This window comes from Scyliorhinus torazame, chromosome 6 (genome assembly GCF_047496885.1).
Source record: "Scyliorhinus torazame isolate Kashiwa2021f chromosome 6, sScyTor2.1, whole genome shotgun sequence".
Taxonomy (NCBI): domain Eukaryota; kingdom Metazoa; phylum Chordata; class Chondrichthyes; order Carcharhiniformes; family Scyliorhinidae; genus Scyliorhinus; species Scyliorhinus torazame.
In genome coordinates this window covers 195,385,473-195,507,368 of record NC_092712.1, presented here as the reverse complement: position 1 = coordinate 195,507,368, position 121,896 = coordinate 195,385,473, and the positions used below count along the sequence as shown (strand labels likewise).

Sequence of the window (121,896 nt, the reverse complement as noted above, 5' to 3'; positions counted from 1 at the left end):
AAAGGAAAGGGGATGTGATGATATGCATAAGCAACCTTGTATATATTAATGTGCACGACCTCCGAACAGCAGGTGGCAGTGTAAACCTGCCATGTGACTCTGCCTGGGGGAGTTGGGACTAAGTCGTGTTGGTGGATAGATGTATTTTGCAGTGGCTCAAGAATAATTAGTTCATTTTAGTAGTTTGTAATATACTTATTCCAGTTATCTTTACTACCCATTTGTTTTATAATTTATTTTAACTCTTCAAGAACTACAAGATATGCAGTGCATTATTCCTATTGGCCAATGCAAAAGAACATGACAAGCCCCACAATCCAAAAATGTGCAGGATAGGTGGATTGGCTATGCTAAATTGCTCCTTAATTGAGAAAAAAAGAATTTGGTACTCTAAATTTATTTTTAAAAACCAGTTGACCATTTTATTTTGGCCATTGTTAGTACTGTCACAGTTGACCATTTTGTTGTGGTCATTGTTAGTACTGTCACTGTTGACCATTTTGTTTTGATCATTGTTGTACAGTCACAGTTGGTCTTTTTTTGGTCATTGCTAATACTGTCACAGTTGTAATTATTCAGAGTCTCACTTCTTGTTTTATCTTTCAGGGTGACCGCATGTGGCATTTTGCCATATCTGTCTTTTTGATTGAACTGTGTGGCGATAACCTGTTTTTTACTGCTGTGGTTGGTTTGATAGTCGCAGGATCTGTGGTACTTTTTGGTGCAATTGTTGGAGATTGGATAGACAGGAATCCAAGAATTAAAGGTAATACAACTGTGTCTGTAGTTACACACACCTGCATGTTATCGAATCCAAAATTATACTGAAAATAACTTCTGTTATAGCTGCCAAATTCATGTATTGTTGCTACTATATTTATATTAAAAGTCTGTCTTTGAGTACAATATTAAAAGCTCTAACAAAATACATGTGACTGCCTCAGAGGGAGCGCTTGATATGACAAATGGACATATAGGCCCAGATCTTCCGTGGGGTGGCAAGCAGCATTGGTGTGCCGCTCCACACAAACCTTTGTGTGCTTTGCCAGTGCTCCACATTTCTTGCCAGGCCTCCTGAGCCTGACATCTCCAGAAATACGGAGCGCAGTGTACCTCTGAGAACTCCATTGCAGTGCTGTAGTATGGGGAAAAGGCAAGACCCATATTTTGGGGCACTAGCTGTCTTATGGTAGGTTTAAAGGTCCAGTGTGAATGTTATTGTATGGGTGAGTGGATGAATGGGTAGGGTGGGTGAGGGAAGTGAGTGAGGGGGCGGGGGGGTGGTAATTTGTATCGTTACCCAGGAGTCAGATTAGGATTTTTCTGTCTATAACATTTCCTGAGTAACTATTTGGGTAAATAAGTCAGAGTTGTCTGAAGTCTCTGACACTAACTTAGAGTTGGGGACATTCGCTGAGGGTCCCAGAGAGCAGTTGAATTGCCCATCAGAAGTTCAAATTTTCCAGTCAATTTCTGTGGAGGCCAACATTTGGGACTTATGTAGGGTCCTGTCATGAATCTTGGGTTGTATGTCCAGTCTCTAAATGTCTGGAGAGCTGAAGATCTGGGATCTATTGTTTGAACATAATACCCGCAGAGGAATTGCTAAGCGAAGTGTGCTTAAGATGTGTTATTTAATTGATAGAACCAACAAAGCTTTTGAAATGCCACCAGCTTACTGTCTATAAGGATTCAAGATCTTGAAGAAACCTTTCCATCTCCTTGGTCGAGTTTGCATTACTTGCTGCAGTTGGCAATATAAGTGTTCAATAAAGTGTGTTCATTCAGTATTACATCCTGTACACTTTTGCACCTCCTTCAATTTGGTCTACTGTATTCACTGCTCTCAATGTGATCTCCCCTACATTGGGGAGATTAAACACAGGCTGGGTGACCGCTTTGCAGAACTTATTAGCTCAGTCCGCAAGCATGATCTCAACCTTCATGTCACTTGCCATTTCAACTCATCATCTTACTCTCATACTCACATGTCCACCCTTGGCCTGCTGCAATGCTCCAGTGAAACCCAACGCACACTGAAGCAGCAGCGCCTCAACTTCCACTAGACACATTACAACCCTTGGGACATCCAAAAACGTTAGACTGTGACCTTTCTCCTCTACCTTCATCCTTTTTTATATCCCAAACACTTTTTTTTGTCCCTATGCAAAAACCTTCTGACCCCTTTCCCGCACCAGGCCACCTGTCACTTGTTCTCAAATTTTGCAACATCTTTGTGGCAACCGCTCCCCCTTATCCCTGTTCCAACTGTTCTACCCCGCTCTTCACATTTCTCTCTGTCTTTAATTCTGAAGAAGGATCAGAAAGACTCGAAACCAACTCTGTTTCTCCCGCTATGTATGCTGCCAGAACTGCTGAGTTTGTCCAGCTTTCTCTGTTTTGTTTCAGATTCCAGCGCCATAGTATTTTGTTATTTTTGCATTCCTGTATGCCAGGTTTCAGCGGAGTACACCGTCTTCAATTCTCCGTAAAATGTGAAGTCAGTAAGTCTATTAAATTACTGTGTCCCAAACATTATGCTGCACAATGTTTAAGATGTGATTTGGTTGTCAGGTCTGCACAAAGTACCGCGGTGACAGGGACAGGTTTAACCGAGTTCCTGGTGCTTACACCTGGGCATGTTCTCTTATCCAATTTTCTCTCCTGTTTTCCTGAAGGTGTTGATTCATGCATGGTACCATGCATAACAAAGCCCCTCCAGAAATTCAGGGCCACAATGTTTAGACTCGCTGAAACAAATGGTCAGTTGAATTAACAGCCAAAAGGTCTGTTTCTGCCCAGTGAACTGGGCTTGTAACTAAGTTGTTGCCATCTCGAAATGAATCTCTCTTGCAGAAAAGTTGACAACAATTTATTCCATTCTTGGTCTTACTGTAGTTTGCAAATGAACTCAACTTGGGAGGAATACTAGAGTTTCCAAATTGTTTTACATTGAGAGTGCCTAATTGTTGAACACTTATCTGAATGTTTTGATTTTTTGAAACTTCTATTTCTATCAGCAGAAATTAAATTGAAGTAGCAACTATGATCTCATGCTATTTTTGATGGGGTAAAGGTGAATGTAGTACAAGAAATCAGAAATGTGTGTTAATTTATTTCAGATAAAACTTTTTTTGCACATATAGTTTAATGTTAATCTATCTCTTCTGAATCATATTTTAGTTGCTCATGGATCCCTGTTTATTCAGAATGGTTCCATCATTCTCTGCAGTATCATCCTAATTTTAGTATTTTCACACAAGAAATGGATTGAACAAACTTGGGATGGATGGTTAACTGTGAGTATCTGCTGAGGGTTTTTTAAAGATTCCAATCTATGTAAAGCATATCAATAAACCAAGCGTGTATGTTGCCTGAACTTTTGCTCTTGCAAAATAGTGTCAAAAGAATAAAAAACAGAACAATATTTGGTTATTTTGTGAATGTGGACCTTGATCTACAATCCTTGCGCGAAATCATCAAGTTGAACAAAACAACGCAGAACCCACTCCATGCTTGGTCACACTGGTAAAGCAGTTTAATTTGAAATCTGCACCAATGTTAAAAACAGCAATAGATTGGCATGTCTCCAAACTCACTCCCTTCCGCACCCTTCACTCCAGGCAGAGGAAAACCTTTCTTATTGGCCGGTAATAGAAATTCTGGAAATTGTTGGAAGAAAAGGGGGCAAGTAGATAATGAAGCTGTACACCAGTTGTTTGCTTGTGCTGCAGCTATTCCATTTAAAGGCAGCTTCTAACAGGATTGCTTTTCAACAATGCACCTTAGAGTCTAAGAAAAAAAATCATATTGTTTCCAAAGATTTGGGCAGAATTTTAACATGTTCAGGGGCCAGGGATGGGTTAAAGCGCTAAAAGTTAACATTTAGGATCAGGAACCTGATATGATCCTGTCCACGTCCATGTTGAACCCGAGGCATGTGAGGAATCCCGTGGAAATGCCGGGAAACATAGAACATACAGTGCAGAAGGAGGCCATTCGGCTCATCGAGTCTGCATCAACCCACTTAAGCCTTCAATTCCACCCTATCCCCGTAACCCAATAACCCCGCCTAACCTTTTTGGACATGAAGGGCAATTTAGCATGGCCAATCCACCGAACCTGCGCGCCTTTGGACTGTGGGAGGAAACCGGAGCCCCCGGAGGAAACCCACGCAGACACGGGGAGAACGTGCAGACTCTGCACAGACAGTGACCCAATGGGGAATCGAACCTGGGACCCTGGTGCTGTGAAGCCACAGTGCTAGCCACTTGTGGTACCGTGCTGCCCCAAAGTAAATAAAGTAAATAAAATATTCAAAGCAACAATTAACTCAGAATTTAATTTGGCATTCTGGCTTCAACAGCCAGTGTACTGGGCCGAGATTCTCTGAGCCTCCGCGCCGAAATGGCGCTTGGCGCGGGGGGGGGGGCGGGGGGGGGGGGGGCGGAGAATGGCGCCTCAGACCTGCGATCGGGTCTGACGGCGGGATGCGATTCTCCGGTGACCGGAGAATCGGCGGCAGTCGCGCGAGCACTGTCGATGCAGCGCCGGTCGGTGACCATAGAAAGAGGCCCCCGCGGCGATTCTCTGTGGTCGACCGGCCGAGATCCCGCCGGCATGGTTCACGTATGGTTCCACCCGGCAGGAGCTCAGCGTCGCGGCTGCAGTGTCCGTCCTGGTGTAGGGATCAGTCTCCGGTGAGGGCCTGCACGACCGCGTGATCTGGGGGGGGCTACCTTCTTTTGCGCCGACACACTGTGTGGCTCCGCCATATTGCGCGCCGCTGAAACGGACGCGACTGGCCGACATGCGCACGTGCAGACCCGTGACGAGCAGTGCAGGGCCGCGTACGGCAGCTGGAGCAGCGCAGAGCACGCCGGCGCCGTGATGGCCGCATGTGGGCTACAGAATCACTGGGCCAAGAGGCCCGTTAACGCTGGCGCGAAACACTCCGGTGAGTGCCTCTACTTGATGCTTCAGGGTGTCAATTACCCTGGAATGCACCCACTTGCATCTCCATGTCAAAGATCACTGCAGAATGGGAACAACTTATGCATCTATAGCATGAGCTTCTGATCTGGAGCAGCCGGAAGAGCCAAATATACAGCATGAGTCCCAGGAACCTGCTGCTGGCCGCAGCAACACCAGGAGCCAAGCTGCCGGCTGCACCAGGAGCCATGCTGCCGGCTGCACCAGGAGCCATGCTGCCGGCTGCACCAGGAGCCATGCTGCCGGCTGCACCAGGAGCCAAGCTGCCGGCTGCAGCAAAACCAGGAGCCATGCTGCCGGCTGCACCAGGAGCCAAGCTGCCGGCTGCAGCAAAACCAGGAGCCATGCTGCCGGCTGCACCAGGAGCCAAGCTGCCGGCTGCAGCAAAACCAGGAGCCATGCTGCCGGCTGCACCAGGAGCCATGCTGCCGGCTGCACGAGGAGCCATGTTGCCGGTTGCATCACCAGGAGCCATGCTGCCGGCTGCACCAGGAGCCATGCTGCTGGCTGCACTAGGAGCCATGTTTCCGGTTGCATCACCAGGAGCCATGCTGCCGGCTGCACCAGGAGCCATGCTGCCGGCTGCACCAGGAGCCATGCTGCCGGCTGCACCAGGAGCCATGCTGCCGGCTGCACCAGGAGCCATGCTGCCGGCTGCACCAGGAGCCATGCTGCCGGCTGCACCAGGAGCCATGCTGCCGGTTGCACCAGGAGTCATGCTGCTGGCTGCAGCAGCAGGAGCCATGCTGCCGGCTGCACCAGGAGCCATGCTGCCGGCTGCACCAGGAGCCATGCTGCCGGCTGCACCAGGAGCCATGCTGCCGGCTGCACCAGGAGCCATGCTGCCGGCTGCACCAGGAGCCATGCTGCCGGCTGCACCAGGAGCCATGCTGCCGGCTGCACCAGGAGCCATGCTGCCGGCTGCACCAGGAGCCATGCTGCCGGCATGTATAAGAACCCGGGTTCTCCCAGCAGCTGCATTCTGTAACCGAGCTGCTGGGGAGCAAGTCTGCGTAATAAAGCCATCGATTGACTTTATCTCTTCTCGCCTCGTGAGTGATTGATTGTGCTACAATTTATTGCTCACACTTTAAAAGACTACGGAGCTCCGGATCGCCCCGGAGTGTCTGCGAATCAGCCCCCACGCAGCAAACTCAGCGGCCACTTTTAAACACTGGCTAGCGTATTTTTTAAAATATATATATTTATTAAAGTTTTTTAACAAAACAATTTTTTCCTCTTACAAACAATAACCCCCCCCCCCGTAACAAAATAACACAAAATCGCCCTGAGCAAAATATATACGTGGTAAGATGATATATTTACAGAGCTTTATACACTGGCTCTCGCCTGGCTAGCGTGTTTTGAGGGATACCTTCGAACGGCCCCCGGCAGACCTACAGAAGACCAGAAAATGCATGACTTTACTCCAGACAGGGAGATCCGCAACCTCAGTAATGGCACGCTCAGGGTGACAGCAGATGCCACAACGACAGGAGATGGATCACTTAACACCGGGTCAGTAATAACAAGCAGCAGCAACAGTCCAAGAGGAATACACCAATATTCACCACAGCTATATCCACACATTTTTTCCACACCAGCAGTGCAGCCAATGACAGCTCATCCTGGACAAACCCAGTATTCAGGCATGCAGCAGCCAACAGTCTATGCAGCATGTTCTCAAACAGGCCAGCACTACGGATTGCCCACTAATGGAATCAAGACCGGAGGAGGACTACCGCAAGTGCAATCTGCACTACAGACTGGATGCCTTAGTTACAGCCCAGGTTTTGCTGCACCCCAGCCTGGCCAGACGGCATATTCCCATCAGATGCAGGGTTCTAGTTTCACACCATCATCAGGTATTTATGCGAGCAGCAATTCTGTTTCCAATTAGACAAGCTTCAACGGTTCTCAGCAGGATCACCCTTCCTGCACAGCATGTGGCCAGAACCAGTATGTACAGTCTTATCCAACTTCAACATATGGCACATCCATGACCTCGAATGACACTGTTGATGGTACCTCTTCAACGTCAACACCTTATCAGCTACAAGATGCCATCCAACAGCACCATCACCAACATCGAAAAAAGAAAGGGACTCCAAATCAGACAGCAAAGTGATTTGACCACTTCTTGGTTCCTGTGGCACAGGGGCGTTGATGGCGTTCATAACCAAGAGACACATTTCACCATGATGATTGATGGTTTTTGGACTCGCACGAATGATTTGGACTTATTGTTTAATCACTTATCTACCTGTTCTTTGTTCAATTTTCTTACAGTGTGCAGAAAATATGTAACATATAAAAAAAGGGGGATGTGGTGATGTGCATCAATGTAAATGCATGTAGGCTAGCTAGACACTAGAGGGAGCACCAGAAACATCACACACACACACACACTCAACCAATAGATCAAGTAGATCGGACACGACCAATAGACATTCATGATACACAAGGAGGTGACACGACCACAGGGGGGCATTACACCAACCCATATATAAAGGACACCACACACATGATCTGCCTCTTTCCAGTGGAGACAGTCAGTGAGTACAGACACAGGGTTGATTCAATATTACACCCACCACATGGATTGCAGCAACTTGTTAGTCAGTCTGGGTAGTTATAGTAGGATTAGCAGTAGTGTCGAACCCGAGTAATAGAAGTGTAAATAGTTTAATAAACGTGTTGAAGTTATCTCCACGTCTGAACCTTCCTTTGTTAAGTGCACCACCAGGAAGCCGCTTATGTTACACCTACAACATAACAAATCAGGCAGCAGGGCAGTAAAATCAGGTTCTGTCAGGTCAGAATCAGGTTTGCAGTTAAGGTCGCAGACCTCATGCCGCATAACCACAGGCAATGAATGGGGAGGGATATGTAAACAAGCTCCTGTGGCTAGGGCAGCGTCTTTAAGTGAATTTCCACTCACTGCTTCTCTGACGATCCTATTGTTACCAATCTGTTCAGCATCATTGGCTCATCATGGTTAAATAAATCAAATCCATACACTCTTCAAGTAACAAGATGTCAAAGTGTTAAAGGGTTGAAGAATCACAGTGTAGCAGAATGACATCATTGGTTTTCTGTGCATGCGTGGACCAGTGTGCAGACGAGTATTGGCACTCATCTTGCGTTAGCAGGAGATACTTAATTTAGAGTGAAGACGGAGGTTATGTGACCTATTCAGAATGATGCTTCATAACCAGAAAGGTTTAGTTGCTATAGGAATAGGTGGCTCATGTCAAGGAGCTTGCTGAAAGGTGGGAGATTCTCACACCTCTGACAAAAGACCAGAACAGCTGGACTATTTCAAAAGCACCATCTCCAGAAATATCTACATTGATAGTGGACGGCACAGTGGTTAACACCGTTGTCTCACAGCGCCAGGGATCCAGGTCCAAACCTACCTTGGGTGACTGTATGGAGTTTGCACGTTCTTCCTATGTCTGCGTGGATTTCCTGTCATAGTCCAAAGCTGTGCAGGTTAGGTGGATTTGCCATCCTCAATTGCCCCCAAGTGTCCAAAGGTTAGGTAGGGTTATGGGGATAGGGTGGCGGATTGGGCCTAGTTAGGGTGCTCTTTTGGAGGGTCGATGCAGATTCAATGGACTAAATGGCCTCCTGCACTGTAGGGTTTCTATGACAGGTTGCAAATAGAATTTACCAATGCAAGCTCAACATTTGTCTGTTGACGTAAGAGAAAGCTATCAAACTTGCAACAAAATTTGCTATGTACCCTCCAAATGCCTGTGAGACATGCAACTATCTACTCCAGATATTCAGCAGTTGGACAGGTTTCACATGAGATGAATTCAGGAATATTGTGGGCATTAGACTGGAGGACAAAGTGCCCAACGTTTAAAGAGTGGACATGTCTGGAATTGAAGCACTCATCATCAGACTCCAGTTCGGATGGAGTGGATATATAGTATATATGACTGATGATAAAATCTCTAAGACAGTCGTGTGTTCATTCCTTAAACTTGAACACCACCTGTGAGTTAGGCCGAGACTAAGGTCCAAAGGCTCCTTGAAGGTGAATCTCAGAAAATGTGGCATATCCACCAGAGACTGGGGGAAACGTGCATTAAAAAAAAGCTAACAGAGCAATCTCGAGTAGTTTCCTTCGAACAGCACAGACTGGAGGCAGCTAATGACAAAAGACAAGCTAGAAAGACAGGGCAGTCCCAACAAAGTCAGAAAATTCATCTTTGTCCGCATTGTGGCAAGTCAAGCAGGTCCACGATCAGGCTCCGCAGCCACGTAAGAACGCACGACAGATGATTCCAAACAGACAAGAACCATCATCTTCAATAATGAAGGGAAAATGACGACAACTGCCATTTGCCTGAAGGCTGCTGTCCAGGGTGAATGGGGAATGCAATAAAATAGAGTCAAAGAGAATGGACACTTTGCTCCATTTCAGTGACATGCTGAATGACCAAGGCAAGGTTTTTCTCCTTCCTGTTTAAACAGGCAGACTGAGTGAGCTGGCCATTGGTCAGGGTCAGCATGCACTTGGTTGCCTTTGTCTGATTCTCCATGCAGGTGGCCACTCTTTCCATGGATGCGAAATGACTGAGACATCATGGCACTAATGCCAGAGGCAAACATCTCCAACCTCCCTTCAAGAATCTGCACCATCTCTTGAAATGAGGACAGAACCTCACACCTTTCCGGTTGCTGCCCCACAAGTTCCCTTTCTGTAGATGTCTCTCAGGTCTTAGCACCTACATTCAACTTAGCAGAGCTTAGAGTGTCCTGTGTCCTCTAATGGGGACTTTCCACTTCTGTACCTGCCTCCTGAATCTACTCCTGCTCATGTGATGGGCCATGTGACAATCTAGCTATCTTTACTCCAATACCCACAGAGTTGGTGGAGGTATTGCAAGAGCCATGTGATGGTGCCCCCTCTAGAGTGCTTGGCCTTCTCCCACAGCAGATCCTCCGTCATCCTTGGAGGTCCTTTTGGGAGATGAAAGACGTGAGCTAGTGCTGACATTGAGAATGGTACAAACACAACATAGTGCAGTACATGGCATTTCAGTTAGCGATGGCATCAATTCAACATGAATGACTGTTAAGTGCCAATTGGCAGTGCATGCTATAATGTTACCAGGTTTGTCTGACACCCTGATCTCTCCATCACTGACACTTAGTGTGTGTTTGCCAGTCTGCTGATCTCCAGGACTTCCCCACCATGTGGTCGGAGTGGCTAGAACTGCAGAGCCAGCCATGTTTTATCAGCGGGGGCGGGAATCGTGCCGCAGTTGGCAGTGGCCCCCCCCGGTGATTCTCCAGCCCACGATGGGCCGAGTGGCCGCCCGTTTACAGTGGGTTCCGCTGGCGTGAAATACACCAGGTCCTTACTGGCGGGACCTTGCTCTGCGGGCGGCGTGCAGAATCCTCGTGGGGGGGGGGGGGGGGGGGGGGAGGGGGGGTAGCCTGGCCTGGCCTGGCCTGGCCTGGCCTGGCTGGCGATTGGGGTCCATCGATCTGCGGGCTCGCCTGTGCCATGGGGGCACTATTTCCTTCCGTGCCGGCCGGTGTAACCGTCCGCCATGGCCGGCGCGGAGAAGAACCCCCCTGCGCATGCGCTGGGATGACGCCAGCACCCGCTGGCGCTCCCGCACATGTGCCAACTCGTGCCGGCGGCGTAGGCCCTTTGGCGCTGGTTGGTGCGGCTCCAAGCCCTTCGGTGTCGGCTGACGCGGCGCCAACCCGCTGGCGCCGGCCTAGTCCCTGAAGGTACGGTGGATTCCGCACCTTCTGGGGGGCCCGACGCCGGAGTGGTTCACGCCACTCCTCGGCGCCGGTATCGCCCGCCCCGCCGGTTAGGGGAGAATCCCGCCCTTCTGCTGCTCACAACTTCCAGCCGTACCACATTTCAATGGCTGGATTCTTCCTCTAATCCTGAAGACAGAATACTCATTTCTCACCATAATCTCCAGGAAAGAGTCGAGAACTGAGGACAACATTCCCACATCTTCCTTCAATCTCCATGCCTCCAATGGCCATTACTAGCAAGGGGCAGGATTCTCCAACCCTCCGCGCCGAAATCGCGCTTGGCGCAGGGGCGGAGAATTACCCAAAATAGGCCCCACGCCGGCATGCAATTCTCCGCCGACCGGAGAATCGCAGACACTCGTGTGCACGCGCGCGATCAACATGGCGGCGGTCGGGGGCCGTTGGAAAAGGCCCCCCTGCCGACTCTCCACACTCGACGTGGCCGAGTGCCCGCTGAGTCCCGTTGGTGTGGTTCTAATGTGGTTCTACCCGGCGGGAACTCTGAGTCGCGGCTGATGGGGGTGTTATGGTGGTGGGGCGTGGGGATTGGACGCTGGGGGGGGCCTCGACGACGGGCAGGCCCGCGATCAGGGGCCACCGATCGGCGGGCCATCGTTATCCGGGAGAGACCTATCTTCCTCCGCGCGGGCCTGCTGTGTTGGCGGCGCCAGCGCTGAGGTGGGCCGCCGCGTGCATGCGCGGACCCGCTTGCAGCCACCGTGCGCATGCGCGGCCGGGCAGTCTGTCCAGCAGGGCCCCGCCAGCAGCCAGAGCTGCGGGAAGCACGCCGGAAGCCTGCCAGCCCCCTGGAGAGCAGGGAATCACCCCGGATTTTGTGAGGGCCACGAAGAATCCAGCACGAGTTTTAAGGATACAAAGAAATAACATTTATTTACAATAACATGTATATACAACAGCAGCAGGAACTTCGCTGACTGCTCAATCCTTCCTGCTGGTTCCAAACTGGCCAGCTTTATTTATACAGGGAGTCTGTTAATGATTTCTCCGCCCCCCTCATTGGGGAAGCTCATACTCCCACAGGATTGTGGGATTGTCATTAGTCTCCAGCCAATGGTAAGCAGGCAGGTTGTAACATTCCCCCCCCCCCCGAAGTCCAAGGAATCCACCGAAGACCCTGGCGAAGGAGGGCGTCGGACTCGTTTTGCCGCAGGCCGGACACCATATGCACGAGGCGCTGGATGGGGCAGCGTGTAACGAGACGGAGACCGACGCTTCCGTGATGAACGGCGTAACGGTTGTACATCCACGGCCCGAGGATTCCCCTCTGATGCGTCCTGTGTCTCCATCTCGGAGTCAGAGACTGCTGCCTCTGTCATCTCGGCGTCTCTATCTCCATGCGGTTCTGTAACGACCTGCGCAGGCTTTGAGTGAGGCACCAGAGGAAGATTGTGAGGACTACTTTCCATTGTCTCTGGTCTTTGCAGCTGTAGAAATTAGCTCCGGGGGCGGGGAATTTTTGGAAGGGATAGTCTTCTGGACCGAACGTGGTCTACATGTTTGCGCTAGACACGACCCTGGGCTTGCACCTGGTAAGATATAGGGCCCGCTTGGCGAAAGATTACGCCAGGGACCCACTGGGCACCACCAGCAAAATTCCGAACGAACCCTGGGTCACCGGGTGCAAACTGCCGAATCGGCCGATGCCGAGAAAAACCATGCCCCTGCCGTTCTTGTGTGCGCCGTACTTTTGCGCCAATGTCCAGGAAAACCATGCCAAGATGGGTGCGAAGTCTCTGGCCCATTAGGAGTTCTGCGGGAGCTATCCCAGTCACCGCATGGGGGGTGGTCCTATACGAAAACAAAAAGCGAGCCAGTCTCGTTTCCATTGACCCGGAAGACTGCTTCTTTAGGCCTTGTTTGAATGTCTGCACTGCGCGCTCCGCCAACCCATTTGAAGCCGGGTGGTAAGGGGCAGTGCAGATATGGCGTATGCCGTTCATCTTCATGAACCTCGCAAACTCCTCACACGTGAATGGAGTGCCGTTATCTGTGACCAGCACCTCGAGGAGGCCATGCGTACTAAAAGACAATCGCATCTTCTCAATTGTTGCGCAGGACGTTGTGCCTAGCATCTTATGCACCTCTAGCCATTTAGACTGGGCGTCGATTAATAGAAGGAACATGCTACCCTGAAAAGGGCCGGTGAAATCTGCATGCAAGCGCGCCCATGGCCGCCCTGGCCATTCCCAGTGATGTAGCGGCGCGGCCGGTGGAAGCTTCTGACGCTCCTGGCAAATGGAGCAGTTTTGGGCCACCTTCTCAATGTCGGTGTCGAGGCCTGGCCACCAGACATACTCCGGGCCAACATTTTAGTTTTGGTCACACCTGGATGCCCATTGTGCAAGTCTCTTGTCATTTTTCCGGGACAATCACACGCGTCCCCCACAAGAGGATGCCGTCTTCCACATAGAATTCTGACAGCTTGGAGGAAAATGCCCGCAACTAGCCTGGGAGCTGTCTATGCTGCCCACCATACAGGACTATGTGCCGAACCTTTGACAGGCCTGGCTCCGTCTGGGTCCACTCACGGATCTGTGATGCCGTGACAGGCAAGGTGTCCATAACATTTAGGGTTGCAACCACCTCACCGGTTGTGGGGGTCGACATGGGGCCGGTCGATAAAGGCAATCGGCTCAGTGCGTCGGCATTCGCTATCTGTGTCCCTGGTTTGTGCTCCAGAGAATACTCGTATGCAGCGAGCAACAAAGCCCAGTGCTGGATCCATGCGGAAGCAATGGGCGGTATTGGCTTATCCTCACTGAAAAGTCCCAGCAGAGGCTTGTGATCAGTCACGATAGTGAAGTGGCGGCCATACACATGTTGGTGGAAACGTTTCACCGCAAAGACTACTGCCAGGCCCCCCTCCTCGATCTGCGCGTACTTTTTTTTCTACTGCAGTCAATGTGCGCGAGGTGAAAGCTATCGGCCCGCTCGGCCCCGTTCTCCATCTTGTGGGACAGGATGGCCCCAATACCATACGGGGATGCATCACACGTGACGAGCAAAAGCTTTCCAGGATCATAGTGGGTTAGTAACCCAGACTATGACAATTGTTGTTTTACCTGCCGGAAAGCGGTTTCTTGCGGCTGACCCCAAACCTAGGTGTGATTTTTCTTTAGCAGAAGGTGCAACGGGGCCAGCGTAGTTGTCAGATTGGGGAGGAACCTCCCGGAATAGTTTACGAGGCCGAGAAAAGAACAAAGATGCAAAGTATCAGTCGGGGTGGGGGCCTGTTGAATTGTGCGGACCTTCTCTGCGACGGGGTGCAAACCTTCGCGGTCCACCCGATAACCCAGGTAGACTACTTCCTTCACCTGAAAGACGCACTTTGTGCGACGTAAACGGACTCCAGCCCCCAAAAAGCATCTAAGGACAGCCTCCAGATTGTCCAAATGCTCCTGCTCCGATGTCCCTGTGATCAAAACGTCATCTAAGTAGACAGTGACACGCAGTAAACCTCACAAAATGCCCTCCATAACGCGTTGAAAAATAGCGCAGGCAGAGGATACTCCAAAGGGCAAACGTGTATATTCATACAGGCCCCGGTGTATGTTAATCGTTACATATGGTCGGGAGGCAGGGTCCAGCTCCAACTGTAGGTAGACGTGACTCATATCTAATTTTGTGAATGAGAGTCCGCCTGCAAGCTTCGCGTAGAGATCCTCTATGCGAGGCATTGGATATCAGTCGAGTCGGGAAGCCGTATTCACTGTAAGTTTATAGTCGCCACACAAGCGAACTGTGGCATCTGGCTTCATTACAGGTACAATAGGTGCTGCCCAGTCAGCGAAACAGACGGGCCTGATGATACCCAAAGTCTCCAAACGAGTGAGCTCCCCTTCTACCTTCTCGAGCAAGGCATAAGGCACCGGGCGCGCCCGGAAATAGCGCGGCATGGCTCCTGGTTCAACTTGGATACGGGCTACGGCCCCTTTTATTTTCCCCAAACCGGGCTGGAATGCATCTGGGTATCATCCTAGCACCTCAGTCAACCCTCCAGAAACTGTTTGGAGGATGTGCTGCCACTGCAACCGCAAATGGCGCAACCAGTCCCGACCCAACAGGCTGGGCCCATGGCCGCGCGCCACGATAAGTGGGAAAAGCCCCTCCTGGCGTCCATAAACAACAGGGGTCATCATAGTTCCTGCAATGCCCAATGGTTCCCCCATGTAGGTGGCCAACCTGGCCTGTGTGTCGGTTAATGTAAGGGTCTGTATACTCTGCTTAATGCGGTCGAATGTCCTCTGGGCGATCACGGAGACTGCTGCACCAGTGTCAAACTCCATCTCAAGCGGGTGACCATTGACCCGTACTGTCACCTTAATGGGGGCCACACGGGGAGCTGCCACACAATGCAGCTGCAGGCAGTCGTCCTCCGTCTCCACGTCCTCAGGAGTAGTCGCCGCCGGTTCATCCACATGGAAGGTACGGCCCCTGGGCTGGTTCCAGTTTCGGTCGGAACGACGGCACCTCTGGCGCCCCCAGGACCGCCGTCCGTGACGGGGTCGGCACCTACATGTCTGACACGGACATGGCTCCTCATCCATTGGTTCTGGAGAAGGCTCCCTTCGGGGAGGAATGTCTGACGGCCACTGGCGTCGATCTGGACGTCGCCTCACCCAAGGTACCGCAGGAATGCGGGGGACGTTTTCGGACAGAAGGGGTTGCACCCCAAGGCATGCACCTCCATTCCCTGTAGCTCCTGCACTCCTCGTTCTGCGCTCTCTCGGGACAATACTATTTGAATGGCCTGTTGAAAAGTCAATGTTGGCTCAGCTAACAACTTTCTCTGGGTGGCCGCATTGTTAATATCGCAAACCAAACGGTCGCGTAACATTTCTGACACGGTATCACCATAGTCACAGTACTCCACAATCCTGCGTAGCCTGGATAGAAAGTCGGCAAGGGATTCTCATGGGGTCCTCTCAGCGGTATTAAACCGGTAACGTTGGACTATCGTGGACGGGGTTGGGTTAAAGTGTTGCCCCACTAAATTCACAAGTTCATCAAACGTTTTGGTGTCCGGCGCAGGTGGGTACGTAAGGCTCCTAATCACCCCAAACTTATGCGGGCCGCAGGCGGTGAGCAATATCACCACCTGCCGCTAGTTTTCGGTGCTATTGTTTGCCCGGAAATAGTAACGCATCCGTTGTGCATACTGGTTCCAGCTTTCCAGCGCAGCATCAAAAACATCCAAACGTCCGTACAGAGGCATGGTGTAATAGAAAACAACTTCCAACCTGTAACCAACAAAAATCCAGGGAGTTGGCTTCAGCAGTGTTGACAGCTATTCACTTTAACCCTCATCGCCAGTTTTGTGAGGGCCACGAAGAATCCAGCACGAGTTTTAAGGACACAAAGAAATAACATTTATTTACAATAACATATATATACAAAAGCAGCAGTAACTTCCCTTGCTGCTCACTCCTTCCTGCTGGTTCCAAACTGGCCAGCTTTATTTATACAGGGAGTCTGCTAATGATTTCTTCTCCCCCCTCATTGGGGAAGCTCATACTCCCACAGGATTGTGGGATTGTCATTAGAACCCAGCCAATGGTAATTAGGCAGGTGATAACACCGGACTTTCGATGAAAAAGTCCAGAGTGATTCTCGCCCGTTTTCCGGCGGGCGTGGGGACTTAGTCCCCAAAGGGAGAATCCCGCTCAAGGTTTCCTGCAGTCATTCTGACCGCTACTGGAGTCCCTTTAGAGAGGCTTCATAAGAGTATAGACCAACATCAAACCCACCCTCTCTGATTAGCTGGGAATCCTGGAACTGCAATGCTAATGTTGTGACTGAGTTAAAGAGGCCTGGGAAGGCCCCTGGCAGAACAAATGGACTCTCAACCGGATGCGTGTGGGTCTGTTATGATAACATTTTGGCCATAATCTTTAAACAAACTATATAAGTGTGTAAATTGGCAGATCAGTTGAAGTATATTTATATTAATTCGTAGGCAGCTAACTGCAGTAATATTTTGGAACACATCCTTTTAACTAGAAGGACTTTTCATTCGTTGAACAGATGATTGAAAATACATATTTTGTCAAAATTCGCGACTGGTATTTGCAACTGAACACCAATTATAGTCAAGCACATTGGTTTGATGTTGATAGAGAAGTTCAGTCTGGATGGTCAGCTGTCCATTTTAAATAGATATTTGTGCTTATTATGAAGAACTCAAAAGATTAGAGAAGTTACAGTTTTTTAAGGTACGGATTAAAGCTCAGAATTAAAACCCGTAAAGATGTGTTAGGTATTGTATGTGTAAATAGATAAGTAGCTTTTCTGTTATCTATTGTCCATTTGTTTAATGTAACTCACACAAGGTGGTCTGTTACATGGTGGTCATCGGTCTAGCAGATGCAGCAAACCTTGCAAGCACAGCTTTGACAATTGCCATTCAGAGGGACTGGATTCTTGTAATCACTGGATGCAACAGGAGTGGACTTGCAGGTAAGAAAACTACAAAGAACCATGTGTGTAAATCTTGATTGCACATTGGAGCTCATCATGGAGTGATTGCACATCACTCTTCATGTGATCCTTTAAATCATTTGTATTGACAAAATGATAAACATAACTTGAGAGAAGATTTTGTTCTTCAGACAAAGGTGGCAGTAACTGGTGAAAAGGAAGAGCAAGTAACTAACTTGGGGATAACATCGTAACCTAGTGCTTCTATTTACAACCTTAAGGAGTTGGAAGGGCTTAGGTTGGTTACAGGTCATCCAGAGAGTGGAAGTGGCTGAAGGTACAGCTTCCAATGATGGTATGAATGGGGTTGGGGCGGGGGGGGTTGTTGATGGAATACATGAGGTGTGAGAGTTTAGAGGTTTGCAGGGTCAAGGTCATAGAGGAATTTAAAGACAAGGATAGAAAACGTATTTCTGAGACATTGGATCAGGTCAAATCACTATGAGAGTGAAGAGAGAACACATGACAATGGGGGTCTTCTCCGGGAGCTCCCACTTCTCATCTCTTGCCATCCCTCCCCCATATCCTCTGACATTGCCCCACATGCTGAAATCTATAAACATTTTATCGAGGTATTTATGGTTTTATAACAATACAGAAGAAACAGTGTACATACAATTATAAATATAGTGCAAAAGCCGTCTTCCTCTCTCACAGGTCCCACCTTTTCTAACGCCCTACTCTACACTAAACTAACCCCACAATCCCCTCCCTTCTGCTGACGGTTAATTTTCCCTAAAGAAGTCGATGAACGGTTGCCACCTCCGGGCGAACCCTAACATTGGCCTTCTCAAGGCGAACTTGATTTTCTCCAGATACAGAAAGCAAGCCATGTCAGTTAGCCCGGTTTCCGACTTCGGGGGCTTTGAGTCCCTCCAAGCTAATAATATCCGTCTCCGGGCTCCCAGGGAAGCAAAGGCCAGAACGTCTGCCTCTTTCTCCTCCTGGAATCCCGGATCTTCCGACACCCCGAAAAACACCACCTCTGGACTCGGCGCCACCCTTATTTTCAACACTTTGGACATGACGTCTGCAAACCCCTGCTAGAGTCCCCTAAGCTTCGGGCATGTCCCGAACATATGAACATGGTTCGCTAGTCCTCCCGCACATTTTGCGCACCTGTCTCACCAAAGAACCTGCTCATCCGTGCCCGGTGAACGACCTTGAATTGTATCAGGCTGAGCTTGGCACATGTTGTGGACGCGTTGACTTTGCTCAACGCATCCGCCCAGAGACTATCCTCTAACTCTCTTCCTAACTCCTCTTCCCATTTCTGTTTTAGCTCCTCAGTCTGTGGCTCCTCTGACCCCATAAGCTCCCTATAAATGTCCGAAACCCTCCCTTCTCCCACCCACACTCTGGAAACTACCCTGTCCTGTATCCCCCTTGGTGGGAGGAGCGGAAAGCCTGCGGAGGAAGTCCCGTGTATGCAGGTACCTAAATTCATTCCCTCCCTTCAGTTCAAACTTCACATCCAGTTCCCTCAAGCTGGGAAACTCCCTTCTATAAACATATCGGCCATCCTCTCGATCCCGGCTCTCTGTCACCTCCGGAACCCTCCATCTAACCTCCCCGGGGCAAACTGGTGATTATTGCAAATTGGACACCAGAACGATGCTCCCTCTGCTCCCACATATCTCCTCCATTGCCCCCAGACTCTCCCCCCCCCCCCCCCCCCCCCCGCCCCCCACCATCCACGCCCTAATCATGGCTATATTTGCCGCCCAGTAATAATGACTAAAGTTCGGGAGTGCCAGCCCGCCCTCCCCCTGGCTCCGCTCCAACATTCGCTTTTTAAAAAAAAAATTTTTTATTCTCCTTTTTCACATTTTCTCCCACATTTACATCCATCAACAATAAACAATAGTCAGCAAGATATGTCAGTCCCCATAATAACAACAATCCCATCTACCCACCAACCCCCAAACCTCAACCCGCATGTTTACATAAACAAATGGCATAAAGGAATCAGGGATTACCCGTAGTCACCGTTAATCTTACACAGCTCCTCCACTTCCTTCAGCGCCTCCCCTTGCTCTTGCACCTCCGCCACTGCCCTCGCCACCTCCGTCCTCACCGGGGAAACCGCCTCCTCCACCAGCACACTCAAAACCTCCCTCATCTCCTTCCTCACCGTCTCCATGCATTTCGCAATCTGCGCCAACTGCTTTTCAAATTCCGCAGCCATCACCTTAGTTATTTCTTCAGCCGTAAGCAGTGCGGCCTTCCCTGGTGCTCCAGCCTCCATTTTTCCTGGCAACCCCGCGGTGACCTTTCCACTCCCCGACGGACCTTCAGCTGTTTTTTTTCCGGCCGTTTTCTTGCTCACCCTCGACATTTTTCTTTGTTCTTTTTTTCCTCCTGTGTCTTCACTGTGCCTCCTCCGTGCCTTCTCCCTGCTTCTGTCGCCTCCGCGGACCCTGGGACCGGGCTTAAAGCCCCGAAAATGGCGTTGCCGAACGGGAGCCCTCCATTGTGCGGCCGCCTCCCGCCCGCTGTCACCGGAGGTCCCCAACATTCTCTTTTTAACTCGCGGGGTCTTACCCGCCCATACAAAGCCTGAGGCCACCTTGGTAACCCATTTAAAAGAGGACCGAGGAATAATGATGGGGAGGCACTGAAACACAAACAGCAATCTCGGGAGAACCGTCATTTTCACTGTCTGTACTCTCCCAGCCAGTGACAGCGGGAGCACGTCCCAGCACCGAAAATCCTCCTTCATTTAGTCGGGCCAGATTAAGCTTGTGCAGCCGTTCCCATTCCTGCGCCACCTCGATGTCTAGGTACCAAAAGCTTCCCCCTACCACTCGAAACGGCAGCTCCCCCAATCGCCTCTCCCGCCCCCTTGCCTGGATCGCAAACATCTTGCTTTTCCCCATGTTCAATTTGTAGCCCGAAAACCGGCCAAAATCCCCATAATTTCTTCCATCCCTTCCAATGGGTCCGACACACATAAGAGCAAATCGTCCATGTATAACGAGACTCTGTGTTCCACCCCCCTCCGGACCAGTCCCTTCCAGCCCTTTGAGGCTCTCAACGTAATTGCCAGCGGTCCTATGGCCAGTGCGAACAACAGCGGGGAGAGGGGGCATGCCTGCCTCGTCCCCCGGTGCAGCCTAAAATAGCACAATGTCAGCCTGTTCGTCCGAACACTTGCCACGGGTGCGTGATACAGCAGCCTGACCCGGTCAATGAAGCCCTGTCCAAACCCAAACCACCCCAGTACCTCCCACACATATCCCCATTCCACCCGGTTAAATGCCTTCTCTGCGTCTATTGCTACCACTACCTCTACGTCCCTACCCTCTGGGGGCATCATGATAACATTCAACAGCCTTCTTACGTTGGCCGCCATTTGCCTCCCCTGAACAAATCCCGTCTGGTCCTCCCCCATCACGTTCGGAAAGCAGTCTTCAATCCTTGAGGACAAGATCTTAGCCAACAATTTGGCATCTATGTTTAGTAGGGAGATCGGTCTGTAGGACCCGCATAACTCCGGGTCCTTATCCCGCTTCAGGATCAATGAGATAGTGGCCTGTGTCATCATCGGGGGAATGCCTCATTAAATGTCCTCATCAGCAGTGACCCCAGCATCCCAGATAACCTTTTGTAAAATTCCACTGGGTACCCATCCGGTCCCGGGGCTTTACCCGACTGTATGGCTTTCAGCCCATCTGCTATCTCTTCCAACCCAATCGGGGGCCCCAGCCCTTCTACCAAGTCTTCATCAATCTTCGGGAACTTCAGCCCCCCTAAGAATTGCCTCATCCCCTCCTGCCCAGCTGGGGGTTCCGACTCATACAACCTGCTGTAGAATTCCACGAACGCCTTATTGGCGCCTGCTGAATCTCTGACCAGATTCCCATCCCTGTTCCTTACTTTCCCTATCTCACTGGCTGCCTCCCTCTTTCTAAGCTGCTGCGCCAGCATTCTACTGGCCTTCTCTCCATATTCATAGATCGCGCCCCTCGACTTCCTCAGCTGCACCACCGCCTTCCCTGTAGTTAACAAGCCAAATTCCACCTGTAGCCTCCGTCGTTCCCTTAGAAGCCCTGCCTCTGGGTTCTCCACATACCTCCTGTCGACCTGTAGTATTTCCTTTATCAGTTGGACCGTCTCTGCCCTGTCTGCCTTCTCCCTGTGGGCCCATATCGAGATCAGCTCCCCTCTAACCACCACCTTCAGCGCCTCCCAGACCACCTCAGCCGAAACTTCCCCCGTGTCGTTGACTTCCAGATAGTTCTGGATACATTTCGTCAGCTGCCCAGACACCACCTCATCAGCTAACAGTCCCACGTCCAGCCTCCAGTGCGGGCGCTGGCTCCCCTCTTTGCTCACCTGTAGGTCAACCCAGTGCGGGGCATGATCCGAGATTGTGATTGCTGAATACTCAGTGTCCACTACCCCCATCAGTAAAGCCCTGTTCAGGATAAAAAAGTCAATCCGGGAGTACACTTTATGCACGTGCGAGTAGAAGGAAAACTCCTTCACTCGCGGCCGCCCAAACCTGCATGGGTCCACCCCCTCATCTGCTCCATAAACCCCTTTAGCTCCTTTGTCATCGCCGGCACTCTGCCTGTCCTTGAGCTGGATCGGTATAATCCCGGGCTAATAACTGTGTTGAAGTCCTCCCCCCTATAACCAGCTTATGCGAATCCAGGTCTGGGATCTTTCCCAACATCCTCCTTATGAACGCCACATCATCCCAATTCGGCGCGTATACATTCACAAGTACCACCGGCAGCCCCTCCAGCTTTCCACTGACCATAATGTACTGACCCCCCACGTCCGCAACTATTCTTCCCGCTTCGAATGACACTCGCTTATTATTCAGGATTGCGACTCCTCTAGTCTTAGAGTCCAGCCCCAAGTGGAAAACCTGTCCGACTCATCCCTTCCTTAGTCTGACCTGGTCAGTTACTCTAAGGTGGGTCTCCTGTAATATTGCCACCTCCGCCTTCAGTTCCCTCAAATGCGCAAACACGCATGCCCTCTTAACCGGCCCATTTAGCCCCCTGATGTTCCATGTGATGAGCCTGGTTGGGGGGCTTCTTTCCCCCCCCCCCATCCGCCGATCAGCCATCACCTTTCTTGGACCAGTCTCAAGCCTGCGCCCCAAGCATCCGCAGGCCCGCCCCCAGGCAGCTCCCATCCCTATTGTCCCACAGCAAAAGTCCCTCCCCCGTCAGCAGAACATTTCCCCCCCATCCCCTCTAATAACAGCACTATACACACAGCCCCCTCCAACCAGCATACCATCTGCTCACCCCCCCACTGCGCTTCCGTGAGCTAGCCTGCCCAGCTAGCTTGGTAGCCCCCGCCCATGGCGCCAGACATTTTCACACCTATTGTTCCCTCTCCCTTCCCCTCCGCTCGGACACACATATTCAAACGTAAACAATCCCAACCCAATTGCCCCCCAAAAAACACAAAGAAAATCAAAAAGAAGATAAAATATCTAAAATTCACACCTCCATCCCCCATTAGTGCAAATGCAAATTTTAACTCAAGTAGCTCATCCGCAGACCCCAAATCAGTATAAAAGGCATTACAAGTAACATCCAAAGACAAAAACTTTTCTTTTTACAAAATAACAAAAAAGAAGAAAAAAAACCAACATGAGCACTGCAACAAAGTTCAGTTCAAACACCTCAGTCTGCCACCAGCCCCTTCCTTCTATTGAAATCCATCGCTTCCACAGGCGACTCGAAGTAGAAATGTTGCTCTTCGTGCATAACCCAAAGACGGGACGGATATAGTCGTCCAAACTTTATCTTCCTCTTAAAAAGGGTTGATTTTATCTGGTTAAACCCTGCTCTTCTCCTGGCCACATCCGCGCTCAGATCCTGATATATACGCAGGACGCTGTTCTCCCATTTGCAGCTCCGCGTCTGCCTGGCCCATCGTCCAGGTATCTGTGGAATCTCACCACCATTGCTCTCGAGGAGTCACCCACACGCGGCTTCCTTGCTAGCGCTCTGTGCGCCCTGTCCACCTCCAAGGGTTGGGTGAATGTCCCCTTCCCCAGTAGCTTCTCTAACATAGCCGCTATGTATGCCCCTGTGTCCGTTCCTTCGGATCCCTCCGGGAGATTCACGATTCTCAGGTTCTGCCGGCGGGACCTGTTCTCTAGATCCTTCACCTTCTCCTGGAGCCTTTTCTGTTGGTCTCTCAACATCCCCACCTCCAACTCCACTGCTGTTTGGTGCTCCTCCTGCTCAGTCAGTGCCTTCTCCACTTTCTGGATCGCCCGATCTTGAGCATCCAGTCTGAGTTCTAGTCGTGCAATCGACTACTTAATCAGGTCCAAACATTCCTGTTTCTGCTTGGTGAACGACTGGAACTCCGGTCGTCCGCCATGCTTTCTCCCGCTGCAGTCTCAGCCCAAGCCTTTTCCATTTGCCTATTTCTTCCTCTGTGAGCACCTCCATGCACTGATGTAGGATTCCTCGTCACAGTTGCATCCAACATCAATTTTCCACTTCAGATCCGACAAAAAATCGGGGAAAAAGGTCCAAAGTTCCAACCCGAGCGGGAGACACCAAATGTGCGACCTACTCCTTCATAGCCGCCACTGGAAGTCCCCCACATGCTGAAATCTATAAGCAGCTCTTCAACCAGAGAGATATAAATCTGCAATTATCTCCCTAAAAGGCTGTGGCTGCTAGGTCAACTGAAGCTTTCATGACTGAAACAATCGATTTTGTTAGACGTGGATCAAAAGTGATTAAATTGGGGTTTCGCCAGAGGTTAACCATGATTTAATTGAATAATGAAGCTAATTCAAGGGGCTGACCAGTCTATTCCTGCTCGTGTACAGATTCCAACAGCCTATGGTAGGAGTGGAAATGGTGTGGAAGTTTAAGACTATTTGAAATCTTGCCCATTAAGCTGCCAGGAATAGTCTGGTGCAACATACACAATGAGGCTTCTACCTTTCTACATTAAATTGTCCTCAGTTAATTTTATCCTAAATTTAAAGGTTATGCTCCTGTGGCTTGGGTTTCGGTAGTACTAATGAAAAAATGTAGCTTTGTTCCATCCAGTTTTGTTGGTAGATGCATGGAAGAGACAGCGTTTTCTGTGTGGGACATTGAAACAACATTTCCTCTGCAGGATGAGCCCATTGTCTGGTGGGTCAGAAATTTGAATACTTGCAAGTTATTCTGAAGAGACACTATTTGGTCCAGTTTAGGTCCATACATCAAATTCACTGCTTATGTCTATACATTTATATCATGCTCACCTAACTAGATTTTAGTCTGCAGTTTACAGAACATCCATGGTGAATAGAATGTGGTTAGGGCCCGCGATCTGGAAGCTGTCAATGTGACGCAGGGCATCAGAGGAATCCCGGATGTAGGTGGGGAGGGACCAGAGGAGTGAGGATGGAGTCAAGATAAAAAGAAATATGTTCGGTGGGGCAAGAGCATGCTGCCACAACTGCCGGGTGTGGTAGTATGCATTAGGGGTCATGTGGGACTGTGAAGCCGTGATGTCATTGGCTGACAGATCCCGGGTCCTGGTTGGCTGTTGACCTCTAGCTCCGCCCTGAAGGCGGAGTATAAGAACCTGGAGTTCTCCCCCGCAGGCCAGTCAGCTACTGAACTGCGGGGAACAAGTCACGCTTAATAAAGCCTCATCGACTTCATCTCTATTCGTCTCTCGTGAGTCTTTGTGCGCTACAATTTATTAAGCGTGCTTAAAAGCACTATGGAGCTCAGGATCATCCCGGAATGCCTGAGGATCAGCCCCAACGCAGTGAACTCAGCAGCAGTTTTCAAACACTGGCAGACTTGTTTCGAGGCCTACCTCAGAACGGCCCCCGGCCGGGTCACAGAAGACCAGAAACTACAGGTCCTGCACTCGAGGGTAAGCCCGGAAATTTTCCCTCTCATCGAAGACGCAGAGGATTACCAGACGGCGTTCGCAGCACTAAAAAGCATCTATGTTCGCCCAGTGAACCAGATCTACGCACGCTACCAACTCGCAACTAGACGGCAAAGTCCCGGAGAATCGATAGATGATTTCTACGCCGCGCTACTAATTTTGGGACGGGCCTGCAGCTGCCCGCCGGTAAACGCGATGGAACACATGGACATGTTGATGCGTGATGCTTTTGTGGCTGGTATGAACTCTTCCCAAATCCGCCAAAGACTTTTAGAAAAAGAGTCGCTAGGACTCTCAGAGGCACGGGCCCTTGCAGCCTCACTAGATGTGGCCGTGCGAAACGCCCGCGCCTACGACCCGACCGCGCGGCAGCCCCTTGGGCTCCGTGGACCCCCGTCGCGACAAACCCCCCCCCCTTCCCCCCACCCCACAGGCTTGCGCGGTTCAGACGCCAAGTCGTCCCGGGGGAGCCCGCTGCTATTTCTGCGGCCAGGCGAAACACCCCCGGTAGCGCTGCCCGGCCCGCGCAGCGACTTGTAAGAGCTGCGGGAAAAAGGGCCATTTCGCGGCTGTGTGCCGGTCCCGGGAGGTCGCCGCGGTCCCCGGCGAACAAGGATTCCTGCGCGCTTCTAACGCTCCCCAACCCCCCCAGCGCCCCATGTACGACCCGCAGGCGCAACCAGTTTGGGTCCCGGCCACCGCTGTCCAGCGCCCCATGTACGACCCGCAGGCGCAACCAGTTTGGGTCCCGACTACTGCTGTCCCCGGAGAACAAGGCGATCTGCTCGTTTCTGACGCTCCGCAACCCCCCCAGCGCCCCATGTGCGACCCGCAGGCGCCGCCATTTTGGGTCCCGGCCACCACGAGGGGAGGAGGGGCGCCGCCATCTTGGGATCCCCCAGACCTGTGCGACGCATGGGGACGGCCATTTTGTCCACCCCCGCCACCATCTTGTGACCCCCCAGCCATGTGCGATGCATGGGGGCGGCCATTTTGTTCACCCCCGCCGCCATCTTGGACGGCAACAACGGACCCCAGTGTCGACGGCTCCACGGGGTTCGAGGAAGACGCTCAAACACTACGATCACGTCTGGCCTCAATGACGCTGGACCAAGCACGGCCCCGGACGCTCCAGACGACGACAACAACGGTGCTGATAAACGGGCACGAGACACCATGCCTGGTCGACTCCGGGAGCACGGAAAGCTTCATCCACCCCGACACGGTAAGACGCTGTTTTTTGACGATCCGTCCCAGTGCGCAAAAGATTTCCCTAGCTGCAGGATCCCACTCCGTACAGATTAAAGGCTTCTGCATAGTGACCCTAACGGTGCAAGGGAGGGAGTTTAAAAACTACAGGCTCTACGTCCTTCCCCAACTCTGCGCGCCCACATTACTGGGATTAGATTTCCAGTGCAACCTGCAGAGCCTAACGTTTCAATTCGGTGGCCCAATACCCCCACTCACTATCTGCGGCCTCGCAACCCTCAAGGTTGAGCCCCCATCCTTGTTTGCAAACCTCACCCCGGATTGCAAACCCGTCGCCACTAGGAGCAGACAGTACAGCGCCCAGGACCGGACATTCATTCGGTCCGAAGTCCAGCGGCTACTGAAGGAAGGCATAATCCAGGCCAGCAACAGTCCCTGGAGAGCACAAGTGGTAGTAGTAAAGACAGGGGAGAAGCAAAGGATGGTCATAGACTATAGCCAGACCATCAACAGGTACACACAACTAGATGCGTACCCTCTCCCCCGCATATCCGACATGGTCAATCGGATTGCCCAATATAAAGTCTTCTCCACCGTGGACCTCAAGTCCGCCTACCATCAGCTCCCCATCCGCCCAAGTGACCGCAAGTACACAGCCTTCGAGGCAGACGGGCGATTATACCATTTCCTAAGGGTCCCATTTGGCGTCACAAACGGGGTCTCGGTCTTCCAACGAGAGATGGACCGAATGGTTGATCAACACGGGTTGCCGGCCACGTTCCCGTATCTCGACAATGTAACCATCTGCGGCCACGATCAGCAGGACCACGACGCCAACCTCCAAAAATTCCTCCAGACCGCTAAAGCCTCGAACCTCACATACAACGAGGACAAATGCGTGTTTAGCACAAACCGGCTAGCCATCTTGGGATATGTAGTGCGCAATGGGATAATAGGCCCCGACCCCGAACGTATGCGCCCCCTCATGGAATTTCCCCTCCCGCACTGCTCAAAAGCCCTAAAACGCTGCCTGGGGTTTTTTTCATATTACGCTCAGTGGGTCCCCCAGTACGCAGACAAGGCCCGCCCCCTAATACAGACCACGACCTTCCCCCTGTCGACAGAGGCTTGCCAGGCCTTCAGCCGCATCAAAGCGGATATCGCAAAGGCCACGATGCGCGCCATCGACGAGTCCCTCCCCTTCCAGGTCGAGAGCGACGCCTCCGATGTAGCTCTAGCGGCCACCCTTAACCAAGCGGGCAGGCCCGTGGCCTTTTTCTCCCGAACCCTCCACGCTTCAGAAATCCGCCACTCCTCAGTGGAAAGGAAGCCCAAGCCATAGTGGAAGCTGTGCGACATTGGAGGCATTACCTGGCCGGCAGGAGATTCACTCTCCTCACGGACTAACGGTCGGTAGCCTTCATGTTCGATAATGCACAGCGGGGCAAAATTAAGAACGACAAGATCTTAAGGTGGAGGATCGGGCTCTCCACCTTCAACTATGAGATCATGTACCGTCCCGGAAAGCTGAACGAGCCGTCCGACGCCCTATCCCGCGGCACATGTGCCAATGCAAAAATTAACCGCCTCCAAACCCTCCACGAGGACCTCTGCCACCCGGGGGTCACTCGGTTTTACCACTTCATCAAGTCCCGCAATCTCCCATACTCTTTAGAGGAGGTCCGTACAGTCACAAGGGACTGCCACATCTGCGCAGAATGCAAACCGCATTTTTTCAGGCCAGATGGTGCGCACCTGATCAAGGCTTCCCGTCCCTTTGAACGCCTTGGTCTGGATTTCAAAGGGCCCCTCCCCTCCACCGACCGCAACATATACTTCCTGAACGTGGTGGACGAGTACTCCCGTTTCCCCTTCGCCATCCCCTGCCCTGACATGACAGCGGCCACAGTCATTAAAGCCCTTAACACCATATTCACACTGTTCGGTTGCCCCGCATACGTCCACAGCGACAGGGGGTCCTCCTTTATGAGTAACGAGCTGCGCCAGTTCCTGCTCAGCAACGGTATAGCCTCGAGCAGGACGACCAGCTACAACCCCCGGGGGAACGGGCAAGTAGAGAGGGAGAACGGCACGGTCTGGAAGACCGTCCTACTGGCCCTACGGTCCAGGGACCTCACAGTTTCACGGTGGCAGGAGGTCCTCCCGGACGCTCTCCACTCCATCCGGTCGCTACTGTGTACTAGCACTAACCAAACGCCTCATGAGCACCTCCTTGTCTTCCCCAGGAATCCTCCTCTGGAACGTCGCTGCCGACCTGGCTGGCGGTCCCAGGACCCATCCTGCTCCGAAAACATGTGCGGGCGCACAAGTCGGACCCGTTGGTCGAGAGGGTTCGCCTCCTCCACGCGAACCCGCAGTACGCTTACGTGGAGTACCCCAACGGCCGACAGGACACGGTCTCCCTGCGAGATCTGGCGCCCGCCGGCAACACGCACACCCCCCCGACACCAATCACCCCCTCCCTGCCACCGGCGCACCCCGCGAGCGCCCCCTTCCCGGGGGGATCGGTCCTCCTCCCAGGTCCGACCAGAAGTGAAGTGGAAGCAGAAACCGTAAGGCTCCCGGAGACGACAACACGGGAACAAGCACCACCACCGGGGCCGAGGCGATCGACGAGGACGACCAGACCGCCCGACCGACTTGTGGCATCAATGTAACACTACTATATTGTGGACTGTAACGAGAATGTTTTCCTTTTTCCCCCTTTTACTGTAAATAGTTCAAAACAAAAAAAACCTCTGTACATGCAAAAGTTTTCCTCCCAGGACCAGCCTTGTAAACCCTTACCACCATACGAAGCACCACCCCGCCGGGTTCATTTTTAACAAGGGGTGAATGTGGTAGTATGCATTAGGGGTCATGTGGGACTGTGAAGCCGTGATGTCATTGGCTGACAGATCCCAGGTCCTGGTTGGCTATTGACCTCTAGCTCCGCCCTGAAGGCGGAGTATAAGAACCTGGAGTTCTCCCCCGCAGGCCAGTCAGCTACTGAACTGCGGGGAACAAGTCACGCTTAATAAAGCCTCATCGACTTCATCTCTATTCGTCTCTCGTGAGTCTTTGTGCGCTACACCGGGACAGTCCTTTTTGTGGATTTTGGGAAGTAGGTAAAAGCGGGCTGACCGGGTTTGGGAGACTATGAGGTTGGAAGCCATAGGGGGAAGGCTTTCGGAGGAAATGAGGTCACTAACAGTGTTGGAGATAATGGCTTGATGTTCAGTGGTCTGGTTATGGTCCAGTGGGAGGTAAGAGGAAGTGTATCTGAGAGTTGGCGCTCAGCCTCTGCGAGGTAGAGGTCAGTGCGCCAGACGACAACAGCACCCCCTTTGTAGGCAGCTTTGATGACAAAGTCGGGGTTAGACCTGACGGAGTGAAGAGCAGAAAGTTCAGAAGGAGAGAGGTTGGAATGGGTGAGGGGGGGCAGAAAAATTAAGACAGCCAATGTCCCGCCGACAGTTCTCAATGAAAAGATCAAGGGCAGGTAATTGTCCCGGCGGGAGGGTCCACTTGGAGGCAGAATGTTGGAGGCACATTAAAGGATCAGTGGAACAGGGGGAGGATTCTTATCCAAAGAAGTGGGCACGGAGACGAAGGCGGCGAAAGAAGAGTTCAACATCATGTCGAGCCCAGAATTCATTGAGGTGGGGACGTAAGGGTACAAAGCTGAGTCCATTGCTGAGAACAGCACGTTCAGCCTCAGAGAGGGGAAGGTCAGAGTGTATGGTGAACACGCAGCAAGGGCTGGGGTTGGGAGAAATGGGGTAGGAGGGATTGGGACTGGTGGAGGGCCTAGGATGGGCTGTGGTGTTGATGAGTTGTTGAAGCTTGCGTTCCTTACCATCTGTAAGAAACAGGAATATGAAACTTGGTTATGCAAAATATATAGCTGGTAATAATTATGGCCCTTTCCCACATTCGTAGCAGGTAATTGGTCTGACTGACTAATTATGTTGATGTTATGTACATAATGATCATTTGTGATGAAGGCACTGCTATTAATGAATTCATGTTTGACAATGTGGTTGTTCTTGAAACAGGCCATGTGTGTTTTTATGCAATGTGCCTGTGTTTTATAAAATTGATGGGAAATAACTAGCATTTTGTTGCAAATTAACCTTCACTAAACTTTTAACATTGACATAATGCCTCTGGATTTTGTTCATGGAAAATCGGGTAGCCATGATCTGACAATCTTTGTGTGAATGGGTGACATTATATACTACCGCTTAATTTTAATGGTTGCAGCCCCTTGAATGAGCTGACAGACCTATAACCAGTAAAGGAATCTAGGGTTACGGGGATAAGGCAGGAAAGTAGAGTTGAGAATTATATCAGATCAGCCATGACCTCATTGAATGACAGAGCAGACTCGATGGGCTGAGTGGCCTGGTACTGCTCCTATGTCTTATGTTCTTATCTGGTTTCTGCAGATCCTCCATAGATTGCACTGTTGCAGTTCTCACCAATTGACTCTGCATTGAAATCATTGCAATGTACAAACATAAAGTACCCACTAATTTGGCATTAAAGATGGCTGAAAACATTAGGACTAGTGTATTTAGGGGTAAGTGGAGTCTTTATGGCATGATAATTGCTAATTAGTGCTGAAAACCTCTCTGGCCCTGAAAAATTAATTTTACAAGTGTGGAATTCCAATTCCCCAAAAGTAATGTTGTTGATTTCCTTTTTTGTTTTTCCTTTTTATCTCTCTCCCCTTATTCCATTTGTATTTCATAATGTATATTTTCCCTCTTGTGCACAATTTAAATGTAATTTGTATTTTCTCTTTTGACTTCCGGGTTTGCAATCTACTTTGCTCAGTATGGGTATTTCAGTATGATTAGATAAGGATTCTTGTTGTTGCTTGCCCTATTCATAAGTCCCCTACTGAAACAGATACCAGGGGCGAGATTCTCCGACCCCCCGCTGGGTCGGAGAATCGCCGGGGTCTGGCGTGAATCCTGCCCCCGCCGGTTGCCGAATTCTGCAGCACCGGAGATTCGGCGGGGGCGGGAATCGCGCCGGTCGGCAAGCCCCCTCCCCCGGCGATTTTCCGGCCCACGATGGGCCGAAGTCCTGCTGCTGGAATGCCTGTCCCGCCTGCGAGGATCAAACCACCTCACTTCCCGGCGGGACTAGGCGGCGCGGGAGGGCACCGGGGTCCTGGGGGGGGCGCGGGGCGATCTGGCCTCGGGGGGTGCCCCCACGGTGGCCTGGCCCACGATCGGGGCCCACCGATCCGCGGGCAGGCCTGTGCAGTGGGGGCACTCTTTTCCCTCCGCCTCGGCCACAGTCTTCACCATGGCCGACGCGGAAGAGAACCCCCCCCCCCGCGCATGCGCGGGGATGACGTCAGCAGCCGCTGACACTCCCACGCATGCGCGGACTTCCGCTGCCAGGCGAAGTCCTTTCGGCCCCGGCTGGCATGGTGCCAAAGGCCTTTCCTGCCGGCTGGCGGCGCGCCAACCACTCCGGCGCGGGGCTAGCCCCTCAACGTGAGTGCTTGGCCCCTAAAGGTGCGTATTTCTCCGCACCTTTGGGGCGGCCCGACGCCAGAGTGGTTCACGCCACTCCATCACGCCAGAACCCCCCGTCCCGCCAGGTAGGGGAGATTCACGGCCCAGATTAGAGGGAATTCTCCATTGGTTAAAAAATGAATTGTACACGAGGTGAATGGCGAAAGCCACAGAGCAAAATCCAGCCCATTATATTGCTGGATATTCACTCCAAACTTTACTTGGTGTTTTTGATTGGAACTCAGGATTTCCCATCACAGTGCATGGAATGTTCTCTGTTCTTTAATGTGACAACTTGATGTATCTATAAAGACTAGTATTATTATCTTACACTAATTTAATGTATTAATTACAGATGTGAATGCTGTTATGAGAAGAATTGACCAAGTTGTCAATGTCCTGGCTGCAATGACTGTGGGCCAGATCATGTCTTCAGCATCAAATGTAATTGGTTGTGTGTTCATTCTTGGCTGGACCTTAGTTTCACTGCTGGTTGAATTTATTTGTCTGTCAAGAGTTTACAGAATGGTCCCTGCTCTTGCATTTAAGGCTGGGCCAGAACAGTATGAAGACCAGCTTAATTACTTTGAAAGGACAAGAGAAACCACAAGCGCAAAAGGTAAAAGGCCTTTTCTCTCATTGTTTTTATTTATGTGACCTTGCTGTGTGCAAATTGACAGCTACAAAACATGAGTGACTGTATTTCAGAAGTAATTCAAAGATTGATGTGCTTTGGGACATCTTGAAGATATGGAAAGCACTATAAAAAAGAAAGTGAAGTAATTTTATGAGTTCTTGATCAAGTGATTAATCTGAGCCACTTTTTCACAGTGATCTGTTCTGACTTGTTGTAGACATGGGAAATACTATGTGAAAGAAATAGCAATGCATTTCTCAAACGTTTGGGGTACAGAAAGGCACCACTAAAAGTTGTAATTCCACATTAGAATATTCCATGCTGGCTGAATTGCTCATCCTCTTTAGCCCAGAGACATTGAGGGGACTGAATGCAAACTGTACCTGGAACCTTTTTGGTCTGTATGGGAAAACACACCTGAACTGGGCAATTGGAGGAGTACTTACTGTTAATCACAAATTAACTTTCAATGCATTTTGGGTCACTCTAAATTCCCTTCCCTAACAGTTTACTTTGGGTCTTTTCTGTTATGAATAAAATTGTTCAAAAGAAATCTCATCAGATTGCTGGTAAACTGTATTAAGAATACTCATGTCTCAATTGTGAATATATTATGTAGAGAAAGACAGTTTGAAAGCAATGGAAAGTTTGTCGTATCTGTATATTAGCTTGTTTAATATTATGTTGTTCATAGATGCTCAGCAGCAATACCCGAAGCATGGATGTAGCAGCAGATCCGAAACAAGTCCAAACTCCACTTCAGATTTGGATCAGAATTCCAGGTTACCTGCTCAGCAAAATATTCTGGGGATTTATACTGTGCTACAACGGATACAGAGGATGCTGTACATCAGCAAAACTGGTTGGAATGCATACTACCAGCAGTCAGCCTTTCTAGCTGGAATGAGCTTAGCATTTCTGTACACCACAGTTTTGGGATTTGACTGCATCACCACAGGTTATGCCAATTCACAAGGCATTAGTGGATCACTTCTTAGCCTCCTCATGGGTATTTCTACCATGGCTGGACTGATGGGGACGGTTTTGTTCACTTTGTTACAAAAATGTTATGGCCTGGTGTCTACAGGAGTCATATCCAGTTGCCTACATTTAGGTTGCTTGTTACTTTGCGTGTTATCAGTTTTTGCACCTGGCAGTCCCTTCGATTTGAGGAGCAATCCAATATATCCGCATACTAATGTTTCACTAACAAATCAGACTGCTTCAGACACAGAGATGAACCAATTGCATTCCTATTTCCCGAGCACAAATATGAATCAACCTTTGCTGTCAGATCGTTCTACTATTCACTGGACAAATAACACCTTGCTGTATGACAGTCTCCCAGCCAGGAATTATCCAGACTCCTATGTCTCCATCAGTTTACTTTTCTCAGGTGTTATATCTGCAAGAATAGGTGAGTTTATAGTGAAATCACCATCTGCTTATTAAGTATTTAGTGCTTTGTTTGTTTTTAAAGTAAACTGTATTTTCTGTTCTGTTTTTGTCTCCTGTCTTTTTCCCTGCTACTTTCCAACCAGTTGGAGTGTGATATGAAAAAGCCACCTGGTACGATAGTCTGAACTAGTCTATTATCTCCCACCGCCTATGTGTATAAATGACTAGTCTGTACTCAACAGCTCCAGCTAGCAACAGTCAGAATGCTAACCTTGTGGGAAATTGCAGTTATGAAACCATGCCCCCAAACTTCACCATTCCTGTGCCCATCCACCCCCTGAACACTGACTCCTTGCTAGTTTGCTGTTCTACTAGTGACTATCTCTCTTCTTCCAGGACAGTCATTGACATCAGTATCTATTTTTCCATCAGGCACATAAATCTGCATGGGTATGATGTGCATACTGCTATGCAACTCTTTATATAATTAAAAGTTTCAAACGTGGCATGCGGCACATTATACGTCAGAATACAACACTCAATCTGACCACAAAGAAAAATAATTAAATAGTGTTTTTTCTGATTAAGTAAGAAACTTAATAGAGCAGAAACACTGTAGTACAGAGTGTAAATCGATAAATAATGGGGGCTTATAAGAAAGGAGCTGCGATAATCGCTCCTTGACACCAGTTCTTTGGCTACCCACAGTACAGCCAAGGTGACTGAGATGACCTCTCCCAGAATTCTCTCCTGCCACCTCTGCTGGGTCTGCTAATAGCAGCCCCCCACCACATGATCCTCCTCACTAAATATTCAAATTGGCCGACGTGCACTTTACAACAGGTTCGGCTAGATAGGAGGCAATCAAGTAGATTCCTCCAGGGGTAAGTAAAGCCCCGGGGGGAGAGGGACATGAGCTGACACTGCACCTGTGCCAGTGGGAAGGGCCAGGCATGGACCGCAGTAGGAGACCCATGGGGGGGGGGGTGGGGTGCATTGATGTGTGGTGTCCACTTGAACTTTATTAGTCAGCTGTAGTGCCCACTGGTAAAATTATTTTCAATACAACATTAAGAGAGTTCCGACTAGCCCTTTAGCAAGCTAATCAGATTGATTGTTTTAACGAATATAGTAGTTGAGTTTTAAAATACAGATCGTGTTAATTCTTCAAATCATAATGCATAGAATAACATAACTAAGTGATTTAAACAAAAGAAAAATGGTGATAGCAAACGCAAGCAGCAAAGACATAGATTTCAGAGAGAGAGAGAGTGATTCCGGAATGAGTGTTTCCATTCCGGTAAGTTGTTCTTAAGGAGATTATTATCTTAAGGTCTAATTTCTTTTCACCTCTGATTGGCTTTAACTAATTTATAATTCACTCAATTCGGCAATCTGTCTGTCTATCAATTTCAAGAGATATATGTATTTAAATATCTTGGTGCCACTTTCCCATGCACCTGCATCTATCATTAATTAGAAAAACACTTTTTGCTGGGAAATCGTGGGCGGGATTCTCTAATAATGGGGCTATGTCCCCACGCCGGCGCGAAAACCCGTGCCAACGACTCCGGTGTCAATGGCCCCTGAAAGTGAGGAATTCCCCCCTTTCTAGGGGGCTAGGTTCGCGGCGGAGTGGTCCCCGCAGCTCCAGCCGGCGAAGAACGGCCCACTCGAGTTCGCGCATGCGCAGAACGGTCGGCATATTTCCGCGCATGCGTGGGGGTTCCCTTCTCCGCGCCGGCCCCCGGGCAATATGGCAGAGCCGTACAGGGGCCTGGCATGGAGTAAAGTAGGCCCCCACGGAATCAGCCCGCCCGTCGATCGGCAGGCCCCGATCGCGGGCCAGGCCACCGTGGGGAGCCCCACCCCCAGGGTCAGATTCTACCCCCCCCCGCAGGACGGCCCCCGCACACTCACCTTCCAGGTCCTGCCGTGTGGGAGGTGAGTAATCCACACCGGCGGGACTCGGCCAAATACGCGGCCACTCGGCCCATCGGGGCCTGGAGAATCGCTGTCAACGGCCCCTGACCGGCGTGGCAGCGATTCCGCGGGTGCCCGAAAATTTGCACCGGAGAATGCAGAAGCCGGCGTCGGGGCGGTGGGGCGCGATTCTCACGCCCTCATGGGAATTCTCCGACCCGCCGCATGGTCGGTGAATCCCGGCCCATATCTCTAGACTGGCTGTTACTATAGAAACGGAACTACTCGAACTGGAACGCCGCCCAGTTTTTAACGTACAGTGGGGCCTTTTAGCTAATTGACGTCAATTGCAGTGCAGTTTCAAGCTGCTTGCAAAATGTAAAACCTGAGAAAGAAATTAGAGAGTGTTATCTGGATTAACCCTTAGTGGGTTCTCAGCTATTTGTTGCACTGAAGTAATGCCTAATATGATTATAGTTAATTATTCTTAATGAGTTCTCAATTAAACCTCTATCATCTCCCCTTATTCTCATGGTTATAGCTGATTAGAAAAGTCAATTTCAGGGGCAGCACAGTGGTGCAGTGGTTAGCACAACTGCCTCATGGCGCCGAGGTCCCAGGTTCGATCCCGGCTCTGGGTGACTGTCATTGTGAAGTTTGCACATTCTCCCTGTGTTTGCGTGAATTTCACCCCCACAACCCAAAGATATGCAGGGTAGGTGGATTGGCCACACTAAATTGCCCCTTAATTGCAAAAAATGAATTGGGCACTCTAAATTTATTTTTAAAATAGAAGTCAATTTCTATCAACCCTTTAAGGATGGTGCCCTGATCGCTTTGAAACTGTTTCCTAGTTCTATGAGGCCACGCCCCACCAGATTGACGGTGTTTGGCAAAGAGGCTCAAGATCCCATGGGGAAACTGGTCTGTGCAACTGAAGAGTCACACACGAGGGTTGCGATTCAACCAAAAGGGACCAAAGTCCCCAGGCGAGAGCATTTAGCTGCGTATATCCCTGTGCTCGCAGCGCCAAAAAACACATGGCTATATAATGCCACTCACGTTAAATAAGGGACGTTAGCGGGGAACGTGCAGCCAAAGCCACACAGAGCCCGTTTTCTACACTGAGGGACTTTTGCACTGAGAAGCTCCGCTCGCCGGAACTCCTCAGTATAGAGAGAGATCGGGATGCCAACAGTGCCAGCGTACCACTCTGCCCAAAGAGCATGCACCTGGGGGCCTGCGTTCCCCTGGGAGACCCCCACGGTAGCACAGTGGTTAGCACTGTTGCTTTGCAGCACCAGGGACCCATGTTCGATTTCCGGCTTGGGTCAGTGTCTGTGCGGAGTCTGCACGTTCTCCCTGTGTCTGCGTGAGTTTTCTCCGGGTGCTCCGGTTTCCTCCCACAAGTCCTGAAAGATATGCTTGTTAGGTGAATTGAACATTCTGAATTCTTCCTCCGTGTACCCGAACAGGTGCCGGAATGTAGCTATTAGGGGTTTTTCACAGTAACTTCATTGCAGTGTTAATGTAAGCCTACTAGTGACACTAAAGATTATTATTATTATTACTACGAGTGCCATTCCCTCTGGTCCCCGTTTGTGGGGACCAGTGCTAAACAGTGCTCCCTCGAGTACCCCGAGGTGAAGGGGATAGATACAAATGCCTTGGTTACCCCGGAAAATTGCATCTTAGAGTGAGACTAGCTCTCTCGCTCTAATATGCAGATCTGCTAAAAAGTGTAGGCGGGATTTACATCACGTCTCGTGAGATCTAACGCGTTGCGAACGGGTAGAACCCGGGAGCTGGGTCTCCTGGCTTTTATGAGCCACGCTGCCCCGTGGTGAGCCGCTTTTCAGACACAGCGTGGCCGTGGGATCGCTTGCCAATTTTCTGTCTGAGCCTGACTCTTTGCCAAATTCTGATAAGATTCCACCCTTTAAACCAGAGATGAGGAATTTATTTTCTCACATGGTTGCTAATATTTGGAATTCGCTTTTCAAGAGTGCAATGAAGGCTGTGTCTTGGATATATTCAAGGTCGGGTTAGACAGATTTGTCATCTACTTGGGAGTCTGGGATTAAGGGCAGGCAGGCAGGGAAATGGATTTAAGGATGCAGTCCAATCAGCCTTGATCTCATTAAATAGGAGAGCAGTTAGAGGTGACAAATGGCCTAATCCTGCTCCTATTTCTTGTGACTTTATAATCTTAGCTGTACTGAATTACTGAAAGAGAGATTAGGAAAGATCCCAATTGAAAAGCAACAAATGGAAATGCTGCAATTTGAATCAATTGCACTTCTTAATTTTATTTGTAAAGTGACTACAATTCCGAGCTTGATTATTGTTTCAGCTGGCTATGTAACCATGTATATATGATAAACAACACAAAATTGAACATAAAACTATAAAATTTACCCATAACATTAAATAATCTGACTTCAAAAGTCTCTGCAAGGAACCTTTCCTATACGGGTCTCTCCTCTCTTAGTCTGGGCCTGAGTCCATCATTCCAGCATTGAAAATTTCCCTTTTTGTCTTGGTGCTTCAAATTTTAAACTCTTTTAGGATTTAAAAAAAATCTCTGGTGGTCCTGTAACTCCAGCTGTAGAGATTTTGGGTAACCAATTATTCCATTTATCTACACAAAAACATAATTTTGCTATTTTCTTATATGGTACCCATAGACATTTGCTGTCCGAAGGTTATCTAAAACTGATAAGCAATGCCTCGCCAGCCTGTTTCCCTCCTTGTTTGGTACTTCTTTGCTTTTTCTGCATACCACTCAATTGTGACATAGGTGAGACAGGGATGTGGGAGAAGAAGTGAACAAATTAGTGCCCAATTACTCCATGACAGAGTACATTGAAATGGCTCAATGCATCATATCAGTGGTGCTACCTGGCTAGTAGGAAATGCATGAATTGACCCCATTGCTGATTTTCTTTCCCTGTGGAAAAAAACATCATGTCACTCCTTGGCTTGACTAAACTCAAATTGGGTGAAGAATAGCTGTGCAAATGAATATGCCTGATAGTGACAATATTAAGATATCGGGCGCAATTCACCCATCGGGAGTCTAACTGCCGACGCCGGAGTGAAAACCGGAGTGTTTCACTCCGTCGTCGGAGCCCGCTCCCAGCCCCCTATTCTCCCGCCCCCAGGGGGCTAGGAGCAGCGTCGCGTCATTTACGCACGCCGGGCCTTGGCGCCGTGTAAAAGCGGCGCTACGTAAATGACGCGGCCAGCGCCGCGTAAATGACGTCACCTGAGCATGCGCGGTTGCTGTCCTCGCCGAGGCCGCCTCGCAAGAAGATGTCGGATGGATCTTGCGGGGAGGCGGAGGAAAGGAGGTCCTCCTTCAGAGAGGCCGGCCCGCTGATCGGTGGGCACCGATCGCGGGCCAGACTCCATTTGAGGCCCCCCCCCGGTGCAGGAAGCCCCCCCCTCCCCCACAGGCCGCCCCCCCCCCAGCGTTCCCGCACTGTTCTAATCATATTAGATTAACCTTTGGAAAAAGACTTTTCAAATAGATCAAATTGATTTTTTTTTCAGCCTGATGCGACATTTTAAATATCTTTCTAAGTACATATAAGTGTGTATATAAGTTGTACTATAATATGAGCCTGCATTCAAACCCCAGGAAATTATATTAAAAATTATGTTCATTGACACTAATAATGAAAACTTGAATACTGCTGAAAAGAGAGACTGTACTGAAGCACGCTGATGTTATCTGCGAGGGTATCCCAATTTGGAACACTGGTTTGTTGGGGCAAATAACTTTTGTTTTTGTAATGGTGCGAGGAGACAAGTGCTGAAGAAATTGAGTTCTTTCTGTCCAGTCTGGTCTCAATCAAAAGCTGAGTTCGGATTTAGAAATTCCTTTAGTTTATTTCAAATAGCTCGCAAGCTTACACTCCCTCTGATGAAAGCAGGAGACCCATGTCTCTTGAAACTCCCAGAGAGAGTGAGACAAAGGGAGGCAACACATGTGGTCTCATATACATTCATGCAGTATCAAGTTCCACATACACGAATACAAGATTCCGATAGGCCCTTTCCTTGACCTGGTCATATAATCTAACTGTCACTGATTCTGATAGACTCAATACACATTCCTTTCCTTCCTCTGGGCCTCTGCCTCCCAGCATCCTTTGTGCAAAGAGCCATTCCTGATAGCCACCCCTCCCCCTCTCGCCATGCTTTGCCCATCTCTTTGTTCACTCCCTGCAACCCGAATTAATGTCCATAATGCACTATTCTAACTGGTCATCCCAGTCTAATGCTCTTTTCTTTAGTTCAATTCCTCAGTGCAACCTCAGTAAGAATAAATAGCCCAGTTGTTGTATAACTATTATAAGTAAAGAAAAGACAAATACACTTGAACAGGACTACTTTATGACAATACACACATAGTTGATGTAGAACGTACCCCTTATTCAAAATAAATCCATGATATCTGAATTCCTTAAGACTGCCCCTAATCCCCAAACAACATCCAAATTAAACAAATCTATGAGTTAAAAATGCAGCTTATAGTTACCACACAATAAAGGGATGATAATCAAGTCCTGGTCCAGCAAAAATATTTAAATGCCTTCACAAAGGTTTTCTGCACTGCCTTGGCTCTAAGATGTAGAGGCTGTTAGCTGGAAACTGGCTTGTCTGCATTTTCCTGCTAGGTATTAACTGGCCTGCTTTGCTTCTGAGGGTCTGGCCAATTGTGCCTTTTTCCAGTTTGATTTTCTGTGTATTTGGCTGTCTTCCCCTATCATATTCCTTGACTCTAGACATTATCATATGCATACTTCACTGATCTTCCTAATTGTTTAGGTAAACTGTTTTTACTCGTAAACTGTTCACATCTGATTCTTATCTAAACTGCCTTCTAATATCATAACTGGGAGAGACGCATCTCATCCAGCCTTCTGGTTACTGCTATCTCTAAGCAGATTCCTACCTGTTGCTGGGCAGGACTCATCCCATTATGTTCTGTTAAATTTGTTTTTCTGTTGCTAGGCAAATTCATGACATGCCCCCCCCTTTTAAAAATAAAAGTAACTTAATTTGAAAGATGTTTAATTTCTCAACCGGTTTTGTATTAGTTCTATCTTATTCAATATTACAAAATTCAAGAGCATGTATCAACAGAGAGGATACCTCAGAAAATTTCCCATTGTTCCCAAAAGTCTCTTTTATACTCGGGATAAAGTGTCCGCAATCTCGTTATCTCTCCTGGCTACATGAAAGACTTTAAGTTAAATTGTTGCAATAGCAAACTCCAGCGGAATAACCAGATGTTACAATTTCAAAATTGCTCCAAAAATTTCTAAGGTATGTAGTCGTATAATTTATTGTCTCTGCTAGGTTGCTGGCAACATAAATCTTGAAATGTTGTAGTGCCAGTACCAGGCTTAACGCCTCTTTCTCAATGGTCGAATATTTTTGCTGGTGCCGATTTAATACCTTGAGAAATATTCCACAGGCTTCCCAAGGCCAGGTTTGTCCTCTTGCAATAACACGACTCTTACCTCAATGTTGCTGGCATCCACAGCCAGTTTAAACTGTTTGTTGTAATTAGGTGCTGCCAACACTGGGTTTGCAGTCAACACGGTTAAAGTGCTTGTTCTTCTTTAAGAGCTCTGTGAGTGGTGCTACCTGCTAAAGGTTGGCGTGAACTTGCAGTAGAGTCGACTCATGCCCAGAAATCTTGAAATCTCTTTCCTGGTGGTGGGTTTCGGCCTGTATATTTGCATCTTGTGGTGCCATTTGCCCATGTCCCACTGTGTGTCCCAGATATGAAATTTGGGCCTTGGGAAATTCACGTTTTGCTGGGTTCATCATGAGATTGGCTTCTGCGAAGCGGTCAAACAGTTTCTTTAGGTTGTTGATGCACGATCAATTGCACAAAGACTAAAGTTGGGTACAACTGTGGCTTTATTACAGTCAGATGCGCGGCCTCCTGCTGCAGCTGGCGAAATGGCAGGGCACTGGAGGTCATGCATATTTATAGAGTTCTCCCTGGGCGGAGCCAGCCGGCAGGAGCTACCGGCGAACCTGTAGTGCAGGTCCTACCTTGCATCTCCTATTACAGTGGTTCACCATATTCACCCCCTGTTAGAAATGAGTCCGGCGGGGGTGACGTGAAACTATGTACAATTAGTGCAATTATGTACAGTGGTAGGGAAAGAAAAGTCCATGTTGACGGTCCGGAGTCCGTCAAAGGTTCAGCCGGTCCGGTGCTTTTGTGCTTCGTTGGGAGCGGCGTAACGGTGGCGGCGAAGTCGGTGCTGGCGGTGGTGGAGGTGGCACCGATGGCGGTGGTCGCGGTGCTGATGCCGGCCAGTCATCGGGGAGCTCCGGGAGCGTGCAGAAGTCCTCTTCGTCCTCTTGTGCGGAAAAGGGGGGGTGCTCTGGTGGGGTCAATATTGGCGGCGCGGTGGGAGGTGGGGGGCGCATTGGTGGGGGTGTGTGTTGGGGTGGAACCTGACTGTGCCAGGTCCCTGAGTGAGACAGCATCTTGGCGGCCGTCGGGGAACTCAACGTAGGCATATTGAGGGTTGGCGTGGAGCAGGTGAACCCTGTCCACCAAGGGGTCCGCCTTGTGGAGTCGGACGTGCCTACGGAGAAGGACCGGTCCTGAAGCAGCGAGCCAAGTCGGGAGCGACACCCTGGATGTGGACTTCCTGGGGAAGGTAAAAACACGTTCATGGGGTGTGTTATTGGTGGCAGTGCACAATAGTGACCGGATGGAGTGTAGAGCATCAGGGAGGACTTCCTGCCAGCGAGAGGCTGGGAGGTTACTGGACCATAGGGCCAGCTGGATGGCCCTCCAAACCGTCCCATTCTCCCGTTCTACTTGCCCGTTCCCCCAGGGGTTGTAGCTGGTCGTCCTGCTGGAGGCTATACCCCTGCTGAGCAGGAACTGATGCAGCTCATCGCTCATGAATGAGGATCCCCTGTCACTGTGGATGTAGGCGGGGAAACCGAACAGAGCGAAGATGGTGCTGAGGGCCTTGATGACGGTGGCAGACGTCATATCGGGGCATGGGATGGCGAAGGGGAAACTGGAGTACTCATCGACCACACTGAGAATGCACGTATTACGGTCGGTGGAGGGGAGGGGCCCTTTGAAATCCACGCTGAGATGTTCAAAGGGGCGGGAAGCCTTCACCAGGCACGCACGGTCCGGCCGGTAGAAGTGCGGCTTGCACTCAGCACAGACCTGGCAGTCCCTGGTGACTGTCCTTACTTCCTCGACGTCTTAGGGCAGATTGCGAGCTTTGACCAGGTGGTACAATCGAGTGGCCCCTGGGTGACAACGGCTGTCGTGTAGGGCCCGGAGTTGGTCCACTTGTGCGCTGACACATGTACCTCGGGAGAGGGCGTCTGGGGGCTCGTTGAGTTTACCGGGGCAATACAAGATCTCGTAATTATAGGTGGAGAGCTCGATTCTCCACCGCAAGATTTTATCAGTTTTGATCTTGCCCCGCTGTGTGTTATTGAACATGAAGGCTACCGACCGTTGGTCAGTGAGGAGAGTGAATCTCTTACCCGCCAGGTAATGCCTCCAATGCCGCACAGCTTCAACGATAGCTTGGGCCTCCTTTTCGACGGATGAGTGTCGAATTTCAGAGGCATGAAGGGTGCGGGAAAAGAATGCCACAGGTCTGCCTGCCTGGTTTAGAGTGGCGGCAAGGGCGACGTCTGAAGCGTCGCTTTCTACTTGGAAAGGCAGTGACTCGTCCTCTGCGCACATCCCGGCCTTGGCGTTGTCTGCTCTGATGCGGGCGAAAGCGTGTTGTGCCTCGGCTGCAAGGGGGAATTGGGTGGACTGAATGAGTGGGCGGGCCTTGTCCGCATAGTTTGGGACCCATTGAGCGTAGTAGGAAAAGAACCCCAGGCAGCGATTGAGGGCCTTGGGGCAGTGGGGGAGGGGAAGTTCAATGAGGGGGCGCATGCGCTCGGCGTCGGGCCCGAGAAGTCCGTTTTGGACTACATAGCCGAGAATGGCTAACCAGGTCGTGCTGAACACACACTTCTCTTTGTTGTAGGTCCGGTTGAGAAGCGTGGCAGTGCGGAGGAATTTATCGAGGTTGGAATCGTGGTCCTGCTGATCATGGTCGCAGATGGTGACATTATCTAAGTACGGAAAGGTGGCCCGCAAACCGTACTGGTCGACCATTCGATCCATCTCTCTTTGGAAGACCGAGACCCCATTTGTGTCACCGAAAGGACCCTAAGGAAGTGGTAGAGGTGACCGTCCGCCTCGAAGGCAGTGTATGGCCGGTCCGACCTCCGGATGGGGAGCTGGTGGTAGGCGGATTTCAGGTCAATTATTGAGAAGACCCGTACTGCGCAATGTGATTGACCATATCAGATATGCGTGGGAGGGGGTACGCGTCGAGCTGCGTGTACCGATTGATGGTCTGGCTGTAGTCCACGACCATCCTGTGTTTCTCCCCAGTTTTAACCACTAACACTTGGGCTCTCCAGGGGCTGTTGCCGGCCTCGATAATACCCTCCTTAAGCAGCTGCTGGACTTCGGACCTGATGAAGGTCTTGTCCTGGGTGCTGTACCGTCTGCTCCTCGTGGCAACGGGCTTGCAATCCACAGTTAGATAGGCAAAAAGAGAGGGGGGATTGACCTTGAGGGTCACGAGGCTGCAAACGGTAAGGGGGGGTAAGGGCCTGCCGAATTTGAGGATGAGGCTCTGGAGGTTGCACTGGAAGTCCAGGCCCAACAGGAGTGCAGCGCAGAGATTAGGAAGAACATAGAGGCGGAAGTTACTAAATTCTACGCCCTGGACCGTGAGGGTGACTGTACAAAAGCCTCGGATCGGGAAGGAGTGGGATCCGGAGGCTAGGGAGATCCTTTGATTGGCTGGGTGGACTGCGAGGGAGCAGCGCCTTACCGTATCTGGGTGAACGAAGCTTTTGGTGCTCCCGGAGTCCTGCAGGCACGAGGTCGTGTGGCCGTTGATTTTAACCGTCGTCGACGCGGTGGCCAGGTTGCGCGGGCGAGATTGGTCCAGCGTCATCGAAGCGAGCTGCAGGTAGCCATCGGATGCTTCAGGTGGCAAGCGTGTGCGGTTCCGATGTCGGGATGTTCGGAGACCCTGTGGGGGACAAGATGGCAGCACCCATGGTGCGCACATTGCGGGGTTGGGCCAAGATGGCGGCGCCCATGGTGCGCACATTGCGGGGTCGGGACAAGATGGCGGCGGCCATTGGTCGCACATGGACCCGGGAGGAGAAGATTGCGGCTCCTATTGTGCGTCTGGTGTGGGGGAGGGGGCGATAGTGGGCGCGATCGCAGCGACTGCGCGGGCCTGGCACACAGCCGCGAAGTGGCCCTTTTTACTGCAGGGTTTACAAACGGCAGTGCGGGCCGGGCAGTGTTGGCGGGGGTGCTTCTGCTGACCACAGAAGTAGCAGCGGGGACCCCCGGGATGTGCAGATCGGCGCAGGCGTATTGCGAAGGCAGGGCCCCGGCTGAGGAGGTCGTCGGCGTGGTCCAGGAGGGGTAGGAAGGAGTAGGAGGGTGGGCAGCGCGGCGGGAGAAGTACAATTGTACGTTACGGGATGCGACCGTCATGGAGAGTGTCAAGGTTTTCATCTCCGCCAGTTCGAGCGTGGCCCCTTCCAGCAATCGTTCTCGGATGCGGTCCAACGCAATCCCCGTCACGAAGGCATCGCGCATGAGGAGATTCGAGTGTTCGGCGGCCGTGACGGCCTGACAGTCACAGTTCCGGACGAGTGGAATTAGGGCCCACCAGAAGTCTTCGATGGACTCACCAGGTAGTTTCCAGCGGGTGGCAAGTACATGCCTGGCGAAGAGCGTGTTCGTCTTCTGCGCGTAGTGTTCTTTGAGGAGTTTCATTGCTTTTGTGTAATTCATGGCGTCTTGGATCAACGGGAACACGCTGGAGCTCAGTCTGGAGTACAGGACGTTTATCTTCTGAGCCTCCGTTGGCCGCCGTGTTGATGTAGGCCTCAAAACAGGCTAGTCAGTGAGTAAAGTCTTTCCTGGCGTCGGGCGAGTTCGGATCCAGCTGCAGGCGATCGGGCTTAATTCGGATATCCATTCTGTGGAAAATCTGACTGTAATAAATTGATGCACGATCAATTGCACAAAGACTAAAGTGGGGTACAACTGTGGCTTTATTACAGTCAGATGCGTGGCCTCCTGCTGCAGCTGGCGAAATGGCAGGGCACTGGAGGTCATACATATTTATACAGTTCTCCGTGGGCGGAGCCAGCCGGCAGGAGCTACCGGTGAACCTGTAGTGCAGGTCCTACCTTACATCTCCTATTATAGTGGTTCACCACAGTTGGGCAAATGCCCCCAGCACCACTAAGTCATCAATGTATACGGCACAGTGATTGATCCTCAAATCACTGTGTTTGTGAGCCTCTGAAATGTTGCGGGGGCATTCTTCATCCCAAATGGTGTAACTGTGAATTGATAAAGTCCATGGGGCCTCACAAAGGCCGAGATTTCCTTTGCCCTCTCAGTCAAAGGTATTTGGCAATAGCCCTTTATCAAATCTATTTTGGTGATGAATTTTGACCGTCCAAAGCTTTCGATATAGTCTTTTAAACGTGGAATAAGAAACCACTCCCTCTTGGCTACGGGATTAACCCGCCTTTCTTGCACTTTCCCAATTTCTAGTGTTCTCTGGTCTGAAATTGGATCTAAAGAAAGGCTCTATGAACCAACTCACAGACAGGCTCTGCAGCTTGTCTGGAAGTTCTAATTTTCCATTCCATCACATTGAATTCTAATCATTGTGGACGACAAATCTTTAAATTCTTCAAACAGAATTATCTCTTTACGGGTGCATTTCCAGGGCAGGCCCTCTAAGGGCCCCATTTGCAGGGGTTTCCCTTGTGTGTGGGGGTGGGGGGTGGGGGGGGGGCTATGCTTGATGAGAGAGGGGATGTGCAGGCATTGGAGTGGGGGGCACCAGAGACTGTGAAGGGGTTTAGGCACGGAGACTGTGGGGGGCATGGGTGGGGGCAGTGCCAGTGAAGGGGGGTGCCAATGCGGAGCAGGCGGGTCACCCTGATGCCGGTGGAGGGGGGGGGGGGTAGTGCCCATTTCTTTGAGTGGTGGAGGTGTTGCCTTTCTGCCTGCGAAGGCTAGGGTGCTCCCCTGGCCGCCGGGGGTGTCCAGATATCCGTGGAGGTCCCGATATCTGCAGGGAAGGGGGACCTTTAATTTAACTTTGAGCTCGGGGTACCCGGAATTCTCAAAATGGCGCTCAGATCTCAGAGTCCCAGCTTTTTTGCATGTTTAGGCCCCTCCCCAAGCTGGCTGTGTAATCCTCGCCAGCACTTTGAAATTTCAGAGTGCTGTTTAATCAGACGGGAAAAGGCAGCTGTGAGGTCAGCGAGGTTCACACAGCTTTTCTCGCCTGATGCAGCATTCTACGCAATTTAGGGAAAATTGCACCTGTAAGCTGTACATCCCAACGATTAGCTGACTGAATCAAACAACATGGGCTGGATTCTCCGGTCGACGACGCCGAAATCGCCGGAGAAACAAAGTTCTTGACCATATCGGGGAGCGGTGCCGCTTTCACGATGCTCCACCCCCTCCAAAGCGGCGTACTTGCAGAGTACCGTGCTCCACGTATCAACGGCCTCAGGATGTTGCCTGAGACCCGACCCCCAATGCTCTGCCCCCCCACCCCCGTGTTCCCGATGGCATGGGACATGTGTGCTCTCATCCGCCGGGAACTCGGCCTGGCGCACTCAGTCCAGCGCCACCACAGTCGGGGGAGGGGTGATCCGCGGTCAGGGGGGGGACTTCATCAGGGGCTGGGGGCACGGTGGGGGGGGGGGGGCGGGGGGGGGTGGTCTGGGGCAGGCGAACTGGCCGAAGTGGGGGACTATTTTGAGGGTCTGGTCCGCGGGCTGCTGCCATGTTGCACGGTGTCCGCCGCCATGCGCATGCGCGGCCATGGACCCGGAAATTCTCCAGGGCGTATTGGCAGCTAGAGCCGGGTGCTCTACGCTGCCTTCCTGCTAGCCCCCAGCAAAACGGGGAATGGGTGGCTGTTTTACACCATTTTGTCTGGTGTAAAATACCACCGTTCCCACGCCGGTGCGGGGACATTGCCCCAGAATCGAAGAATCCAGCCCCATGTGTCTCCAGTTGTTTATAATAGACAGAGTACAGGCAGTCCACAATCAACCCTTGGTTGCAAAATCCCAAACACCTACTCTTAGAAATTATCCTTGGGAAGCACTTGCCGAACAATCCCGAGTGCCCGAAGAGCTACATTAACAACCAACTAAAGATAATAATTCAAGCTTGCAAGGTGGTTCACTGACGCTTGCTAGAAGCAACATACATTAATACACATGAGTCTGTTCTCCGCAAAAACATGGAATATATTGCACATCTATTCAATTACCCGGTTTCTCCTTTGATAAATTATAATGAATACAGACATCACAGTGTAAAAAAAACCTATCTCCTTTCAAATGGAGACTTCATGCGAATAATATTAACTCCTCGACGATAGAGTAGGTCAAGCAATATTTGACTGACGTTAACTTATGAAAAATTGGAAAAGGTGTATTGCAAGGTGCACTGACTTTGGTAAAGGATAACCATGTGAGCAGGAAAGGGCTGCCAGTAATGGCAGCTGACTTGTGCCACCACCAAGCCTCATTATTTTGCAACACAGCAGGTTTCCCATATTAGCTAAAGATATCTGATGATGACAAAAGAGATGTGCCTCAGGCAGTTGAGGATTAATGTGGAGACTGGATCATCTCCTTCAGGAAGGCCTTTGGACAGTGTGCAACATCTGTATAAACAGTCAGTGGTGGTCAAGAAGGTTTAATATGTTGGACTCCTTCCAGTCTAGCAATGAGGACATTTGTCAGTTTTTTCCCAAAAATGAAGATGGGAGATCATAATTGTATTGTGCAGGAGCACTCTGTCCTCGCCACTCTTGTTATAGACCAAGTGGCAGTATAAGAGGGCAACATAATTCCTCTGAATTTTCCTACAGTCCAGAAGGTTACCATCTACCTTTAGGCCTCAATGCACAATACTCAAAAATGATTTTACATGCAATACAGGCAGCAGCAGCACAGAGTACTTACTGGTTGCTTCCATGCACTTGATATAAGGCACCCTTAAAGAGGAATAAAAAGTGGAAGGATGGCACCAGCGACCCCACGGATACCTTATATAGCAGTGGCTCATGGCACCCAGGCACTGTAACAGAGCAGAATATAAGTACATTGAATCTTATACTACAGCCAGCTTTATCAAGCATACCATTATTCACTTGGTAATACAGAACTTTTATTTTGCAGTCATCAGGACAAACATAAGAAGACCAAACTTGAAAGGGAGCAACAATTTATATTGCATGAGAAAAGAGTACTGATGAATTGGCAACTTGAATATGATTAGTCAAAACATTGCCAGGGAGAATTGCACTAAGGAACTATTGTCCTCCATACTTTTGTTCAATTCAAAAAAGGCGTAATGCCTGGATGTATTCTCTTTGTCTGCAGGAGACGAGTCGCTGCAAATGTTGCTTCCAGTAAGCATAAGTGAGGAACATTGTGAGCTCGACTTTGTAATCGTGGCATGCTTGGGATTGTTCAGCAAGGGTCATCCTTGACCTTCCTGACCTTACCCTCCCCCACCCAAACAAAGACTCATCCTGAACTCCAGGTCACCTCCCCCGAGAGCAAACAAACGATAAACACAAACAGATCCGTAAAACAAGAGGGGGGGATGGGAACATCCATCCCCACATAAACCTTTCACCCTGCCACCCCTTACCAACCCAACAGTAAACAACAAACCCAAAAAAGAACCCCCTCCAATCCAGAGGGAATGAAAAAACCCCAATCCCTATCCCCACTTCAACCGTATTCCCAACCATTACAGTTCCCCAGCACTGTTCCACTTAGTTCTCCCCCAGTTTTTGCTCCTTGATAAAGCCCTTGGCCACTTCTGGGGTCCTGAAGTAGTACTCCCGGCCTTCAAACACAGTCACCCACAGTTTCGCCGGGTAGAGCACCCCAAACCTGATCTGCCGCTGGTACAGCATCGCCTTGGCCTTGTTGAACCCTGCCCGCCGTTTCACCAACTCGGTTCCAATGACCTGATATATTCGGACCTTGCTCCCCTCCCTGGCCCAATGCAAAATCTTCTCTTTCTCCACAAATTTGTGGAGTCTCACGATCACCGGCCATGGCGGCTCCCCAGCTCTAGGCTTCTGCCTCAGAGACCTGTGCACTCTGTCCACTTCAGGGACCTTATCTAGCACCCCCTCCATCACCAGCCCCAAAAGCATCTTCAAAACATACCTCGTGGCACTCCCACCTTCCACTCCTTCAGGCAGGCCCACTATTCTCGAGGTGTTCTCCTGCTCCTCCACCTTTGCCTTCAACGTTTTGCAAAGGTCTCCAAAGAGCCCCACCTCCAGTATCCCCATTCGATCGCTGTGGTCCAAGACCATTTCTTCAATCTCTCGATCTGCGACCCCTGCACTTCCAAACAGTTCTCCACCTGCTTCCTCAAGCTGTTCAGGGGTGTTACAGCTCCTTCGATGGCCTTCGAATGATCCTCCCGCATCTCCTTCCTCCTCCTTAATAAAAGCCATCAATTGCTCCATCTGGGGCTTTCCACCTTGCACAAGCCCTTCCCCCTCTGCCATCCTTCCACCGGCTACTGTGCTGCAGGTTTCCTCCAACTCTTTGGCCGTCTCTCACCGTCTTCTGCCGGGTTTGGTAACCAGCGGATATACCACTCCCGGGGAAACTACTCCTCCGACCTTCAACTCCACCTTTTCATCGAAATTACACCCAATATCGGGTAAAAAGAACTCTTTACTACGCCTTCGGGCAGGAGCTGCCCTTTGTGTGACGATTCACATCATGGCCGCCACCAGAAGTCCAAATACAGCAAATGTATCAGCATATCTGAATTCCCATTATATACTATCTTATCTCTGGCTGGTTCTGCAAAACTTGAATTGGCCACATGTTGAGAAAATTGGTACAACCAAACCTGAGTGAGTTTTCCACACACTTGGTGAAGGATTCCTCCACCTTCACAAAAATTGTAATAGACCTGCACATCAATAGCAATGTCGTATCCATGTACCTGTTCAACATTGAAAGTCTAATCATTAATGTGCCACTCAAGGATGTGTTACGACAATGCCAAATGCTATTCATGTCTGGAAAGTTGATATTTGGACAATGGAAAGTTAACACCATGGCCACTTGACAGGAAAACAACTTGTGACATTTTTTAAACATTTTTTTGAATGGCGAAAAGTCCATCGATTGAAGAAATGAAGAACACCGTGAGGTAAGACGTCGCAGTCCAGCAAAAAAAAAAGTTTAAAAGTTACCTCAGGCATTAAAAGGGGCTAATACATTTTTTCTGCTATTACATTTCTTCACTAAAGAGGCTCAACTATTATTTAGACTGAAGTTAGAAACATTCAACCCCCATTTTCCTTCAACAAACCAGGCGAGAATCCTTCAGGTGTGCAATATTCTCAACCACCATCTTAAGGACTATAAAGAAGTGACCTGTTTCGATTGTACCCTTCTAGTACTCTAAGTGCATGTTATTTTTGTAGAAATTATGTTTGTCTCTCTGTGTTTGAGGAGTGTGTGCTTACTGCATTTTGGGTTCAATGATTTTGTTTTGATTTTAAAATTTGCAAGAAAGCCTGCTTAATGTCTGTTTTTAAAAGGCACCCGTTTAAAGAGATCTTAATACACTCAAAACACATACACCGTGTTGTGGCCAATAGAGAAATGGGAAGACTGGGTAATTATTCCACCACTGGGATGGGATGCCACAGTTCCAAAGTTGTTCCTGTGAGTCAAAATCTCCTGACCTATTTGTGATTCAGTTAACGAAAGAACTGATTCAAGTGAAAATACTGATGGATCCACCACCCTAATGGACAATACAGAGGGTGTAAAGGGAACGTTAGAGTCCCTTTGTAGTCATACTCTGGACATAACAGGAATGAGTGACAATGCCAAGTGATGTGTTAAAACAATATTTTAGTGAATATTGAATAACGATAACTAAAATAATAATAGTGATGTGACAATTATAATAAATAATATAAAGTGAAAGAAGCATTAAGAAAGAATTATAACTATTAAAAGAAAGGAAGAAAGACAATTCTACTTACATACTATATTACAGATATATATTATGTTATAAGCATTAACACAACAGGTCCATTCAAGACAGTTCTCAAATACCCCAGATTAGTCTGTTTCAGGACAGGAACCAAATTTGGTAACATTCCTTTCTGCTGAGATCCAGAATACAGCAGCAGGAATCCAGGCAAGTAGAAGTTCACAAAAAACATTTAAAATCCCAAGAGGATCGAAATAATGTGATTTGTGAATTGTGCGGAAGATTTAAAGCGCGAGGAAGTATTGGTATTGCTTTAAAATAATTAAATAAGACATGTTTCAAATGGAATCAGGAGAAACTGAAAGATGTTAAAATGTTAAAGATCAAGCCAAACGAGAATACAAAACCCTTTTGTTTGAATATAAAAAGCATCTCAATGAAATTCTTGAAACAGCCAAAAGAAATATTGTTTAGCAAAGGAACGGGTTGTTGGCACACAAAGAAGCCATTTTGGTCTAATTCTCTTAAATCGAGAATTTACGACATTTGAGATTAGAAAATGAAGTTAAAAATGAAGATACCACTCCAGCAAAAGAAGAGGTTAACAATTTGTCTGTGGGCTTAGCTGAAACATTCTTTGCAGAGTTAAAGGGCATTGGATAAAGCACAGGTTCTTTTCCGGAGGGTACTGAGGAACAGGGGAATTGGAAGTTCAAATTGCCTCTGCAATTCCCACAAAGTAATTACGTCAGGACTTCTGAGGGATCACTTAGTGCATCTTGTTCGTGTGTCTGGTCTTCGACAATCCAAAGACCGGAACATTTCTTTCAATGGTGTGAGATCACCTGTTGTTACCGATGTGCGTTAATGGGAGTGACCTGCCTCCATTCCTATGTCCCTGTCTTTCTAGATTTTCCTCTGCGGTTTCTGGCAAAACAGTAACTCTGAACACAAAGGGCATGTCTATGATTTCACTACAAATAACAGTCGTGATCGGTGTACATGGACCCTTAAATCATTTTAACCTCCAATTTCCCAGCTTTTCACCATTAAAGAAAATCCGGCAGCAGAATTCTCCATCAATGGGATCTTCTGATCTGCCGGCAGCGCACCCGCACCCGTGAGTTTCCCGACACAATGGGAAACCCCATTGCCCGGCTGCGGGAACACAGAATCCCACATCCGGCAAGGGCATGCCGCGACAGAAAACACAGCTGGCAGACCGGAGAATCCCGCCCCATATCTATCTTTTTTATTTTGATCAAAATTACTCTGGCATTAAAATGTGATAATTCTAAGATGTTTAAATTCTGCTAATCCTACTTGTGAGATGGTCTTGCTCATGTCTTGGTTAGGTTCTTAACATTCTGTAAATACAATGTGAAATGATGAAAAATGAAAATGAAGGACAGTTTTCCTGACGGGAACTGGAGAGGCAGCAAAATGTTGCCAGCTCCACTCTGCTGAAGTGTCCGCAAACCATGTTCATTTGTTTTGGTCCTGTCCAGCGCTGGAGGATTACTGGAAGGCTTTTAGGGTAATCTCTAAAGTGGTGCACGTGAAACTAGACCTGGGCCCTCGGGAGGCCATATTAGGGGTGTCGGACCAGCCAGTGTTGGAAATGGGCGCAAAGGCAGATGTTGTAACCTTTGCCTCATTGATCGCCCGAAGGCAGATCCTGTTAGGGTGGAGAGGTCTCCACCCTGTGCCCTGGCGTGGCGGGGGGACCTGCTGGAATTCTTGACTCTTGAAAAGTTCAAATTTGAGCTGAGGGGAAGGATGGAGGGGTTCTACAATTCATGGGCGTTATTCATTATGCACTTTTGAAAATTGGATCACATTGAAAATTAGGGTGGGGGGAGGGTTGGGTGGAAGGGGACTGTATGTGTTAATGGTGACTATGGGGCATTCCTGATTCCTTTTTGTCATTTGTTTATGTCAACATGCGGGCTAATGTTTGGGGTTTGGTGGGAGGATGGGATTGTTGTTATTGATATGGGGATTGGCATTACATTCGTTACTGATCATTGTTTATTATTGGGTGTAAATTTGGGAGAAAATGTGAAAAAGGAGGAGAATAAAAATATTTTAAAAAACAAACAATCTATGATTTGGACAGTAAGCTAGAAACATCCAACCTCTGTTTTCTTTAAAGAAACCAGGAAAGAATCCTTCAGCGCTGCAACATTTTCAACCACTATTTTAAGGACTGTAAGGAAGTAACCTGTTTCTGTTCTACCCTTCTAGTAATCTAAGTTAAACAAGACAAGGAAACACACTCCTTGAGTCTGGCATCTTTGACCACTCGGCTATAGTGACAAGCTGCTGCATGTTAATTTTCAAGAAATCATCTTTCCTTGTGTATATGTGTCTTTGTGTTTGTGGAGTAAGTGTTTGTTGCATTTCACATTTTGGATTTTGTGACACATAAATATATTTTCTTTTGATTTTTAAATTTACAAGAAACCCTGTTTTGAGTCTGTTTTTAAAAATAAAGATGATTGAAAAGGGGGGCTTAAAACACACCTTCTCAGACATACACTTTGTTACATTCGATAGAGAAGTGGGAAGACGGAGAAATTAGCCCGTATCTCTCCCTTGTTTGGAACAGATTTCATAGACATTGATGCGATATGCACTATATCATGGCAAGCTAGATGCACCACTATTTTCTGAGTCTGTATTAATCAAACTTACAAACTTAGTAACTCTTGCAGTAGCGTTCAACTTCAATGACGCCCTGTATGCCCAAATAGATGGTGTTGCCATGGGATCCCCTCTAAGCCCAGCTCTCACTAATATTTTTGTCGGTTCCCATGAGAAACACATTTTCAATGGAATAACCCCTAACCTCCTACCGTTTGCATACTTCCAATTTCTATTAGCCAGGACTTGAAGCTATACAGGCAGATTTTTCAGAAAATAGATTGTGCTAATGAAAGTAGTTAAATGATGTATTTCAATTATATTTGTTATCATGGAATTTTAGAGGATCTGTATGGTTGCCAATGGCAATGATTCCTGTTGCTATAATTTGCTTCACAGCTGTCTTCTAAGAATGCATGGACAAAATAAAAGAGAAATGATCAGAGTCACATAGTTGAACTGCCGCACACTAAACATGGGATTAACTGTGTGGTTTATTGTACTCAGCAAGTGCACAATATCAGATCATGCAAGCTATCTATTTTGCTAGTTCATAACAATCAGTTTACCAAAAACATGATTACAGAACTGTGTTTCTCTTTTAGGTCTATGGACTTTTGACCTGACAGTAACACAACTTCTACAGGAGAATATTCCAGAATCCCAACGAGGAATTGTAAATGGTGTACAGAGTTCAATGAACTATTTGATGGACCTGCTTCATTTCATTATGGTTATGGCAGCTCCTAATCCTCAACATTTTGGGCTCTTGGTTATTATCTCAGTTACGTTTATAATAGCTGGACACACAGTGTATTTTGTATACGCAAAAGGAACTAATGCCCAGGTGGTTTTGGAGCAAGGCAGAAAAGTGAAAAGGACTACTAGTAAAATGGAAAAAGCTGAATTCCTCCAAACATCACAGGATACATACAATACTGAAGCAGGGCTCATCTGAGACATCACTATTAACCAATCTAGACTGTGCATCTGCGTAAGAAGAAGAAAATGCAAATTATTTCTACCTCCCCATTGTGACACCACCAATACTTAGATATTCAACTTCTGCCTGACTTCCTCCACACATGTAGAAGTAAAAATACAACAATTTTACTGTATGTAACAAAAGTTTATGCATAAAAATATTTTCAACAGATTCTAGAAGAATTATTTAAATCTTTATAAATCGCCCTAAAGAGAGGGAAGAAACTTAACTTATGGTCAGTGGAAAACCAAACCAAATGGTGCATCAAAAACTCATTGTTCCAGCTTATCAGGAAGATACATGAATCGGTCTTTGAGTACTAGTTATGCTTGCATAAAAGTATTGTCTTCTAATCAGTTCACATAAAAGGTTAAACATGGCCTTTTCCTGGTAATTTTATCAAACCCTGAGTTTTTTTATATTTACTGTCAGAGGCGTTGTTGGTGGGGCAGAAAGAAATAGTAATTGGGGTAACTCCCAACTTCCTGGAAAACTTACAATGTTCCATTTGAAGTTGTAAGGAAATTGCCATTTTGGGTACTTTGAATCAAAAATAGCAGTGCCTAATTTTTAACAATATTCTGTACCATCTATCGGGGGAATTTTAAATGGAACTGGAGACTTAGCCATTGGCCCCTCACTCTTGACACCCCCCCCCCCCCCCCTCCCACCCTGTAGCCATCTGGGATGGCCACTTCCACAATACAAAATGGACATTTGCACAGATTGCAGAGAAAAATGGACAATGCTAAGAAAGCAGGCAGGCACAGAGCCTGTCTGCATATTGGAGAAACAGCTCCCAGACGAGCCTGAAACTGTAGGCCCATTAGCATATGATTGGCCCATCTCCAGGAACAAAGGAAGATACTTAAGTAACCGATCTGGCCCCAGACCTCACGGCGCCAGTTCCCCAAACCGAAAGCAGAAAACAAAGCAGGCCAACGGTCACCTAGGACACGCCCAGCCATCAGGGCACCCACCCCTTCATTGGTCAGGATCAATGCGGATGATCAAGATGCGGTCCAATTAATTGGGTCCAAGTTCAAGGCCCGCCCAATAGCGCGCGAAGCCCCCTTCAGGTATAAGAAGGAGGCCCCAAGAAAGAATCGCTCTCTTGGACTCGGCTCTCACAGCGGAGAGACCCGTCCACCAGCTACACCAGAAACAAGTAAGTCCAAGGTCAACACTCACTACCAGACGGACGACCTTAGCTGTTCCCCTCTACCACTTCGGCCCCAGCAGCCTCAGAACCGAACAACGGCCATTGTTCCTCTGACTGGGTGGGTGCCCGAAGCTAAGTATAGGCTTTAGCAGTAGTGATAATTTAGTCTGTAGTATTTCATGCATGAATAGATATTGCTGCGTATGCAAATAAATAGTATTGACTTTGAACTAAGTAACTGGTGTACCGACTCTTTGATCGGTATTCGGGTTTGAACCTTGTGGCGGTATCGAAAGATACCTGGCGACTCTAAAGCAAACGTAATTAGAATTAAGGAAGGCGACCATATTGACCGCCATATTTAGAAACAACCAAAGAGAGCAACATCCCCCCCCCCCCCCCCCCCGGCAGTTACACTAGATACCTGTATGAAACCAGCAGTCTTTGTTTAAACTTGCAGGTTAGGTCCTGATGAAATCAGGAGTTGGAGCCAGAAGAGGCTACCAGCAAGGTAGGTTTTATTAAATGTTTTGTAGTGTCCTTGTGTGTCTGGCTATCAGCAACAGAAGGAGTGTATCTTCAAGCCTCTTCCAAAAAACATAATTGAGGCCAGTTCTGGGGGCAATGGGACATTTCCAGGCTGAATGGTTGCACCCGAACAGAGTTAGGACCAATCTCCTTGTCAGGCAGTTTGCTAGTGCTGTTGGGGAGGGTTTAAACTAACTAGGCAGGGGTTTGGCAACAGGAACCACATTAGAGAGGTTCACAAAGAATTGAGAAAGAAAGACGTCTTAGTAAAAAATATCAAGGTAGGATCAGAGTAAGAGGTTCTTGTAATAACATTTCATTTGGGTTTGCAGTGCATGTATGGGACTGCATGGAGTGTGGCAAATAAGTATAGTGAGCTGTGAGCACAGGTAGGTGTGTGGGAATATGATGATGTGGCAATAATGGAGACCTGGCTCAAAAAGGAGAAAGATTGGGTACAAAATATTCCTTGATACAGGTGTTGAGGAACGATAGGGAAGGAAAGAAAGTAAGAAGGGTGGCAGTATTGATTCAGCAGAATATTATAGTGCCCAGGAGAGATGATGTCCGTGAGAGATCAAGGACAGAATATATTTGGGTTGAGCTAAGAAACACGAGAGGCAGCTGTGTAAGGCAGACTTCTTCCTGGTGAGGGACAGAATTCTTGCCTCATAATAATTAAAGACCAACAGCAAAATAATTAAAGTAGCCAAACTGGAAGCCAGCTGGCCCCGATATTTGCACTGGGCTGCAAAGAGCTCGCTTTCAGTGCATAATCAAGCCCAATGTCCTTGATTTTATAGTCTATGGCTCTATTTATAACGCCCAGGATTCTGTCTGCATTCAAAGTCACATTTTGCACATATACTCCCAGGTCTCACTGTTCCTGCACCATTGATAGAATTGTATTTTATATACCCTTCTTTGTTCTTCATCCAAAATATATCACTTCATACTAAAAATATTGAAATGAATCTGCCATGTGTCCACCTCCACTAGCCTTCAAACCTATCATTAACCTCATCACAGTCACAATACGTTTTACATAATTTGCAAATTTATTCGATTGGCTCCACTTTTGCTGGCAAGTCTATTATGTTGCACTTTAGCAAATACATTTTTGGAAGTCCATGGGCGGGATTCTCCGACCCCGCGCCGGGTTGGAGAATCGCCAGGGGGGGGGGGGGGGGGGGGCGATTCACGCGATAACACACCGCTGATTCTCCGGTCAACGCAGCCCCCCGGCGATTCTCCCCACGCGATGGGACGAGTGCCCGCCGAGTTAGGCCGAGTCCCAGCGGCGCCGTTCTCGTATGGTCCTACCCAGCGGGACCTCGGCGTTCATACTGCGGGGGGTGGCCTGGTGGGGAGAGGGGGGATCCGACCCCGAGGGGGACCTCCACGGTGGCCTGGCCCGCGATCAGGGCCTACCGATCGGTGGACTGACTTACTTTCCAAATATTGACTGGAAAAGATATAGTTCGAGTACATTAGAGGGGTCGTTTTTTGTACAGTGTGTGCAGGAGGGTTTCCTGACACAGTTTGTTGACAGGCCAACAAGAGGCGAGGCCACGTTGGATTTGGTTTTGGGTAATGAACCAGGCCAGGTGTTGGATTTGGAGGTAGGTGAGCACTTTGGGGACAGTGACCACAATTCGGTGACGTTTACGTTAAGGATGGAAAGGGATAAGTATACACCGCAGGGCAAGAGTTATAGCTGGGGGAAGGGCAATTATGATGCCATTAGACGTGACTTGGGGGGGATAAGGTGGAGAAGTAGGCTGCAAGTGTTGGGCACACTGGATAAGTGGAGCTTGTTCAAGGATCAGCTACTGCGTGTTCTTGATAAGTATGTACCGGTCAGGCAGGGAGGAAGGTGCCGAGCGAGGGAACCGTGGTTTACCAAAGAAGTGGAATCTCTTGTTAAGAGGAAGAAGGAGGCCTATGTGAAGATGAGGTGTGAAGTTTCAGTTGGGGCGATGGATAGTTACAAGGTAGCGAGGAAGGATCTAAAGAGAGAGCTAAGACGAGCAAGGAGGGGACATGAGAAGTATTTGGCAGGAAGGATCAAGGAAAACCCAAAAGCCTTCTATAGGTATGTCAGGAATAAGCGAATGACTAGGGAAAGAGTAGGACCAGTCAAGGACAGGGATGGGAAGTTGTGTGTAGAGTCTGAAGAGATAGGCGAGATACTAAATGAATATTTTTCGTCAGTATTCACTCAGGAAAAAGATAATGTTGTGGAGGAGAATGCTGAGCTCCAGGTAAATAGATTAGATGGCATTGAGGTACGTAGGGAAGAGGTGTTGGCAATTCTGGACAGGCTGAAAATAGATAAGTCCCCGGGACCTGATGGGATTTATCCTAGGATTCTCTGGGAGGCCAGGGAAGAGATTGCTGGACCATTGGCTTTGATTTTTATGTCATCATTGGCTACAGGAATAGTGCCAGAGGACTGGAGGATAGCAAATGTGGTCCCTTTGTTCAAAAAGGGGAGCAGAGACAACCCCGGCAACTATAGACCGGTGAGCCTCACGTCTGTAGTGGGTAAAGTCTTGGAGGGGATTATAAGAGACAAGATTTATAATCATCTAGATAGGAATAATATGATCAGGGATAGTCAGCATGGCTTTGTGAAGGGTAGGTCATGCCTCACAAACCTTATCTAGTTCTTTGAGAAGGTGACTGAACAGGTAGACGAGGGTAGAGCAGTTGATGTGGTGTATATGGATTTCAGCAAAGCGTTTGATAAGGTTCCCCACGGTAGGCTATTGCAGAAAATACGGAGGCTGGGGATTGAGGGTGATTTAGAGATGTGGATCAGAAATTGGCTAGCTGAAAGAAGACAGAGGGTGGTGGTTGATGGGAAATGTTCAGAATGGAGTTCAGTCACAAGTGGAGTACCACAAGGATCTGTTCTGGGGCCGTTGCTGTTTGTCATTTTTATCAATGACCTAGAGGAAGGCGCAGAAGGGTGGGTGAGTAAATTTGCAGACGATACTAAAGTCGGTGGTGTTGTCGATAGTGTGGAAGGAAGTAGCAGGTTACAGAGGGATATAGATAAGCTGCAGAGCTGGGCTGAGAGGTGGAAAATGGAGTTTAATGTAGAGAAGTGTGAGGTGATTCACTTTGGAAGGAATAACAGGAATGTGGAATATTTGGCTAATGGAAAAGTTCTTGAAAGTGTGGATGAGCAGAGGGATCTAGGTGTCCATGTACATAGATCCCTGAAAGTTGCCACCCAGGTTGATAGGGTGGTGAAGAAGGCCTATGGAGTGTTGGCCTTTATTGGTACAGGGATTGAGTTCCGGAGTCAGGAGGTCATGTTGCAGCTGTACAGAACTCTGGTACGGCCGCATTTGGAGTATTGCGTACAGTTCTGGTCATCGCATTATAGGAAGGACGTGGAGGCTTTGGAGCGGGTGCGGAGGAGATTTACCAGGATGTTGCCTGGTATGGAGGGAAAATCTTATGAGGAAAGGCTGATGGACTTGAGGTTGTTTTCGTTGGAGAGAAGAAGGTTAAGAGGAGACTTAATAGAGGCATACAAAATGATTAGGGGGTTGGATAGGGTGGACAGTGAGAGCCTTCTCCCGCGGATGGAAATGGCTGGCACGAGGGGACATAACTTTAAACTGAGGGGTAATAGATATAGGACAGAGGTCAGAGGTAGGTTCTTTACGCAAAGAGTAGTGAGGCCGTGGAATGCCCTACCTGCTACAGTAGTGAACTCGCCAACATTGGGGGCATTTAAAAGTTTATTGGATAAACATATGGATGATAATGGTATAGTGTAGGTTAGATGGCTTTTGTTTCGGTGCAACATCGTGGGCCGAAGGGCCTGTACTGCGCTGTATTGTTCTATGTTCTATGTTATCCTGGTGGGGGCCTATGGGTCCTCTGTGCCGGGCCCCTGTAGCTCTCCGCCACGTTGCGCCATGTAGCGTCGGGGCCAGCGCGGAGAAGGCAACCCACGCGCATGCGCGAACTCGCGCTGGCCATAGTGCGCATGCGCGGACCTGCAGTGCCCGTTCTGACGCCCGTATCGGCAGCTGAAGCAGCATGAGGCTCTCCAGTGCCGTGCTGGTCTTCTGTGCGGCGCAGGATCGCTGATCCTAGGGGCCTGTTGACGCCGTCGTAAAACGCTCCAGCGTTTACGTCGGCGTCAACACTTAGCCCCAAGACCAGAGAATCCCGCCCCATGCATGTGACATCAACCGCAATTGGCACAATGGTTAGCACTACTACCTCAGAGCTCCAGGATCAATTCCAGCCTTGGGTGACTAAGTGGAGTTTTGCACTTTCTCCCCGTGTCTGTGTGGGTTTCCTCCCACAATCGAAAGATGTGCAGGTTAGGTGGATTGGCCATGCTAAATTTCCCTTTAACGTCCAAAGATGTGCAGGTTAGGAGAGGTTACGAGGATAGGGCGTGAGTGTGGGTAGGGTTCTCTTTCAGAGGGTTGGAGCAGACCTGATGGGCCAGATGGCCTGCTTCTGTACTGTAGAGATTCTATGGTTCACCGACTGCCCAAACCCACTTCAATCCATGGATCAACCCGAATTATTTGTCAACCTCAAGGATTTCCACTCAATAAAAGTGTGGCTGATTTTTTAACCACAAGTTATTTCGTCAGGTGTATGTGCTGGATTCCTGGGAAGCTGTCACAAAACTTTTATTCTACATAAGTCCTAGTTCCCTGAGGCCATCAGACTGCCACTTCAAACTTGGCAGATGACATGAATCGGATCAGTGAATCCCAACAGCACTGCAATGTATGAGAACTGCCCAACCAGATGTATTGTTGAACAAGCCATTGGCATACCAAAAATGCACTTTAGGTACCTAGACAGACGGATGCACCCTTCACTATGCACCAGTCATGGTCTCTAGAATGGCCATGGTACTGTGCAGCGGCAGGGTTTTGACCTGAAGAAGGAATGTAATGCTTAGATCTACTTTGGATTGTTCTGGGGAGGAGGGGAAATACAAAGTTGTCCTTATTAATGAGGCGTTCAGTCAGAGATTTGAACTTTTACAGAGCTGATAGGAAGAGAGTGCTTAAACCAGCTCCTGGCTGTGCTTGATGTCTGACCAGAACTGAGACACAAAATAGAGCTTACCTGCGTGTCTCAGTTCTGGTCAGACATCAAGCACAGCCAGGAGCTGGTTTAAGCACTCTCTTCCAGAACCTCTCTTACAAGCTCAATCAATCCTAAATGAGAACAGAAAATGTCCGCGGGGGAGAAGAGCATCGGGTGTTACTATACGCGGACGACCTGCTGCTGTATGTGGCGGACCCAATGGAGGGGATGGTGGAGGTCATGCAGACTTTGAGGGAGTTTGGGGAGTTCTCGGGCTATAAGCTCAATGTAGGGAAGAGCAAGCTTTTTGTACTACAGGCAGGGGACCAAGAAAGAGGGATAGGGGACCTACCGTTGAGGAGGGCGGAGGGGAGTTTTCGGTATCTAGGGATCCAGATAGCCAGGAGCTGGGGGGCCCTACACAAATTGAATCTGACGAGGTTGGTGGACCAAATGGAGGTAGACTTCAAAAGATGGGACATGTTGCCGCTCTCGTTGGCGGGTAGAGTGCAGTCGGTCAAAATGGTGGTCCTTCCGAGGTTTTTGTTTGTGTTCCAGTGCCTCCCCATCGTGATTACCAAGGGCTTTTTCAAGAGAGTAGGTAGGAGTATTATGGGGTTTGTGTGGGCGAACAAGAGCCCGAGGGTAAGGAGAGGGTTCCTGGAACGCAGTAGGGACCGAGGAGGGTTGGCGCTGCCAAACCTAGGGAACTACTACTGGGCAGCAAACGTGGCGATGATCCGTAAGTGGGTTATGGAGGGAGAGGGGGCGGCATGGGAGAGGATGGAGATGGCGTCCTGCAAAGGAACGAGCTTGGGGGCGCTGGTGACGACACCGCTGCCGCTCTCGCCATCAAAGTATACCACGAGCCCGGTGGTGGCGGCAACGTTAAGGATCTGGGGCCAGTGGAGATGGCACAGGGGTGCAGTGGGAGCCTCGGTGTGGTCCCCGATCAGGGGTAACCACCGGTTTGTCCCGGGGAAGATGGACGGGGGGTTCCAGGACTGGCATCGGGCGGGGATTAGAAGAATGGGGGACCTGTTCATCGACGGGACATTTGCGAGCCTAGGGGCACTGGAGGAGAAGTTTGAGCTACCCCCGGGAAATGCATTCAGATATATGCAGTTGAGGGCTTTTGTGAGGCGACAGGTCAGGGAATTCCCGCTGCTCCCGACACAAGAAATTCAAGACAGGGTGATCTCGGGTGTATGGGTCGGGGAGGGCAAGGTTTCGGCAGTACACCAAGAGATGAAAGAAGAGGGGGAAGCGCTAGCAGAAGAGTTGAAGGGTAAATGGGAAGAGGAGATCAAGGAAGGTTTGTGGGCTGACGCCCTGGGTAGGGTTAATTCCTCCTCCTCATGTGCCAGGCTCAGCCTGATACAATTTAAGGTGGTTCACAGAGCGCACCTGACGGGAGCGAGGTTGAGTAGGTTCTTTGGGGTAGAGGACAGATGCGGAAGATGTTCAGGGAGCCCGGCGAACCATGTCCACATGTTCTGGACATGTCCGGCACTGGAGGGGTTCTGGAGAGGAGTGGCGGGAGCAATATCTCAGGTGACGAAAGTCCGGGTCAAGCCAAGCTGGGGGCTAGCAATATTTGGAGTAGTGGACGAGCCGGGAGTGCAGGAGGCGAAAGAGGCCGGCATTCTGGCCTTTGCGTCCCTGGTAGCCTGGCGAAGGATCTTGCTAATGTGGAAGGAGGCGAAGCCCCCTAGCGTGGAGGCCTGGACAAACGACATGGCTGGGTTCATAAAGTTGGAGAGGATTAAGTTTGCCTTAAAGGGGTCTGCGCAGGGGTTCTACAGGCGGTGGCAACCGTTCCTAGACTACCTCGCAGAGCGTTAGAGGAAGGTCGGTCAGCAGCAGCAGCAACCCTGGGGGGAGGGGGGGAGGAGGGGAGGGGGGAACGAGGGATTGTTTGAGGGGACGGATGAGCGGGGGATAACATGGAGGGTGGGGGAAACTGGCACGAATGGGCGAGAGCCAGTGTATAAAGCTATGTAAATATATCATCTTACCATGTATATATCTTGCTCAGGGCGATTTTGTGTTATTTTGTTACGGGGGGAGGGGGGGGGGGGGGTTATTGTTTGTAAGGGGAAAAAATTGTTTTGTTAAAAAACTTTAATAAATATATATTTTTTAAAAAGTAATGAAGAATGGGCTAGATAGAAACGTGATGCAAAACAAATTCATGTGAGTGAACATAAAATTAAGAACATTACATTTTATCGTACACTCCTCTGTATCTTTGTGCAATAACAATATTCAGCCATGATTGAATGGTGGAGTGGACTCGATGGGCCGAATGGCCTTACTTCCGCTCCTATGTATTATGGTAATATTCCTCCTTTTCCTACCACAAGAAGAGATAGAGGCAGGCTGCTTACATCCTTGCTCTGAGATTTTCTTGGCTGCTGACTTCTGATGCCCATGAGGGCCCTACCAAAAAAATACATTTACACTTGTGTAGGGGTAAACTTGGGCATTGGAGTAATGGCAGCATTTTGGGCACCAAGGTGACTAACTGTCCCCTATTTTACAGGACTGTCCTCCATTTTAGGTGGTAAATTGCCCTTAGTGACCAAAAAAGGTTAGGAGGGGTTATTGGGTTACGGGAGTAGGGTGAAAGTGAGGGCTTAAATGGGTCGGTGCAGGCTCGATGGGCCGAATGGCCTCCTTCTGCACTGTATGTTCTTTATCTATGTCTATTTTGACTGTCCCGCTAAAGAACAACTTTTGCACCATGTTTGTGGGACAGCCTGTGGGAGGCTGATCCTGGGAGCCTTGAATGATTCCAATAGGATTGCAAATGTGTCAGCCAGCAAATAGATGGTAATATTGTGAGCAAACAAGATACTATGTAAGTTTCAGTTGATTTTAATCGCACCCCACTCCCTCGCTTGCTGTTCTTGTGGTCTCAAACCCCTCCTCTCCACCCCCTCATGTTTAAACTCTGCTTAACAACCTGCTCCCACTCTCCTGTCGCCCCTGCTCTTCAAGGTCACCAGCATCCCTCTCCCCCTCAGTGCTCCCAAGGTCGAATTCTCCCTCATATTACTTCGTAACAATCGACCACTCTGCAGAGCATTGACTGATGGGGAGCGGAAACAGGTGAGAAGTAGAATGGTTTTGACTCCGTATATCCCTTTTTGCATCAACCCTCGCCTGGACAGTAGGTGGCGGGGTGACCCCGAGGTGGGGGAGGCAGTGTCTCCATAGCTCGAGGTGGCGGTGTGACCCCCAGGTGGAGGCAGCAGTGCCTCCAGGGTTCTAGGTGGCGCTGTGACTCCCAGGTGGAGGCAGCAGTGCCTCCAGGGTTCTAGATGGCGCTGTGACTCCCAGGTGGAGGCAGCAGTGTCTCCAGCGCTCTAGGTGGCGCTGTGACGGGCTCGAGGTGGCGCTGTGACCCTGAGGAGGCGGCGGCGGCGGCGGCGGCCCGTTTCCGGTGTGATTCTCTTTCCGGTGACGAATTTCTTGGTGCCGGCGGTGTGCAGAGTGATCCGGACAAAGATGGTCAAAATGAGTAAAGAGACGAAACAGCGGTTGCAGCAGGTGTTCCGCTGTGGACAGTTCGCCATCCGCTGGGGATTCATCCCGACCATCCTGTACCTGGGTCAGTCTGGGCGATGGGAGCGGGAGGGAGGCGGGTTGGGTACTATGCTCGTGAATTCACCTTGTCCACAGTCAGGCATCGTCTGAGCCCTGGATTGAGTTCCCATCCCCAGACCCCATCCTTCACAAAGATCTGCTGCCCCTTCACATCTGCTCCTGAAACTCTTGTCCTTGCCTTTTTCATTTGTACAAGGGGCTATTTTAATATTCCATGTCTTGGCAACTTATCCAAAACTCCTCAGTCCATATCTTATCTGCATTGTCCATGTCACCTATCATTGCTGTCCTATCAAACTGGCTCTGGCATCCCAGTATCTCCCAATTTAAAATTCATCTATTAAAAGAAACATTTGTGGACTCACCCACGTCTCTCCCTCTAACCTGCAATACCCTCACTATATCTCCGACTCTGGCATTCTCTCTCCTTTCACCCAGCCCTCAGCAGCTGTGTGTTCAGCCATCAAGGCCCTGTACTCTGGAAGACTCTTTCCAATCCTTTCCCTCTCCATTTCCCCCTTCACTTAAAAGCTACCACTTTGACCAAGCTTTGCATCGCCCTGTTTAGTATTTGCTTCCTTATCGCTTGAAAAAAACGCATTGTTGAAGATTTTTGTCTTGCACTCAGAAGACAGTTGGATACCGAATTGTAAATGTGTAAGATAAGAATGTAATTTTTCCGCAAATCTCAAATTCTGTACCACCAAATGACTACTGCCTTTGCATACTGCTGGCATTTTCCTGATCACACGTCTGTGGAGCACCTTGGGATTTACTTCTACTTTAAAGAAGCTTTACGAATACAAGTTAATGTAATCTTTAATGCTTAAGAAAATTAAGAATTTTTGCAAAGTTATCTGAAAAGCTATGTTTCTTTAACTTGCATAAATAGTGTAACAAAATCCGTGGTGTTGGGGTGGGGGGTGGGGGGGGGGTGGTGTTGGGGTGGGGGGTGGGGGTGGGGGGGGGTGCTTGGTGTGGTGGCACAGTGGTTCGCACTGTTGTTTCACAGTGCCAGGGTACCAAGTCCCATTCCTGCTTGGGTCACTGTCTGTGCGGAGTCTGCACGTTCTCCCTGTGTCTGCGTGGGTTTCCTCCGGGTGTTCCGGTTTCCTCCCACACTCCAAAGACATGCAGGTTAGGTGGATTGGACATTCTGAATTCTCCCTCGGTGTACACGAACAGGCGCAGGAGTGTGACGACTGGGGGCTTTTCACAGTAACTTCATTGCAGTGTTAATGTTAGCCTACTTGTGACAATAAAGATTCTTATTATTATTAAATGCACATTTAACAAGTATATAATGTTGACAGGTTACTTGGCCTGGCCTGCAAAACTTATTTTATTTTAGCACAAGTATTTTATATATTAGAGACTGGGAGAGCTGCCGCTTAGAATGGTAGGAAGGAGCTTTCGATATCTGGGAAGCCAGGTGGCCCCGGAATGGGAGGCACTGCACAAGTTAAACCTATCCTGGCTCGCAGAACAAATGAAAGAGGACTAAGAGATGGGACATGCTCCCGCTATCACTGGTGGGGAGGGTGCAGACCGTGAAACTGATGGTCCTCCCTAGATTCCTGTTTGTCTTTCAGTGCCTCACCATCTTCATCCTCGAGGGCCTTTTTCAAGCGGGTAAATAATGTTATTTCGGGCTTTGTGTGGGCAGGTAAAACCCCGCGAGTGAAGAAAGTGTTGCTGGAGCGCAGTCAGGGGGAGGGTGGGTTGGCAAGGCCGAACTTTTGCAATTACTACTGGGCGGCTAATATAGCCATAATTAGGAAGTTGGTAGTGGGGAGGGGTCGGTGTGGGAGCGGATAGAGGCGGCGTCATGTAAAGACACAAGTTTGGGAGCATTGATAACGGCACCTCTCCTGTTCTCGCCGGCCCGATACTCCACAAGTCCGGTGGTGGTGGCGGCTCTGAGAATCTGGGGGCAGTGGAGGAGATATAAGAGAGTGGAGGGAGCATCGGTTTGGACCCCGATTTATAATAATCATTGGTTTGTACCGGGTAGACTGGATGGTGGGTTCCAGAGATGGCAACGGGCAGGAATTAGGACGATGGGGGATCTATTTATAGATGGGAGCTTCCCCAGCTTGAAAGCCTTGGAGGATAAATTTGAATTGCCAGCAGGGAATGGGTTTAGGTATCTGCAGGGGCGAGACTTCTTGAGAAGGCAGGTTCCTGCCTTCCTGCTGCTGCCGCCACGGGGGATACAGGACAGAGTAGTCTCCAGTACCTGGTGGGAGAGGGAAGGGTATCAGATATTTATCAGGAACTTTTGGCTTTTGGAATCGGAGGAAACTCCGGTGAAGGAGCTTAAGGGCAAGTGGGAAGACGAGCTCGGAGGAAAGATAGAGGCGGGTCTGTGGGCAGATGCCCTAAACAGGATTAATACATCCTCATCATGTGCCAGGCTTAGCCTGATACAATTTAAGGTAGTCCACCGGGCACACGTGACGGTGGCCCGGATGTGCAAGTTTTTGGGGGTAGAGGACAGGTGTTCGAGGGAAGCCCAGCAAATCATGTCCACATGTTCTGGGCATGCCCGAAGCTTGGAGGGTTTTGGCAGGGTTTCGCTAAGGCAATGTCCACGGTACTCAAAATATGGGTGGTGACAAGTCCGGAGGTGGCAATCTTTGGAGTGTCGGGAGAGCCGGGAGTTCAGGGGGCGAAAGAGGCCGACGTCTTGGCCTTTGCATCCCTGGTAGCCCGGAGACAAATCTTATTAATGTGGAGGGACTCAAAGCCCCCAAGTGCAGAGACCTGGGTTAGTGACATGGCTGGGTTTCTCAGTCTCGAGAAAATAAAGTTTGCCTTAAGAGGGTCAATGGTCGGGTTCACCCGGAGGTGGCAGCCGTTCGTCGACTTTCTCGGGGAAAATTAAAATGTCAGCAGATGCAGTATTCCAGGCGGGGGAGGGGGGCGGCGGATTGTTTTATGGTTGGGGTGTGTGAAGATTGGGATGGGGTGGAAATGTTTATTGTACCTGTTTATGTCACTGTTATTATTATAAAAACTTGCAAATACCCTAATAAAAATATATTTTTAAAAAAGTATTTTGTATATTATGGGACAGGTTAGTGGTTGGCTCTGCTGCCTTACAGTGCCAGGGACCGTGTTCAATTCAGCCTTGGGTGACTGTGTAGAGTTTGCATGTTCTCCCCGTGTCTGCGTGGGTTTCCTACGGATTCTCCGGTTTCCTCCCACAGTCCAAAGATGTGCTCCAAAAAAAAGGTTAGGTGGGTTACGGGAATAGGGTGGGGGCATGGACCTGGGTGGGGTGCTCCTTCGGACTTGATGGGCCGAATAGCTTTTGTACTATAGGGATTCTATGAAATCACCATGGAAAATGTATCAATATGAGTTGGATTTTGCTGTAGAAGTAACAGTAATCATGCTGTCAGTTACTAAAAGTGTAAATTGGATGCTGCGTGTCGAGGTAAAGTGCGGCAATTGTGATGCTGCTGCTCAAAGCTGGCCTACTCCTCCGAAAGCTGGGCTATACTGATCTCTCACAGAGATCCACCATTGAAACACACAAAACAGAATGAAGTTGCTGTCCTAGCATCATAGATTCCCAATAAACAGACCAGAAAAAGACTATATTGTCCATTTTGATGTGAGTGAATTTTTAGTGGTATGATAAATCGTAATTACTGCCAAAGAAGCTCTGAAACTGAAAATTACAATTTATAAATCTGGAGTTGCATTTCTTGGGATTTTTAATGTGTATGGAGATTTTCCGAAGAAATAACTTTTAAAAATCTTTCTGCATATTTTATTTCTCAAATCAATTTTACTTTCTCTTTATTTCGCTTTCGATGTCTAATTTGAGACCAAATTCACTATTCTAACTGGTTCAGACTCTGGCAATTCTTTTTCAGTCTGGCTCTTTGAGGAGATGTACAATTGCTTCCCCTGTAGAGGGTGCTCGAATTGGTTGCAAAAACCTCTTTGGGAGTCTGGGTAAAATCTGGTTGAATGCATTTCGTGTAGCCTTCACTTTATAAGTGTAAAATTAACTTTTATTGCATTTTGTTTCTTCTTCTTCCATCGTGACTGTCTAAAATGTTTTTTTGTTACACCTGAACTTACAGGAGTAGAATTTCCACGATAACATCAACGAAAACTCTGGAGAAATTACATAAATGACTAGCAGGAGATCGGGAGAATCCTTGCAAAAATTGTACGTCGCTAAATTTCATAGAATCGTAACAGCACAAAAGGAGGCCATTCGCTCCACGCTGTCTGTGCTAGCACCCGCACAGTGCCATTCCTCTGCCTTTTTCCTCGTCGCCCTGCAATTTTTTCCTTTTCATATAATGATTCAATTACTTTATGGCCCTGCTTCCACCACACTCTTGAGCAGTGTATTCCAGATCAGTTCAGCTCAGTTGGCTGGACAGCTGGTTCATGATGCAGAATGAGGCCAACAGTGCGGGTTCAATTCCCATACCGTCTGAGGTTATTCGTGAATGTGATCCTCAGGTTAAATCATCACCAGTCAGCTCTCCCGCTCAAAGAGGAAAGCAGCCGATGGTCACCTGGAACTATGGCGACTTTATCTTTTTATTCCAGATCTGTATGAAAATGTTTTTCTTCATGCCACCATTGCTTCTTTTACCAATTGTGCCCTTTGGTTCTCCATCCTTTCACCATTGGGAACAGTTTATCTCTACCTACTTTGTCCAACCCCCTCATGGTTTTGAATACCTCTATCAAATCTCCTCTCAATCTTACTTATCCAAGGAAAACAGCCGATACTTTTCAATCTATAACTGAAGTTCCACATCCCTGGAACCATTCTCATTAATCTTTCTGCACCCGCTCTAATGCCTATAAAGCCTACTTCTTTGAATTAACCTCTAATTACTGGCTAACTTCTATTGCTTCCAGCTTTGGTCTATGTATGAAGATGCTGTTGTGAATGTTGTTTTCCTTAATGTTGTCTTCAGCTGGCCTCTCGCCATACTCCTGATTCTTGATCAGGTAAATTTACGATCCAGTACAGCTCTGTGCTCCAGCCAAAGCTGCCTGAATCCATTTGGGGTCTGTCGTCTTGTTTCCACGTCGTTTAACAGTTTTGCACTGGGGATAGCTTGACGGATTAAAAATTTGCTTGTGGATAATATGTACCTTGAACAGTAAAACTCGAACTTGCCAAAAAAAAAATCTTGGACTGGGACCTATTTAGCATCAGATGTCCTTTTATAATTTAGAGTACCCAATTCTTTTTTTCCAACTTAGGGGCAATTTAGTGTGGACAATCCACCTACCCTGCACATAGAACATACAGTGAGAAGGAGGCCATTCGGCCCATCGAGTCTGCACCGACCCACTTAAGACCTCGCTTTCACCCTATCCCCATAACCCAATAACCCCTTCTAACCTTTTTTTTTGGTCACTAAGGGCAATTTATCATGGGCAATCCACCTAACCTGCACACCTTTGGACTGTGGGAGGAAACCTGAGCACCTGGAGGAAACCCACGCAGCCACGGCGAGAACGTGCAAACTCCGCAGGCAGTGACCCAGCGGGGAATCGAACCTGGGACCCTGGCGCTGTGACGCCACAGTGCTATCCACTTGTGCTACGGTGCTGCCCGAATCTTTTTAGGTTGTGGGGGTGAGACCCACGCAGACATGGGGAGAATGTGCAAACTCCACACACTGACCCGGGATCGGGATCGAACCGGGTCCTCGGCACCGTGAGGCAGCAGTGCTGTCCTTTGGCATCAGATTACTGTCCTTTTTTAAAAAAAAAATTCATTCTCCTCTCTCAAACCACAATACAGTTTTCTTCGAAAATGTAGAAAATAGATGAAAGCATGTAAAGAAAAGCTCGATGTCCTGGCACATTTGCCACTTGTGGGATTTGTGTTGGCAAATGGATGTGGACACGGTTAAGGGGCACCTGGAATGTCTTAGTGGATAGGTTGGATGGACTGGGCTTGTTTCCATTGGAGTTTAGAAGAGTAAGGGGTGACTTGAAGCTTATAAGATCCTGAACATAATTGACGATGTGGAAATGATGGTGCTTCCTCTTGTGGGTGAGTCCAGAACTAGGGGGCACTGTTTTAAAATTAGGGGTCACCTTTTAGGACAGAGATGAGGAGAATTTTTTGAGGGTTGTGCGACTTTGGAATTAGCTGCCTCAGTTGAGGTGCGGTCATTGAATGTTTTTAAAGCCAAGGTAGAAGAATCATATAGAATTTACAGTACAGAAGGAGGCCATTCGGCCCATCGAGTCTGCACCGGCTCTTGGAAAGAGCACCCTACCCAAGCCCACACCCCCACCCTATCCCCATAACCCAGTAACCCCACCCAACACTAAGGGCGATTTTGGACACTAAGGGCAATTTAGCATGGCCAATCCACCTAACCTGCACAAAGATAGATTCTTGTTGGGCAAGGGAGTCAAAGATCATCGGGGTAGATGGGAATGTGGAATCTGAAACACAAAGAGATTAGCCATGATCTTATTTAATTTAAAAAAAATGTATTTTATTACAAACGTGTATCAAAACCGGTTACAGCGAATAAACACCCCGGGAAACATACTTCCCAACAATCAACTATACAGTCTGTACAGATCTTTCCCCTTTTTCACCGCCCCTCCCTCGCAATGAACAGCCCCTCAAACACGGTCACAAACATCCTCCACCTTTCCTCAAACCCCCCTGAAGAGCCCCTTAACTCATACTTTATCTTCTCATATCGCAGGAAGTCGGGCAGGTCACCCAACCAAGCCGCTACCTCTGGTGGCGATGCCCACTGCCACTCCAGCAAAATTCGCCGCCGTGCAATCAGAGAAGCGAAGGTCAAGATATCGGCCTTCCTCCTCTCCCTGAGCTCCGGCTTCTCTGAAACCCCAAATATCGCCACCAAAGGGTCCGGATCCTCCACCTCCTCCACTACCCTGGCTAAGACTGCGAACACTGCCACCCGGAATCTTCCCAATTTTCCGCAACCCTAAAACATGTGCATGTGATTCGCTGGCCCCCGCCCACACCTCTCACACTCATCTGCTACCCCCTGAAAGAACCCACTCATTCTCGCCTGAGTCATATGCACCCTGTGCACCACCTTAAACTGTATCAGGCTCATCCTTGCACAAGAGGAGGTCCTGTTTACCCTACACAGTGCCTCACTCCATACTCCCCAATTGATCTCCATTCCCAACTCCGCTTCCCATTTCTCCTTGATCTTCACCACTTGCTCGCCTCCCTGCTCCCTCAGCCAATTCTTCCCTCTCCTTTCACTTCCGGAAGCAGCAGTCGCTTCAGCAGGGTGGTATTCCGGTAATCTAGGGAACCCCTTCCAGAACTTTCACACAAAGTCCCTAACCTGCAGATACTTGAATTCAATCCCCCTCGGCAGCTCTACCCTCTCCCTTAGCATGATCTTATTTAATGATGGAACAAGCTGGAGGGGCTGAATGGCCTACTTCTGGTTGTTTTGTATGTTTCTATGCAAGTGCGTTTGGACCATAGTAATTTTGTAGAGGATGGTCCCATTCTGAGGCAATGAGATGTTTTAAACGCATGTGTTGCAATTAGATTGTTTGGAGGATATCACCTTATTGGACTATAAGTTTGTAATACTTTGTAATTTATAGTGCCTTATTGGAGTATCCTGTTTTGTTTAATTGTATCATTGTTTTGCGTTTTGTAGTTTGGATTCCTAAAGTATGTTGAGAAACTTCATCGAAGGGTATGCAGTAACTACTAAAATATGTACTATATGAATGCTTTAGGAGGAGTTTACAACAAAACAGATTTGGCTTCCAGGGTACCGAGACAATAAACTTTAAACAGGATTTGGGTTACGCATGTTCTTCTACTCCCAGAATTACGCATCTCATTGACACATGACCCATCGCTTAGTCACTGACAGAGACTTACCATGTTCCAATAGAGGAAGTGAGATGTTCTGAGGGGGTCATTCTGTTTTATTTACGCAATTTCTGAGAAGTGATAGATGTGAGTCTTTTGTTTTCATTAATGGAATGTGAGCATCAGAGATGAGGCCAGTATTCCTTGCCCATCTCTAATTGCCTTTGAGATGTTCACGGTGAGCCATAAGACATAGGAGTGGAAGTAAGGCCATTCGGCCCATCGAGTCCACTCCACCATTCAATCATGGCTGATTTCAACTCCATTTACCCGCTCTCTCTCCATAACCCTTAATTCCTCGAGAAATCAAGAATTTATCAACTTCTGTCTTAAAGATACTCAACGTCCCGGCCTCCACCGCCCTCTGTGGCAATGAATTCCACAGACCCACCACTCTCTGGCTGAAGAAATTTCTCCTCATCTCTGTTCTAAAGTGACTCCCTTTTATTCTAAGGCTGTGCCCCCGGGTCCTAGTCTCCCCTACTAATGGAAACAACTTCCCTACATACACCCTATCTAAGCCATTCATTATCTTGTAAGTTTCTATTAGATCTCCCCTCAACCTCCTAAACTCCAATGAATATAATCCCAGGATCCTCAGACGTTCATCGTATGTTAGGCCTATCATTCCTGGGATCATCCGTGTGAATCTCTGCTGGACCCGCTCCAGTGCCAGTATGTCCTTCCTGAGGTGTGGGGCCGAAAATTGTTCACAGTATTCTAAATGGGGCCTAACTAATGCTTTATAAAGCTTCAGAAGTACATCCCTACTTTTATATTCCAAGCCTCTTGAGATGAATGACAACATTGCATTTGCTTTCTTAATTATGGACTCAACCTGCAAGTTTACCTTTAGAGAATCCTGGACTAGGACTCCTAAGTCCCTTTGCACTTCAGCATTATGAATTTTGTCACCGTTTAGACAATAGTCCATGCCTCTATTATTTTATTCAACGTGCAAGACCTCGCACTTGCCCACGTTGAATTTCATCAGCCATTTCTTGGACCACTCTCCTAAACTGTCTAAATCTTTCTGCAGCCTCCCCACCTCCTCCATACTACCTGCCCCTCCACCTATCTTTGTATCATCGGCAAACTTAGCCAAAATGCCCCCAGTCCCGTCATCTAAATCGTTAATATATAAGGAGAACAGCTGTGGCCCCAACACTGAACCCTGCGGGACACCACTCGTCACCGGTTGCCATTCCGAAAAAGAACCTTTAATCCCAACTCTCTGCCTTCTGCCTGACAGCCAATCGTCAATCCATGTTAGTACCTTGCCTCGAATACCATGGGCCCTTATTTTACTCAGCAGTCTCCTGTGAGGCACCTTATCAAAGGCCTTTTGGAAGTCAAGATAGATAACATCCATTGGCTCTCCTTGGCCTAACCTATTTGTTATCTCTTCAAAGAACTCTAACAGGTTTGTCAGGCACGGCCTCCCCTTACTAAATCCATGCTGACTTGTCCTAATCCGACCCTGCACTTCCAAGAATTTAGAAATCTCATCCTTAACAATGGATTCTAGAATCTTGCCAACAACCGAGGTTAGGCTAATTGGCCTATACTTTTCCATCTTTTTCCTTGTTCCCTTCTTGAACAGGGGGGTTACAACAGCGATTTTCCAATCCTCTGGGACTTTCTCAGACTCCAGTGACTTTTGAAAGATCATAACTAACGCCTCCACTATTTCTTCAGCTATCTCCTTTAGAACTCAAGGATGTAGCCCATCTGGGCCCGGGGATTTATCAATTTTTAGACCTCTTAGTTTCTCTAGCACTTTCTCCTTTGTGATGGCTCTGCCCCCTGACTCTCCGGAATTGTTGGGATATTACTCATGTCTTCTACTGTGAAGACTGACGCAAAGTACTTATTCAGTTCCTCAGCTATTTTCTTGTCTCCCATCACAAAATTACCAGTGTCATTTTGGAGCAGCCCAATGTCAACTTTTGCCTCCCGTTTGTTTTTAATGTATTTAAAGAAACTTTTACTATCATTCCTAATGTTACTGGCTAGCCTACCTTCAAATTTGATCCTCTCTTTCCTTATTTCTCTCTTTGTTATCCTCTGTTTGTTTTTGTAACCTTCCCAATCTTCTGACTTCACACTACTCTTTGCCGCATTATAGGCTTTCTCTTTTGCTTTGATGCATTCTCTAACTTCCTTTGTCAGCCATGGCTGCCTAATCCCCCCTCTGATAACCTTTCTTTTCTTTGGGATGAACCTCTGTACTGTGTCCTCAATTACTCCCAAAAACTCCTGCCATTGCTGTTCTACTGTTTTTCCCACTAGGCTCTGCTCCCAGTCGATTTTCAACAGTTCCTCCCTCATGCCCCTGTAGTTACCTTTATTTAACTGTAACACCTTTACATCTGATTCTACCTTCTTTCTTTCAAATTGGAGATTGAATTTGACCATATTATGATCACTGCCTCCTAAGTGCTCCCTTACTTTAAGATCTTTAATCAAGTCTGGCTCATTACATAACACTAAGTCCAGAATGGCCTGTTCCCTCGTGGGCTCCATCACAAGCTGTTCCAAAAAGCCCTCCTGTAAATATTCAATGAATTCCCTTTCCTTGGGTCCACTGGCAGCATTATTTACCCAGTCCACCTGCATATTGAAGTCCCCCATGATCACTGTGACCTTGCCTTTCTGACATGCACTTTCTATTTTGTGGTGCATTTTGTGCCCCCGGTCCTGACCACTGTTAGGAGGCCTGTACATAACTCCCATTATGGGTTTTTTGCCTTTGTGGTTCCTCAACTCTACCCACACAGACTCCACATCATCTGACCCTATGTCGTTTAGTGCTATTGATTTAATTTAATTCCTAATTAACAAGGCATCCCCGCCCCCTCTGCCCACCTCTCTGTCTTTTCGATAGGTTGTGAATCCCTGGATGTTTAAATGCCAGTCCTGAACGCCCTGCAACCATGTCTCTGTGATGCCTACCACATCATACCTGCCAGTCACAATCTGGGCCACAAGCTCATCTACCTTGTTCCGTACACTGCGCGCATTTAAATATAGCACCTTTAATTCTCTATTGACCGTCCCTTTTTGTTTTCTTAGTGTGGTGGACCTTGGTTTACTGAGCCTTTCCATACACTGTGTCATATTTTGTGGGATGGGGACAATCGTAACCACTCTTGAGTTTTGTCTGTTCGTGTTTTTTTGTATTCCTAAGCAGCTACGCTCCCCGCTGATTACTTCACCTCTTGGTTCCCTGACTTTCCCTCCCCCCCCCCCCCCCCCCCCCCCCCCCCAATCTGTAGTTTAAAGTCCTATTGACCACCCTATTTACTCTTTTCGCCAGAACACTGGTCCCAGCTCGGTTCAGGTGGAGACCATCCCAACGGTATAGGTCCCCCCTGTCCCAAAACTGATGCCAGTGTCCCATGAAAAGGAACCCCTCATTCCCACACCACTCTTTCAGCCACGTGTTAACTTCCCTTATTCTTGCCTCCCTATGCCAATTTGTACGTGGCTCGGGCAGTAATCCGGAGATTATGACCCTTGAGGACCTGTTTTTAAATTTGAATCCTAGCTCTTTATAATCTCTAAACAGGTCCTCTTTCCTAGACTTGCCTATGTTGTTGGTACCGACATGGACCACAACAACTGGATCCTCCCCCTCCCTCTCCAGTATCCTTTCAAGCCAGTCAGAGATGTCCCGCACTCTAGCACCGGGCAGGCAACATACTATGTGGGACTCTTTATCCTGCTCACAAAGGATACTATCTATCCCCCTGATAATAGAATCCCCTACAACTACAACTTGCCTATTTACTCCCTCCCCTTGAATGGCCTGCTGAACCATGGTGCCTTGGTCAGCTGACTCATCCTTCCTGCAACCCTGTTCGCCATCCACACAGGGAGCAAGTGCCTCATACCTGTTGGACAGTGTCAAGGGCTGAGGCTCCTGAGTTCCTGACTGCTGGTTCCCTTTACCTGCCTGACTTGCAGTCACAACCTGCTGTCCCTGGCCACTGGCAGGATTTAAACTACTTACTCTGACAGGTGTGACTGCCTCCTGAAACACAGTGTCCAGGTAAGTCTCCCCCTCCCGGATGTGCCTCAGTATTTGAAGCTCAGACTCCAGCTCATCAACTCTGAGCCGGAGCTCTTCGAGCAGCCAACACTTACTGCAGATGTGGTCACTGCAGCTTGCAATGGGATCTGCCAGCTCCCACACCAAGCAGCTCAAGCACATCACCTAACCAGCCATCACTAATTAATTAGTTTAATTTAAGTTTATGGTGGGGGCAGCTTCAGCCAATCAGACACTAATCTACACTGCACTTTTAACTGAAAAACAGCACACTTAGATTAACCACTTACCTTTCCTGGTTACCTCACTGCACCAAACTACCAAATTCTCACTGTCTGTATCTCTCACTCAGGCTGTGTCTCCTTGACCTGCGCAATGCTAATAATATAATATGCTATTAATAATAATATAATATGGCACTTACCTCACACCAATGGATCTTATTATTAGGTTAGAGGAGGAGGGTGGGTGGGAGACACTACACGTGTAGTGTCTCGGGTTTCCTCTCCACCAGAATTTATTGTTTGGCCGGGGGGGGGGCCTTCCCAGAAGTCGAACTTCCGGTTCCCGCCTTATATTAAAAAAAAACAGAAAAGAAGAACAGAAACGGGACTAGGTAAGTGTTTTTAAAGGAGAAACTTACCTCCCAGAAATCACTTGCGCACCGCTCCCACCGAAGTCCCAAGGCCTGCTCCTGTGAAGGTAAGTGTTTTTAAAGGAGAAACTTACCTCCCAGAAATCACTTGCGCACCGCTCCCGCCGAAATCTCAAGGCCTGCTCCTGTGAAGGTAAGTTTTTAAAGGAGAAACTTACCTCCCAGAAATCACTTGCGCACCGCTCCCGCCGAAATCCAAAAGGCGACTGCAATCCAGAGTGCTGTTAGAGAAGGAGTGCAAGGATGTTGATCCAGTGACAACAAAGGGACAGTGATGTATTTCCAAGTCAGGATGATGCATAGAAACAGGCCATTCAGCCCAACTAGTACATGCTGGTGTTTATGGAACCTCCCCCTGCATCCCCATCCTTTCTCCTCTATTAGCATAACCCCTATTCCTTTCTCCCTCATATCTAGCCTCCCTTTGAATGCATCTGTGCTACTCAATCACTCCCACTGGCAGGGAGTTTTACATTCTTACCAGTCTGGGTGAAGAAGTTTCTTCTGAATTCACTCTTTCATTTTTTGATGACTATCTTGGTGACTATCTGGCCTCTTGTTTACTCTTTCCCACTACTGGAAATGTTCCCTCTGTGTCTACTCTTACCAAAACTGTTCATAATTAAAGACATCTATTACATCACCCCTGAGCTTTCTCTTTTCAAGAGAATAGAGACCCAATCCAGTCTGCTCATTCTCTCCTGTTGAGTATAACCTTGCAGTTCTGGTTTCAGCCTTTTAAAGCTTTTTTGCATCCTCTTCTATCATTTTTTACAAAATGGCAACCAGAATTGTACACCATACTCCGCAAGTGTAATTTCAACAAGGTTTGATACAAGTTTTGAATAACTGCTCCAATTTTCAATTCTGCAATTCAAAAATAAACCCCAGTCCTTATAAAGAAGGCAAAAGCACATGGGATACAGGGTAATTTGATGAGATGGATTCAAAATTGGCTTAGTTGTAGGAGACAGAAGGTTATGACAGACGGCCGCTTTAGTGACTGGAAGCCAGTGTCAGTGGTGTACCACAGGGATCTGTACTGGGTCCCCTATTGTTTGTCATTTATATAAATGAAATAGATAACTGTGGGCGGTAGGAACAGTACATTTGTTGATGACACACAGATTGGCCAGGTGGTTAACAGTGAGGTTGAGTGTCTTGGGTTACAGGAAGATATAGACGGGATGGGCAGATAACTGGCAGATGGAATTTAACCCTGAAACGTGTGAGGTGATACACTTTGGAAGGAGTAATTTGACAAGGAAGTCAGTGAATGGCCTGACACTGGGAAGTTCCAATGAACTCGAGTTGTCCATAGATCTCAAAAGGCGGGAGGGCGGGCTAATAGGGTGGTGAAAAAGGCATATGGGACACTTGCATTTATCAATTGAAGCGTAGATTACAAAAGCAGGGAGGTCATGTTGTAGTTGTATAGAACTTGGTGAGGCCACAGCTGGAGCACTGTGTGCAGTTCTCATCACCACATTATAGGAATGATGTGATTGCATTCGAGGGGGTGCAGAGGAGATTCACCAAGATGTTGCCTGGGACGGAACCTTTAAGTTATGAAGAGAGGTTGGATAGGCTTGGGTTGTTTTTGCAGGAGCAAAGTGGCGACTTGATCGATGTGTGCGAGATTATGAAGGGCATGGACAGGGTGGATAGGGAGCAGCTATTCCCTTTAGTCAGAGGGTCAGTTACAAGGGGACACAAGTTCAAGGTGAGGGGTCGGAGGTTTAGGAGGGGATGTTCGGAAAAACCTTTTTACCCAGAGGGTGACGATCTGGAAGGTGATAGAGGCGGGTTGCCTGACATCCTTTAAAAAGTACCTGAATCAGCACTTGGCATGTTATGATAGTCAAGACCATTAAACGAGTAATGGCAGATGGGATAAGGTACGTCAGCCGAAGGGCCTCTTCTGCACTGTACCTTTCTGTGATTCTGCTATCGGTATGACTTTATTAATCTATATAATTTGGTTTAATGATTTGTGTATTTATATCTCTTTCCCCATCCAGATCTTTGTTTCTATATTCCATTTATCAAGTTATATTCCAAGAGGAAGTGGCCAGCTTATCTTTTGTACCAAAATGTAATATGTGTTGAAATTCATTTGCCAATTAAATGTCTTCAAGTTTATTAATGCCATCATGTAATTTGTTGCTGGCATTCTCTGTTGACTATCGCCCCTTTCCTCCAGTTTGGTGGCATTCGCAAACTTTGAAATTGTTTCTGATTTCAATGTCAAAATCGTTAATGTAGATTGTGAAATTGTAAACACATTCAATTTACCCAGTTTACCCAGCACTGATCCCTGTGAGATCAAACGAGCAGAAATAGTTTCTCTCTCTGGTGAATCCCTTCATTATTTTGAACATCTTGTTTAGTTCATTCCATAAACTTCTTGGTATCGACATTTGGCTGTGCTTTTGCCTGACCTGGGAGTACTCACTCCTGCATTGGGAGTGCTACACTATTGGCCTGCCACTTGATAAGCAGGACACACAATGCTCCTAATTAATCTTTTCAAAATGAGTGGGATTAGCCAATCCAGACCGTGGGTTTCAAAAAGCTTAGAGTAGAAAAAGGCAAAAAAAATAAAGTTTGAGTCAGATACTGAGATTTCAATCCTGCAGAAAGCCTAGGAGAGTATAGATGCAACATGAAATTAAAACAAACACGGGGAGAATATGCAAACTCCACACGGACAGTGACCCAGAGCTGGGATCGGGCCTGGGACCACAGTGCCATGAGGCAGCATGTTAACCACTGCGCCACCATGCTGCCCTATCAGCATCCATTCCTGAGACTAAATATTGACGCTGAGGCGCGATCTGCCGACTTCGACGACAGCCAAACTGGCGCCGCACCTGCACCGATTCAGCAACCGTTGAGCACCAGTGCCATGTGGAACACAATCGATTCCAATGAGAAGCGTTGCCGGATTTGTGATTGACACTGAGGAGGCTGACAAGCTGCAGCCACATATACACACTTCACTCCCCACACACATCATCTCAGCCAGCCAACAAAATGACAGCAAGGAGAGCGGCATCAAGATTCATGGACGCTGAGCTTGAGACGCTGCTGGATGCCACAGAGGAGAGGCGGGTGACCCTGTACTCCGGCCCAGGAAGGAGGCTGTCAGCTGCTGCCGCTTGCCATGCCTGGACACGGGTGGCAGAGGCAGTAAATGCCAACAGCAACACCATCTGGACAAGCCAGCAGTGCCGTAAGAAACTGCATGACCTTCGCGGGATGGCCAGCAGCACTGTGCCCCGGCACTGAGCACTGTCCCACACACCTGTAACCCCCCCCCACTTGACATGGGGGGCGGCCGAACCTCCATCCTACACCACATGCCGACATCCAAACTGGCCGCCGTGGCCGGGTAACTCGTCCACTGAAACCACCAGCTACCCACTCTGAGCTGCATGTGTCGGAATGTCTAACACTCTACACCTTCTGTCCCCCCACCCCTCCCCCAGGAGAAGGCCGGCCATAACTGTCGGGAGCAGAAGACTGAAAGGGGAGTGCCAGATCTGCAGACCAAGGCAGAGTAGCGGGCCCTGGACATGGTTGGCGGGCCCCGAGGAAAGGGAGGTCGCCAAGGTGGAGATCGGAGTCGGGCACAGAAGTGAGACCCTGCTGAGTTGCGGCTCCCATGGCACTCCACCCCCACCACCACACCATCTCACCCACATGACCCCCGTCCCGCCAAACACACCCAAGCCCACTGTCTAAGCCCGCGTCCAGTCTTATGTCTTGCTGGATCTGCTGGTGATGGGATGGGTCCTTCTGGTGTCCCCAACTAGCGCCAGTGCCTGTGCCGAGTAGAAACAAGGGCACGGATGAGACCCAGGCCACCCCAGAGCCCGAGTCTGATGATGACACTGAATTCCCATCACCGCTGTCTCCAACACCCTCCACCATCCCAGAGACACTCACCTCGATTGGGTACTTTAGTGAAGAGGTTCCTGGGACACTATCTGGCGTGCACCACACACATGCTCCAGTACAGTAGGTGGAGGTAGGAACTCTAAAGGGGACGGACGGTCAGATGGCGGGCCGACCCCAGGATCTAGCTGCTGTCCAGAAGGGCTTTGGGCTTATGGAACGGACAGTCCCAGTTGGTGAACCTGGAGGCGATCATAGTGTCCCATACGCGTTGGCCCTGGCATACACGTTGTGTGGCCTTCTGTGCCTGCCTGGGCCCCATGACATGTCCGTCCTCCCCCTCCTCGTCTGGTGAGGCCTAGCGTTTGTCCTCCTCCAGCATGAAGTCCCTCTGCTGTGCGACGTAGAGGGTGCAACAGGCCGCCACGATGTGGGCGACCCTCCCAGCGCTATACTGGAGGGCCCCTCCAGAGCGGTCCATGCACCTGAACCGCATCTTATGGATGCTGAAACACCACTCGATCATGCTCCTGGTTGCTGCATGGGCGTCATTGTAACGGGTCTCAATGTCAGTCTGTCATCAGCCACAACCGCAGTTGATAGCTCTTGTCGCCCAGGAGCCAACCCCCCTGCTGTGGGTGCGCCTCAAAGAGGCAGGGAATTGATGAATGTGCCAGAATGAAGGCGTCTTGCACACTGCCCAAGTGTCGGACGCATACGTGCATGATGCGCATCGGATGGTCACACCAGCTGCATGTTCATTGCATTGAGTGGAACTCACCCGCCACGCTCCTTTGCCGGCCAATGTCAGCACCAGCAACCCCCTGTGTCCTGCCTCCTCTCTCTCTTCCTCAGCAGCCATGGTGCCTGTTTCTCGATTTTTATAATTCTCGCAGTCGAGAATTCTCCCCAGTGGAAGCGGCGAATTGCGGAGGCACCGGAGAATACCGGGTCAGGCCCGCTAATAATATGCCAACGGCGTTTACTGTGTGTGCGGAGTGGAACATATTGACATCGCTGTCGGGTCACTGGAGAATTGCAGTTTGGCAAGAAATCGATGCCCGCCATAATTTCAGCATCAAAACCGATTTTCCACCCAAACGCGTTTCAATGCCAGCGTCAGCCAGCGGATAATCCCGCATGAGGTGTTACATTTTGGCAAGAAAAATAAGGAGGTTACATAGTGAGAGATAAGAATGTAAATTGGATATGGGAGTAAAAGGATCTGGGAGTGTAAATAATAATAACAAATCCGAAAGAATAATGACACAGATTAACGAGGACATTATTAAAAAAGCAGACAGACGTGAGGAGCGGAACTGGAAGAGAGACTATGGACTGTGATTGGGGAGCTGAAAAATGTATAAATGCTATAACTTTCTTTTTACTGATGTGTATTGTATTGTAACTTACTTGTCTTCACATTGTTACAGAGTTCAAGTTATTGGTTGGGTTGATTGGCATTCTGTGTTGCGACGGTTATATCTTATTTTAGTGAATGGTATGGGTTGGATTGTTGTTTTTGTTTTTACTTTCTCTGGGACTCGGTGGGAGGGGACGGTGTATCTTGGCGGGGGGAGCTACCCGTGCTAGCTAACTAAAGTCGGCTAGTGAACGGAGGTGAGGTGAGAGGAGGACTGTGGACATTGGAGCCTGGTTAGCAGGTTTCGATGGGCCTACGAGGGGGAGGCGGATTGATGCTGGGAGATGTTTTTTCGAGAGGAAATTTTTGGGAGGGAGGGAAGGGGTTCGATGTTAATAATGGATAGGGGCGGGTCAGGCTCATGGGGCAGGACCCAGTGGTATGATGATTGTGGATAAGAAGGGTGGGGGGGGGGGGGGGTGTTGAGAGACCCCCAGTTAGTATAGTCATGTGGAACGTGAAGGGGTTGGGAGGTCCTGCAGGAGACTCACTTGAGGGCGAAGGACCAGGTGAGACTTAAAAAGGGCTGGGTTAGTCAGGTGTTTCACACTGGATTTGACGGAAGGGCTCGAGGGGTAGCGGTGTTGGTCAGCAAAAGGGTACACTTCCAGATGGAGAAGGTGGTGGCAGATCAGGGGATTAGATTTGTAATTGTGATAGGGGCACTGGAGGGGAGGTTAGTGACGCTGTTAAGTGTATATGGTCCTAATTGGGATGATGTGGAATTCGCAAGAGTGTTTGGGGCCATCCCCAACTTGGACACACACAAACTGATAGTGGGGGGGGGGGGGAGTGGAACTTGGTGCAGGAGCCAAGGTTGGACAGATCACGGCCGCGCTCGCTGGTCCCATCATGGGGCAAAGGTGTTGGCTGGGCTAATGGTGGAAATGGGAGGGATGGACCCTTGGAGGTTTCTGCATCCGAGGGAACGGGAGTACTCGTTTTTCTCAGCAGTCCATAAGGTATACTCGTGGATCGACTTTTTCGTGGTGGGGAAGGCTTTGCTGGCTGGGGTTAAGGAGTCGGAATACTCGGCAATTGCAGCGTCAGATCATGCTCTGCATTGGGTGGATATGGTGCTGGAGAAGGGGGAAGCGCAGAGGCTGGGGTGGAATTTAGATGTGGGACTTTTGGGGGACCAAGTGTTCTGTGACAAAATTGAAAAGGTAATTAAGGAATATGTAGGTTGCAACTGTGCGGGTGAGGTGTCGAAGGCAGTTGTCTGGGAGGCTCTAAAGGTGGTGGTGAGGGGTGAGGTGATTTTGCTTAAGGCCAGGGTGGACAAAGAGGAGAAGTTGGAGCGGCAGAGGGTAATAGATGAGATGTTGGAGGTAGATTGGAGTTATGCAGAAGATGGGGACCCAGCGAAGCTGGAACTACAGGCAAGCTTTGACCGGCTATCTACCAGGAATGCGGTGCGCCAACTGAGGCGAGCAAAGGGTGCATTTTACGAACATGTTAGCAGGTCAGCTCCGGAGGGAAGCAGCGGCAAGGGAAATTGTTCAGGTGAGGGATAGGGCAGGGAAGTTGGTGTCTCCGGATCTGATGAACAAAGTTTTTGAGGAATTTTATGAGAGATTGTACAAGTCAGAGCCACCTGGGGGAGACCGTGGCATGGAGGAATTTCTAGATGGGTTGGAGTACCCGAGGTTAGGGGAAGGGTCAGGGCTACATTAGAAGGAGCGATAATGGAGCAGGAGATAAGGATACGATTGGGAGGATGCAGTCGGGGAAGGTGGCGGGGCTGGATGGGCTTCCGGTAGAATATTATAATAAATTCAAGGATGAGCTGGCACCCCTGATGGTGGGGATGTTTGAAGAGGCAATAGGGAAGGGGGTGTTACCACAAACTTTGGGGCAGGCATCGATTTCCCTGTTGCTAAAAAAAGATAAGGATCCGACGGAGTGTGGGTTGTATATAGGCCCATATCGCTTCTGAATGTGGACGCAAAAGTATTGGCGAAGGTACTGGCTGGTAGGCTGGAGGAGTGCCTCCCGAAGGTGATAGGTGAAGATGGGGCCCGTGAGAGGGAGACAGCTCTTTTCAAACGTTAGAAGGGTATTGAACGTCGTTATGGCGCCGGCAGAGGGGTAGGAAACAGACGTGGTTGTGGCATTGCACGCTGAGAAGGTGTTTGACCGGGTAGAATGGGGGCGTTGATAGTTCTGGAGCGGTTTGGGATTGGACCAAGATTTGTGAACGGGCTAAAGTTACTATATAAGGAGTCAAGGGCGAGTGTCCGCACAAACAACATCAGCTCAAGATACTTTTCTCTCCACCGTGGGACTAGGCAGGGATGTCCTATGTCCCCCCTGCTGTTTGCACTCGCGATTGAGCCGTTGGCCATCGCATTCAGAAGTTTGGGGTTATGGAAAGGAATAGTGCGGGGGGGGGGATGGAGCATAGGGTGTCCTTATATGCCGATGACTTGCTATTATACGTGTCGGAACCGAGTGTGTCGGGAGAATATTGGAGCTGCTGCGAGTGTTTCAGTCTTTCTCGGGGTACAAACTAAATCTAGACGAGTGAGTATTTTGTGGTGTCTCGACCGGGGTTGGGGCAGGGTTGGGGAGGCTACCATTCTGTAGGGCAGGGCACAATTGCTTCACAGCTCCAGGGTCACAGGTTCGATTCCCGGCTTGGGTCACTGTCTGTGTGGAGTCTGCACATTCTCCCTGTGTGTGCGTGTGTTTCCTCCGGGTGCTCCGGTTTCCTCCCACAGTCCAAAGATGTGCAGGTTAGGTGGATTGACCATGATAAATTGCCCTTGGTGTCCAAAATTGCCCTTAGTGTTGGATGGGGTTACTGGGTTATGGGGGTAGTGTGAAGGTGTGGGTTTGGGTAGGGTGCTCTTTCCAAGAGCCGGTGCAGACTCGATGGGCCGAATGGCCTCCTTCTGCATGTAAATTCTATGACTCACTTTAGCTACCTGGGGGTGCAGGTTGCCCGGGAGTGGGGGGGGGGGGGGGGGCTCCGCAGGTACAACATTTCTAGCTTGGTGGGGAGAGTGAAAGCTGATTTGGCAAGGTGGGATGGTCTCCCTCTGTCATTGGCGGGTCGGGTACAGGCGGTTAAAATGAACGTATTGCCCGATTTCTGTTTATTTTCAATGCATGCCGATTTTCCTGCCGAAGGCTTTTTTAAGAGAGATTGTGGGAAGGATTACGTCGTTCATATGGGGAGGGAAGGTGGCAAAGAGTTAGAAACGTGCTGCTACAGAGGGGAAGGCAGGCAGGGGGTTTGGGTCTTCCGAAGCTGATGTATTACTACTGGGCGGCGAATGTGGAGAAGGTGCGGAGCTGGGTCAGAGGGGTTGATTCCCAGTGGGTCAGAATGGAGGAGAGTTTGTGCAGGGGGTTGGGATTGAAAGCACTAGCAACAGCGCCACTCCCGATAGCCCCGGGGAAGTACTCAGTAATAGCTTCATTGAGAATTTGGAGGCAGTTTCGCCAACACTTCGGGTTGGGGGCAGGGTCAAGGGAAATGCCAATTCGGGGGAACCTCAGATTTGCGCCAGGGAGGTGGGATGGAAATTTTCAGAAATGGGAGGAGAAGGGGATTAAGACACTAAAAGATTTGTTTCTTAGGGGTCGGTTTGCAGGATTGAAGGAGCTGTAAGCGAAGTATGGGCTGGAGCGGGGGGAAATGTTTAGATACATGCAGGTTCAAGATTTTGCCAGAAAGGAGATACAGAGCTTCCAGGTGGAGCCAGCCTCCACATTGCTGGAGGTGGTGCTGACGACAGGGGAGACTGGAGAACGGGGTAGTGTCAGCGGTTTACGGAGCTATTTTGGAAGAGGAGAAGGCACCACTGGAAGGGATCAAAGCAAAGTGGGAGGAAGAGTTGGGAGAGGATATGGAGGAGGGGTTCTGGTGTGAGATGTTCCGGAGGACGAATGCCTCCATCTCGTGCGCAAGGTTGGGGCTGATACAGCTGAAGGTGGTATACAGAGCACACCTCACGAGGGCGAGGATGAGCCGATTCTTTGAAGGAGTAGATGATGTGTGTGAACGTTGTGGGGGGGGGGGGGGGGGGGGCGGGGGGCGCGCTAATCACGCTCATATGTTTTGGTCCTGTCTGAGCTAGAGGATTACTGGAAGGAGGTTTTTAGGGTAATTTCTGAAGTGGTGCACGTGAAACTGGACCCGGGCCCCCGGGTGGCCATTTTCGGGGTGTCGGACCAGCCAGGGTTGGAAGCGGGTGCGGAGGCAGATGTTGTAGCCTTCACCTCGTTGATCGCCCGAAGCCGGATCCTGATCGGATGGAGGGCAACCTCTCCACTCTGTGCCCTGGTGGGGGGGACTTGTTGGAATTCTTGACTCTTGAGAAGGTTAAGTTTGAACCGAGGGGAAGGATGGAGGGGTTCTACAATTCATGGGTGTTATTCATCATGCACTTTCAAGAACTGGATAACATCGAACATTAGTTGGGGGGTGGGGGTGGGTGGGAGGGTTGGGGGGGGGAGGGCGCGGTCGCGGTGTGTGTTGATGGTGACTATGGGTGATTCCTGCTTCCTGTCATTTGTTTATGTGAACATGCAGGCTAATGTTTGGGGTTTGGTGGGAGGATGGGATCGTTGTTATTGATATGGGGATTGACATATTTGTTACTGATTATTGTTTGTTGTTGGTGGGTGTAAATTTGGGAGAAAATGAAAAAGGAGAATAAAAAATATTTTTAAAAAACAAAACAAAAAACAATCCAAACATTAAGTTTTATTGTTGGAGTAGTAGAATTGGGGAAAAAAAAGGAGTTATGCTAAACTTTCATCGAACCCTGGTTAGGCCTCACCTGGAATACTGCATACAATTCTAGTCAGCATATTATGTAAAAGGTGTAGAAGCACTGGAGAAAATAAAATAAGATTTACAAAGCTGAAACCAAAGCTAGAGGCCATTAATAAAAGGCAGTCCCCAAGAAATCTAATAGAGAATTGGGAAGAAACTACTTTATCCAGAGAGTGGTGAGAATGTGGAACTCGCAACCACAGGGAGTAGTTGAACAAATCATGTGCATGCATTTAAGTGGAGGCATGTCATGCGTTCAATGGTGAAAGAAATAGAGGATTATGCTGATCGAGGTAGGTGTTAAAAGACGGGGGGCAGCTCAAGTAATAACAGCAACTTTTATTTATACAGCATCTATAACATAATGAAATACCCCAAGGCACTTACTTCACAGAAGCATTATAAAACAAAGTCTGGTGCTGTGCCACATTAGGGGAATTAGGGGCAGCACGGTAGCATTGTGGATAGTACAATTGTTTCACAGCTCCAGGGTCCCAGGTTCGATTCCGGCTTGGGTCACTGTCTGTGCGGAGTCTGCTCATCCTCCCCGTGTGTGCGTGGGTTTCCTCTGGGTGCTCCGGTTTCCTCCCACAGTCCAAAGATGTGCAGGTTAGGTGGATTGGCCATGATAAATTGTCCTTAGTGTCCAAAATTGCCCTTAGTGTTGGGTGGGGTTACTGGGTTATGGGGATAGGGTGGAGGTGTTGACCAAGGGTGGGGTGCTCTTTCCAAGAGCCGTTGCAGACTCGATGGGCCGAATGGCCTCCTTCTGCATTGTAAATTCTATGAAGTTGATGAACTAAAGCTTGGTCAAAGAAGTAGATTTAATGTGTCTTAAAGGAGGAATGCAAGATGGAGAGGTATAGGGAGGGAATTCCAGAGCTTGGGACCTAGCCAACTGATGGCATGACCATCAATGGTGGGGAATGTATACTTGGGAATGCACAAGAGGCCAGAATTAGATAAGTACAGATAGCTCGGAGGGTTGTCGGGCTGGAAGAGATGACAGAGAAAAGGACCGGCAAGGCCATGGAGAGTTTTAAAAACAAGGATGCACATTTTAAAATCAACATATTGCTTGACCTGGAGCCACTGCTGGTCATTAAGCACAAGGGTGATAGGGGAACAGGATTTGCTATGAGTTACGATGTTGGCAGCAGAATTTTGGACGTTCTCGAGCTTACAGAGTTAAAATGTGAGTCCCGCCAAGAGTGTGTTGGAATAATCAATTCTAGATGTAATGTTGGCATGGATGAGGGTTTCTGCAGAAAATTAGCTGATCTCGGCAAAATCGAGCGGGTAGAGCATAAAATACGATCATGGACTGGTGGGCTGAATGGCCTGTTTTGCGCTCTTTATTCTATGTAATCCTGTATACTCTATTGTGACTTATTGCAGTATCAGGTGCTAAATAAAACTTTCACTATTCTGCAGGAGTATTGTGCTTCGGCCCCAGCTTCTGGAGCGAACTCCAAACCTGAATTGTTCCATTTTCCATGCTTTACTGGGACCCCTCTGAGTGAGATTGGTACTTTTCTGCAGAAACACAAGCAGTTATTTGTTGCAGCATATGTATCGGCAAAGATTGGCCAAATACATTTTATGCAGGACTTGACTATTGAAACCAGCAGATAGGAGATTTAAAGGCAAAGTAGGCAAATATAACCCCGGGACGAAGATACAATGTGCTGACCTAGTCATAGCGTCATATAACCTTTTGTATCAAAAGGGTTGAGTGTGACAAAAACTATTGGAGCGATGCATACTGTTTCATATATATTTGGCAGTTGTTTTGTTTTTGCATCAGTGTACTGTACCATTTTGGGTATTGTACTTTGTTGTCTGACTTATCAGGAACTGTCCTGCAGTTAATTACTGCAATTTTGTTTGTCCGTGTATATAATATAATATTTCGTGAATCTGCTATGCACTGATCTTCTCTGACTGATGGAAGTGCGAAGTTTGTGTTACACTTTGGGATAGTGTCTAAATTATGGCTGTCCTTTAGACTTATTTCAGGTGTTTTCATACATGTTTATTTGGATTTGTCATAAATACTTACTTCATTTTCCTACAGGTTTTAGGAGAGGTGGAGACCCAGGCATGCCGGAACCCAACCTTCTAAGGTAGATATCTAAAACTGCAATAATCACTTGGTAAAAGGTACCCAGTATTCTCCTGTAAGCTGTGCAGCCACCCAGAGGTTCCTGTGCAGCCTGAGCATAAGGAAAGATTTAAAGGGCTTTCACAATTAAATGGATAGATTGTACATTCCAAAAATAATTCGAATAAAACATTGGGATGTATTTATTTTGAATAAAGGAATATGCCTATATTTTCAATGAAGGGCATAATTTTGTCATTTTTATGCTTAGGAGTGGTAAGATGTACTTTAATTCTTGCAGTCATTGCTCAATCTCACCTTGTCCTGTTTGGAAGAAGATGCAGATAGGATGTTTAGGCTCAACTTTTTAAAAAGTATTTTTATTCGACAGATTTTCACCATTTTCGCAATACAAAACAACCCCAACCAAACAACCCCCCCCCCTCTCCTCCCCATAGCAATCAACGGTAACCAACTCCTGAAATTGCATCATGAACAAAACCCAACAATTGTTGAACCCTCCCCTCAGCTCGGACTTCTTCTCCAGGGTCTGAAACTCCAGCAGGCCCCCCCCACCACCACTCGGATCCGGGCACAGGGTGGAGAAGCTGACCTCCACCCCAACAATAATAATAATCTTTATTATTGTCACAAATAGACTAACATTAACACTGCAATGAAGTTACTGTGAAAATCCGCTAGTTGCCACATTCCAGCGCCTGTTCGGGTACACAGGGAGAATTCAGAATGTCCAATTCACCTAACAAGCACGTCTTTCGGGACTTGTGGGAGGAAACCGGAGCACCCGGAGGAAACTCACGCAGACACGGAGATATCGTGCAGACTCCGCACAGACGGAACCCGAGCTGGGAATCGAACCCGGGTCCCTGGAGCTGTGAAGCAACAGTGCTAACCACTGTGCTACCGTGCCGCTCCTCCACTCTATTTAGACTATCATTATCCAGGCCTCTTCATTATTTCCTACAAAAATGCTCTACTTGACATTTGGCTGTAAAAATAAATTGCCGATTCAGTATTCATCCCGTAAGGCTGTTGATGTCTTGTATTTTGCAAGAGGAAAACATGATATTTCTTTCTAAGTAGCTACGGATAGTACTGATGCTCAATTATCTCACAAGATGTTCGTATAGAATTGTGCCTATGTGTGAGAAATGTCAGTTTTATCATTATCCAAAATATAGAAAGATGGAAAAAGCCCACCACTCACCATATGCCCCCTGCACACCTCGCTCTCAAAATTCCAGAGATGAGGTGGGAGTGATATCCCTTGAGAACAAGGCAACATTTGACTGTGACATCAGGGCCCTTGCAAAATTTAAGTAAATAGGAATCAGGGAATATTTTCCACCGTTTGGAAAAATGAAGATGGTTGCCATTGTTGAGGGTCAGTCATCTTAACCCTAGGACATTGTTGCAGGAATTCCTTGGGGGGTGTCCTTGGCCAACCACCTTCAGCTGTTCATCAATAATCTTCTCCATTATAAGGTCAGAAGTGGGGATGTTCGCTGATGAGTGCTTAGTACCATTTGGAGCTCCTCCGATACAGGCGCAGTTCATTTTTGCATGGACCAAGAAGCATTAAGCCTTGGACTGATCAGTGGAAAGTCACATTTAAGCCACTCAAGTGCCAGACGATGACCAACTTCCAAGAAGAGAGAATCTAACCATCTCTCCATTTTACTCAGCAGCATCACCATTGCTGAATAACCACTATCAATATCCTGGGGTTACCATTGCCTTAAAACTTTACTGGACCAGCCATATAAATACTGTGGCTACAAGAGCAGGTCAGAAGCTGGAAGGCCAGATCAGCGGCAAACAACGCCTCTACTGACTCTCACAGCCTGGCAACCATCTACAAAGTGTAGGTCAGGAGTGTGATGGAATGATCTTCGCTTTCCTGGATGAGAATAGCTCCCACAACACTTTAGATGCTTGATATCCTGACAAAGCAGTTTGTTTGAGCGGCACCCCATAAGACCCCATCTACCACTCTCAATGCTACACAGTTTGTATGATCTACAAGATCCACTGCAGCAGGTCACCAAGCCTCCTTCAAAGGCACCATTCAAACCTTGATCTCTACCACCTAGCAGTGGAAGGGGAGCAGGTGCTTGGAAATAGCATCAGTGGCAAACTTCCATCCATATCACACACCATCCTGACTTGGAACTATATTGCCAGTCCTTCACTGCTGCGTTAAATAACTGGAACTCCCTCCCCAGCAGCACCATCGGTGTATCTACGCTATATGTACTGCAGTGATTAATGTAGCAGCATGGACAATTGGGGATAAGCCTGCCCTCACCAGAGAGGTTCTCCTCCCGTGATTACAAAAAAGACCTTTTGTGAACAAGATTAATGAAACAAAAGCTTTGAATGCTTCTTAACTCCACTTGAAAGATTCCTCAAAAATAGCAAGCATGGGCTATTTAGCCCCTTAAACGTGTATTGCCATTCAGTGAGATTATGGCTGATCTACGACTTGAAAACCAATTCCATTTACTTTATCGATATTTCTTAGTGAATTTCTGCTTCCATCTATTGCATGTACTCATATAAAAGTTGATTTTTTTTCAGAACAAATCTTTAGACAAAAGTAGGAGTTTGACTTATGCACAAGGAATATTTTTGAGGAGTTCAAATACATGTATTTCAAAAATATATATTTTATTCCAAACACCCTCAAAAAACATCCACACAGCACCAACGAAACATAGTATATTGAGTTTGTTCAATTTTCCCCCTTTTAATCCCCAACCCCCCCACCACAAAAACATGGACAAAAACAGCCTCCACCATACCACAAACCTCTCCTCTGTTCGCCTGAGGGCAAACTTAATTTCCACCAACCTGAGGAACTCGTATAGGCCCCCCAACTACACCACTTCTAAAGTGTTGTGGAACTTCCAATTTAAGAGAATCTGTCACTGAGCAATCATAGAGGCGAAGGTCACGACATTATCCCCCTTCCCCTCCTGCGCACCAGGCACCCAGAAATGGCCACCATAGGGTCTAGCGTCAGCTTCACCCCCACAATCCCTGACAGACTCTCGAACACCACCTCCCAGAAGCTCTCCAATTTTGTACACCCCAAAACTTGTGGGAATGGTTCGCCGGCCCCTTCCCACACCTCTTGCACATATCCATCACTCCTGGGAAGAACCTACACATCCGGACCAGAGTCATTTGGGCCCTCTGCACCATCTTGGACTGTATAAGGTTCATCCTTGAGCATGCAGAGGTTGAGTTGACCCAGTGTATCACCTCACTCTAAACTCCCCACCCCATCTCCATCCCCAACTCCTCCCACTTCCACTTAACCCCTTTCACTAAGGCCGCTCCCTTCTCCCCCAACCACGCATATATATCCCCAATCTTTCTGTTCCTCCCCCCACACATTGAAATCCATGTATATTGGAGGGCCAACTGTTAAAGCATGGAAAATATTCACCAATTACTGATAAGCTACGCCATGTTATGGTAGGCTAAACGGTGGTAGCCATAACCTAGATTTCTTCTTGAGTACTATGACGGCTTAACCACACTCGGGCGCCATATTTCACTTTATTTTCCACTGCAAATAAAAATTGAGCTCACGCTTTACTTTACATTAATTGTAGTGCCATCTTCTCCCATTGTCTCTTGAAGCAGGGGAAAATGTACGTAATCCAAAAGAATAAGTAGATATGACTATGATATCAGGAAATTAAAATTACCAGTATTAACAGGTTATCGTAGCCTTGGCTGGTTTAGAGAGTGGGATTGATGGAAACACACTTTCGGACCTGACAACACTGTTCATACGGTCTGTTATTGTTTTGCTGCCATCTCACCTCTGAATGGCTTTCTAACTGATGGTATTTTTTATGTCAAATAGCTTTATAAAACATAATATGGAGTGTGGTGCCAAAAGATATTGTGATTAAAGTGGAGATAATCTAATGGTATTGGTAGTATGACGTTAACATCAGGAACTTTATAATGACCAGTGGTAAGTTGTGTTTTTACATTATTTTGGTGTACCATTGCACGCTAAAAACATGAAAAAACACGTTCTACTATCCCTCAAAAACTAGAGTTGACTTATACACTAAAATTAAGGAGTTTCTGGCCAAAAGTTGGGGGTTGACTTTTGCATGAGATTGACTATTACTCAAGTGTATATTGTATATTACTTACAGTGCCACCTCTTTTTGTATTATCAGCAAATACAGATGATGGGATAGACAACCACATCTCCCAAGTCCTTAATGGAAGTGGTGAATAGTTAAGACATCGCAATTAGACTACCTGTCCATCAGCCTAACTCTGTCTCCTTCAGCTCAGGCAATTTCCCAACCAATTCATGTGGGGAAATGGTGGTTTAATGGTAATGTCACTGGGCTAGTAATCCAGATGCCCAGACTACTAATCTGGGGACATAGGTACAAATACCACCACAGCAGCTTGTGAAATTTAAATTCAATTCATAAATCTGAAATGTAAAGCTCGCCTCAGTAATGGTGACCATGAAACTCTCATTGATTGTTGTAAAAATCAATCTGGTTCACTAATGTCTTCAAGGAAAGAAATCTACCATTGTTACCCACTCTGGCCAATATGTGACTCCAGACCCACAGCAATGCAGTTGACTCTTAACTACCCTCTGAAATGACTTTGCAATCCATTCAGTTCAAGGGGTTATTAGGGATGTCCAACGAATGCTGGCCTTACCAGCCACGCCCACATCCCATGAAATAATTTTTTTAAAGGTCTTCAATTCTGAGGGCTTCAGCTTTAGCTGATAGTCTCTCCTGAGGAATTTTTAAGATCATAAGACATACGAGCAGAATTAGGCCATTGAGTCTGTTCCACCATTCAATCATGGCTGATATTTTTCTCATCCCTATTCTCCTGCCTTTTCCCCATAACCCCTGATCCCGTTATTAATCAAGAACCTATCTATCATTGTCTGAAAGACACTCAGTGATTTGGCCTCCACAGCCTTCTGCGGCAAAGAGTTCCTCAGATTCACCACCTCCTGGCTGAAGAAATTCCTCCTCATCTCTGTTTTAAAGGATCGTCCCTTTAGTCTGAGATTGTGCCCTCTGCTTCTAGTTTTTCGTACTAGTGGCAACATCCTCTCCATGTCCACTCTATCCAGGCCTCGCAGTATCCTGTAAGTTTCAATAAGATCCCCCCCCCCTCATCCTTCTAAACTCCAACGAGTACAGACCCAGAGCCCTCACCTGCTCCTTTGTCTTCTGGTAGCCCATATTTTAAAAATCTGTAGGCATCCCCTGTCCAATAATTTAATCCTTTCAAAACATTCTGTCAGCTTCGCCGGGCATGATGCACCCCTTACAAATCCATGCTGGGTATCTCTGATCAGCTGAAAAGTTTCAAGGTGTTCAATCATTCTATCTTTAACTAGAAACTAGTAATTTCCCAACAATGGACGTTACGCTCGCTGTCATATAATTCCCTAGTTTTCCCCTGTCATCTTTCTTAAATGGCATGTGCAATTTTTAAATCTAAAAGAATGGTTCCCAAATCAACTGAACTTTGATGCCCAAACTATAATTTTAGGCCATAAGACATAGGAGCAGAATTAGGCCACTCGACCCATCGAGTCTGCTCCACCATTCAATCATGGCTTCAATAAGATCCCCCTCATCCTTCTAAACTCCAACGAGTACAGATCCAGAGTCCTCAACCGTTCCTCATAAGACAAGTTCTTCATTCCAGGAATCATTCTTGTGAACCTCCTCTGGACCTTTTCCAAGGCCAGCACATCCTTCCTTAGATACAGGGCCCAAAACTGCTCACAATACTTCAAATGGGGTCTGACCAGAGCCTTATAGAGCTCGGAAGTACATCCCTGGTCTTGTATTCTAGCCCTGTTGACATTGCATTTGCCTTCTTAACTGCCGACTGAACCTGCACATTAACCTTAAGAGAATCGTGAACAAGGACTCCCAAGTCCCTTTGTGCTTCTGATTTCCAACGCATTTCCCCATTTAGAAAATAGTCTATGCCTAAATTCCTCCTTCCAAAGTGCATAATCTCACACTTTTCCACATTGTATTTCATTTGCCACTTCATTGCCCACTCTCCTATCTTGTCCGAGTCCTTCTGCAGCCCCCTTGCTTCCTCAATACTACCTGTCCCTCTACAGATATTTGTATCATCTGCAAACTTAGCAGCAGTGCCTTCAGTTCCTTCTTCCAGATCATTAATGTATATTGTGAAAAGTTGTGGTCCCAGCACAGACCCCTGAGGCACACCACTATTCACTGGCTGCCATCCTGAAAAAGACCCCTTTATCCCCACGCTCTGCCTTCTGCCAGTCAGCCAATCCTTTATCCATGCCAGGATCTTACCCATAACACCATGGGCTTTTAACTTATCTAACAGTCTCCTATGTGGCACCTTGTCAAATCTAAATAAATCACGTCCTCTGGTTCTCCTTTGTCTAACTTGCTTGTTACCTCCTCAAAGAACTCTTAACAGATTTGTCAGACACAACCTCCCTTTGACAAAGCCGTGCTGACTCAGTCCTATTTTACCATGCACTTCCAAGTACTTTGCGATCTCATCTTTAATAGCAGACTCTAAAATCTTACCAATGACCAAAGTCAGGCTAACCGGCCTATAATTTCCCGTCTTCTGCCTCCCTCCCTTCTTAAACAGTGGTGTTACATCAGCCACTTTCCAGTCTTCTGGGACCCTTCCTGCCTCCAGTGATTCCTGAAAGATCATCCCCAATGCCACCACACTTTCCTCAGCTATTCTCTTTTAGGACCCTGGGGCGTAGTCCATCCGGTCCAGGTGACTTACCCACCTTCAGATCTTTCAATTTCCCCAGAACCTTCTCCTTGGTAATGGTCACTGCACTCACCTCTGTCCCTGGTTCTCCTGGAGCTCTGGCATCCCACTGGTGTCTTCCACTGTGAAGACTGATGCAAAGTAACTATTCAGTTCGTCTGCCATTTCTTTGTTTCCTATTATTACTTCTCCAGTCACATTTTCCAGTGGTCCAATGTCTATTTTTGCTTCTCTTACTTATGTATTGAAAAAAACTCTTCCTATCTTTCTTTATATTACTAGCTAGCTTGCACTCATATTTCATCTTCTCTCCCCTTATTGCTTTTTTAGTTGTCCTCTGCTTGCTTTTAAAGGCTTCCCAGTCTAGCTTCCCACTAATGCTCGCGAGTTTGTATGCTTTTTCTTTGGCTTTTATGATGTCCTTGACATCCCTCATCAGCCATGGATGCCTTGTCCTCCCCTTAGCATGTTTCCTCCTCCTTGGGATGAATTTCTGTTGTGCCTCCCTAATAACCGTTCCACTGTCCTCGCTGGTAAGCTCCTTTTCCAATCAACTCTGGCCAACTTCTCCCTCATATCTTTTCCACTGTTCTTAACTGCTTCTTTAAAATCCTGGGGTGGAAATCATCCGTTCTTGGGAAATTTGTCACTGTTTAGTGTCATTGTTTTCTTCATTACTGTTATTTTGCCTACGTTAATTTTGGGGAGTCCCTATCCATGATTCAATGTTAGTTTCCTTTGGATTTCTGGCATGCTGACCTTTTCCTGTAAATACTGACGCAAAGTAAGTATTCACATCTAAACCATTTTTAAAATTTACATTGACAGTATCACTGTTAGAAGTTGTCAAGGGACCCCTGTTGTTTCTGACCGTCCTCTTTTTTTTCTTCATATTAATCTAAAAATGTTTGTTACTTTTTATATGTCTTGCAAGTTTCTTTTCATATTTGTTTTTTGTCAGTCTTTACCATCTCTATTGTCACCCTTTCATGTTCCTTGTACCTTTCTCAGTTGGCAGGATCTGTGGTTTTTTAATGCTTTTTGTATGCTTTTTCTTTTAGTTTCATGTTGTTCCTTTCTCTTTAGTTTTTAGTATGGCTTTTCTTTTGGAAATAAAGCTCAGTTCTCTTCAGTGTATAGACTGATCATGTTTCGTGATGCATTGCACTGATCATCATCTCTTTTACCCATTAACAGATTTGCAGTTTATTGTGGTCAATCTCTGATATCACATTGAAGTCAGCCAATCCTAAATTTAAAATTTTTGTTTTGCACACTATGCTGAATTTGATATGATTACTATTAGATTGCTCACTTGCTATTAAACTGTTAACTAAATCTGATTTGTTAATAAGTCCAAAGATGTGCAGGTTAAGTGAATTGGCCATTCTAAATTGTCTCTTAGTGTTACCGTATCATAGTCTTAAATCATTTTCTAATGTATAATTCTACCCAAAAAGTTTCCACCACCAGCTTATTTCTTGTTATATCCCCTCTTATCATTGAAGTAGTATCACCCATAATCACCCCATTCACCCTTACTACCATTTTCTTTATCTTTCCTGTAAACCTCATAATATGGAATATTTGTCTTGCCCATTTTGCGACCATGTCTCAGTAATCGTTCCCATATCATACCCTTTTGGAGTTCAATTACATTTTGTCATGCATACGTAGTTTTAGTGTTTTGTGTGCTTTACAGCCATCACTCTTTGAGGTAGAATATTTATGATTTTTCATGATAGTGGTCACCAACAAAATTAATGGGATTCATAGAATCATAGAATAACTACAATGCAGAAGGAGGCCGTTTGGCCATCAAGTCTGCACAAACCCTCCAAAAGAGCACCCTATCTAGGCCGTGCCCCCGCCTTATCCACATAACCCCATCTAACCTTTTGGGCACTAAGGGGCAATTTAGCACGGCCAATCCACCTCACTTGCACATCTTTGGACTGTGGGAGGAAACCGGAGCACCCGGAGGAAACCCACGCAGACACGGGGAGAAAGTGCAAACTCCACACAGTCACCCGAGGTTGGAGTCGAACCCGGGTCTCTGGCACTGAGGCAGCAGTGCTCGGCACTCTACCACTGTGCAATCCCATAAGTCAACTACGTTTGCTATCAATTCTATCTACATTCAAATCACGTTCTAACACATCCAGTTTGTTTCCTGAATTTCCAAATTTACTCTAACTGAAATTTGCTCCCAGCACCAGGGCAGGGATTAACTGTTTTGTCAGAGAAGTGGGGCCTAAGAAGAGCCTTTGGATTCAGACATTTGCAATTTGCTCAGGCTGCTTCACTTCTTTCCTTTCTTAAGCTGCATTCTTCGCCTTTGCTGCTTTCACTTTGGGCTTGGCCTTGGTTTTAAAAAAGGCTTTCTTACAGGCTAGGCATGGTAGAATGATTGTCTGCATGATGCAATGCTCATGTGCAGATGGCTATTTTGCATTGGCAGGAGATAGTGAAAATGAATCACTCCAATGATGTGACAAAGCAAATCTTCTATGTCCTGAAACTTAATTGGTGGAAAATTTGGCCATAAGCCAATTGAGACCATTTTATGTCAAATTTGACCACCCAAAGAATGGAGATTTAATAAATGGAGTCAAGATTTAAAAATATTAAATAAAAAATGTTAAATCTTAAAAAAGATACTGATATAACAGTTAAAAATGTTTGCAAAATGGTTCGAACCCGGCTCTGGGTCACTGTCCTTGTGGAGTTTGCACATTCTCCTCGTGTTTGCGTGGGTTTCGGCCCCACAACCCAAAGATGTGCAGGGTAGGTGGATTGACCAGGCTACATTGCCCCTTAATTGGAAAAAATGAATTTGGTGCTCTAAATTTATAATTTAAAAAAATGTTTGCAAAATAGGGGCAAAGTAGGGAAATTGTAAATGGAGAAGACACTTTGTTTCCCATTTTAAGTGTCTATTTTTAAAACACTATTTGTATGACTGTAATAGTGTTATAAAACAACTCTTGGTAGGGGATTTTTACTGAAGAATATGAACTAATTTTATTTTAAGCAAAAAAATTCACTGGAGCTGCCAATAGTTAAATTTATAGATTGTGATGCATGTTTTGAACAGCAGATGCTGGAAATTAGAAAAAAAAAATATTGGAAAAACTCAGCAGGTCTAGTAGAATCTGTCCAATATGGCAACTTCAGACTTGGAGAGGTAGAAATGTGATGGGCTTTATGCTGTTGAAAAAGAGGCGACAGTCAGGTAGAACCAAAGGAAGGTCAGAATATTGGAGAGATTAAACAACGGTGTTACTGTGGAATCCGTAATAAACTGTTCCTTAGCAAAGGATGTGGGTCTCCAGGGACAGAATGATGGATGTAGCCAAAACAAAATGTAGTCTCTGTAAACTGCAGTAACCACCCATGGACAGGTGAGGAGATAAGGTATGCAAACAAAGGATTGAAAATACTCGTTTTCTATTGGTCCACATACACTGTTTTCTATTGGCTAGAAATGCTGTCCTTTCATTGGTTTAAAGTGAAAGTTTAACTGTGATATTAGTGTGTTGACATGCAAATGAAGAGATTAGACTGTGACTGTAAATCTATTGGTTGAAAATGTTGTAGGTATTACTACTTCACTGGATTCAGGCAGAATATCGCAGTGAATCCCACTGTGTTCTCCTTGTGCACAAGCCAATAAAGTTTGATTGAAGAGTGCTCACCGTGCCTACTTTTTAATTTCCACATTACAGAACAAAAGGCAAAAGGAATGGTAATGGGTGTAGTAAAGAAACAAATATTGGTCTAAAGTGTCAATGACAGAATAAAGGAAAGCTATTTGTGAAAGCAAAAGCATGAAAACATTTGTTATTCAATCTCTCCTGCCCTCTAACCTATCCCTAACCTTCCTTTTTGTTCTACCTAACCTTCTGCTTCTCCCTCTTCTCACTCCCCCTTTTCAATACCATGAAATTCATGACATTTCTACCTCTTTTCAGTTCTGAAGTCATATTGGACTTGAAATGTTCACTCTTTTTATTTATTTTGTTGTACGAATATTAATATTATGCAGACTTTGACAATAGATATCCAAAAAGTAATGATGTTTAGCTTTATATGATCACTACAAATTAAATAACTTACTTGACCGTTGGTAATTAAACATTCCTATTATCCAAAATCTCCAAGTACAAAGCTCTCAAAAATAATCACAGGCCAATCATCCAGAAGAGTTGAAAATATTTAAACCATGATGTGGGGAGACATTATATCCAAAGTCACTGATTTGAAGCTTTCAAAGAAAAAATGATGCAATTGTGAAATATCACTCACCGAACACTGCTTAAAAATTACCTCAACATTTGTTAACTCAGTATACTGAACATACAATTTGAAATATCCAGTCACTATAACCCAATGAGCATAATTATTAGGGGGAGGAATTTTCAGAGAAAATAATAATCGCTTATTGTCACAAGTAGGCTCCTATGAAGTTACAGTGAAAAGCCCCTAGTCACCACATTCTGGCGCCTGTTCGGGGAGGCTGGAACGGGAATAAATGAGAAATTCTACAATCCCATATAGAAAAAAGAACAACTTTACTTATTTGATTCCTTTTTTAACTGTTAGGAAACTAAAATTACTCTGGACTTGCTTTGCAGTGAGTGTAAAATAGAGGTTCGTTGCTGTAATAAATGTTTTTTTAAAAAAAAATCATAATTCACTTGTTTACCTAACAAGGAACACGATGGCACAGTGGAGGAGAGCATAGATGCCTTGTTTGCTTTATGGTGGCACAATGCAAGTTCATTCTTGTAATTTTCCCACACTGCATTGCCCGTACAAGAGACCATTGGAGCCATCGGTAGAGCAGAAGCTAAATGCATCCTTATGGAATAAAGACAAAGGGACAGATTTCAGTGTAATTTGAAGACATTTGGGGGCAGACCACTCACCTACCTTGGGGGTTGGTGGGAATTTGCATATGTGTAGGGATAGGGAAATATAATGCTACAATTTGAATATGTTTCAGTTTTACAAAACGATTGTATCTGATTATCATGAAAAATGTTTAACTTCACCAATAGATAATTTTGTTTTGAAGTTGCAGATTACCTGTATGTTGATTTCAAATCAATTGCGTGTCCTTTGGCCTACAAATAGAAGTGTCAGCTAATTGATCAATTGTTTTGTGACCTTTTCAAATACTGCTCTGATTTCTCACAAAGCACAACTTGAGCAGATTGCACTAGATATTGAGACTTATCTTCCCACAGCCATGCCTGTCCCACAGCCCCATCCCAGAGAAGACAGTTTATTATAATCTTTTGATGTGCTGCTTATCCTGTGGTGAAATGATGAACGTGCAACTGATAGTCATGACCTGCTGATTTGAAATTAAACAGATGAGTGGGCTGAAATAATTGCAGACAAGAGTGATTAATTACTTTAGTTCTGGCAGTGAACTCAAGGGTAGGCTACTCAGCGCCTCAGACTTGTGCTATCTACTCAGTTAGATCATGGCTGAGCTGTATCTGAGTTCCATTTCCTTGCTTTGGTTTCATATGCCTTAAGATTTTTCTTAGATAGGAATATTATCAATTTCAGTTTTGAAATGTTTCTATTGGCCTACCCTCAACAGCTTTTTGGAAGAAAATTGTTAATTTTTTTTTAAGAAAAAGCCCCAACATGTTCAATCTTTCCCAGTCGCCGTAAACTCTCAATTCTGGTACCATCCTTGTTTGTCTTTTTTGCAATTTCTCCCATAATTTCATATTATGGAGACCAGAAATGTGCACCGTACTTGTAAGGGCTACCTCACCAATAGCCCCACACAAGTTCAATGTAACGTCAATGCTTTCAAATTCTATAGCTATAGTAATAAATCCAAGTGCTTTCTTAGTGTTTTTAAGTGCCTTGCTGAACTGCAGTGATGCTTGTAATGATTTGACTACCTACATCTTTTGGTTCCTTTGCTATTCCGTCCATTTAAGTTTCTTATTTTCTGCGGCACAGGTGATGGTTTTTATTTTTCCTACCAAAGTGCATCACCTTACATTTATCTCTTCAACTGTTCTTTTATGTTTAATTTTTCCTCTACGTTGGCTATACTATTTCATATTGTGTTACTTTTTTCTGAGTCCAAACTATTAATGCTAATTATAAAACAGTGGTGCCTGCAATTAGCCTTCTGGCGTACAGCTTTAAACCTCCTTTCAACCTAAAAAATTACCCTTTACATCTACTTTCTGCTTTCTATATTTTTAAAGTCAATTTGCTATATATCCCTGATTATGCATGAGCAGTCCTTCAAGGCTGTGTTATATTATGCAAGGTAAATAATAGGTGGCGACTGTGGCCTACTTGAACATGTTTCCCTTTAATCAGAGCAGCCTTCATTTTTACTTTTACTTGAGTTCATTTGGATAAAGAAATGGTGAATGAAACAATTGGAGTTTTTGTGAATTAATTACCTGTATATTTGATTTGTAGTTTGCTGTGGGGATGAAAACAATACAACCGAAATCTATATTTCCATTGTGACTGGAAGCACCGTTTGTGAGAAAATTGGGAAGAACAGACCGTTGCAGTTGACAGGTTTTGTGCCTGTGTTCACGACTTTACTAATCGACAGCAATAGAATTTCCAGCAGAAAAGATACGGACTGTCTTGTTATTCTTTAAAATTAACTGTATTTGTGGCTGGTACATTTCCATTTTTATGACTCATTGCAAATAAAACTTTTCGCTGGGAAGAAACAAATCAAAAGAGAAACTCTTTGTCTAAAAATGGCTGGATGAAACTTGCTACACTCGCATTTGGCAGTTTTCTTGGTTAAAAGCTAAGTAAGACTTCTTGAAAATGTGAAGCTTTACAGTACAAACTTGCATCCGGTGAAAAATCTAGTTGTACCTAATAAGTTTTATGTTTTTCTTAAGATTACGGATGTAATTACTGGAGTGTTTTAATTCCTTGATACACTTGAAACTGTTGTAATTTTCAAGTGCAAGATGCATATTGTAAACTTTGCTTTGAGATTTTACAGTTGCAATGGAAATTTGTCAATCAAATAGTTAGCATTGTGTCAACAATGAATTCATTGTTCCTATGCAACTAATTAAACAAAACTTTTTAAAACAATAACCTAAATGTACTGGTTGCCTTTCATGATATAGTGTGATATTTTACATTATTTATCAATATAATGGTTAATTTTCGTAACAATGTAACAAATGCCTGCTGGCAATAATGATATCAGTCATGATGAGTTGTCAGGTGGTACAGTGCAACCAAAGAGTCATTCTTTGACACCCCAGCTGGTACGGATAAATACTGTATTTGGAATGGGAGTGTAGTGGGAGAAATAGGTCACAAACTGTAAATTGAATTTTCATACTTGCAGCTTTCACATCTAACATTCAACAGGTGGTCACGGGCTTTAAGGCACAGGGTAAGAAATTCTCAACCTCTTAGCTCTCCATAGCGGCGCTATGAGTACTGTTTTTCCTTCGATGGGATCTGTGAGGCATGCAGGAAGTATCCATAAACATAATCTGGATCAGGCTGTATTGCTCTCTTTTGGTTGGCAAATGCACATTGGCCAAGTGGCTGCTGCCTGTGCCATATATTTTCTACATTTCTAAGTAAGCGGAGTCGAAGGATTACATCAAATCAGTGCGCAATTAGTTTGATGCCAGTCTTACCGTTTGGACCTCAACAATCAGCTCATGCTCTCTCTCAACCTGAACATGAACTTAGCAGATAGAACCTCCCCACCACCATCACTGTTTAAAGGGATCTGTTATCAGGTTAGTTGCCAATTGATTTCTACTGGCCATTGTTGCGATTGCATAATTATTTTCATGGTTTCCAGAGTTGTTTAAAGTTGCTAAAGTCTACAAGGGGTGGTGAGACACTTGTAGAATGTTATCGTGACTTCAAGGATTCTGACACGACTATTGGAGCATGCATCTCCCCAGGATTATAGCATAATGAGGTGTATGAACAGAGGTGACATAGAGCAGGACCAAGCTGTGGAAGAGAGAGGGAGAGGAGAGCAGGGCTGTCTACAGGAGGCCATATACAGCGGTTGTTCAGGGATTAATTCTCCGACCTGAACCTCAGTGAGGAATACTGTATCAGGCGTCTTTGTTTCACTAAAAGGGAATCCAAAAATCTTATATAGACGTATAAATAGTAAAAAGAGAAGTGGAGCCAATTGGGGACATAGCAGGGGCTTTACAGAGTGCTAAATGAATCTTCTGTATCTGTCTTTACCAAGGAAGAAGATGCTGCCCAGGTCATGTTGAAAGAGGAGGTATTTCAGACAGTTGATTAGTTTAAAATTGACAACGAGGTGATATTCGATACATTGTCTGTATTTAAATTTAATAAGACACAGGGATCGAATTAAAGGATACTGAGAGAAGTAAGGCTAGAAATTGCAGAAGTACAGGCCATAATTTTCAATACTCGGGGGCAGTGCCAGAGAATTGGAGAATTGCAAATATTCAGTAAAAGGCATAAAGATAAGCTCAGAGGAATCTCCGTTGTTGGGAAGCTTTTTGAAACGATGATTCGGGACAAAATCATGTTTAACTAACTTGCTTGATTCTTATAACTTGCTTGATGAGATAAGAGAAGGTAATAGGGTAATGCAGTTGGTGTGGTGTGCCTGGATTTTCACAAGGCATGTGACTTGTGAGCAATGTTAGAACTCATGGAATAAAACGAAAAGGAGCAACATGGATATGAAATTAGCTGAGCGAGAAGAAACAGAGATACAGTTCCTTATCAGACTGGGAGATGGTTATTGCGGTGTTCCCAGGTACCAGGACCCTTGCTCTTTCTGATGGATATTAATGAGCTAGAGTTGCAGGGAGCTATTTCAAAATTTGCTGTAAACACAAAACTTAGAAGTATTGTGAGGAACATAGTGTTACACTTCAAAATGACATAGGTTGGTGGAATGAGCAGACAAGTGGCAGATTAAATTTAATGCAGAGGACTGAAGTGATTCATTTTGGTTGGAAGAATGCCGAGCAACCATGGGCACCCTTCTAAAGGGGGTGCAGGAGTAGATGCACAAATTATTGAAGATGGCAGGACCGAGAGCCTCGGTAATAAATTGTGTGGAATCATGGGCTTTATAGAAATAGGGGCAAAGAGTATTGAAACAAATTTTAAACCTATATAAAACAGTGGTTTAGCCTCCGCTGGAGTATTGTGTCCTGTTCTGGGCACCACACTTTAGACAGGATGTGAAGGCATTAAAGAGGGCTCGGAAAAGATTCCAGAATGGTATCAATCATGAGGAATTCCGGTTACGTAGATAGGTTGGAGAAGCCGGGACTGCTCTCCTTGGGAACCAGAAGGTTGAGAGGTGATTGGTAGATGTTTTCAAAATCATGAGGTGACGGAACAGAGTAGATAGAGCGAAGGTGTTCCCATTGATGGAAGGATTGAGAATCGCAGGCTACAGATTTAAGATAATCAGCAAAAGAAATAATGGCAACATGAGAAAAGCCATTGTAACACAAGTAATTGTCTGAGAGAGTGGTGGAGGCAGGTTCAAAAGGGAATTGGATCATTATCTGAAAAGGAAACATTTGCAGGATTATATGGAGTGGCACTGGATGAATTTATCTTGGCGAGAGACAGCACAGACATGACAGGCTGGAATGGCAACTTATGTTGTGTGACCATTCCAAGGGTGTCCTCACTGCAATATGCCATTTATTGCAGCCTTGGAACAGACAAATACAGCATTGCCAGTGACTGTGGAGTTGATCTTGGCAATGGGCCCTTATGTAGACTGAAGCAGGTGATTTTGCAACATCTCTCAGTTTCTGTCCAGTGATGCATAAAGATCACTGAGATTCTTCCAAAAAAGATTGGTTAATTTCATTCTCTTGCCAGAGCGAAGCGGGTGTTTTCCAAGAAATGCAAGCTTCCCCGTGGTATGTGATCTTATTGACAGCACAGATATCGCTTTTGATGTCAACAATAGGATGTACTTTAGCTGAAAAGGATTTGGTGTCCAGTTGGAGTGTGATTATGCGTAGCATATCACATGGGTCACTTTGCAAGACCTATGCCATCTACATTTGAGCCACTATGGGTAAGACAAAGTGTGACTACTGGGCGGCGAGGATTATCTTTTGACAGCATGGCTTATGATTCCAGTGCACAATCCTTGGAAACATGAACCATATGCATATAATGAAAGCTGTGCAACCACATGGAAGATGATAGAGCAAACTGCTGGGGTTCTTAACCCATTTGCTGCCTGGGTCACTCTGCAGGAACCCCGAAGAGGCGGTTTAAAAATTATGGGTGTCTGCTCAATTCAGTGAGTCTTTAATAGATGGCATCATAGAATTTACAGTGCAGAAGGCGGCCATTTGGCCCATCGAGTATGCCCCAGCCCTTGGAAAGAGCACTCTGCTTAAGCGCACACCTCCACTCCATCCCAGTAACCCAACATAAACTTTTTTGGACATGAAGGGCAATTTAGCATGGCTCATCCACCTAACCTGCACATCTTTGGACTGTGGGAGCACCCGGAGGAAACCAACGCAGATATGGAGAGAACATGCAGACTCCACCCAGACAGTGACCCAAGCTGGGAATCGAACCGGAGACCCTGGTGCTGTGAAGCAACAGTGTTAACCACTGTGTTACCATGCTACCCATAGTGATGCAAATGTGCAGCAATCATTGACTGTGATCTCAAGTGGTTGGAATGTGTCTTTTTAACTTCAATTAATGGATGTCAGCCAGCAAATTCATAAAATACTTTTTAATAAAGAATGGTTTCACGGCAATACCCATGGGTCTTCTGTAAGCTGTCTCGTTGACATCGTCCTCTGACTCTTGCAGCAAATCTCATGTACAATCTCCACCTCCAACAAGCTGGCACCTGCGATATCCTTGCAGTGTCGGTATCTGAGCTGGTGGCTGCGAGTGTGATAGCAAATTACCATGTTTCTGCCTCTTAGTCTTCCACCACTGCCTGACCAGGTTGCAGTTCTTGAGTAGATGAAAGGAGAAAAGCACAAAGGTAGGGTTGTGGTGAGCGGTGGGGAAAGCGTCAGGTGCATTTTTATACCGTTTGCAGCTTGTAAATTAGAGGAGATTGTGGGATGAGGGGCAAGTGGAATGTGAGAAGGACGATTAGGTAAGAAGACACGATCACCTTTAATGGTTTCAGCCCCATCGCCAGCTCTGACCACTCCAAGGATGATTAACCATAAGGTTCATTATGTGCAGCTGTGCCTGTTTCACAATTGTTAGATGTTGCTTCTGGCTATGTGCCATATTGTCCTACAAGAGATTGAGACGGGTGTCACTGAGTGAAGTGAAATGTCTTTGGGTGTTATGAATGCTATGGTTGAATAACTGGCAGTGTGTGCAAGAAGTGAGATGAGGTGAATCTATGAATGTTAGCTTAGAGTTGTGATTGAGATTGTGATAAAGACTGTTGGTAGTTAAGTGATTGGATGTAATGCATTAAACAGGGCGTTAGGCTGATGGTACTATGGGATCTTTGTGACACACTGCATCCATTTACTCAAGACTAGACTACTGGAATTTACTGCCATGCTTACCTGGAGGTGGATTCACCATTGCCCACCACTGGTAGCGCTGGGCACTGTTGACTTCTATCTTTATTACTTTTAATAGCCATAATATGCGAGTGCATTCTGTGTATTGGGCAAATGACCACGCAACCAGTATTTTAGTACAATTACAGTTTATTATCAAACATAGGATCAGTTCTATACTTGATAAGTTACACGCTCCTACACATTAGACTCAATCTAGCAATTTAAACAACCTTTACTTAACTTCCAAGTGACCGGCTCTTTGCAGGTTAAATAAGGCCTTTTTCTGGTTCCCCACGTGTGGCGGCTGGAGTTTGTCTGGTTCGTCTAGGCTGGGTGTCGTCTTTCAGGTGGAGGTCGCGGGCTCTTGAACTTGGCTGGTCTGTGCTGCAGTTGGTACACAGAAGCCGGTACCAAAAGAGACAGAATGTTGGTCTTATCCTCTGATCTTTCACGCTCTTTTGGGCAGCTCCAGGTAGGGATCCAATGGATTGATAGGATTTCAATCACCCTAATCGATTCTGGCCAATTAGGGCCAGAAAGGGTTTGATCAGTAGCTGCTACCTCTATGGCATATGGCAATTCAGTGTCAGGAACTTGTAAAGCAGGGGCTATCGTTAAGGTGCGCTTTAAAGCATTTACTGTGTCTGTGTGCTGTGAAAGCCAATTCCAGGGGGTGTTCTTTTTCAGAAGTTCTGAGAGCGGCAAAACCATCACTGTGATTCCTGCAGTATCCTACCAACTCTAAGAATGAACGGAGTGCACTTACATTATGAAGCGGGGGCAATTTTACAATAGTGTCAATGCGCTTCTGCTTAATTTCCATTTTGCCGTGGGTGATGATTGTCCCTAAGTAAAGTACTTTGTCTCTCTTGACTTGCGCTTTTTTGGGGTTGACCTGACAGCTGATAGAGTGGAGTAGGCCCAGCAGTTCAGCTAGCAGAGCCACATGCTCGACCTTGGTATTGGTTTGCAAAAACAGATCGTCCACATATTGGACCAGGCACTCAAAGCGGGAGAATTTGGACAGGCCAGAAGCTAACTGTCTGTGGAAAATGGACAGGGAATTGTGGAAATCTTGTGAGAGATACGTCCGTGTGTACTGCTGGCCTTGGAACATAAAAGCAAATTTATATTGGCAAGCTCGGTCTAAGGGAATGGACCAGAAACCATTGCTAATACCTAGCACAGTGAAATATTCTGCTTGCACCCCCTGTTTAAGCATGGTCGCGGGACTCATGGCAACGGTGGGAGCTGTTAGAGGGGTCACTTTATTTAATTCGCGATAATCAATTGTGAGTCGCCATGAGCCATCTGGTTTCTTAACTGGCCAAATCGGAGCATTGTTGGTGGACGCTACGGGTCGAAGTACGCCTTGCTTTAATAAACTGTTGATTACCTTTGTAATTTTGTTTTCAGCCTGCTGGGAAAAGCCGTATTGTTTCTGTGGTTTGGGGTCTAGACCTGTAATCATCGCCTCCACTGATATTTGCCCGCAATCATGCTTATGCAGAGCAAAGACCGCTTTGTGCTTGGTGAGCACCTCCCTGATGGCCGGGTCGGCGCTAATTGCAAAAGGATTAAACCAGTATTCTCCCACTGAACAAATTCGATTAACATTCTCACAAACTGATAGTGTGATAGAATCTCTTGTTACGGTAGACATCTGCCATACACACCTATTTACGGGGTCAAATGAGAGGTTATTGGAGTTCATGGAATCCATTCCTAAAATGTGCTCTGCAGTGGGGGGTAGTTTGACCAAAACAACAGGATGATTAGTGACTATAGTTCCAACATGGACAGGTATAGGAGCTGTAATGTATCCTTGCATGTACCCAGTAAATCTGCTAAGTGTGATGGTGTCCGTGATCAGCCAGGGTGGATGAATTTAACGTGGTCCGAGAGCCCCCGTGTCCCAAAGAAAATCAACAGAATGACCCCGGACTTTGCCTGTGACTACCGGCCTCCCGACATTATCCCAGCGTGTGTCACAGACCCATGTTGGAGAGGCGGGGCACCGTCAGTCGAAGGAGTTATACGCAAGGTCATCTACGAGTGCGTTTACGGTATGCAAGGGGCAAGCGTTGCCTTCTAGCTGGTGTGGTTGGCGGTCGTGATCGGGCCTATTGTTTCTTGGCGGGGGATTGGAGTCTCCCTGTGGTCTTTGGTAACGGTTATAAGGTGGCGGATTTTGTCTACATTCGCGGGCAAAGTGTTCCAATTGCCCACAGCTGTAACATGACCCCTAGGGCGCATAAGATGGACCCGGTGCTCTGGTGTATTGCTCTCTGGGGTATTGTTCCCTTGGATATTGGACCTCTCCTCTACCCTCATTTATCCATGCGGGTCCCTGATTAGTCTTAACTGGGTGCTTGGCACCTTCCAGGCCGTTCTGATGTATTTGTTCCTGCAGTGACTGTTCCCATGCTCTAGACAAACCTCTCAGTACCCATGCCACGTTGTGTGCCTGCTTTGCTGGGTCAAAGTTTGGGCAAGCTTTTGTACCTGCTTCTGGCATGTGAAACTAAGGTGCAGGCCCATTTGGTAGCGTCTTCATCAGCTAAGTTAGCGCAATTCAAATCTCCAAATACGGCTTTGAAATGTATCCAGAGATGACTGGCAATGGCAGTCGGATGTTCCCCTTTCCTCTGTCTGCATTTATTTAAACTGTCCACAGGATCCCCTCTATTATAACCGATGGCAGTTAATGTGGCGTCCTTCATTTCATCTGGGGACCCCCTCCTACATTTTGGGGCACAGGTAGATCTGATCGTACGGATTGGCCAAGGCTCATTACTATCAATTTTACCTCTTCTCGTTCATCGAAACCTGACATACTTTTCTGTTGGCGAACCTCTTCAAAGAAGCAATGCGGGTCTGCAGTAGGCTCAAATGTTGTGATTTTGTTACACGCGTCCCTTAACTGGGTTACTGTGAGCGGGGTGGTGTAGGCGACAGCAGGACCTGCAGTATTCCCTATCCTTCTTTCCATAGTGACCGGATTCATGGGTGCCTGGTAGTTTCACTACTCACTGGGGTTGGTGTGATCTGTGCAACCGGGCCTGCTGGTGCGGTTGGTGCATTTATTACTGGGATTGGTGGTGGTTGCTTTCGACTCTCAGTTCTTATTACGTACATCTGAGCACTTTCCTGTAACTCCCCCCAATCAGCCATCTCTTCTTCCTCTGTCCCTATTGTCCCGAAGGTACACATAAATCCCTCTTGAACTGAAAGCAATGAATGGAGTCTCTATATCTCTCGCTGGCATTTGGTGTGGTCAGCGTTAGTTTGCCTTTGTTCCTTAGTGGACTGATGGAGCACCCTTAAAGGTGCCTATAAATTGGCACATTTGTTCTCTAACTGGGTGACCTTCTGTTCGGCCTCCTCTCTTACCAAGGCGACACGTTGTATGTCCTGGTAGGCCTTGTCGTACTGGGTTTGGAAGCTGCTAAGATGGATTATACTGGACTGGTGGGCAGGTTTAACATTGCAATTTCCCTGTCCTTAGCAGCTAACCTCTCCAGGTGTTCCTCTTCTGTTTTCTTAATCTCGTCCCCCTTCTCTACTAACTGACCGGGGAGCGTCTCCAAAACCTCCTCGGTTCCTCTTAACTGAGCCAAGCAGCACACTACGGGTATTGGCTTTTTAAACTTCGTTACATTCTTCTTGTAGATCCCGCATAAATCATCCCACCAAATTTGTCCTATCTTTCCCGGACCTGACTCGGTATTTGGCCATGGGGCCATCCTTTCCCTTTTAAGTATTTCCTTAGTACATTCTCCCATATGGGACACTTCTCAGGCATGTCGACTACTTCTACCTCAGTTTACTGTGGATTAATCTTTTCTAACAATTGCGCTGCCATTTCTTCACTATTTAATTTGGAACAAGTCGATCGAACAACGGTACAGCTTATGGCTATGTTCTGGTTCAAAGTAGCTCTAGATTTGTGTGCAAGTCTGTAGAGTTTACCCTATCCTTCGCTGTTAGTTTTCAATCCGGTTAGTACACGCTTCCGAGATTCAGTTGTTTGGCCAATACAGAACTCGCACTTATGGTTCGTTTTTCCTTTTTACCAATTTAATCAAAGTTGTGGGACCTTTCGTAGTAACAAAGTCACTTCTAGTTGAGTCCCACCAGAGTCGCCAATTATGTTGACTGCTATGTTTATTACTATTAATAACCACAATATGCGAGTGCGTTCTGTGTATTGGACAAATGACCACACAACCAGTATTTTAGTACAATCACAGTTTATTATCAAACATAGGATCAGTTCCATACTTGATAAGTTACACGCTCCTACACAGACTATATCTAGCAATTTAAACAACCTTTACTTAACTTCCAAGTGACCGGCTCTGTGCAGGTTAGATAAGGCCTTTATCTGGTTCCCCATGGGTGGCGGCTGGAGCTTGTCTGGTTCGTCTAGGCCGGGTGTCGTCTTTCAGGTGGAGGTCGCGGGTCCTTGAACTTGGCTGGTCGGTGTGCTGCAGTTGGTACACAGAAGCCAGTACCAAAAGACACAGAATGTTGGTCGCGCAGTTCTTCTTTTCCTCTGATCTTTCCCGCTCTTTTGGGTGGTCCCAGGTAGGGATCCGATGGATCGATATGATGTCAATCACCCTTATCGATTCTGGCAATTAGGGGCGGGTACTTCGATAGCTGGGCGGGTCCTAGTTGTTATTGTCCTAGGCACTTCCAAATAAGGTGAATAGGCGCCCCTGAGTCTGTTCCAAATGTTAAGTTTCAATCTGAAGCCCATTGTCCTGGTGAGACCTGTGAGTGGCCTCCAGCAGGTGCAGGTTTTTGCATAAGTCTGAGTTTGTTGTTTGCAATCCACACAGGCTGTGACCTGTCTGTATCCCAACCTGACCACAATTCCCATCATCCTTTGCGGGCGGCCTTTTTAGATGGCCACAGCACCAATACCATTCCGATGCTTTTCACCACCGGCAATGGCAGCAAGCCACATGACCTCACCAGCAGCACCATGCAAAACCCCAATTTACATGGATTTTAATCACATTAGTGGACTGGAAGCCTGATTCTCCACCCCTCCACGATGCTCCAGCCCTCTCAGGCGGCAGTCACTCACAGTTGTGCAAGTATTTACAAGTGGGACCAGGTGCAAGGAGGTAAGAAAACTTTTCATACTTCTCAGGTTTGCTTGGGGGTGTATGCCTGGACCTCGGAGTAGCGGGGAATGAGTTGGTGGCAAGTACATGGACTCCAGGTGTGTCCCCTGGGAGCGGGATGCCCTAGCAGGGACCGCATTCCTGCAATACAATCATTTAAACCTACCCTAGCTGCATCTTACAGGCTCCAGGCTGTTGAGACTACTGACAGTATTCTGCATATTCTCTGGGACTACAGCCAGCTATGCTCGCTATCGACCTGGGCACTGGTGCCATTGCAGATGCATGGTTGTGAGAGTGCCAGGGCCAGGTCAGGGAGAACCTGCACAAGAGGAGCCTGTCCCAGAAGAGTAGGAGCCAGCTAGTGCTGGTTGTCCAACAGGCCAAGGAGGTGCGAAGGATGCCACGTGTAGATCATCGGGCCTATCCTTCGAGGAGCTGTTGAATTGTGTGTTCCACTGCCGACTTCAGCTCACCGGGGAGACCATACACCACCTGTGCGCACTTGGCATCATGGGGTTATGAATGACACCCTGCTTCCGGTGGTCATCAAGGTCACGATCTCTCTGAATCTTAATGCCTCTGGCTCATTCCAGGGCTCGAGCAGGGACCTGTGTGTGATCTTGCAAAAGTCGGTGCACAGGTGAATCCACGCTGTCACAGCTGCCCAATACACCCAGGCATCAGACTACATCACCTGAAAGCTGGACCAGGCCCAACAAGATGCTCAGGCAGCAGGATTTGCTGCCATCATTTGCATGCTCTAGGTGCAGGGGCGATCGATGGCACGCGTGTAGCCCTCCGAGCACCGGTTTGACAAGGGGTGCGCTTCATTAACAGGAAGGGCTTTCACTCCCTGAATGTGAAGTTGATGTGTTACCCTGTCAGCAGCCGATACTCAGGCAGCGTGTACGACACATACATCCAGATGCACTTGTCAGCACCTTCGAGGCGTCCCCTCAGGTGAGGGGGTGGCAAGGGCTACCCACAGAGAACATAGCTAATGATGCTATGCTGATGATTGTGAATGACTAGGGAAAGAGTAGGACCAGTTAAGGACAGGGATGGGAAATTGTGTGTGGAGTCTGAAGAGATAGGCGAGATACTAAATGAATATTTTTCGTCAGTATTCACTCAGGAAAAAGATAATGTTGTGGAGGAGAATGCTGAGCCCCAGGCTAATAGAATAGATGGCATTGAGGTACGTAGGGAAGAGGTGTTGGCAATTCTGGACAGGCTGAAAATAGATAAGTCCCCGGGACCTGATGGGATTTATCCTAGGATTCTATGGGAGGCCAGGGAAGAGATTGCTGGACCTTTGGCTTTGATTTTTATGTCATCATTGGCTACAGGAATAGTGCCAGGGGACTGGAGGACAGCAAATGTGGTCCCTTTGTTCAAAAAGGGGAGCAGAGACAACCCCGGCAACTACAGACCGGTGAGCCTCACGTCTGTAGTGGGTAAAGTCTTGGAGGGGATTATAAGGGACAAGATTTATAATCATCTAGATAGGAATAATATGATCAGGGATAGTCAGCATGGCTTTGTGAAGGGTAGGTCATGCCTCACAAACCTTATTGAGTTCTTTGAGAAGGTGACTGAACAGGTAGATGAGGGTAGAGCAGTTGATGTGGTGTATATGGATTTCAGCAAAGCGTTTGATAAGGTTCCCCACGGTAGGCTATTGCAAAAAATACGGAGGCTGGGGATTGAGGGTGATTTAGAGATGTGGATCAGAAATTGGCTAGCTGAAAGAAGACAGAGGGTGGTGGTTGATGGGAAATGTTCAGAATGGAGTACAGTCACAAGTGGAGTACCACAAGGATCTGTTCTGGGGCCGTTGCTGTTTGTCATTTTTATCAATGACCTAGAGGAAGGCGCAGAAGGGTGGGTGAATAAATTTGCAGACGATACTAAAGTCGGTGGTGTTGTCGATAGTGTGGAAGGATGTAGCAGGTTACAGAGGGATATAGATAAGCTGCAGAGCTGGGCTGAGAGGTGGCAAATGGAGTTTAATGTAGAGAAGTGTGAGGTGATTCACTTTGGAAGGAATAACAGGAATGCGGAATATTTGGCTAATGGTAAAGTTCTTGAAAGTGTGGCTGAGCAGAGGGATCTAGGTGTCCATGTACATAGATCCCTGAAAGTTGCTACCCAGGTTGATAGGGTTGTGAAGAAGGCCTATGGAGTGTTGGCCTTTATTGGTAGAGGGATTGAGTTCCGGAGTCGGGAGGTCATGTTGCAGCTGTACAGAACTCTGGTACGGCTGCATTTGGAGTATTGCGTACAGTTCTGGTCACCGCATTATAGGAAGGACGTGGAGGCTTTGGAGCGGGTGCAGAGGAGATTTACCAGGATGTTGCCTGGTATGGAGGGAAAATCTTATGAGGAAAGGCTGACGGACTTGAGGTTATTTTCGTTGGAGAGAAGAAGGTTAAGAGGAGACTTAATAGAGGCATACAAAATGATCAGGGGGTTGGATAGGGTGGACAGTGAGAGCCTTCTCCCGCGGATGGATATGGCTGGCACGAGGGGACATAACTTTAAACTGAGGGGTAATAGATATAGGACAGAGGTCAGAGGTAGGTTCTTTACGCAAAGAGTAGTGAGGCCGTGGAATGCCCTACCTGCTACAGTAGTGAACTCGCCAACATTGAGGGCATTTAAAAGTTTATTGGATAAACATATGGATGATAATGGCATAGTGTAGGTTAGATGGCTTTTGTTTCGGTGCAACATCGTGGGCCGAAGGGCCTGTACTGCGCTGTATTGTTCTATGTTCTATGTTCTATGATGCCTGTGTGGGGACCCCGGACCGACACGGAGAACCTTTATAATGACTCTCACTCAGCAACCAGGAGCATCATCGAATGGTGTGCTCAAGATACACTTCCGATGCCTGGACCGCTGTGGTCGGGCTCTCCAATATCACTCCCAGAGGATCTCGAGCATCGTGGTGGCTTGCTGCGTCCTTCACAACATCGTGCAGCAGCGGGACAACATGTAGGCCTCATCTGATGAGAAGGAGGCTAATGGTGTCCAGGAGGATCTGTGCGAGGAGCCTGAGCTGGCACAGCAGGCCACCCAGCGTGTGTTCCAAGGCCGCCGCACACAGGACAACCTCATCACCTCCCAATTCACCAACTAGGAGGCCAGACCAGAGCCGCTTCTTCCCACTTCTTCTTCCTCTCCCCCCACTTCAGCCCACTCCATACAGATTCCACCTTCCTCCGAGCCTCTCACCTCTCCCTTCGCCCATCCACCTGTCCCCCCGCCATTATTCCTTCACTCCACCTTCGCCCTAGCCTTCCACAGCTCCCCGTCCCCCCTCTGAGGGTCATACCTGCATTACCACAAGGTATTAGGCCTGGGTTGGCAGTATCAACGGACCTTGTCCATGGGATGGAGGAGGATGATGAAGACTCGCTGTAAGATGGGCTCTGCTGCTCCTCATTGTCTGACTCCTGTCTTTAAAATAACATACCACTGTCCAGCCGGATGATCCCAGCATGGGTGGTCGCGATTCCTTCTCGCTGGTGGCGGGTGATGCTGAATAGTTAGGGCTCACTCACTGGGGATGCTGTCTTACAAGGCTGGCTCACACTGCTGCCCCCCTCCCCCATGCCCTGACACTCCTCAGTGAGGGTGTAACCATGTGGGGTGTTCATGTGGGCGCCCTGCCTCTAACCATCCTTCAGACCCGTGAGACAGAGGTTAAAGGTAGATCAGACTGGTGGTGCAAAAGTGTTTAATGGTGAGTATTTTCAATAACCCCGTCCTGCCCACTGCCAATGAGATGCGGCAGTGTCAGGTGTGGGGGATTTAGAAGGCCTGAGGCGTTCCAGCACCTCCCCTGCAGGAGGCACCAGCATAGGCCCCACCACTTCCTCCTCCCTCGGTGTGCTCGCTGACCCCCAGGCTACTCCATAGGTTGGAGTGAGCTCCAGAGGCTCCACCGTCACCTGCGCTGCCAGTCCTGGAGGCTTGCCGTCGTCTGAACCATGGCCTCGATGCCCTCAGCCATGGTGCACTGAGACTAGGTCATGTCCCTCAGTGAGTGAATCATGTCCCTCTGGGACTGTGTCTGTCTCTCTGTGCCTGTGACATGTCCCTCTGGGACTGTGCCTGTGACATGTAGCTCTGTGACTGACAGTCAACACCCGGCCAATGCTCTTGATGCCTTCAGCCAAGACCTTTTGTGAATCATAGAATCATAGAATTTTCAGTGCAGAAGGAGGCCATTCGGACCATTGCGTCTGCACCGGCCCTTGGAAAGAGCTCCCTATCCCCATAACCCAGTAACCCTACCTAACCCCTTGCTGTAGATTCTGGCTCTGTGTCTGTATCTGCAACAGTGATGGAATCATCTTTTACAGAAGTGCAATGCCGGTCTGGGTGACAACTGTTCCCTGGGATCGGACAGCCCTTCGACAGTCCGCTCCCTCGGATTCCATGCCTCAACCTCAGCATGTGTGTGGTGCTCACCAGAGGGTGACCCATGAGCCTGATCACTAACATTACCCACCGAGGTGATAGTCTCTGCGATGGTGGATGGTGCAGGCGAAAGCAATGTCGAAGCGTCAGTCTCTTCCCCACAGTGGTGCTCTGGGGTGTTCTGAGAATCTAGATGGGGGGAGCAACCCTGGACGGCCCGGCCTCACCTGATGGTGATCCTAGCAAGACCAAAGACATGGGGTGAGATTTTGGGAAGGACTGGTCTGTGGGAGAGGGGTGGCCCACTTGCTATAGAGACATCGGTGTTGCATTGGGCCCTCACTTGTTTGGTGCAAGCCAAACCCTATCGCAGCCACTGCGCTCTCCCCAGCCTCCCTCGTGGGTTGCAGGGGCCTTTCCTCTGAGGGGTTGTGGATCCGAATATGTGGGATGCCCCTTCCGGTGCGCCCGGCGATCATGGGCCGACTTATCCTCAGGGACACAGAAAGGACAGCGTGAGATCCTGGGAGGTGAGTTTTATGAGGGTCTCTAGCTGGTGGCATGTATGTGCAAGGCCCCTGGCCAAAGAGGGCAAACCATGTGTTGGGTTTCGTGGAGGATGGATTGTAAGGGAGATGCAGGGAAATGGGATGTTGTTGGCCTCTAGGGGATTGGGGGCTGATGTGAGGAGTGAGGGACAGGAGTTTTGCCAGGGGCACAGATGTGATGACTCACCCAAACTGTTCTAAGGAGGTCATTCATCTTCTTCCGGCATTGCATGCCAGTTCTCCTGGTGAGGTTTGCAACACTGACAGCCGCTGCCACCTCTTTCCATGTGTTGTTCAGAATGGTGAGCTTGAATCTCCACCCCACCCTGGGGAAGAGGATGTCCCTCCTCAATGGCATCCTACATTCAGTCGACCTCCAACTCCCAGAGCTGTGGAGCTGGTCCTTTAGCAGCCATCTCCTTGGCTGGAATGACAGTCTGTGCTGAGTGGAGCAGGTAAAAGATGCTCCAGCTTTTCAGGTTCTGAATGCGAATCCCGACCCAGCGAGTCAGACGCCAGCGGGGCCGGGGATCGGCCAAGCTGCACGTGGGCAGCATGCTGGCCAATTTGCATGACCTGAATTTCTCCCCTACAGTTCCTGTGATTCTATACCAGCGGCAGCACCTAATCTCCAGAATGGAATATCAAGCTCCTGATGTCACTGTGAACTTTGCAGTTTGTCTGGAGGGCTTCCTGACACTGACCTTTCCCCTTCTCTGCACCTAGGCATCCAGTGCACCATCAGAGCACCACAAAACACATTCTCAGTCATTCTGTGCCATTTTTGAATGTTCCCAAATCACTTATAGAACAACATCCAGTACTTGTTCCAGCCACAAGGCTTCCTTTTAATTAGTGCATGGGAGCTTTAACTTTTACTAGCCTCTCATTACTTTGCACCCCCTATTCAATAGTGCAACCGCTCAGCAGTGTGCTTAGTGAGGGCTAGAAGTTCTAGACATTTAAATGAACACACATTCTGCATCATAGCAATGGCACAGCATAATTCTGCACTGATCCTCATGCCTGTTTTCAGGCCCTGACTAATTTTGCAACCACAGATTGAAGTAAGGTCCGCTCTAGCTAATAAAGCTTCCTCCTTTCAAAACAAGAGAGATTTTTGTGTGGTTCCTAATCCTTTCGAAGAATAATTTTCAGATTAGGCATTAGTTATTAGCAATTCCACACTTAATAAGCATACAGAATAATTAACTGATGAACAACAACAGCTTGCATTTATTTGGTGCCCTTAACCTAGTGAAACATCCCAAGGTGTGCCACAGGAATATTACCAAACAACGTTTGATACTAAACCACACAAGAAAATGTAAAGATCAGTGACCAAATGTTTGGTCAAAGACTCGAGTTATATGCAGCATTTTAAGGCATTGCAGAAATATTTTATTTTTTTAAATTAAGGGACAAATTTAACGTGGCCAATCCACCTACCCTGCACATCTTTGGGTTGTGGGGGTGACACCCACATGGACATGGGGAGAATGTGCAAACTCCACACAGAGAGTGACCCGGGGCCGGGATCGAAACCGGGTCCTTGATGTTGTGAGGCAGCAGTGCTAACCACTGTGCCTTGGCATTGCAGAGATGTGGAGAAGTCAAGGGAGGGAATCCCAGAAGAGTCCCAGGCAGCTACAGGAAATGGTGAAGCAATTAAATGGGGGAAGTGCACGAGGCCAGAGGATAATGGGAGCCTTGTCAGTAGATGCTTCTTTGTGAAGGGGGAAAACCTGGCATTTCAGAACAGGCACAGTATAGAAATAGCATAAATAACAACTTGTACTCATCAGCACTTTCAAAGTGGGAAAAAGTCCCAAAGCATTTCATAGTCATAATCCAAGTATGGGCAGTGAATCAAAGGAGGATAAACTACTGAAGCTAGGCTAAAAAAGTTTGTTTTGTGGATGGCCTTAAAGGAGAAAAGGGAGATTGAGTGAATTCAAGAGCATGGGAGCTAGACAGTGGAAAGCATTGTCACCAATGTTGTGTCAATGAACACTTCCGGGCATTATGAGTCAACGTACTCTAAAATTTAAACAGACATGCAAACTAAATATTTATTCACCCTCCGTTGTTGGATTGGGAGGAACTTTTTTGGGTGGTTTGGAGATAGATATCATCCATTGAAAGCAACTTCACACCTCAGCACTATGGAGTACAGAGAAGAGGATTTTACTGCACCGTGGGATCTAAGCTCTTCGCTGGGATTGCACTCTGCTTAAGGACCTCTGTGTGGCACATACTATCAGTTAATTCTGCAGCAGGAACATGAAATTTTAGCCCAAGGGAAAGCACAAGGTTAGTTTGTGATTTGAAGTGCAATCAGCAAGAACACCGTTGCTTTGCTGCTGACTGTGAATTTCATACCAATGCAATGGAACGATTTAATTCTCCAAGTAAGAAGGATGTATTATGTGTTAGCACATAATGCCAATGTTGTTAGATAACTGGCATTGCCATTCTCAC

At 47.6% G+C, this 121,896-nt stretch overlaps 2 protein-coding genes across 3 annotated transcripts; both read left to right on the top strand.

Moving 5' to 3' along the window:
* Nucleotides 1-612: 612 nt before the first annotated feature.
* Nucleotides 613-55,788, top strand: LOC140425763 (ferroportin). The gene is made up of 6 exons (XM_072510202.1): nucleotides 613-766; nucleotides 3,184-3,299; nucleotides 17,142-17,268; nucleotides 32,281-32,544; nucleotides 33,257-33,979; nucleotides 55,294-55,788. The coding sequence occupies exons 1-6, from the start codon at nucleotides 616-618 to the stop codon at nucleotides 55,644-55,646; spliced, it is 1,734 nt and encodes a 577-aa protein (XP_072366303.1). The 5' UTR covers nucleotides 613-615; the 3' UTR covers nucleotides 55,647-55,788.
* Nucleotides 55,789-65,881: 10,093 nt separating this feature from the next.
* On the top strand, nucleotides 65,882-104,829 carry tomm7 (translocase of outer mitochondrial membrane 7 homolog (yeast)). 2 transcript variants are annotated; one of them, XR_011947790.1, is made up of 4 exons: nucleotides 65,882-66,061; nucleotides 90,853-90,901; nucleotides 94,781-94,894; nucleotides 104,179-104,829. XR_011947790.1 is itself a non-coding variant. In XM_072509221.1 (3 exons), the coding sequence occupies exons 1-3, from the start codon at nucleotides 65,959-65,961 to the stop codon at nucleotides 104,192-104,194; spliced, it is 168 nt and encodes a 55-aa protein (XP_072365322.1). In that variant the 5' UTR covers nucleotides 65,885-65,958; the 3' UTR covers nucleotides 104,195-104,829. The 2 variants fall into 2 exon arrangements, 1 of the variants encoding a protein (XP_072365322.1); XM_072509221.1 differs by lacking the exon at nucleotides 94,781-94,894 and having other exon boundaries at nucleotides 65,885-66,061.
* The last annotated feature ends 17,067 nt before the right edge of the window (nucleotides 104,830-121,896 follow it).

Excerpts from the sequence above, each read along its gene's own strand:
- tomm7 (XM_072509221.1), top strand. The coding sequence starts at position 65,959 with ATGGTCAAAATGAGTAAAGAGACGAAACAGCGGTTGCAGCAGGTGTTC. Across the intron at positions 66,062-90,852 it reads CCCGACCATCCTGTACCTGG|GTTTTAGGAGAGGTGGAGAC; the intron begins GTCAGTCTGGGC and ends ATTTTCCTACAG.
- LOC140425763 (XM_072510202.1), top strand. The coding sequence starts at position 616 with ATGTGGCATTTTGCCATATCTGTCTTTTTGATTGAACTGTGTGGCGAT. Across the intron at positions 767-3,183 it reads CAGGAATCCAAGAATTAAAG|TTGCTCATGGATCCCTGTTT; the intron begins GTAATACAACTG and ends ATCATATTTTAG. Across the intron at positions 17,269-32,280 it reads CAACAGGAGTGGACTTGCAG|ATGTGAATGCTGTTATGAGA; the intron begins GTAAGAAAACTA and ends TATTAATTACAG.